Source organism: Pelobates fuscus, chromosome 4 (genome assembly GCF_036172605.1).
Source record: "Pelobates fuscus isolate aPelFus1 chromosome 4, aPelFus1.pri, whole genome shotgun sequence".
NCBI lineage: Eukaryota > Metazoa > Chordata > Amphibia > Anura > Pelobatidae > Pelobates > Pelobates fuscus.
This window is the reverse complement of record NC_086320.1, coordinates 228,491,350-228,635,528: the sequence shown is the minus strand read 5'-3', so window position 1 is coordinate 228,635,528 and position 144,179 is coordinate 228,491,350. Positions and strand designations below refer to the sequence as shown.

The window sequence follows — 144,179 nt, the reverse complement described above, 5'->3', positions numbered from 1 at the left end:
ATATGTGTAAGAGGCTAGGCCAGGTCCCTGGCTTTGCACACCTCGCTGTCTTAGGTGCCTCATTTCAGGGCCTTACTTAAAGGGACACTATAGTCACCAGAACAACTCCAGCTTATTGTAGTTCTGGTGAGTATAGTCAGTCGCTGGAGGCTTTTTTCAATGTAATATTTACATTACATCCAGTATTTAGCGCTTGGCTGACAAGACATTTGCATTGGGCGGCACTTTCAGGGGGGTGGCAAAAAGCCTCCTTAATCGCCCTGGGAGATGCCTTGACTTGTCCTGGGGGCCCCCGAAGCTGGCATGCGCTGATGTAGGAGGTGGGCGTCGAGGGAGCACTCTCCCCTGAGCCCCTCACGTGACCTGTAGTAATGCCAGAGCTGAAAATATGGCGTCACTCCGGCCCCGGCATCACTAAGAGGTGAACAAGGTGGCTGAGCAGGAGGATCCACTGTTCACCTGCCTGCCTGACCGCCCGCCTGTGCCTGCTAAACCAGCCCCACTGGACCCACGGGAAAAATCAACTCCAGCGCTTTAAAAAGTAATGTGAGTTTTGTCATGCCTAGGGCAGCACAAAACCAGAATACACCACTTATTACATCCTAGGAATACCTCTAATTGCCACTCCTCAGACGGCCACTAGATGTGCTGCACATTGGGCAGCACGAACATTCAGTGTCTCCACACTCTGCATGGAGTTGCTGTATTTTCCCCATAGAGAATCATTGATTCAATGCAACTCTTTGACAAGATGCTGAGCTTTGGCCAGGCTGGCTTTTGGGCCCTTACCACTCCGCATCCTTGACGATCTCAGCCAAACCAATGCTCTTCCTATAGGAAATCATTGGATTGGCTGAGAGCATCAATTCTTATATCAGCCAAGGAGGCGGATCGGGACAGCACTGGCATACATGCGCTGAGTTAGGAATAGGGTGAGCTTTCACTCTATTTAAGGGCGGCAAGGGGGGGCCAGGCAATTAAATTGTGATTTTAACAGTATAGGCATTGTGGCTGGCTAAATGATAATATACTGTAAAAAAACAAAAACATTTTTATCTGGGTTAGGTGTTTCTAAAGAAGACTATTGCATTCTGTGAGCTTTGAAATTGCCATTTAGTAAATGAGTGAGAGGCTGGATCTTGTGTGTTGTATGAACTGGTCCCAGTAGCATCAGTATAATGCATGTTCAAGTGAGTAAAGCCTCTTTTGTTTTATATATACAAAATTTGATTAGAAACATCCACCTTGAGTTCAGCATGCAAACATGGTTAAAAGTTGCCAACCCTCCCCTGGATATGAGGAACATGTGTACAATAAATGTCATACCGGCAATTAAGCAACATTTCTCTGCTTTTTTTCTAATGTGTACTTGGCTTGGTCTGAGATTATTCTTGATCAATGTAGTGTACATCTAATGGAGCTCATAAAAAAATGAAACAGCTTATTTTGGTAATATTTTTCATCTTGCATAGTGTAATATACAAATTGTAAATACTTATTGACTATCAGGATAGAGATAATTTGTGGTTTGGCATGAACTACAGGAGAGCACAGTGCTTGCGGTGGGTATGGTGCCAAGATTGCACCCCTGTTGTAAGCACTCCAACCATTTAAAAATTAAAAAAACTTGGGGCGTGGCCTGACCGTTCATGAGGATAGACGTGTGAACGATCGGCTCCGTGAGCGATCCCCGCAAAACAGCGATTAGAAGAGCATTTAGAGAGAGATCGACCCCTTCTATATAAGCAAGAAGCCTAAATACACCTTGGGCATCATGGCACAACGCTCCACGAAAAGACCGAAGGTGAAAGAAGCTCCTAAATTGCAGATTTCTGCCATGGCCTCGCCGCCACGACGCACACAAGATGGCGCCGAAAGGCCTACATCACCGGCCTCGAGTTCCGGACAGAGCGATATTACTTCGGTCTCGCGCAAAGACCTCCCTGCTACGGAATCAGCGATCCAAAAGATGCTCAATGGCTTACAAGCATCCCTAAGGGCAGATTTCGCCCAACTATCCAAAGAAATCAGGGCAGAAGTTAAAGCACTGGGTGAGCGCACGGACTACATCGAAAACAAAACCGAAGAAATCATCTCGGCTCATAATAATGTAGTGACAGCCCTTGATACCGTGGAGACCAAACTCAATTTAATTTTCACTAAACTTGCGGACCACGAGGATCGGGACAGGAGGAACAATGTCCGGATAAGGGGCATACCGGAAAGTGTGGGCCCATCTGAACTGGGAGAATACACCCGTCGGATTTTTCGCCTGCTAGCCCCAGATCTACCAGAATCCGCATTCATACTGGACAGGATCCACAGGTTACCTAGGCCTAAACATCTACCGCCCTCAGCTCCGAGAGACACTATAACTCGGATGCATTACTACACCACTAAGGACATCATAATGTCAGCCGCTAGGAAACGACCTAACCTTCCTGAAGAATTTACCAACATCCAGCTGTTTACAGACCTCTCTGCCCACACGTTAACGGCCAGAAGGAACTTCGCGCCGTTAACTAGCGCCTTGCGAGCAGCAGGGATACTCTATAAGTGGGGCTTCCCAACACGCCTCATAGTAAAAAGGAATGGCATTGAAAGACACATTGGATCAATGGAAGACGGGAAAAGAGTGCTAGCGGAATGGTACTTACCTTTCAACGCAGAACCTACTGAAGGCACCACTGCACCCTCAACGACCAAGTCACCTCTAAAAATCGGCCAAGATTGGGGAAATTACCATTCAGATAAGTGACTTAAAATATTCAAACCCGAACAGGCACTCACCCAACGGACTAATTTCTATGATAAGAGTCCAACTGATACCCTGGACTGGTAACATTTATTTGCCTTGTTATATATGTGCAGCTTTTCCCTTTTATGTATTTACCATTTAAAGACATACGGCACATGCCGTGGAGCTAGCGCGGATCACAGATCTATAGATTTGAACCCCTACTCCACTCCCAAGCACATGCCCCTCCATTAGCCACACAATACCGTGGTAACTAAAGGGGGTAGAAGGAATTAGAGCCTCAGATATGACTGCCTCCGGTGCAAATCACCGGCGTTAATGTTTCCCTTAATGACCCATTAGGCCTCTGAGACGGGTGTAAGTCCAGAATAACTCCGTAGCGCTATGTGATCTTTAGGCGCCAGGTTGGGCCTACAAGATCCGCGCGACGCATACTCCCTCTGCTTCACGCAGCCCCCTCCCGAGCTATCGGCAATAAAATGGAGCATGCTAAAATATCACCAGTAAGCCCACAAGATATTATAGGTTACTGTCTACGCATTGGGATTTAAACCATGATTGATGGATAATGATACTGTTTGTATACTGAGCTTCATATTGAATTTTTTTTTTTTTTTTTTTTTTTTTAATGTTATGAAATGCATGATTTGGTCCCTAACTTGTTTTACCTGGGGATATGTGCTATTTTATACCCAATATCAGACGCAGGTGACAACCTTGGGTATGTGTGACATGTGACCGCAGATGATAATATCTTGACATTGATAGTTATACCAGCTAAACGACCAGAGACAACTGCATACCTACTGCCTAAGTCATAGGACGCTTCACAGCATTAGCTTTCCTACGCTATCAAATGTGGCCAGGATCCATGGAAGCCTAAGTAGTATCCCGAACAACCTCAAGGGGATGATCTCTCCCATCACGTATGGGGATTCTCTGACCCCCATAAGGGCTTGAATGCCCAGCAATACCAGGAGTCTCAGGTCTCACTTTCGAGACCCCTTTTCTGTACATAGTTGGTTTTATTTTCCCAGTTACTTCCCCCACCCTACAATCCTATCTCCCAACAAGGTACTTATGTGCTGTCATAGTAGAACAGTCAAGGATTTCAACACAGGGCACACGTTATCTCATGCATGCCCTCTAAAAGCCCAAAGAGTTACACAGCGAGTATATAGTATATCGGAACTTAAACTTATCGTTCAGTCACTTGCCATTTTCTTTTTTCTATTGCTCCTAGAGAATCAGCAGCGTAAGCTAGAATTCCCCAATGATACACCATGACTCTTAATATTATTTCAGTGAACACCAAAGGGTTAAACACACCGCATAAAAGACGGATGGCCTTACTGGAAGCAAAAAAACAGAAAGCCCATATAGCATTTTACCAGGAGACACATTTCCAAACATCCAACCACCCAAAATTTTCCTCCAGACATTTCCCGATCGGTTATCATAGCACCTATAAGACGAAAAAACGAGGCGTCTCTATCCTGATTAGTAAAGACGTGGCATTCCAACTAGTGAAAAAAATATCCGACAAAAAAGGTCGCTATCTTTTAATTCAATGCACTATTAACAATGCACAATACACACTGGTCAATCTATATGGCCCACACACTGACTGCCATACCTTTATTGAACAAATCTTAGTTTTAGCGTCAGCTTACAAATTTGGAGACGTTATAATAGGGGGAGACACAAATTTCATTCTAGATCAATCTTTAGATACTACTTCTTCTCCAACAATTTCGAGACAAACCACGAACCAAAGAACCCGCTCCATATCCTATATAGATAAAGTACTGCTGGCACACGACTATACTGACGCATGGAGAACCTTGCACCCTTTAGACAAGGACTATACGCATTACTCCCAAGTTCATGACACATATTCAAGAATCGACCGTTTTCTTATTCCTTCAACTCTAATTCCGAAATTAGTCAAGGCGGACATAGGTATCATTACGTGGTCAGACCACGCCCCAATTACAATATCCCTTACCACACAATATCCAATTTCTGGGACCCGTACATGGCGCCTTAATGATTACCTCTTGAATGACCACGAGCTGATCACACAAATCGAAAAAGAACTCCATACATACTTTGTATTGAACGATGTAGAAGAGGTGAACATAGACATCTTGTGGCAAGCCCACAAAGCCGTCCTTAGAGGACAGTTCATTAAACAAGCTAGTTATAACCATAAAAGGAGAACTAAACACTACATAGATACACACAAAGAACTAGCCACACTCACACGCACGAACAAAACACAGCCTTCCCACAATATCACTAAACGGATTCTTGAACTACAATCCATTTTGAAAAATATGGAAATGGAAAAAACAAGCTACCTCCTCACAAAATTGAAACATAAATTCTTCCATGAGGGAAATAGAGCAGGGAAAACCCTGGCTGCGCAACTTAAAGCGAGAATTCCAACATCTAAGATCGCCTTCCTTACCTCAAGCCAAGGCAGCAAAATCACAGACCCACAAGCGATAGTCGACGAGTTTAGTCAATATTATAGCAGCCTCTATAATTTAGCACAGACGCAAGCTTGCCCCCCTCCTAAACAAACCGATATAGACCAGTTTTTGCGAGATACCGACTTGCCTATTCTTAGCCCAGAAGAATGTCAAGCCCTAATTCAACCGTTCTCAGATCAAGAAATAATTGACACCCTCGACCAATTACCAAAGCGTAAATCCCCAGGCCCTGATGGCTTTACAAATCTGTACTATCACACATTCCGAAAGATCTTATTACCATATATGAAGAAATTTTTTAATCACTGTTTTCAAATAGGTTCCATGCCCACAGCAATGCTACAAGCCCACATTTCGACCTTGCCAAAACCCGGGAAACCGCCGACTCAATGTTCAAACTTCCGACCTATATCACTGCTGAATTGTGACACTAAAATTTATGCCAAATTACTAGCTAATAGGATGAGCCCGATATTATCCCGCATCATACATAATGACCAAGCAGGCTTCGTCAGAGGCAGGCAAGGATCCGATAATACCAGAAAGATCCTAAACATTCTCTCTCACATTGCAGACCAGAAGATCGAAAGCATACTATTGGCTTTAGATGCGGAAAAAGCCTTTGATAGGCTGAACTGGGCTTACATGATCTCAGTATTAAACAAATATGGTTTCCCACAAGAGATGATCCAGGGCATCTTGGCGTTATATAAATCCCCTACCGCACAAGTGTATAACTCAGGCTTTACCTCTCGTCCTTTTACACTCTCTAATGGTACTAGACAGGGTTGTCCACTTTCCCCTCTTCTCTTCATTCTCGCCCTAGAACCTTTAGCGTACAAAATTAGGAATGACCCTTCAATATCAGGAATCGATATAGGCCCCTCGACCTTCAAATTGTCAATGTTTGCAGATGACATTTTATTAACGGTTAGCAACCCAATGACAACGATACCTCGCCTCATATCCCTCCTGCGCGAATATAGTAACATATCCTATTATAAACTTAACAACACCAAGACACAAGCACTGCCCCTCCACTTACCATCAACACAAGCCACCTTGCTTAGACAGTTATATCAATTCGACTGGAGACGAACCTTTATTACATACTTAGGGGTGAAGCTCGCACTTCATACTCATAAAACAATATCGTTGAATTATGGGACGCTCTCACAGACTTGTAAGTCACTTTGCAACCACTGGAAACATGTATCTTTATCATGGCTGGGACGAATAAACACAGTCAAAATGGTGCTGTTACCCAAAATTCTCTATGTATTTCGAATGCTACCAATACAGGTACCACCACAAACCATCAAGTCCATTCAAGCTATGATATCCAGATTTATCTGGAACAAAACTAAACCACGCTTACATATATCTATTGTACAACAGATTCAATCTAGAGGTGGTTTAGGGGCGCCCAAGCTAGCCTCGTATTATGAAGCTTCCATTCTAGACTTTGCTATCCGCTTCCATGCCTCTAAACACACGTTTCAGTGGGCGGATATGGAATCCGACAGGTCCAAACCACATTCCTTACTCCACGCTATGTGGTCCCCTAAGATACACCGACCACCAAAACTGTCGCTATACCCCACTTCCGTATTGATGCTTAAATACTGGGACAGGCTGATGGCTACAATAACCGAAAAGGGGAAATTCTGCGTAAACGCCCCGATAGAAGCTTTAACTGGATTGACACCATGGCTGTCCCTAAAAATCTGGACCAAGTATGGTGTAAAGATTATTAAAGATATATGTACACATCAAGGCCTTAAGCCGTTCCCAATCTTGCAATCCCAATATCACATTCCTAACTCTTGCATCTTTCAGTATCTACAATTAAAAAGTGCCGTCTCTGCCCATGTATCCTTACACCCCCAGATCCAACCATACCGACTAAAGGACACGATAGAGATCCTAAATAGATGTCACCATTCACCACAAAAACCCAAATCTTTATCATTGTGCTATAGGAACACACTCGATTTTAATACTCCCCACTCATTCACCTACGTACAAAATTGGGAAAAAGAGGGAATGCCAATATTTACAAACGAACAATGGCTCTCAGCTCTGACAGCGCTTTCGGGCCTCACCTCCTGCTATTCACACATAGAAGCGCATAAAAAGGTGGTATACAGATGGTACCTTACACCGCAAAGGCTTCATCAGATATACCCCAAAACAAGCCCAAAGTGTTGGAGGTGCAAAACAGACATAGGCAATATGATGCACGTTTGGTGGGAGTGTAAAGAGTTATCTCAACTCTGGACATCGGTCCATTCACTCCTGCAACAATTGATTCACCTTAAAGAACCCTTAACTCCGTCCTTAACACTCCTGCTGATCTTCCCAACCCATTGGAAGAAAGCAGATAAGAAAACAGCGTCCTTCATAATTTTAGCGGCTCGACATCTTATTGCCCAAAGTTGGAAATCCACTAGGTGTCCCTCCCATAGGGAATTACTAGATAGAATAACACATTATTATAAATACGAGCTCCTAACTTCTACCTCCCACACGGCCAGAGCACGGATGGTCGAAGTCTGGAAACCGTTTATAGAATTGACCCGCCAAACCACTTCAACCACTATTATTCCCTAACTAGAGAGTCAGAGAGGACGCTCTAGCCTAGTTCGATCTCTAATTTAATCTCTTAGCTGATCCCTAACACCCCAAGGGTAGATATAGACAGAGAAGGCTAACGTCTTTACGAACTGGACATATGTAAGGACTCAAATGCTTCATTATTATGTTATAGAATCTTGCGAAAACTGTGTGATTATGTAATGTATGATGCATTGTACGATTTACGGCAAACTGTGTACAAATGGAATGCCTTGACTGTATTGATCCCCCCCCCTCCCCTTCTTTATTCTGTACCCCTCTCCCCTCCCTCCTTGTTTTAAAAAACATTTTAAATACTCGAATTCTTGGATTCGAGAAATAAAATTTTCAATTGAAAAAAAAAAATTAAAAAAACTTTAACTTCTTGCCTAAGGACTGTTATGTGGCAGCTCCCTGCCTCTACTACTACCGATGGATAACCAGAAGCTACTAAGCACAAGTTTAACTTAACTCTCCTAAATAGAGTTGAGCAGACACCTGGATATATACCAAGATCGACTAGACTTAGGTTATTAGAGATAAATATTGAAGATCTTTCATTAAGCCATTGGGCAGACACGGATAAGATGAGAATCTCCGATCTTATGATAGCTGATAATATATTACCATTCCAACAGATTGTGGATATTCTACATATGTCTCGACGGGAAATTTTTACCTACCTTCGAATAAAAAATTATATTGATAAAAATGTCTTAAAGAGTTCTTCTCCATTCTCAATTCATATAGAACATATTTTTAATAATAAGGTTACTTCAATTGCCAACCATGTGATGGATCTATTAAATGTTATTCCTTATAAAATTATTAAAACATGGGAACAGGAGTTAAAAATAGTTATTTCTGAGACGGACTAGTGTATCTCACTAACTCATATTGCCAAACATATCCACTGTTTAAACCTGGTGGAATGCCATTTCAAACTTCTTTTTAAATGGTATTTCACCCCAGCAAGAATTGCTAAGATGTACGAGAACTATGACCCTAGATGTTGGAGATGCGGAACCCATATAGGGTCTTATATACACATGTGGTGGTCCTGTCCGATGGTTCGTCCTTTATGGTCCTGGGCTTTTTCCACTTTTAGTACTTTGTCTTATACATCTATAGACCAAAATCCGGCAGCTGCCCTTTTGCATTTAAATTGGAACCTCAAATCAAAGGACGTCTTAATTGCTACCCATTGTTTTGTGGCCGTTAAAATTTTAATTGCCAGAAACTGGAGATCATCTGTCCCCTTCCTAAAATCTCTTCTAATTAAGCAAATTAGGTTCCAGGTGTCAATGGAAAAAGGCCTAATTAATAATACAGGTCTTACTTCTAAGAAGAAAGAAGAATTGTTCTCCGAATTATTATCTAAGCTCTCTTAAAGTTAAGATAAATAGTTCTTAGGAACGGTGTGTCTATGAGAATTGATTGATTGACTATTAATTATTAATGGAACATAAATAAATCATCTCTTAGCCACACACACATTTATTTATCTGTATAATATGTATTAGTGTTAAAGGTTTCTTTGAGATATTTGGTTTAATGTAACAGCTATGGGTGTTATTTGCTAGTTTCTGGACATTATTTTTGTACAATATGGCCACTTATTCTCTCCTGCTCTGATGGGATGTGGGTGTAGTTGTTTGTTTAACAACTTTTGATTACTTTCTTGTATTTTTGTCTAATTTCTTAAAATGTAAATATTATCATTGTCATTTGATATATTACAATTTTGATTTATTGTTATTGGAATTTGTATAATATATGTATTGTTGAGATACTTGCAACGATTTTTTTTTGTAAATGTTTTAAGTACAAAAAGAATAACATTCTTAATAAATATCTATTAAAAAAAATGTAACTTCTTGCCTAAGGGCTGTTATGTGGCAGCTCCCTGCCTTTACTACTACCGTTGGATAACCAGAAGCTACTAAGTACAAGTTTAACTTAGCTCTCCTAAATAGAGTTGAGCAGACACCTGGATGTTCGGGTCCAGCGGGTTCGGCTGAACTTCGAAAAAAAGTCCAGGTTTGTGATCGAGCTTGACCCCAAACTTGATCCCAAACCCGAACTCCATTGAAGTCAATGGGGACCCGAACTTTTGGCCACAAAAATGCCTCTAAACAAGTCCTGAAAGGGGCTAGAGGGCTGCAAAGGGAAGTAAAATGGGGGTAAGAGTAGGACAAGTGCCCTGCAAACAAATGTGGATAGGGAAATCACTTAAAATAACATAAAAATACAGCTGAACCATAAACTAGCACTAGATGGAATCTTTAATTTTAGCTTTGGAAGAACATCTAAAGCAAAATCTAAAGCATGGCTGTCAGGAGGATCAACAGAATTATCCATTTGAGAGAGGGTTGGAGTGCAGGGTATTCTCTTTCATTGTTCAAACTGAGCTCAACTCCTGATTCTTGCACTCCTGATGCATGGAGAAATGCTCAACTCCTGATGCATGGAGGAAAGGCCTTCACACGCCTCTGCTATTGTGTACATAGTTTATACTAAGTAACCCATAGGTTGAGGAGGCCATGACCGTGGTGGTGTAGGTGGAAGCGGCGGTGGAGGAGGAGGAGGTAGCTAACACTGTTTATATATATATATATATATATATATATATATATATTTTAATTTAATTGACGTAGCCCCAAAAATATTGGGACATACAAAAAAAGAAAACTGTTCCGCAGAGCGACTGAACTGTGCGTGCTGCATCTGAAACTCCACTATCGCCTGCTGCTGCTCGCACAGTCTCATGAGGCGGTGAGCGGGAAGGCCGAAGTTACGTTGCAGCGCAGACAGGCGAGCAGCAGCAGGGTAAGAACGCCAAAAGCGCGCACAGATGGCCCGCACTGCAGCAGCTCTGATATATCTGGGTATACACCGTGGCATCACAAGGGCCACCCAGAACTGGCCCAACTCCCATCAAGCCAAGTTCCCGGAGGAGATCACCCAGCTCGTCATGCTAGAGCACTTTTTCAATGTGCTCCCCAAGGAGAAGGCGACAACGCATTCGTATGTCAATCCATATCAACTTTCAATGCCATTGACTGCGCCTACCATGGTAACCACGGGTAACGGGGAATCAGGGTTCCATTCCATACAGTGACCCTTCGATTTGACTCTCAGATATGAAGAGAAAGCCCAACATGTACTTTTTAGCAGATTAGCAGCAAAACAATTAGAATGTTTACAAGTGCGCTGTAAGCGCACTATTAGACGCTTCTATTTGACTCTCAGATATGAAGTGCACCCCACTAATGTACTTTTTAGCATCCAAAAAATTTAAGTTTTAAAACTGCAATGTGACAGCAGTATTTGACGCTTCTATTTGACTCTCAGGTATGAAATGCACCCCACTAATGTACTATATTTAGCACCAAAAACAATTGACTTTTTAAAACTCCGATGTAACCGCGGTATTTGACGCTTCTATTTTCCTCTCAGATATGATGTGCACCCCACTAATGTACTAGTTTGCAGAATTCTTTCCTAAGCTGTCCCTCACAGCGGCAGCATCCTTTCCCTACACTAATAAGAGCTCATGTGCGTGTGGCGCTACGCGACTCCAGCTTATATATAGAGGCTGGGTCACATGCTGCACTGGCCAATCACAGCCATGTCATTAGTAGGCATGGCTGTGATGGCTTCTAAGGGCACACGAGTCAAACGCTTGTTGATTGGCTGCCCTGCAGCCTTTGAAAACGCGCCAGTGCGAACCCGAACTGCTCAACTCTACTCCTAAACTAAGCCCTGCACATCTGGCTCTTTGTCATAAATAGTGAATGCAGGGAATAATGTAAGGCACACCCCGGGTAGGTCAAACTATTCTAAAATGTTGTGACCACTTATAATAGAGAGAGTGTGCCAGAGCATTCCTGGCACTATAACAACTACAGCATGTAGTCTCTGTGAGAATGCTTCATATCTGAGAGTTCTCTCAACATGGACGTTTGTTCCACTGCCAGAAGATTTTTGTTTTGTTCAATAACAGGAGGGTTATATATGGAGAATTGAACAATGTATAGTTTAGTGGAAATGCACTTGTCTTATTGTATAACAGGTTTTGAGCCCGTAATGAAAGCCAAGCATAAGTCAGCCAGAACCTCTGGGAGAAAAGAAAACAATGGCCAAAATGTCCAAAAAGAAAGATTCAATACCAATACCTTTATTTCTTTATATTTAAAAGTCATGGCTGGGACCATTACCGGGGGGCAAGACACCACCATGATAATACTTTTGCGTTTTGTGCCTCATGGGCATATCATTACAATTATCAGTCTGCTTTTTATCAAACATTGCATGCCGACTGATGTTCAGTAATATAATATGGTATATATTTTACAATATTTTATAGTGTGTGCTTCCTTAAGATATGCCTTTTTTTTTCCAGATAAATTAGTATAGCTTGTAAGTCAATATAAACATTATGTGGGCTATACAGGTGCTTACAAATTTACACATTTAGTACCAGTTTAATAAGAGATCTATTAATTTTATAAAGGAAAAACAAAAAAGATAATAGATAAAAGTGCATTATGTGATTGAAAATGACTCTTGCTGCATAGTCCATACCTATGACAAGGTGGTCAAGTATTTATACCTCAACATAAGAAAAATCAATATATTTTCCCTAGCATCTTGTGTACAAAAAATATCTGTCCCTTGTGCTTCAAATGGTAAATCAGTTACAGAAGAAATGAAATAAAACACATCAATGAGGTTATTTTCAGAGTGAGGTAAGTGAGGAAGAGTGAGGTAAGTTGAAAAATCTGACTCCTCAGCCAGAAGCAGGGGATTCAGATTTTTCTTTTTTTTGCTGGGTGTGGGCGGCCCTGGGTTTAGGGCGGCCTGGGGGGCAATTGCCTCCCTGCCCCCCTTCCCAGCCCGCCCCTGGCCAGGGGGGAGAACAATAGGCCCCTCCCTTATTGGTATTTAGGGCCCCCACCCACCGCTCAGGGGTGGGGGCCAGGGGGGAGGACATTAGGTCCCCCCTTATTAGTATTTAGGGCCCCCACCCACCACTCAGGGGTGGGGGCCTGGGGGATGACATTAGGTCCCCCCTATTCTAAATTAGATTTGGGGACCCCTAGTCACCTGGGGGAGGGGGGGTTAATTTTTTATTTAGGGCCCCCACCCGCTGCTCAGGGGTGGGGGCCAAGGGGGAGAACAATAGGTCCCCCCTTATTGGTATTTAGGGCCCCCACCCACCGCTCAGGGGTGGGGGCCAAGGGGGAGGACATTAGGTCACAGGCTGCTCACTGTTTAATAGACATACCCCTACTCGCGGTATAGTGAGTAGGGGCAAAAGTTACTAATACTAAGTATTTTTTACTTAGTATTAGTAAATTTGGCTGAAAGACCAATTTAGGTCTTTCAGCTTTTTGGTAGATAACTCCCTAATACCATGGGAATTAGGGAGTTATCTACTAAGCGGCTGCTAGAGAAGTCCCGAAGCGGCGAAGTGCCGAAATTCCGAAGTGCTGAAGTGCCTAACCGAAGTGCCGAAGACCCGCATTGCCAAAGTCCCGAATTTCGGAATGCCGAACCGAAAATTTTCCCCATGCACATGCCTAGCACACACCAACTCTACAAAATACACATGAGAAGTACTTTGTTATAACTTTGTGTGTCAAAACCCCAAAAAACAAAATTTTACTCCAATATTTAGCAGAGATTGGCGGTGAAATGGCTACGTAGAAAGTGTCAAAATAACCTCAGGTAAATAGCCTGTGATGTCTACTTTATATAAATATATATTTTTGGTGTGGCCATTTTGTTTTCTTTTATGGCTATTAAGCACTAATTATGCAGACATTATTATTGCAAAAACTCATATTTTGCATTTTTCTGTATTTTTTTAATAATAAATAAGTGTGTATAATATATGTTACATCAAATTAAAGCCCTTTCTGTTTTTTTTTTGTTTTTTTTAAATAAAAATGGATATAATATGTGTCAGTGCAATAAATTAGTAAAATGCTAATTTTATAAAGGAAAAACAAAAAAGATAATAGATAAAAGTGCATTATGTGATTGAAAATGACTCTTGCTGCATAGTCCATACCTATGACAAGGTGGTCAAGTATTTATACCTCAACATAAGAAAAATCAATATATTTTCCCTAGCATCTTGTGTACAAAAAATATCTGTCCCTTGTGCTTCAAATGGCAAATCAGTTACAGAAGAAATGAAATAAAACACATCAATGAGGTTATTTTCAAGGTCAGACTTAGAATGAAGAACAGTATACAATTCATGTGAAAGGTTTTATCCTAGTCAACCAATGTGATTTTGAATGATTTCATGATGATTTGCCACTCATGTACCATCTTTATCTAGTTTCAAGAGTGGAATATTCAGCCTCACTCAAGTCATTATTAATCATTAATAGAACCACATTGTCTCCTTCCCCCGCCCTGCAGAGCTCAGTGCGCAGAGCCCTCCATGGGTAAAGAAGGATTATTTTTTTGCGCTCGTTTTTTTTTTTTTTTTTAAAGTGCGTCAGTTATTATGGATTTTTTTATTTAGCCTTTTTTGGGGCTGAAAAAAGAAGATTTTAGAAGAAAGAAAACATCAAATGGTAAGTTTTTTTGTTTTTTACAGGTACTTAGTTAATGGTCCCCCTTCGTTATTTTTAGGGTGAGGGGCGTAGGTAGGGGTTAGGTTTTTTTGAGAGGGGATGTGACTAGGGGTTTGGGGACCCCTAGTCACCTGGGGGAGGGGGGTTAATTTTTTATATAGGGCCCCCACCCGCCGCTCAGGGGTGATGGCCAGGGGGGAGAACAATAGGTCCCCCCCTTATTGGTATTTAGGGCCCCCACCCACCGCTCAGGGGTGGTGGCCAGGGGGGAGGACATTAGGTCCCCCCTTATTAGTATTTAGGGCCCCCACCCACCACTAAGGGGTGGGGGCCTGGGGGAGGACATTAGGTTCCCCCCTATTCTAAATTAGGTTTGGGGACCCCTAGTCACCTGGGGGAGGGGGGGTTAATTTATTATTTAGGGCCCCCACCCGCTGCTCAGGGGTGGGGGCCAGGGGGGAGAACAATAGGTCCCCCCCTTATTGGTATTTAGGGCCCCCACCCACCGCTCAGGGGTGGGGGCCAAGGGGGAGGACATTAGGTCACAGGCTGCTCACTGTTTAATAGACATACCCCTACTCGCGGTATAGTGAGTAGGGGCAAAAGTTACTAATACTAAGTATTTTTTACTTAGTATTAGTAAATTTGGCTGAAAGACCAATTTAGGTCTTTCAGCTTTTTGGTAGATAACTCCCTAATACCATGGGAATTAGGGAGTTATCTACTAAGCGGCTGCTAGAGAAGTCCCGAAGCGGCGAAGTGCCGAAATTCCGAAGTTCCGAAATTCCGAAGTGCTGAAGTGCCTAACCGAAGTGCCGAAGACCCGCATTGCCAAAGTCCCGAATTTCGGAATGCCGAACCGAAAATGTTCCCCATGCACATGCCTAGCACACACCAACTCTACAAAATACACATGAGAAGTACTTTGTTATAAGTTTGTGTGTCAAATCCCAAAAAAACACAATTTTACTCCAATATTTAGCAGAGATTGGCGGTGAAATGGCTACGTAGAAAGTGTCAAAATAACCTCAGGTAAATAGCCTGTGATGTCTACTTTATATAAATATATATTTTTGGTGTGGCCATTTTGTTTTCTTTTATGGCTATTAAGCACTAATTATGCAGACATTATTATTGCAAAAACTCATATTTTACATTTTTCTGTATTTTTTTTATAATAAATAAGTGTGTATAAAATATGTTACATCAAATTAAAGCCCTTTCTGTTTTTTTTTGTTTTTTTTTAAATAAAAATGGATATAATATGTGTCAGTGCAATAAATTAGTAAAATGCAAATTTTATAAAGGAAAAACAAAAAAGATAATAGATAAAAGTGCATTATGTGATTGAAAATGACTCTTGCTGCATAGTCCATACCTATGACAAGGTGGTCAAGTATTTATACCTCAACATAGAAAAATCAATATATTTTCCTTAGCATCTTGTGTACAAAAAATACCTGTCCCTTGTGCTTCAAATGGTAAATCAGTTACAGAAGAAATGAAATAAAACACATCAATGGGATTATTTTCAAGGTCAGACTTAGAATGAAACACAGTATACAATTCATGTGAAAGGTTTTATCCTAGTCAACCAATGTGATTTTGAATGCTTTTATGATGATTTGCCACTCATGTACCATCTTTATCTAGTTTCAAGAGTAGAATATTCAGCCCCACTCAAGTCATTATTAATCATTAATAGAACCACATTGTCTCCTTCCCCCGCCCTGCAGAGCTCAGTGTGCGCAGAGCCCTCCATGGGTAAAGAAGGATTATTTTTTTGCGCTCGTTTTTTTTTTTTTTTTTAAGTGCGTCAGTTATTATGGATTTTTTATTTAGCCTTTTTTGGGGCTGAAAAAAGATTTTAGAAGAAAGAAAACATCAAATGGTAAGTTTTTTTGTTTTTTACAGGTACTTAGTTAATGGTCCCCCTTCATTATTTTTAGGGTGAGGGGCGTAGGTAGGGGTTAGGTTTTTTTGAGAGGGGGGTGACTAGGGGTTTGGGGACCCCTAGTCACCTGGGGGAGGGGGGTTAATTTTTTATATAGGGCCCCCACCCGCCGCTCAGGGGTGAGGGCCAGGGGCAGGGGAGGGCTGGCAGCCTTAGGCCTGGGGGGCAAATCCAGTCAAGTGGCCCATTGCACCAAGAGGAGAGTAAAAACACCTTTCCCATGTGATTGAAAGTGTGTGTGTGTGTGTGTGGGAGGGGGGAAGCAGTCACCTAAACAGACAATCAATGACAGGCACACACACTTGCTGATTTGGCACACACTAAAAAACACACACACACTGACAGGCACACGCACACACTCACTGACAGGCACACAGACACACACAGAAATACACATTGTTAGAGGCATACTGACTCAGACAGACAGACATACTGACACACACAGGCATACTGGCTGACACAGACAAATTGGCACACACACAGATACATACTTGCACAAAGACATACTGACACACACACAGAGATACATACTGGTACTCACACAGACACACACAGAAAGACACACTGTTACAGGCATACTGACTCAGACAGACATACTGACACACACACGACACACACACACACACACAGGCATACTGGCTGACACACACAGACAAACTGGCACACACACACAGACATACTTGCACACACATAGACAGACATACTTGCACACACATAGACAGACATACTGACACACACACAGACAGACATACTGACACACACACAGACAGACATACTGGCACACACATAGACAGACATACTGATGCACACACAGACATACTGATGCGCAAACACACAGACATACTGACATACTAACGCACAGGGGCGGACTGAGAACCCTCAGGGCCCACGGGCAAAATAAATCAAGGGCCCCCTTACAGGCCCCACCCATGCTCCGTAGCAAGCCCCACCCTTGTCCCGCCTCCAGCCACACCCTACACAATCTTTAGACACAAGGAACAAAAGTGCAATAATCCCCTCAAGGCCCCAGTAGAGACTACAATTGAGGGCTAATGGGCCATGGAGGGGGGGGGGGTCTTTCTAGCAGAGGCTATCTCAGTGTTATTTAGAGAGTGTTAGAAAGAATCTACTCGAGCCCCATTAGAGACTACAATGGAGTCTAATGGGGGCCTGGAGGGGGGTCTCTCCAACACTCTGGTTCCTATTTACAATATAGCAACACAACATAGCTTGCTGATACCTAGGCCAAGTTGGCTCATCCTACCTTAATTACTGTTGCTGGAAGGCTGTGGGCTTGCTGGCTGCGGCTGGCAGGCTGTGGCTTCCCGGCAGGCTGTGGACTTGCTGGCTACTGCCGGCAGGCTGTGGGCTTGCTGGCTGTAAGCCTGTGGCTTGTTGTAAGTCTGTGGGCTGGCTACTGGCCTGTGGCTGGCTGCTGGCCTGGCTGGCCTGTGGGCTGGCTAACTGGTGGCTTGGTTGGCTTGTGGGCTGGCTGGCTGGCTACGGGGGCACTTGTAGATTATTTAAAGAAATAATCCATGCACAATAACCACTGCTGCTCTGTGTAGTGGTTATGGTGCCAGGAGGGCCAGGACCCCCTCCCAGAGTAAGTAGTCAAACCGTTTAAGAACAGTTTGAAAACTTACCTGGGGTCTGCTGGGATATGGGGCTGTAGTAGGGTATAGGAGCAGTGGTGCAATGTGTGAGGGGTGCAGTGTGTGTGAAAGGTTCAGTGTGTGTGTGTGTGTGTGTGTGTGTGAACATATAGGGTGTGTGTGGCAATGTTAGTATGGGGGGCTGTGTATGGGGGTCTGTGTATGTGTGTGTGTGAGGCAATGTGTGTAAATGTGTAGGGTGTGTGTGGGGACAGTGTGTGTGTATGGGGGGCAGTGAGTGAATGTGTATGGTGTGTGTGTGGGGGGGCAGTGTTTGTATGGGGCTAGAGTTCACTCTCACTACTACGACCACCAGGAATCCCTGGTGGTCGCAGTGTTGAGAGTGAACTCTAGCCCGTAGCTCCAGGGCTAGAGTTCACTCTTGCGAGAGCCGGAGCGTTGCCGTGGTAACTGCGGCAACGCTCTGTGCTTGCGTGAGAAGGACCCAGAGAAGCTGCAGGCTAAGCTCCCGGGTCCTCTCTTCTTCCCTCCCTGCCAGCTGCCCGCACGGTGCCTGCAGACCGGGGAGAGAGATCGGCTGGGGCGATCCACCAATTATATATACAGCCCTACTGTGTGCCTTTTTGTCTCCCCCAGTCCCTCTGTATGTTTCTTTCTCCCCCTCACTGCTCCTCTGTGTCCATGTCTCCCCTCTCCTTCCCAGTCTCTCTTCCCCCTCTGCCTCTTTCTCCCCCTCCCCTTGTGGGTCTCTCTCCTTTCTCCCTGTGTCTCTCGTCCCCTCTGTCTCTTTCTCCCCCCTTTCCCTGTGTCTCTCTCTACCCCACATCTCTAGTCCCCTCTGTCTCTTTCTCCTCCCTTTCCCTGTGTCTCTCTCTACCCCACATCTCTCGTCCCTTCTGTCTCTTTCTCCCCCCCTTTCCCTGTGTCTCTCTCTACCCCACATCTCTCATCCCCTCTCTCTTTCTCCCCCTTTCCCTGTGTCTCTCTCTACCCCACATCTCTCGTCCCCTCTGTCTCTTTCTCCCCCTTTCCCTGTGTCTCTCTCTACCCCACATCTCCTATCCCCTCTCTCTTTCTCCCCCTTTCCCTGTGTCTCTCTCTACCCCACATCTCTCGTCCCCTCTGTCTCTTTCTCCCCCCCTTTCCCTGTGTCTCTCTCTACCCCACATCTCTCATCCCCTCTCTCTTTCTCCCCCTTTCCCTGTGTCTCTCTCTACCCCACATCTCTCGTCCCCTGTCTCTTTCTCCCCCCTTTCCCTGTGTCTCTCTCTACCCCACATCTCTCGTCCCCTGTCTCTTTCTCCCCCTTTCCCTGTGTCTCTCTCTACCCCACATATCTCTTCCCCTCTGTCTCTTTCTCCCCCCTTTCCCTGTGGCTCTCTCTACCCCACATCTCTCATCCCCTGTCTTTTTCTCCCCCCTTTCCCTGTGTCTCTCTCTACCCCACATCTCTCTTCCCCTCTGTCTCTTTCTCCCCCCTCCACCATCTCTCTATTCCCCTTCTTTCTCCCCCTGTGTCTCACTCTCCCCCCTGTCTATTTCTCCCTCCTTTCCCTGTGTCACTCTCTCCCCCCCCCTCTGTCTCTTTCCTTCCCCTCCCCCTGTCTCTCTATTTTCCCACTGTCTGTTTCTTCCCCTGCCTCTATCTTTTCCCCCTCTCTGTTTTATTTTTCCCCCTCCCATTTACCAAGAGAAGACTGAAGGGGCCGGGTACATGCTGGAGCCGCCGGGCCGGGTGGCAGCCTCGCCGGTCCGGCGGCACTCCTGTCAGGCTGTCAGTAACGCTGAGGACGGAAGGAGGGGAGGAGCATCTCTCTCTCACATGCTCCTTTGCGGTTCCCACATCCTGTGCTGGGAATTGTGGGAACCGCAAAGGAGCATGTGAGAGAGACATGCTCCTCCCCTCCTCCCCTCCTTCCGTCCTCAGCGTTACTGACAGCCTGACAGGAGTGCCGCCGGACCGGCGAGGCTGCCACCCGGCCCGGCGGCTCCAGCATGTACCCGGCCCCTTCAGTGTGCCACCGGACCGGCCACCCGGTGGCACTTACATGCACAGATGCCGAGGCCGCGGTGGGGCAATCCGGCCCTGCCGCCGGGCCCCCTGATGGCGGCTCTGGCGGCGGGCCCCCCTCCCAGCCGGGCCCTCGGACCATGTCCGAAGTGCCCGACTGGTCAGTCCGCCCCTGCTAACGCACACACAGACATACTGATGCGCACACACACACACACAGACATACTGACATACTGACTGACACAGACATACTGACTGACAGACATACTGACACTCACACCCAAACTTTACACTTTTAAAACCAGTGGACAGGGGCTGAGTAAGGGGACAGGGCTGTAGTGGGGGACAGGGGGTGGTAGTGGAGGGTATAAGCTGTAATTGGGGGTTTAGGAAATGTACGGGGGGATAGGGGCTGAAGCAAGTTGATGGCTACAATTTGGGTAAGGGGCTGTGGTGTGGGTAATATGGGTTGCAATTGGGGGAGAGGAGCTGTAGTGGGGATGTTATGGGGCTGTGGTGGGGGGCATGGGGCTGAGGAAGGGGGCAGGAGCTGAGAGGGGGGAAAGGAGCAGGGAAAGGGTGGGACAGGGGCTGATCAAGGGGACAGGGGCTGACTAAGGGGACAGGGGCTGACTAGGGGGACAGGGGCTGACTAGGGGGACAGGGGCTGAGGAGGGGGGACAGGGGCTGAGGTAGGGGACAGGGGCTGAGGTGGGGACAGGGGCTGACTAAGGCTGAGGTGGGGACAGGGGCTGAGGTGGGGACAGGGGCTGACTAAGGCTGAGGTGGGGACAGGGGCTGACTAAGGCTGAGGTGGGGACAGGGGCTGAGATGGGGACAGGGCTGAGGAGGGGACAGGGGCTGACTAAGGGGACAGGGGCTGAGGAGGGGGTACAGGGGCTGAGGAGGGGGGACAGGGGCTGACTAAGGGGACAGGGGCTGAGGAAGAGTGACAGGGGCTGAGGAAGGGTGACAGGGGTTGAGGAGGGGGCAGGGGCTGACTAAGGGGACAGGGCTGAGGAGGGGAATAAAAAAAAACACTAAAGTGTATTTCCCCCCTCCCTGAGTCTTACCTTAGGCCAGGGAGGGGTGGACAGCAGCCAACAGGAGCAGCAACTAGCAGCAGCCAGTGAAGTCTTCCTCTCCTGATGATGTCAGGAGGAGGGGCCGTGACTTCCTCTGCTCTTCTCCCAGACTCCCCAGCAATCCTGTGAGAAGAGCAGTGGAAGTCACGCCCCCTCCTCCTGACATCATCAGGAGAGGCCGGCCGACTCCACTGACTGCAGACTGCAGGAAGAGTGAGGTAAGTTGAAAAATCTGACTCCTCAGCCAGAAGCAGGGGATTCAGATTTTTCTTTTTTTTGCTGGGTGTGGGCGGCCCTGGGTTTAGGGCGGCCTGGGGGGCAATTGCCTCCCTGCCCCCCTTCCCAGCCCGCCCCTGGCCAGGGGGGAGAACAATAGGCCCCTCCCTTATTGGTATTTAGGGCCCCCACATACCGCTCAGGGGTGGGGGCCAGGGGGGAGGACATTAGGTCCCCCCTTATTAGTATTTAGGGCCCCCACCCACCACTCAGGGGTGGGGGCCTGGGGGATGACATTAGGTCCCCCCTATTCTAAATTAGATTTGGGGACCCCTAGTCACCTGGGGGAGGGGGGGTTATTTTTTTATTTAGGGCCCCCACCCGCTGCTCAGGGGTGGGGGCCAAGGGGGAGAACAATAGGTCCCCCCTTATTGGTATTTAGGGCCCCCACCCACCGCTCAGGGGTGGGGGCCAAGGGGGAGGACATTAGGTCACAGGCTGCTCACTGTTTAATAGACATACCCCTACTCGCGGTATAGTGAGTAGGGGCAAAAGTTACTAATACTAAGTATTTTTTACTTAGTATTAGTAAATTTGGCTGAAAGACCAATTTAGGTCTTTCAGCTTTTTGGTAGATAACTCCCTAATACCATGGGAATTAGGGAGTTATCTACTAAGCGGCTGCTAGAGAAGTCCCGAAGCGGCGAAGTGCCGAAATTCCGAAGTTCCGAAATTCCGAAGTGCTGAAGTGCCTAACCGAAGTGCCGAAGACCCGCATTGCCAAAGTCCCGAATTTCGGAATGCCGAACCGAAAATTTTCCCCATGCACATGCCTAGCACACACCAACTCTACAAAATACACACGAGAAGTACTTTGTTATAACTTTGTGTGTCAAAACCCCAAAAAACAAAATTTTACTCCAATATTTAGCAGAGATTGGCGGTGAAATGGCTACGTAGAAAGTGTCAAAATAACCTCAGGTAAATAGCCTGTGATGTCTACTTTATATAAATATATATTTTTTGTGTGGCAATTTTGTTTTCTTTTATGGCTATTAAGCACTAATTATGCAGACATTATTATTGCAAAAACTCATATTTTGCATTTTTCTGTATTTTTTTTATAATAAATAAGTGTGTATAAAAAATGTTACATCAAATTAAAGCCCTTTCTGTTTTTTTTTTTAAAAATAAAAATGGATATAATATGTGTCAGTGCAATAAATTAGTAAAATGCAAATTGCAGTTGAACGCAAACAACAAAAAATAAAAAAATTGCTTGTGTCATTAAGTGCAAGCCAAGCTTTTGAAGCTGGGTCCTTAAGGGGTTAAAACGAGCTTCAAACTTTTTTCTTTTTTTCTTTTGTATAACACAGCAACGTATAACACGCATCCTCCTTTAAGCCTATGTAACTATGTAGATCACTGTTAAATTAAAAAAATACATTGCCAAGAGGGACCCTGTAATAAGGCAGCTAATATCTACTGCCACACTTTGCTGTAAAAAATGTAATATGCATTGCTAGTCCCCTAATCTCAGGATAGTAGCCACAAGTAGTTGCTATGTAGGAGTGTATCTTTCACTCATCTCATGCATACCCAGGCATGCATATACTGCTGCTGCCATCTGATTTTTATTTTTTATTATGATCCTCTCAATGGCAATATAAGGCCAAGCCAGTCCTCAAGTGGACCTACACTATATGGACAACTGACCATCACACCAAAATGGACTTTTATGGCATCATATTCTCAATACATAAACATTAGTATGTAGTTGGTCCCCTCTTTGCAGTCTTCTGGGAAGGCTTTCCACAAGATTTTGTAATGTTTCTGTGGGAATATTTGCCCATTCATACAGTAGATCATTTGAGATTAGGCACTGATGTTGTACGAAAGGGCCTGGTTTACAATCTCAGATCCAGTTCATACCAAATGTGTTTGATGGGGTAGAGGTCAGGGCTTTGTGCAGGAAAGTCAAGTTCTTTCATCCAACCATGTCTTTATGGACCTTGCTTTGTGCTCAGTTATGCTGGAATTCCCCAGACTGTTATGAGTTGCTACTGTTCCTAAACGCTTCCATTTTCCAATAATACCACTTACAGTTGACTGTGAAATGTCATCCCTGCTAGATATTCCACGAACTGACTTATTGCAAAAGTGGCATCCTATCACAGTACCACGCTTGAATTCATTGAGCTTTGGAATTTCTAGAAGGCGCACACGGTTTCTGTAGTATGTCAAAGTAACAAGTAATAGCAGCCACACATAGTACTAGTATTATTACTAAACTCTGCTAACTTGTGAGTCCCCTTGTAGATTAATGGTTTGTGCTGCCAATCCAGGTTCAAATCTGGTGGATTTTTTTTATTATAATCTTAGGTAAATCAGATAAAAACATTGCTTAAGATATTACATGCAATTAACATATATTTTTTTTTTACTTGGATCAACACATAAGATAAAACTATTCACTCTGTTTCACCAAGTTTCAAAAAGGGCATTCACTAAATACATTATATATTCGCTAACTATGTGACACTTGTGAAAATATAATAGGCATTAAATAAGAATAGTGTTGTCGCGAACCCGAAATTTTCGGTTCGCAAACGGCGAACGCGAACTTCCGCAAATGTTCGCGAACCGGCGAACCGCGCGAACCGCCATTGAATTCAATGGGCAGGCGAATTTTAAAACCAACAGGGACTCTTTCTGGCCACAATAGTGATGGAAAAGTTGTTTCAAGGGGACTAACACCTGGACTGTGGCATGCCAGAGGGGGATCCATGGCAAAACTCCCATGGAAAATTGCACAGTTGATGCAGAGTCTGCTTTTAATCCATAAAGGGCAGAAATCACCTAACATTGACACCTGTCCTCAAAGCCCAGCCCTGATACACACTGACACAGAGCAGAATAGAGACTGTTCCCCCTACATAGGGTCACTTGGCAGATATGGATTGACACCTGTCCTCAAAACCCCTGATACACACTGACACAGAGCAGAATAGGGACTGTTCCTCCTACATAGGGTCACTTGGCAGATATGGATTGACACCTGTCCTCAAAACCCCTGATACACACTGACACAGAGCAGAATAGGGACTGTTCCCCCTACATAGGGTCACTTGGCAGATATGGATTGACACCTGTCCTCAAAACCCCTGATACACACTGACACAGAGCAGAATAGGGACTGTTCCCCCCACATAGGGTCACTTGGCAGATATGGATTGACAAATCCCTGACAAACAGCTACCACATGCAAGGAAGGCAGCAGGGGCGCAAATGACCCACTCCCGACGCGGGAAGGTAGTGACGACAAATAACAATACAGAACTCTTTAGAGGCCCTGTAATTGTAATCAGTCCACTTGAAATCCTTTAACTTTGATCAATTGGAGGGAAGTCTGGTGCAGAGCCACTGACCCATGCGCAGGGCCAGCCTTAGGCCTTTGGGCGCCCTGTGCAAGAAATCTTCACCCTGTCACACCCATGTGCAAGAAATCTTCACCCTGTCACACACACACACAGGCAGACAGCCATACACACGCACACACACAACTGCGACTGACTAGGTTTGTCACCTCCTCAAAAGGACGCATGAGCCTACAGGCATTGCGCATGAGCGTCCAGTAACGTGGCAAAAAAATTCCCAGCTCCCCAGAGGCTGTCCTAGCACCCCAGTCATACAAATATTCATTAACAGCTTTTTCTTGTTGGAGCAGGCGGTCGAACATTAGGAGTGTTGAATTCCAACGTGTAGGGCTGTCGCAAATCAAGCGCCTCACTGGCATGTTGTTTCGCCGCTGGATATCGGCAAAGTGAGCCATGGCCGTGTAGGAACGCCTGAAATGGCCACACACCTTCCTGGCCTGCTTCAGGACGTCCTGTAAGCCTGTGTACTTATGCACAAAGCGTTGTACGATCAGATTACACACATGTGCCATGCACGGCACATGTGTCAACTTGCCCAACTTCAATGCCGCTATCAAATTTTTTCCGTTGTCACACACCACTTTGCCGATATCCAGTTGCTGCGGAGTCAGCCACTTTTCCACCTGTGCGTTCAGGGCGGACAGGAGTGCTTGTCCGGTGTGACTCTCTGCTTTCAAGCAAGTCAAACCCAAGACGGCGTGACACTGCCGTATCCGGGATGTGGAATAGTACCTGGGGAGCTGGGGGGGTGCCGTTGATGTGGAGCAAGAAGCAGCGGCACAAGAGGACTCAGCCGAGGAGGTTATGGAAGAGGATGGAGTAGGAGGAGTAGAGGAGGTGGCAGCAGGACTGCCTGCAATTCGTGGCGGTGTCACCAACTCCTCTGCAATGCCACGCATTCCTTGCTTGTCAGCCGTCAGCAGGTTTACCCAATGCGCAGTGTAGGTGATATACCTGCCCTGACCATGCTTTGCAGACCAGGTATCAGTGGTCAGATGGACCCTTGCCCCAACACTGTGTGCCAGACATGCCATGACTTCCTTTTGCACAATCGAGTACAAGTTGGGGATTGCCTTTTGTGAAAAGAAATTCCGTCCGGGTACCTTCCACTGCAGTGTCCCAACAGCTACAAATTTTTTGAACGCCTCAGACTCAACCAGATTGTATGGTAAAAGCTGGCGGGCTAATAGTTCGGACAAGCCAGCTGTCAGACACTGGGCAAGGGGGCTTCTTACGCTCAAACATGTCCTTGACAGAAATACATGACTGTGGGCAGATGAGCGGGAACTGCTCAAGGCGGGAGACGGAGTGGCGGATGGTTGAGAGGGGGCAAGAAGGACAGCAGTGGTTGACGTGGCTGAAGATGCTGGACCAGGAGGAGGATGGCGGCTTAGAGTAGGCGTGCTGCTTGTACTCATGTGTTGATCCCATAGGCGTTTGTGATGTGAGATCATGTGCCTACGCAAAGCAGTTGTACCTAGGTGGGTGTTGGACCTCCCACGACTCAGTTTCCTTTGGCACAGCTTGCAAATGGCATCGCTGTTGTCAGAGGCAGACACACAAAAAAAATGCCACACTGCTGAGCTCTGCAATGACGGCATTCTGGTGGTGGACACAGCATGCGTTGATTGGCGTGCTGTCGGGCTGACCCCGGGTGCCGATGCATGCTGTCTGACTGTGCCACTAGCTCCTTGCGACGACCCCCCCCTGCTTCCAACTCGTCTCCTCCTCCTCCTCTCTGTCTCCCCATCTGAACTTTTGCCCTGTTCTTCTTCTTGCCGAGCGGGCACCCACGTGACATCCATGGACGCATCGTCATCATCAACCGCTTCGCTTGTATCTGACAACTCAGCAAAGGAAGCAGCAGCGAGTACAACATCATCATCATCACACCGTACCTCCATGTGTTTAATGCTGCCTGCCTGAGACATATCCCTTTTATCTACATCCTCTAGCAATAATGGTTGCGCATCACTCATTTCTTCAAACGGGTGTGTGAATAACTCCTCTGACATACCAAGTAAAGCGGCTGTGGTGCTAGTTTTGGTGGTGGCGGCAGGCAGGTGAGTGCTATCTTGAGAGGTGCCTGAAGCTAAGCTGGAGGAGGATGGTGCGTCAAGGTTCCGAGCGGAGGCTGTACAAGATTGGGTGTCCTGTGTTAGCCAGTCAACTAAGTCCTCAGAACTTTTCAAGTTCAGGGTACGTGGCTTCTGAAAACTGGCATTATTCTAGGGCAAAAGGGAATCACAGCACCACGACCACGACGGCCTCTGCGGGGTGGCCTGCCTCTGCCTGTCATTTTTTTGGGGATTAGTGGTACTATGCGTGCAAGCTACTGTGAGACCAGATATGATTGGCAATGTGCACTGGAACAGTTCTGCAGAGCACACGCTGAAGGAAGGACTGACAGAGCCGCTTGAAGACAAGTAACTGCTATTCAATCTATAACAGTGAAAAACAAATTTTGGTTTTAAAAGCACGCTATAGAGACACCAAATATGATTGGCAACTGTCAAAGCACGCTGGAACAGGTCTACAGAGCACACGCTGAAGTAGGCCTGAAACACAGACGCTTGCAGACAACTAACTGATCTTCTATTACAGTGAAAAAAAAATATTTATTTTAAATCTAAAGCTTAACCAATTGTTAAAACAGATATGAGTGGTGGCACTGGGCAAGTAGGCACAGTATCCAATGTGAACCTCACACAGAAGCTGGCAGGCAGGCAACTGCTCTTCTATTACAGTGGAAACAAAATTTTGGTTGTAAAAGCACGCTATAGAGACACAAGATATGAGTGGCAACTGTCAAAGCACGCTGGCACAGGTCTGCAGAGCACACGCTGAAGTAGGCCTGAAACACAGACGCTTGCAGACAACTAACTGCTCTTCTATTACAGTGAAAAAAAAAATATTTATTTTAAATCTAAAGCTTAACCAATTGTTAAAACAGATATGAGTGGTGGCACTGGGCTAGTGGGCACAGTATCCAATGTGAACCTCACACAGAAGCTGGCAGGCAGGCAACTGCTCTTCTATTACAGTGGAAACAAAATTTTGGTTGTAAAAGCACACTATAGAGACACAAGATATGAGTGGCAACTGTCAAAGCACGCTGGCACAGGTCTGCAGAGCACACGCTGAAGTAGGCCTGAAACACAGACGCTTGCAGACAACTAACTGCTCTTCTATTACAGTAAAAAAAAATATTTATTTTAAATCTAAAGCTTAACCAATTGTTAAAACAGATATGTGTGGTGGCACTGGGCTAGTGGGCACAGTATCCAATGTGAACCTCACACAGAAGCTGGCAGGCAGGCAACTGCTCTTCTATTACAGTGGAAACTAAATTTTGGTTGTAAAGGCACGCTATAGAGACACAAGATATGAGTGGCAACTGTCAAAGCACGCTGGCACAGGTCTGCAGAGCACACGCTGAAGTAGGCCTGAAACACAGACGCTTGCAGACAACTAACTGCTCTTCTATTACAGTGAAAAAAAATATTTATTTAAAATCTAAAGCTTAACCAATTGTTAAAACAGATATGAGTGGTGGCACTGGGCTAGTGGGCACAGTATCCAATGTGAACCTCACACAGAAGCTGGCAGGCAGGCAACTGCTCTTCTATTACAGTGAAAAAAATGATTTATTTAAAATCTAAAGCTTAACCAATTGTTAAAACAGATATGAGTGGTGGCACTGACTGTGCAAATGGGCAAGGCATCCAACCTGACACAGAAGCTGGCAGGCAGGCAACTGCTCTTCTATTACAGTGAAAAAAAAATATTTATTTTAAATCTAAAGCTTAACCAATTGTTAAAACAGATATGAGTGGTGGCACTGACTGTGCAAATGGGCAAGGCATCCAACCTCACACAGAAGCTGGCAGGCAGGCAACTGCTTTTCTATTACAGTGAAAAAAATATATTTATTTTAAATGTAAAGCTTAACCAATTGTTAAAACAGATATGAGTGGTGGCACTGGGCAAATAGGCACAGTATCCAATGTGAACCTCACACAGAAGCTGGCAGGCAGGCACCTGCAATTACATTACACAGGAAAAAAAAAAAAAAAAGCAGCCTGATGTTATAGCCCTAAAAAGGGCTTTTTTGGGGTGCTGTCCTTACAGCAGAGATCAGATGAGTCCTTCAGGATTGTAGTGGACACTGAATACCCTAGCCTAGCTATCAATTTCCCTATCTAATCAGCAGCAGCTAAACTTTCCCTCCTCTCACTAAGCATGCATCTTCCGAATGAATCGAAAATGGATGCTGGGAGGGAGGTTGGAGGGTGTGGAAGGGAGGGAGTGCTGCTGATTGGCTGGAATGTGTCTGCTGACCGAGAGGCACAGGGTCAAAGTTTGCCCAATGATGACGAATAGGGGGCGGATCGAACTGCGCATGTGTCCGCCCGCCGCGGCGAACGCGAACACGCTAAGTTCGCCAGGAACTGTTCGCCGGCGGACAGTTCGGTACATCACTAAATAAGAATAACAATGCAGCGATTGACATCACAATCCCTGAATCTGTTGTACACAGATAAAACCCTCGCCATTCCGGAACTGAACTCACAACCTGTACATTACAAGTTCAATGCATTACCTCTACCTATAATAATGTTTTTTATTGACATTTTCCAACTTTGGAACTGTCATGCACTGGGCATCCATTTCAAACACCCCATTGGAGATTTAATAGGGCACTTCACCTTTAGGGACATACTGTCCTAATGTAGGGATGTACTGAGCATGTCTGAGCTGCTCTCTGATTGGACAGATTTAATAAGTGACCTAACTTCTACACATACCCAGTGGCCATCAACAACTTATCATTATGTATCATCAGAAAATTAGTCTGTGCTGTAGTGGAAGCAGTAGAGGGAAATTATAACACTGGAAAGGTTAACAATGTCGTAATTCACTATTTTACCACTGGCAATAGATAGTTATTTATTTATTATTTTGACAACAATTATCTGGTGGGGCTCTGCCCTAAGTGCCCTTATGGACATGAGCCTCCACTGCCACCAGCAATCATAAATGTTAAAATATTTCATCAAATAAGCCATTTGTTAATGTGTTAAATTTTGTTCCAGACGAATTGCTAGAATATTGTGTCTAGAGGGAATGTCTAAAGTTTTGGGAATTTAACTAGCAACTAATAGCCTTTTTTTCTATTTAATTGTATGTACACGCTAAAGCTAAACAACCCAGCCATAACCATAAAGACCCTCTAATCATAAAGAATGTCTAATACTAATGACTCTCTTTCCCTTACTGCAATAGTATTGGAGGAAATATAACCTCAGCTCTAATTAATTAAATGGCACATTTCTGTTGAACTTCAGTAGGATTTCGCTAGCACTGTACTTTCCCACAAGTCCAGGCTCAGAATAAAATATAAGGCAGTGCAATAATAGACAATTTTTTCCTTTTTTGTTTTGTTATCATGGGCTTATTATATAAAATGCCCCAGTTCTTCAGAAACCAATATATCACCATCTGATTCAATATGCCAACTAAATTGATGCAATATATATTTCTATGTGAACTATTCTAATAAAAGGTTATATTTAAATAAGCACTATTTTAAAGTACATATTTTAATAAGCTCTCCTGTAAAGTGCATATTTTAATCATGACTTCACTTTAGTAGTAGCTGAAATGAAACCTGTAGAGAATGTAACTAAAGAGAGCTAATATGTATTCAAGAATCCCAAGTGTTACTCTTGTATAATTGAAAACAGATTATAAAAACAAAGGTTTGAAAATAAGTGGGCTACACTTAAATATTCTCATAGTTGTGTTGTAAACAATACAAAGTTTGATTGTTGTGAATGACACTCCTGAGTGACACTTCGTGAGGTCACAATGTGTTTGTTAAATCTGGAATCCTAGCAACCAGAAATGCTTCAATAGCTGTGGTAGCACAGGGAAGAGGAGTCACCAAATAGAAATTGCAGGCCCTGCACACAGTTTGTGACAGACACACACATCATGGAAGTACAATTTGCTGAAGAACACGATGAAGCAAAAGCGGAATATTTAAGAAGAAAATGCCATCAGCCACCCCTTTCATCAATGTCTGCATTTTCTCATGTACCTGTACAGAAAAGAACTAAACAGCTGAGTTATTTTTGCCGGCAGAATGAGGTACTTACTGTTCTTTTAAATGAATACCTGGGTAACATAGTTAGTAGTATAGAACTGAATCATTCTCAAAGTATATACATTTTAATGTATAGACAGAGAGGAAGGGTGAGAGAGAGAGGGGAGGAGAGATATATGCATGTAATGTGAGCGATAGCCATCTAGAGGTTTATAGACGTCTTAGAACCCCAACGTGGCATTATATTCCCTTCATTTGTACTTCAGCATTCTGTATTTTTAGATATTATTTTTTTAATGGTTAGGGTTAAGGCTATGTTTAGGTGCACACACAAATACAGACACACACCCAATCAAACACACACACACACGATTGTTTGTACAGGCATTACCAGGAGACACCTCATAATCTATCTAACATTTCAGTTGTTCTCTGAAATGCCAGCAGAGTTTGTTTGTGAGAAAAGGTTTATTCACAAAACAGTGACCTGGAGCAAACTGAAAGTGGGTTTCACAATTTAGGTCAATATAGCTGAGCTGTAGAATTGTTGCAAACAGTTTTCAATTCACCACAATAAACTGTTTAGTCAATAAATCACTAAGTCTTCACTTTTTTTTTTTTTTTTTTTACACTTAAGTCTACTCTCCTCCTATTATTCAAATAATATTGTCCCATCAATTTTGGGCATGTTAGGGACATGTATGACATACAGCTGCTGTAAAGGGACACTATAGTCACCAGAACAACTACAGCTTAATGTAGTTGTTGTGGTGTCTACTGCCTGTCCCTGTAACCTAAACATTGTAAACACTGCCTTTTCAGAGAAAAGGCAGTGTTTACATTACTAGAAGGGAATAAATAGGTGAGAGCACACAAAAGAATGTAAAATAACACAAATCCAGGTTACTATATGTCAGGGTACAAGCTAAAAGAATAAAAAACAACAGATCATAGAATAACCTGTATAAATAATTAAAACAAATAAAGAGACCAAATTAGTCCCACTCATGTGGTGCTCAGCCGTTTGAAGTAGGCTTAGACTATAAGCGCCTTGGGATATATACAAATGGGTGCTGGGATCAGATGTTGGGAATTGATAGTAAAGTGCTCCACTGGATACTGCAATTCTCCCTCTGGTTTTCAATAAACACGAGTCTTGGAAGGGTATTAGTAAAGGTAGCCAGGACAAACTTTAATTAAATTGATTGAAATATAAAATACATTTTATAACAAGTGATCTCTAATGCACAACCACACTGAAGCGTTTCAACAAAATAGTCTTTTTTTTTTTTACTGTATGTCAAAGACATTAGCAAGCACTTTGATAAAGACTATTGTCGAAATGCGTCAGTGTGGTCGTGCATTAGAGATCCCTTGTTATAATATGTATTTTATATTTTAATCAATTTAATTAAAGCTTGTCCTGGCTACCTTTACAAATTTTCATTTTTATCCTTTTACTCTATTTGTTAAATATAGTGTTAGGAACACCTTTAGTGGCAGTCACTCAGACAGCCACTAGAGTTGCTTCCTGGATGTTCAATATTGATGTTCAGCATCCCCACGCTGTACATGGAGGCGCTGAGCCTTTCTCATAGAGATGCATTGATTCAATAAATCAGTCTGTGTGTGTATTCAGCCAGGGGCGGACTGACCGGTCGGGCACTTCGGACATGGTCCGAGGGCCCGGCCGGGAGGGGGGCCCGCCATCAGGGGGCCCGGCCGCCCCTTTAAATGCTGCAGCCGCCTGAGCGCTCTCTTAAGAGCGCTCAGGCGGCTGCAGCTTCTCACCTCCCCTCCCCTCCCCGTAGCGTGGCCGAGCTGCTCTGCGTCCGCGGTGCCGGCCGGAGTGATAGGAAGGTGCACACACACGGAGTGTGCACCTTCCTGTCAGTCCGGCCGGGTACAGGAAACAGAAACTCCTGTTCCGCGCGGAACAGGAGTTTCTGTTTCCTGTACCCGGCCGGACTGACAGGAAGGTGCACACTGAGTGTGCACCTTCCTAGTGCACCTTCCTATCACTCCGGCCGGCAACGCGGACCGGAGTGCAGCTCGGCCACGCTACAGGTGGGGGTGGGGGGCAAAAACAGAAGGGGAGGGGGCAAAAACAGAAGGGGAGGGGAGGGGGGCAAAAACAGAAGGGGAGGGGAGGGGGGCAAAAAGAGGAGGGGAGGGGGGCAAAAAGAGGAGGGGAGGGGGGCAAAAAGAGTAGGGGAGGGGGGGCAAAAAGAGTAGGGGAGGGGGGGCAAAAAGAGGAGGGGAGGGGGGGGCAAAAAGAGGAGGGGAGGGGGGGCAAAAAGAGGAGGGGGGGGAAAAGAGGAGGGGAGGGGGGGCAAAAAGAGGAGGGGAGGGGGGGCAAAAAGAGAAGGAGGGGGGAAAAAAGAGAAGGGGAGGGGAGGGTGGGCAAAAAGAGAAGGGGAGGGGAGGGTGAGCAAAAAGAGAAGGGGAGGGGAGGGTGGGCAAAAAGAGAAGGGGAGGGGAGGGTGAGCAAAAAGAGAAGGGGAGGGGAGGGGGGGCAAAAAGAGAAAAGGAGGGGAGAGGGGGCAAAAAGAGAAAGGGAGGGGAGGGGGGCAAAAAGAGAAAGGGATGGGAGGGGAGGGAGGGGGGGCAAAACGAGAAGGTGAGGGGAGGGGGGCAAAAAGAGAAAGGGAGGGGGGCAAAAAGAGAAAGGGAGGGGGGCAAAAAGAAAAAGGGAGGGGAGGGAGTAAAAAGAAAGGGAGGGGGTAAAATGAGAGGGAGGGGGAGTAAGAAGAGAGAGAGGGGGTAAGAAGAGAGGAGGGGGGAGTAAGAAGGGGGTAGGGGGAGGGGGGAGTAAGAAGGGGGTAAGAAGAGGGGGAGGGAAGAGTAAGAAGAGGGGAGGGGGGTAAAAAGAGGAGGGAGGGGGTAAGAAGAGAGGGGGCGGGAGTAAGAAGGGGTAAGAAGAGGGGGAGGGGGGAGTAAGAAGAGGGGGAGGGAGTAAGAAGAGGGGGAGGAAGTAAGAAGAGGTGGGAGTAAGCAGAGGGGGAGGGGGGTAAGAAGAGGGGGAGGGGGGAGTAAGAGGAGGGCAATTGCCCCCTCCCATGTCCGCAGGCACCGTGCGGGCAGCCGGCAGGGGAGGGAGGAAGATAGGACCCGGGAGCTCAGCCTGCAGCTCCTCTGGGTCCTTCTTGCACGAGCACAGATCGTTACCGCGGTTACCACGGCAACGTTACAGCTCTGGCGAAAGTAAACTCTAGCTCTGAAGCTACGGGCTAGAGTTCACTCTCAACACTGTGACCACCAGGGATTCCTGGTGGTTGCAGTGGTGAGAGTGAACTCTAGCCCCGTAAACACACTACCCCCACACACCATACACATTCACACACTGCCCCCCATACACACACACTGCCCCCACACACACCATACACATTTACACACATTGCCTCACACACACACATACACTGCCTACCCATACACACACAGCCCCCCATACTAACATTGCCACACACATACACAGCCCCCTCATACACACATTGACCCACACACCCTACACATTCACACACTACACCCCCTCACACACACTGAACCTTTCACACACACTGCACCCCTTACACATTGCACCACTGCTCCTATACCCTACAACAGCCTCATATCCCAGCAGACCCCAGGTAAGTTGTCAAACTGTTCTTAAACGGTTTGACTACTTACTCTGGGAGGGGGGCCCGGCCCTCCTGGCACCATAACGACTACACAGAGCAGTAGTGGTTATTGTGCATGGATTATTTATTTAAATAATCTCCAAGTGCCCCAGTAGCCAGCAAGCCAGCCAGCCCGGGCCGACCAGCCAGCCAGCCCACAGGCCACCAGTTAGGCTTACAGCCAGCAAGCCCACAGCCTGCCAAACGCAGCCAGCAAACCACAGCCTGCCAGCCAGCAAGCCACAGCCAGCAAGCCAACAGCCTGCTAGCCGCAGCCAGCAAGCCCACAGCCTGCCGGCAGTAGCCAGCAAGCCCACAGCCTGCCAGCAAGCCCACAGCCTGCCAGCCGCAGCCAGTAAGCCCACAGCCTTCCAGCAAGCCCACAGACTGCCAGCCAACAACAGTAATTAAGGTAAGAGGAGCCAACTTGGCCTAGGTATCAGCAAGCTATGTTGTGTTGCTATATTGTGAATAGAAACCAGAGTGTTGGAGAGACCCCCCTCCAGGCCCCATTAGACTCCATTGTAGTCTCTAAAGGGACCTGGAGGAAATTCTTTCTAACACACTCTCTAAAGGACACTGAGATAGCCTCTGCTAGAATACTCCCCCCCTCCATGGCCCATTAGCCCTCAATTGTAGTCTCTACTGGGGCCTGGAGATGACTGTTTCCAGCAGGGACACTGAGATGGCCTCTGTTAGAAAGAACCCCTTCCAAGCCTATTAGACTCCATTGTAGTCTCTAATAGGGCCTGGAGGGGATTCTTTCTAACACACTCTCTAAAGGACACTGAGATAGCCTCTGCTAGAAAGACCCCCCTCCATGGCCCATTAGCCCTCAATTGTAGTCTCTACTGGGGCCTTGAAGGGATTATTGCACTTTTGTTCCTTGTGTCTAAAGATTGTGTAGGGTGTGACTGGAGGCGGTGCATGGAGGCGGGACATGGGTGGCGCTTGCTGCGGAGTATGGGTGGGGCCTGTAAGGGGGCCCTTGATTTATTTTGCCCGGGGGCCCTGAGGGTTCTCAGTCCGCCCCTGTATTCAGCAGTCTCTCTGTGTGTGTAGTAAGCAGTCTGTGTGTATGTGTGTGTGTTTGTATTTAGCAGTATGTATGTATTAAGTAGTCAAGTGGGAGAATGGTGAGAGAAATAGAACCAGAATATCCATCTCTGTTGATAAATGGCATGTACACTCATTGTTATACACCATATACACAAACACGTTTAGACAATGACATACTGCTAAATACACACTAATATGCACACACTCATTCAGACAGTATATAAACACACTGCCTCACATACACAAGGCTATATGCACAGTCAAATTGCACACATTGTAAGCAGCTTATTAGAGATGTATGGAATTTATTTTCTCCTTCCAAATATTCTCATATGTTTATGTATGTCATGTCCTGTGATGTGAAATATAATTAATTATGCAAATTAGCATGGCTGGTACTTTTTCCCAAAAAAGGTGACAACCCTAACACACACACACACACAAAATCATGCACATAGTTACTGGCAAACAGTCACACACACCCACACACACACACAGTTACTGGTAGACACACAGTTACAAGCAGACAGTCACACACTTACACTTTCACAGGCAGACAGTCACATGAACAGTTGCCAGCAGAGAACCCTTTCCATTATGGGCAGTGGGGGAGAGAATGTTTATACATTTATCACAGAGCTCCACAGCATAAAAATAGCCTTCACAGTACTCCCAGTATTATGTGGTGTGTACTAGTTTATCACAGAACTCCACAACTATAAAACAGCAATGTGCAGTGTATGAGTATGTCACAGAGTTCTACAACAATACAACTCCAATTAATGTGCCAATTAGCATATCAAAGAGCTCCCTGACTTAAAACACAGATTAATGTATATTTTGTATGACGGAGTACAACTGTAATACATCTTATAATAATATGATGTAATGTGTTTATGTATGTGTTGTCTGTGTGTGATAGGAGTGATGACTGTGTGTGACGTGTGCTATGTGTTGGCTGTGTGTGATATTTGTAATGGGTCTTTAACCCCTTAGTGACCAGACCATTTTTTAATTTTCTTACCATTAAGGACCAGGGCTGTTTTTACTATTATTGTCCGTCCAAAATTTGCGCATTTTCAAAATACGAGGGGGGGTCTTGAAACATATCCCCTGCAATTTTGGGGTATTACTGTAGTTAATAGTTAAATATATATGTAGAATGTGTATGTGTGTGTATATATATATATATATATATATATATATATATATATATATATATATATATATATATATATATATCTATGAGGAGGCTGAGCCGATAGGCAAAGCCTGTAATTGTGTGAGGAGTTACCCGGCCTATAAATACACAGACCTCCCCTTCCTCTGGGCTGAGACTGCCTGGTTCCGTACAGAACCATCTAATTCTGGTTCAAAGGTCATCAACACAAACTGCCTAAACTCCAAACAAGCTGGCCTTGGCCTTGTGCGGCCCATGCAAGTATTCCTTTTTCCTCCATCTAGTAAAAAACAGCCACCTCCTTCGAAGCTCATGGGGCACTGCCGTGTCTGGCCCAGCCACGGCTTTTCCTGTTGCTGTTGTGCGTTTATTACAACAAAATCGTAAATTTGTTCATTCAGCCCGTGTTGGGCCACGTTGTGCCTGACATTCAACATGTATTTGCCACATGTTCAGCATTTCACTAACTATGGAGGCATTCGCAGTTCAGTCCGAATTCTGCCCTCATTCGGATATGGTGATTTGCACTACTGACACAAATTTGGCCCATTTTAATCATACATAGCATCATAGTGATACCTCAATTAGGTTCATGAATTCTGATTACTGTATTCGGCCCTCATTTGGCCATATCAATTTCATGATATGCAATTAATTTAGTCACCCTGCATTTTAATGTTTAATTAATGCTATGCCATATATTTAGTTTTTCATATTTGCAGATTATTATTGTCGGCTCATATGTCCTTGGTTATACTTGTCAGCTTTGAGCAGATCAGCATTTGTTACTTGTAACGGATCACCTGGCACCCCAACTGGGTACCTCTGTTGAAGGATGCTCCTAGCGCTTCCTGAGGGCTCCAAGCACTCCAGCAGACACCATAACCACCGTAGACTCCTTCAGAGAGTAAGGCAGGAACAAGCTCTTACAAGAGCTTAGTAGTGATTTAGCAAGGGAGTATGACAAGCATAGCAATCCCTTGTAGCAGATTCCCCCAATAAGAGACAGGACTCAGATTGAGGGTGAAGTAGAACTGAAGCTTTTAATCAAACACTCTGCTTTTATGCACATTTTACACACATAGTACTGCCCACAGGGTTTTGCAGAACAACCAATCAATACGGACAATACACTCAGACACTCCCACACACAATCCTCCCCGTGATATAATTACTGAACACAATGGTCTAACTTAATTATCACAGGCAGGAAAATACACAGTTTTACACAATATTCATAACTCTAAAAGTATACATCACATTCACATAAAACTTACATTTTCAGAATCAGAATACTCCAAATACAAACATAGGTCAAAATCATACAAATTGGTCCAGTGGGTCAAAAGTTAGTTGAAAGTCCCTTTGTGACCATCTGCAAGCATGGCTTGAGTGTGCTAAGCCAATTACCTCCAGCATACAGAAATAGCTCTATTCACAAAAACAGTAAAAACACATATAAATACACAATTCCTATTATACTTAACAGAACCCCCACATTCAACCTATCCCCAGATAGCGTGGATCTGAGCGCTCACTATATCCGAACAGCGCTCAGATACCACAAACACAGTCAAATCGCCATGGGGTTAAAACATAGCAAGAGCTGATGAGAGACCGAGGAGGGGCAAAACAGCAAGTTCCAACTGGTCTGGCAGTGTGCCCCGGACAACGCCCTGCTGAAACAATAGAGTGGAAACGGGGGAGGGGAAGAGACACATCTTCCCATGGATTCAAATGGGCAGAAACAGTCTTTTAGAATCCAATAAGCCCCAAATAGTCTTTTTAAATGGCATAACACCCCAGGGCCATAGTCATGAGGAAGGAGGCTGGCAATCAGGCTCCTCCAACAGCCAGGGGAAAAGGGCAGTTGGTCATATAAAAATCCAGTGACAAAAGGCATTTTGTCACATTACCGATGTTCACCAGGCCTCTTCCAGCTTCAGTACCTGTATGTGTTCCATATGTATGCCCTCTGGGTATTCAGGCACTCATTGGGCCTACATTGTTTAATACTTTTATAGCTAGGTGTTGCTACAGACTGTCTAAATTTATGTCAGACCAAAACTTGGGCCTATACATATGGTTAGCATTTATGGTACTGCCTGTTAATAATCTTATTTCACTGTCCATCACTAATTACATTGTTTAAGCCCTTTCTGGGCTCTGTACAGGTCTCGTCAAGTATACTTTAAGATAATGTTGGTCATAATTATGTCTGTTCTATGGTTATACAGACATATTTACTGCACTCATCTAAGTATGTTATTTTTACACTTTCAATCAAGACATGTGTCATGATCTTAGGCAGGTCAGGTAAGAGACTTTGGCCAGTGTTAACATCAGAGGCTTTATTGGTGAGTTTGGACATAATAGAAAACAGCAGGATATCTTATAAATAAAACAATAGGGAGATCTATATAGATAATAAACGGAGATAATAAGAGAACCTATAGATGAGAGTATAGAGGGACAAGGTTGAATATAGAGGTTGAATATAGAGGGACAAGTATAAAAGAATAGAACAGAACGGAACAACAAGGTTTCAGGAAAATAGGAAACAAAGACTTTAGTGAATTCAGGATGAGCATCATCTTCATTGTAAAGGCCGTGTGGTAAGTTGGGTGTAGCCTTTTGTAGCTTCTTGATTAGTCCATGCAGGTGAGGATGATGAAGGTGAAATCCAAGGTTAATGGTTAGGGAGGCCACTAGTGGTGCAGAGTTGGAACTAGTTATTACAGAAACAGGAATAAACGAGCATAAACTCAGTTTCAGGATAGAATCCTAGCACATGCCCCGAACTAGGTCAGCCACTTGGGTGTTACCAATAACATACTACATTGCAACCGGTCTACTCAAATATTTTCAACATTCATTAAACCCTATTTAATTGTATCATTATGCACCTGTAACTTCTCATTAGGCCCTCATCTGGTCACACTGCATCTAGGTATATTTATATTGGGCCCTCATTTGGCTTTCACTATCAGGAAAGTGAAGGGTGTGCTAAACAGTGTGAAAATATGTATACTTATTAATATAGTGGTAACTGCATACAGGTAGGGAATTTAAAATAAGAAAAAAAAGGCACAACCTTTCATGCAAAAAAATAAAAATAATTAAGTCCCCATGAGATATGCAACTCATGAATCGCAAAGAGCTCTCTCGGCCATCTACCCCACTACCATGACACACAGATCTCACTAGGCCTTCACTTACATATGCTTCATACGGTCCCTGGTGGGCTTACAGCTACAACCTAATTTCAGCCTTCCTGATGCTCTGGGATTATATATTACCCTATTATACTGTGTTTAAGTACACCACTCTGTGTAAAAATAAAAATAAATAAATAAAACCAGATTGAATACCAGAGCATCACTACTGACAATAGTCAATTCACAGTCAATTTCTACAACTTTGGTACAATTAACCTAAATTTATTCAAACCATAATCATTACTTTAAATACACCCTATTATACAACTGGCAGCTCGAGACTTACATTCAGCCTTACACACGGCCCTCACTAGGCCTTTACTCCATACATTACATACGACCCTCTGTGGGCAATCCACTATGACAAATTTCTGACACACATTTGGGAAATTACATACAACATTTCCAGATTTACAAGGGTCAACTACAACCCTGTCATACTACGGTTGACTATTCCTCTCAGCCTTGTTATGCCCGCGCAATTCCTTCTTTTTTTTTTACGAATCTCTCTGCACTCCTGAGAACCAAGAACCTTTTATTACACATTTAACCATATTCAGGCCTCCTCGGTCTGTCACGGTTTACCTAAGCCTTGCATAATCCACAACTCCTGTCACAGGCACTTACTAGGTCTTACATATTTTTCTTCCTGCTAGTAAACTAGAGATGTTCCGATTTTTCTCATACATACTTCAGGTCCTTCTTGTGGAAGGACGCACAGTGGGAACTCATAATTAGACACAGCACTACTAGGTATCTCTTTCATATCCATATTGAGAATCATAAGTTCTATTATTATCTTGGTTTCTACTATCCTTACTTATGATCCTGTTTTTCATGTTTTAATCCTTAACCACAGCACAGGTACTTTATACCCTTAAATCAATAAGCAGTTACACCATACTAGACATATTTTCATATTTTCAAAACGTTCCCATTGTGTCTTTAGATTCCTCTCTATGATATTTCATTCTCAAGCTCAATCACACACTAGCTGGGCAAGATTCATACGTTCCAACATTCTTTCTATCAATTCATTACATTTCTATTTCCCTACGTTCCTTAGGGATAGATCAACTGGCTGTTAAGACCATTGGTGTGTGCCATATTATTGTATATTTGTAATTCAGTTATGCAAGGCCTACATCCATTCTCATGCGGAGGTATTCGTCCATCAGCCCAACTCATAGCTAGAGCCTTGCTTGTTTTAGATAGGGCCTCTCACATGTCACGGACACTCCTTTGAATCTCTTACTTGTCACAGAATGGCCAACATTTCCGCCACATTGCCAGTTCATAGCTAGAGCCTCTCAGCACCACTTGGTACTTAGTAGGGCCTCACCTTTCCCTCATTTAGCTAATTTTTTGCCATTCGGCACTATGCAAGCCACCAGTTGTTATACTATCACCTACATGACTTTTACATTTACTCTACATGTAGATGTTGCACAACTCAGAACTAGTAAGATATTTCAATTCAGGCTCCCCATCCAAACCCCACCTAGTCCATGCACCCCAGCTGTAACCCAGGATACCCCATCCCCAGTTACTGGCGATCTTGTACCATTCCACTTTTACCGCTGAGCTCCAACATAAAGTCATGCCATTCCCTTCTTTAGCTCGGAAAGCTGTTTTGTATAGACTCCAGTTTCTAGCTCTGGGCTCCCCTACCTTGTGTCAGCACCCAAGCTGGAAACATAGACAGCATAACAGGGATGTAGGCCATGATGGCTCCCATCCTTTCATCCTTATAAACAACTGTTGACACAAATGACGTTTAGAATCTGACTTTGGACGTTTTACCCTCCCATGTAGTACCCTATGTCGTGCTTCTTACTTCCATTCCCTCAGCAGTACACAGCCAGTTGCTATCCAGCACATGTTTCCTCGTCTATTGTTATTATCTGTCCAGTAAGTTCCCCTGTCCTTTGGAAGGACAAAGCTACGAGACTTCTCAGTAGTTCAAAGCTAGGGAACACAGACGGTACAATCTGACTGTTCCTTATTCGTATTCGCCTTTTGTCACTAAGAGGTGTCTTCCTCAAAACTCACCCTTACCCTCCCCTAGTTGAGTTTCTAATGACAGGTTTCACAGTAGGTTTCCGCATAGGCACCATTATACTTTAATCAGGTATTAGGGTTTGTCCTAACCTCCAATCTAGTAGTTAACACTCATTCAACTTAATTACTATTAGTGGCAGAATCAAGTATTGGTTTATTGCTGGGGCCCTTCTCACAACCCCTTTTTTGTGGGTGCATCTACCATATTATGTAAAGAAAATAATCAGTGTGGATCGACTGTGACAGACCATAAATAGGCTATGTCTCAGTGGTCCAAACTAACAGAGCATCGATGAGAGATTCCAGGGATCTCTCTAAGGGCTTAACCCACTAGTGCCAACATTACAAAACTAATAAAAGAGTTACCCCCGACGAAGGTGCATGTAGAACTGCACCGAAACACGCGTCGGGCGTTTGAAGCTCTGGGTGTTCATTTTTTCACTGTGCATCTTATTTTTTGACTCACTTTTGATTTAACATATTGTTCTAATTACTTACTTCCACTTTTTTCCTCCCTTTTGTTTCTATGTCTATCTAGCAAGATTACCAGGGAGCGAGGCTTTGCTACATTATTAATTCATGCCAGTATTTTACTGACAGAACTTTCTTGCTATCCCTTTCCCTCCATTACTTGCTTTCTGTGATTATCTGAGCACAATAATTGATTTTAGACAGCATAGTTCCATTGGACAACTTGTTAAACTAGTTGTTATAATTACCATCACCTTTTTATATACATCTATACAACCTGATAAGCCACTAGTATTCAGAAGGAGAACTTTGACAATTTGCTAAATAACTCCTGTCTGTTTTGACATTTGACTGGATCTGTACTTTAGGATTACTTAAACTCAACAAAATAATATACTCAGGTATTAACTCTAATACTCCTGTTTTATATATTTCATTGTAGCCATACCAATAAAGCTCTTTTTACCTAATCAGGAACAATATTGAGACCACTATCTGACTTTTCTTATATGGAAATAGGAACCCCTATAGGGTTATGCCTACACAAACCGGGTGTGTTTCATAGCTTGCAATTCTCTAGATCAGCGTTTCCCAATTGGTATTCACACTAATTGGGGTTTCGCCAAAAATGTTAAAAATAAAAATGCTGGAGCTAGAATATGACAGCTCTCCAGCATCACTAAGAGGCGCGCAAGGGAGCTGTGCAGGGAGATCACTACTCCCTCGCCGCCCGTACTCCAGCCCCCCAGCAGCCCCACTGGACCCCAGGGACTCCATGCCAGCCACTCAGTAGCCCCACTGGACCCCAGGGACTCTATGCCAGCCATCCAGCAGCCCCACTGGACCTCGGGGAATCCTTGCCAGCCGCCCAGCAGCCCCACTGGACCCTAGAGACTCCATGACAGCCGCCCAGCAGCCCCACTGGCCTCCAGGGACTCCATGCCAGCACTCCTAAAGGTATGGGGACTGGTTGGAGTAAAATGTAAAAAAATAAATAAAACATTTATGTGTGTCTGTTAGGGAGTTTCTATGTGTTTGTGTGTTTGTCAAAGAGTATATGTGTGTTTGTCAGTGAGAGAGGTGGAGTTCCATGATGTTGATACACTATGTCAAAGGGTTCCACGGGAAGTATGTTTTCTGAGATACTATACCCTTCACAAAAGGTATTCCCTTGTATGATATTCGCACAAGAACCTCACAAACAGAGACTGGCCAGGGTACTAATTCCCCTGGAACTGTTTTAGGCTAGCGCCTCGTGCCTGGCCAGTCTAAACTTTGACACAATGCCATTCCCATTCTGATCTGAGTGATTCTTGGATATGTTGGACACTCAGATCAGGGCTATCAGGGAATGTATTTGTCGTGGGGTTCTGTGGTATGGTTGAGGTACTTTTGGGGTACAGGCTATTTTGTTGGATTTTCTGTACCTGAGAGATAATTAAATTAGAGGAGGTTTCTCATGCAACTATCTCTCAGGCACAGAGGATCTTGGGATTGAAAACCCTGTATTCTTGTATGCGAAACCCCTTGCATGGAACTGGACATAAAATACGTGTATATGGGGGCGGGGCCTGACAGCCAAGATGGCCGGCCGCATATTCTAAGAGCTCCTACAGCTCCGGGCATAATTGAGCTAATAATGACCAATCTAAAAGAGATAGCCGCACAAGGCGACTGGGAAAAGATGCACTACACCCCGATGCACAAAACCGGAGCTCCACGGAAAAACCCACACCGGCCATGCGGCCTACACCGGAGCGTGACCTGGTGCTCGGGGGAGGCGGCTGATTCCCCGGCACGGGAAGCGCCCACAAGCCAAAATCCTCTACAGCCCTGCTCCCCCCCCCTATGGACCGGCGGGGGATATCCCGGTCCTCGCATGTCTCCCAAGTTTACTCATGTTACTTCTACTACTTTTTATGTCTCACCAAGGTTATTTATTTTTATATATCTTGCATCTGAGAAAAATGTTAGCTAGCGCCTGTTAAGCCTTCAGTATGAATGCTCAAATGTAACCCATAGCGAAGTATAGGCTAGACAGAATTTGTGCAGTGAGGCAAGTTTGCTCAGAGAATCCTCATATCAACGTAACTATGTGTATAACCAGTTCATATCACTCAGTGAAAGCTTATGTGTAATCTACTTTATCTTGTTTTTTTTCCAAAAAATATATAGTGCAAAGTATTTCCGTGCCACGCAAACAATATGTATGATGATGATTTGTCTGCTGACGCTGTCGTGGCGTAGCATACTTGGCTGTAACATAGCCTGTGCCTTACTAATCATATGATCATATAGTAACTACTTAGCTAAGCATATATAGCTCAGCTATAAAAGTTTTATACACATGTACCAAGCCTAGACCAAGCCTGTTATATCTATCTAAGCAAAAACAACTTAAATGTGAATTCTTGGCGCATCTACTACATTTAATCCATGTTAGCAAGCATGCCATTAGTTTAAATACTGCTACCATCTCGTGTATTGTTTCTCAAACTTGGTCTCTTGGTTGTTTATCAAACTTGTTCTGTTCTCTTTTTCTTGTTTCAACGCACTAGGCACAAAGCCATTTGTCCTCGACTCAATTCTATAAAGCGATGTTTTAGCATGACCTCTACCTTTCCCTAAACCACGCTATCACTCGGTGGGCAAAGAGACTGTTCCTTCTAGGTGGTTAGGAAGTATACGATATATACCTGTTTTTCGCTTATAAAGAAAAAGTGCCATGTAAACATATGTGAATGGCAATCGATCTGCACCAGCTGTTGTGGCAGTGCAAATTGCATGTTTTATCTCTGCACGAACAAAATAAAGAATTTAAAAAAAAAATCAGTGTATGTGAAAATAAAGTTCAGTTGTACCCCTAGAACTGTGTGTCATCTAGTTGCTGGGGAGGAGGTGGGAGATCCTTGGATTATTTTACTTGTTCCTGACTGTACTGCACTTTGGTGTAACCAGCGGAGGAGAGTCCCTGCTTGGACTATGCTCCACTACAGTGTACACAATGTTATGCTATGGCAAAGTTCCTACATTTCCTTTATTAACAAAAATGTCTGTTCCTCATATGATTTATTTGCTAGCAAAACTGGCTTCAATTGTGGCAGAATATTATTATTTATTGTAACAGGAAAAATGTTCACATAACAATGAGTTGTGATCTTTATAACTGGTAGACTGGGTTACACGTTTGTCAGAACTAAACTAGCGGCTTAGCCGCGATCCGACACTTCACGGGTTCACGGACTATCGACACGCCTCCTCTGACACGGCTTTCTCATGCTACTTAGAGGAACCGTGCCAGATTCAAAGTGCTTGATTATTTTGAAGCTTCCTGATCAATCAGACCGGCTACAAACAAGCTCTCTCTTTCTACAAATTACGTGTACCGAACCTGGATTGTTGTAACCGCTGATCTCCATTCTCCTTCCAATTGACTCAGATTACCTTTGGATACTCTCTGCTTCATAAAGCTCATCATCATAAACGCAAGTTATATTGTTGGATGATTACCTTTCCATTGGCACTTTAGTTTTCACTACGTGTCTTCCTACTGAGATTAATTGGAAGTTATAATTGTATTTACTACATGAACTTATTCACATGGATTCGTCTTATGAACTTTCCATATAAAAATAAGTCACTCAATTTATACTCGAGTTCCTTAGCTACAGGAACTCTCTCATCAAACTATCTCCATATTGTGTTCCTTAAAACTACAGGAACTTTCTCATCAAACTATCTCCATATTGTGAGACAGGATCACTCCATAATCAATTAGACTGATCCCCCTCATGAACCACCCCAGTATGGGCGTCTAGAGGTATGGCAAAAAACAATAAATAAACTTTAATTTGAAAAAAACAGTAAGTTTAAAAAGCTAAAGACTCATGAGGAAAAGGTATAAGATTACTGCAGGCGCCTAGTTACAGTGTCCATGTAATTATAACAGTGTAGCTCATGAAAGAGTTGTTAATGAAAAAGGACACTAGGTACACTATATATGCAAATAATCAATAAACCTATAGAGAGCAGTATATGTGCTAAAACAGGAGGTTTTTTGAGACAGGAGGGTTAGGAGGAACAGGAGGATCTCTTTTGGGTTAAAGGTGTAGGATACTGTGAAAGTTATTTTCTTCCCCTACACTTCCCTCTCCCGCCCTTTTTTTTTCTACTATATGTACTCCTCTCTATCCTTTCGATTTCTGGTCTCCTGTTTTAGCACATATACTGCTCTCTATAGGTTAATTGATTATTTGCATATATAGTGTACCTAGTGTCCTTTTTCATTAACAACTCTTTCATGAGCTACACTGTTATAATTACATGGACACTGTAACTAGGCGCCTGCAGTAATCTTATACCTTTTCCTCATGAGTCTTTAGCTTTTTAAACTTACTGTTTTTTCAAATTAAAGTTTATTTATTGTTTTTTGCTATACCTCTAGACGCCCATACTGGGGTGGTTCATGAGGGGGATCAATCTAATTGATTATGGAGTGATCCTGTCTCTTTTTTCTCTTTAATTGTCACATATATAGGGTTATGCCCTTTTTGCCACCCCTATAACCCTTTTCTCTGTGCTCCCTACTAGGTTCACCTTTTAGGAAGCATTTGTTTCATATCTCCATATTGTGTTCCTTAAAGCTACAGGAACTCTCTTATCAACCTATCTCCATATTGTGTTCCTTAAAGCTACAGGAACTTTCTCATCAAACTATCTTCATATTGTGTTCCTTAAAGCTACAGGAACTCTCTCATCAAACTATCTTCATATTGTGTTCCTTAAAGCTACAGGAACTTTCTCATCAAACCAGCTCCATAATGTGTTCCTTAAAGCAACAGGAACCCTCTCATCAGCCTATCTCCAGATTGTGTTCCTTAAAGCTACAGGAACTCTCTCATCAAACTATCTTCATATTGCATTCCTTAAAGCTACAGGAAATCATTGCATTCCTACATCTGCATATCTTGTTCCTTAAAGCTACAGGAACTCTTCTCATCAAACTACATCTATATTGTATTCCTTAAAGCTACATGAACTCTTCTCATCAAACTACATCTATATTGTATTCCTTAAAGCTACAGGAACTCTTCTCATCAAACTACATCTATATTGTATTCCTTAAAGCTACAGGAACTCTTCTCATCAAACTACATCTATATTGTATTCCTTAAAGCTACAGGAACTCTTCTCATCAAACTACATCTATATTGTATTCCTTAAAGCTACAGGAACTCTTCTCATCAAACTATCTTCATATTGTTCGCTTAAAGCTTCAGGAACTATTCTCTTCAAACTTTCTACATATCGTGTTCCTTAAGGCTACAGGAACCCTTCTCATCGAACTAAAATTATCTTTTGTGTTCTTTACATTACTGGGACTGTTCTCATCAATCCACTATTAAATAAACCTTGTTTAAGAATTACTCTATCTTTCCTAATTATTCTATTAAAACCTAAGGTTTCTCCTAATTATATTTCTGCAGTTGAGTTCCACTCCAAATCCATAGGAAGTATTACAATGTTGTTATTCATTTGGCTAGGAAAAGGTATTTGTTACTTACAGTTTTTGTGTTTGACAGGATAGTTTCATGGCTGATTTTTGTAGATCAGGCTAACTCACATGCACCCACCCACAGGCAGGGCAGGGCTTCCACATCCAACAGCATCATGTGATCTCTCTCACATTAGGTGAATTGTTAGTGTAGGACTCATCTAAGAGGTTTTGCCTTGACGTGACAGGTGAGCTTATACTTAACCACACTTAAATAGCCACGTTACAGTGCTGCTGCCCACCTAATGTGTTCCCTATTAAGGGTTAATAAGTGTGTAGGAGTTTAAAAAAAAAAATACACATTCTGTCTCAATAGAGATTTTTATACCTGAAGCTGAAAGAAGCAAGGTAAATTGTTCGTGTAGGACTCACGAGGCAGGTTAACTTCAGGGGCGCCTCTCTAATTAGGCGGTTTAGGCAGCCGCCTTAGGCCTTGCGCTGACTGGGGCCTCACGGCCACCTAAACTGCCTGAGGGCAGACTGTGTCGGGTCCTCGGTCAGTGACTGAGGACCCAACACTTGGAGGGGGCCCGACGGCTTGCTCAGTATGCCGCCGGATGTGAGGCCCTGCCTGGCCAGCCATCACAGACATCGGTCTGCAGCTCCACAGTGAGCAGAGCTGCAGACCATGTGTCTCGCAAGAACTGGCCAATCAGAGCATTGGCGCGGGTTACCATGTCAATGCTCTGACGGGTCTCGCGAGATTCATGGTCTGCATCTCTGCATATCTGCAGACCGGATGTAATGGCCACCGGACCACCAGTCAGCCCACACTGGACCACCAGGGAATAAATCAAGGTATGTTGTCCCCACTCACCCTCAGCATCATACCCCCTCCCTCAGCATCACCCCCCTCCCTCACCATCACCCCCCTCCTCACCATCACCCCCCTCCTTTACCATCACCTCCCCCTCAGCATCACCCCCCCTCCTTCAGCATCACCCCCGTCCCTCACTATCACCCCCCTCCCTCATGATCACCCCCCTCCTCAGCATCACCCCCCCACCATCACCCCCCTCAGCATCACCCCCCTCAGCATCACTCTCTCCTCTGCATCACCACCTCTCCCTTAGCATCACCACCTCCCTCAGCATTACCCCCCTCCCTCCTTCTCATCATCACCCCCTCCCTCTCTCTCATCATCACCCCTCTCCCTCTCATCATCACCCTCATTCACATAGTATCACCCCCTCACACACACACTGTTAACATCCCCTCACACTGTCACCTCCCCACACATTGTCACCCCTCCCTACACTGTCATCACCCCCCCTCACTGTCAGCCTCTTAATACATCCACACTCACATTAACCACTCCTAATCCTGTTAATCTCACCCCCTCAAAACTCACCTGCCCTCACTCTGCCACACTCACCCTGTTACATTAACCCCCCTTAATCCTGTCACAGTCGTCCCTCCTACCGTGCCACAATTGCCCTGACACACTTACCTCCACTCACCCTGTCACACTCCCTCATCAAACCATGTCATACTCCCTGTCCCTCATTCTCTCTCACTCTCTCACAACAACCCTGTCCGTTTACCTCCTTCACTCTGTCACGCTCAACCTGCCACTGGAACCCCTTTACTCACCTTGTCACAGTCACCAGCTGAAGACATTCATCATACACACACAGTCAAGAAACATAGCTTTGCCATAAACACAATGCACAAAGGCTACAGGCAGACCCCCAAACACACAACACACTTCAAGCAGCTATCCCATACACATAGAGTCCCAGACAAAAACGCAAACATGCTCATAGAGACATACATTCACACACACAAGGATACTCTCTGTCAGACACACTCTCAGGCACATACACAGGTAAACTGTGCATCAATGTGTATATGTGACAGTGTGCATGTATTGCAACTCTATTTTTTTCACTTTTTTGTTAGTGGGGCCTCATGTTTGAGTTTCGCCTAAAGTCTCAAAGTCTAGAGCTGCCTCTGGTTAACTTGCACGTAAATGGCCACTAGAGTGATACTAAAAAAAAAAAACTCCAGTTATTTAACCCCTTAAGGACACATGACATGTCTGACATGTCATGATTCCCTTTTATTCCAGAAGTTTGGTCCTTAAAGGGAAACTCCAGTGCCAGAAAAACGATCCGTTTTTCTGGCACTGGAGGGTCCCTCTCCCTCCCACCCACCAATCCCCGGTTACTGAAGGGGTGAAAACCCCTTCAGTCACTTACCAGGGGCAGCGACAGGTCCCACGTCGCTGCTTCCTCCTCCCCCGCCGCTCCTCCTTCTGGTTACGTCGGCCGGTGGGCGAGACTGATCTCGCCCGCCGGCCGAGGAGACCTAATGCGCATGCGCGGCAATGCCGCGCATGCGCATTAGCGCACCCCATAGGAAAGCATTGAAAATGAATTTCAATGCTTCCCTATGGGGAATAGAGCGACGCTGGAGGTCCTCACACAGCGTGAGGACGTCCAGCGACGCTCTAGCACAGAAAACCTGTGCTATGAAGCAGGAAGTGTCCTCTAGTGGCTGTCTAATAGACAGCCACTAGGGGAGGACTTAACCCTGCAAGGTAAATATTGCAGTTTTAAAAAAACTGCAATAATTACACTTGCAGGGTTAAGGGTAGTGGGAGTTGGCACCCAGACCACTCCAATGAGCTGAAGTGGTCTGGGTGCCTGGAGTGTCCCTTTAAGGGGTTAAATGTGCATAGGGATTTGGTATAGTGCAGATGTAACTTATTTTTTTTTTATAGTATGTATTGGGGCTGAAGTGTAATATAGTCATTACTGCTGCTTAGGAGTAGTGGGAGTTTGAGTGCAGGGCTTAATTTTGTATTTTTATAATTAAGTTTAGGATTATAGAATTTGGGTAAAAATGTCAATGTTTCATATTCAGGGATGTTATCTATTTACTACACTGTTTTATTATCTTTAACTTTATTATTTTGTTAATGATTTCCTTTTTAAAATTTCTGTCCAACTAAAGTTAAACAGATTACTAAAGTAATGTTTGTTTCCATTAAATAATATGTCATCTGAAATACTGCATACGTAAAGGAAAAGTGCATATGGACATTCATTTCCAAGACACCCAAACTACTTACTCAGCTTCTGGTGGTGTTTTTTATTTTGTGTACAAACTGCTCAGTAGTGAAGTAGTTAATAAGTAGAAGGGGATTAATTATGAGTGTTCCAACTGAGCAGCTATGTTTAAAGATGCATTCACATATTTGAAAATATTACAACTAGTTAGTATCTATTTCTTTTTTAAAAGGTTTTGTTGAGAAAACTAAGTTTAAGATAGAAAATAAAACTAGTTTAAATATCCTCATTTTGCACTATATCGCTGGAGTCTATAAGCACAGAAATCTAGGTCAACCATGTTGCTTTCCTGCAGTGACAGTAGCAAAAAACACGTATCTCACAGGAAATATTCTGAATTATTTATGTTATGGGAAGAAAACCTATGGCAGTTATAATTAATAGTTCTGAATGTCATAATTTGCCAAAATAGACATGTATATATTTTACAAGTTTTAGCAGTTTATTAGATGTTACAAACATATTTAAGAACTTATTGTTATGATCAATCTTTCTGTTGTGTTTTTATTTAATCCCTACTTGACATTTAGTACTGAAATTTTGAACTTTTATTTAATGCTATATAATATATGAGTAATCATTTTAAGTCGAAACACATTCTGTATCATTGTATCACAGGTATTTGTTTTTAGACGTTCTGAATGCATATATTTGGTTTTCATTAAAAGGATGCGCACATGCCCACATATGACACCATATTCAAACGGCCACAAGGTTACAATGAAAAACTTCACCGGGATGACAGAGAACATGTAAAGCACAATGGCTTGGATATTCATGCTGAGGTATAGTATATTATCAACTATGTGGGCAGAATGTTTTTATTGTTAACCTTTTTACTCTAAATTATGTAAATTACCACAGTTTAAATATTTTACATTTCCTTCATCCATTACAGAAATATTTGGGTTATGAATGTTTTGAGGTAGTATACCTTATACCTTATCTTAATCTATTTCACCCAGGGTTTAAAATATTAGCATAATATTAAAAGGCTGGACACAGCCCGTTAAATCCTTTTAATTCACTGCAGCTGAGGGGCTAGCAAGGAGATCTGATCGGAATCTTTCTAGACTCCTAGGGATCTCATGCATGGAGTATTCTAAGCGTGAAATCCTTGAAGTCTGAAAAGATTTCTACAATTTTGCACAAGGGCATTTTGTCTCCTTTTTGTTTCCATATATCTGAGAACCACTGGGTCAAGAATTCGGAGAGGATGATGATGGGCTCTAGCTGCAATCTGGCTCCACTGGTCTGGTGTAGAACAGGATCTATGGAGGCTGTTTGTAACTGTGGTCACAAAAATCAATGTTCTGGGAGAACGGGAAGTAGCTCCATTTTTTGGGGGCCCTTTACACAGCTCAAGGTCTGGGTCCCAGGGTCCACCAATGAGTTTGTTCACAGGGGGTGGAGTGTGTAGGGGATGTCCTGATTTGTATGTAAGGAATGCATTGTGTGAATTTGTGTTTGTATGTGTAAGCGCTGCAAGGTGTGTTTCTGTGTATGTAAGGGATGAAGTGTGTGAGTCTGTAAGGGGTGCTTTGAGTGTGTGTAAGGGGTGCATTGAGTGTGTGTAAGGAATGGATTGTGTGTTTCTGTGTGTGTAAGGGATGCATTGTGTGTAAGGGTTGCATTGCGTGTGTGTGTGTGTAATGCATTGTGTGTTTTTCTGTGTGCAAGGGGTGCATTGGTTGTGATTGTGTGTGTGTGATGAATGTCAATCTCTCCCCCCTCCCTTGTCACTCTCTTCTCCCCCCCTCCCTCCCTGTTTCTTTCTCCCCCCCTCCCTCCCTGTTTCTTTCTCTCCCCCTCCGTTTCTTTCTCTCCCCCTCCCTGTTTCTTTCTCTCCCCCTCCCTGTTTCTCTCCCTCTCCCCCTCCCTCCCTGTTTCTTTCTCTCCCCCCTTCCTGTTTGTTCCTCTCCCCCCTCCCTGTTTATTTCTCTCCCCCCTCCCTCCCTGTTTGTTCCTCTCCCCCCTCCCTGTTTCTTTCTCCCCCCCCTCCCTCCCTGTTTGTTCCTCTCCCCCTCCCTGTTTCTTTCTCTCCCCCCCCTCCCTGTTTCTTTCTCTCCCCCCCTCCCTGTTTCTTTCTCTCCCCCCCCCTGTTTCTTTCTCTCCCCCCCTCCCTGTTTCTTTCTCTCCCCCCCCTCCCTGTTTCTTTCTCTCCCCCCCTCCATGTTTCTTTCTCTCCCCCCCCCTCCATGTTTCTTTCTCTCCCCCCCCCTCCATGTTTCTTTCTCTCCCCCCCCCTCCCTGTTTCTTTCTCTCCCCCCCTCCCTGTTTCTTTCTCTCCCCCCCCCTCCCTGTTTCTTTCTCTCCCCCCCCCCTCCCTGTTTCTTTCTCTCCCCCCCCCCTCCCTGTTTCTTTCTCTCCCCCCCCCTCCCTGTTTCTTTCTCTCCCCCCCCTCCCTGTTTCTTTCTCTCCCCCCCCTCCCTGTTTCTTTCTCCCCCCCCCCTCCCCTACCTGTGTTGTAGCGTGGCCGAGCGCGGTATGGACTGCGGGTACAGGGAGCTTTTGTTTCCTGTACCCGGCTGGACTTACAGGAAGTGAACACTCAGTGTTCACTTCCTGTTAGTCCGGCCGGGTACAGGAGACAGATGCTCCCTGTACCGGCGGACCATACCGCGCTCGGCCACGCTACAGTGAGGGAGTGACAGGAGGGAGCGCTTAGCGCTTCCCTCCTGTCAGCCCCTCTCCTCTGGCTGCGCCCGGGTGGTGCGCCCTCATGGACGCACCAGCCCGGGCAGAGCTGCAGCCGCCTGAGGCTCTTTACAGAGCGGCATTAGGGAGGCCGGCGCTCCTGGCGGCGCCCCTTCCCAGGGGGTGCCCTAGGCGGCTGCCTAGTCCGCCTAACAGGTAGCGCCGGCCCTGAGTATATAGTGGGGTAAGCATATTTTATATACTAGTGCTCCATTGAGTGAGTCTTTTTTGGTGGTGTGTTCCACCGGGTTCACATTTCCTGGCATATTGGGAAATGTGGTCTGTGAACTTTCCCATAGCAGGATAACGCATATGAAAAATACAAAAATTTCAATATAACCAGAATGATAAAAGGGTTAAATGAAAAGTGACAAATCTGCTTTCTACAAATATATATTTTTGTGTAGCGGATTTGGATTCTGTGACTAGTTTTAAAATTGTAATCTCAGCATACCTTATTTTGCAAAACCGTCAAAACCATAATTTACACCTTTCACTTATTATTCTATAACTTCCAGAAATGTATAGAAATCTTGGACATATTGGACATTTTAACAATCAGGATTAATTGGTGAATCTATTTAGTGTTATTTTTCTTTAGTTGCACTTGTTTTTTTTCTCAAATTTTTTACGTTATTCAAGTTACATAGTTACATTGTAGAAAAAAGGAAGAAAAAAACCCAAAAAGGGATGTCTTATATAAAGACCGCCCAGAGGGTAAATACCCAGTCCAATCTCAACAGTAGTGTAGTTGGCAAAAAATAAAAAAGCCTTTATTGAAATCTATTAAAAACCTGGGTTATCAGTGATGGACAGAATAATATAGGGAGAAATATGTATGGTAGGAACAGGGCTAGTCAGGGCCGGACTGGGAGAAAAATTCGGCCCGGGCATTTTTTTAGCACAGCGGCCCACTAAGGGGGCGGGGCAGAGAGGAAGTGTTTCGTCATCACCAATGACAAACACGCCCTCTCTCAAAGTGAGCGTTGGGTCAATGCTCTTCCAGGGCAGAGTATGTATAAGGGATCCAGAGTGTGTATGTTAGGAATGTAGTGTGTGTGTGTGTATACAGGAGTCTAGTGTGTGTATATAACGGAATCAGAGTGTATATAGGGATCTAGTGTGTGTATATGATCCAGATTTGGGTAAGGGATCTAGTGTGTGTCTGGAATGTAATGTGTTTAGGGGTGCAGTATGTGTGTGAGGGGTGCTGTAGTGTGTGTGTGTGTATATATATACATATATATACATATATATATATATATATACACACACACAAACAATACACATGTTTCATATATATACACATAAAAAACAACAATTTCTGGCACTCATCCCAAACAAAAATAATTTCAATAGCAACTACCAGGTGCTTCTCTGAGCAGTAATATAAACAGGACAAATTGAGAGCACTCAATGGATTTGGTAAATAAAAAAAAAAAATATATTAAATAACACGCATATAAATCAATGTTTCGACCGTCTAGCGGTCTTTATCTTTGATAAAGACCGCTAGACGGTCGAAACGTTGATTTATATGCGTGTTATTTAATATACCGCTTATTTAATAGACCGCTAGACGGTCGAAACGTTGATTTATATGCGTGTTATTTAATATAGATTTTTTTTGATTTACCAAATCCATTGAGTGCTCTCAATTTGTTCTGTATGTATATATATATATATATATATATATATATATATAAAAATATGTTTGGAAGTATTGTGTTTGTTGGGGTTCTGTGTGTATGTGTGAGGGGTGCAGGGGGTGTAGTGTGTATGTGAAGAGTGCAGTGTGTGTGATGGATGCTGTGTTTGAGTGGTGCTGTGTGTGATGTGTGTGAGGGTGATGTGTGTGAGTGCTGTGTGTGAGAGATGTGTGTGAATGCTGTGTGTGAGAGTGCTGTGTGTGCTGTGTGTGAGAGTGCTGTGTGTGAGAGTGCTGTGAGTGCTGTGTGTGAGAGTGCTGTGTGTGATGTGTGTGCTGTGTGTGCATGTTAAAAGGGATTTTGTGTTGGAGTAGTAAAAAAAAAAAACTAATAATAAGGCATTATGTCCCCCCCTCCCTTCTTACCTTTACCCAGGGAGGGGGGGACCGGCATGGTGGAACCATGGAGAGGTGGGGGTAGGGGACCGGCACTCTGCCATCCATCCCTGGTGGTCCAGTGGGTGAGTGAACTCTAGCCTGCGGGCTAGAGTTCACTCTCGCAAAATCCGGTCGTTGCCATGGCAACGCGCCGGATCTCGCGAGAGGAACCCGGCGGAGCTGCAAGATAGAGCTCCGCCGGGTCCTCTCCCTCCCTCCCCAGCCGCAGCTCTATGAAAGTGGGCCGGTGAGGGAGATCTTTGATCTCCTCACCGGCCCTTCATGGCACACAGCGGGCCGGCGCTCGGATAGTGCCGGCCCTGCATAGACCGGCAGGGGAGATCCTGGGACCTTCCCCTGCCGGCCTCGGCCCATGGCCACCGCGGCCCACCGGGCATTTGCCCGGTGTGCCCGATGGCCAGTCCGGGCCTGGGGCTAGTCAAGAGCCTAATAACCAAAAGGAACCCTCACAAAAAACGGAGAGGGGATAGAAGGCAATATGTACCCCCATACATAACTCAGGTAACAAAGCAGTAGGAGAGAACAGGGAAAGGGAGAAACACACTCCCAACCAAACAGTAGTGCTATGCTAATACCCTATCTCCTATAAAACACCTTCGTGGGTGTTCTAATCTAAATGCTGTCATAACATCTGAAGCCCCAGGTTACACACACATGCTAGAAAAACATAAATGAAAAAGGTGCTCAGAGCAAAGTGCTCAAAGAGTATTAAAAACACAGAAGTACGTTTCGGCGTGACCACACGCCGTCCTCAGGGGTATCAGCAGTGAGCAGAAACTGTCCGGGTGGTAAATTTATACCTTAAGCTCATAAGCTTTATTGTAATCACCTGCGATTGTGTCTAAGCTGCTCTGGTCCTCCTGCGAATGGGGCTGTGGGGGTGTGGTGTAACACACCATAGTGTCAGCCCACATTTCTATGTCAGAGGTGGCCAGAACAGAAAGCTGAACATAATCAGGTGGAAGGGAATTAACCCTTTGAGTTAACCCTTTGAGCTTAAGGGTATAAATTAACCCTTTGAGCTTAAGGTATAAATTTACCACCCGGACAGTTTCTGCTCACTGCTGATACCCCTGAGGACGGCGTGTGGTCACGCCAAAACGTACGTCGGGTTCTTCTGTGTTTTTAATACTCTTTGAGCACTTTGCTCTGAGCACCTTTTTCATTTATGTTTTTCTAGCATGTGTGTGTAACCTGGGGCTTCAGATGTTATGACAGCATTTAGATTAGAACACCCACGAAGGTGTTTTATAGGAGATAGGGTATTAGCATAGCACTACTGTTTGGTTGGGAGTGTGTTTCTCCCTTTCCCTGTTCTCTCCTACTGCTTTGTTACCTGAGTTATGTATGGGAGTACAAAAAGCAAACCCCGGGACGCAACTGAGATTTTTACAGTTTCAGCTCCAGATCATTTCGGGTATTTTGTACCGTGAGGCACCTGCTCCCCGGGCGGTGATGGGAGAGAGCAGAGTTGGGGCTACACATTTTATTTTTAAAATTCCCCCTACTGCAGCAAAGCAGAATCCCCCAAAAAGATGCAGGGCCTGTTCTAAGAGGGGGCAGAGGAAAGATAGTGTATATCACTGTCCTGATTGCCCTGGACAGCCTGGACTCTGCATTGGAGACTGCTTCAAACGATACCACACGCTGGTCCATTTTTTATTTATTTTTTAACATTTGCCGTTTTGCAGTTTTTTTGGTCTTTTTTTTTGTGGCCTTGTTACATTTACCCTATGCATGGGGGGCATGGGTGTCCTTAGGAAGCCTTGCAGAAAACAACCTGGGGTGTTTTCTTGCAATAACCAACAACGGGCTCTCCTAAATCACCGTCAAAAAGCAGTGTGCGTGTGTAAAAATGAGGATTGAACAGTTACCTCCACACACGTTCTTCAACTTTTTTATTTTTTTGTCTGGCTAAAAAAAAGTTGCATCAAAGCACTCCACATGCAATACCTCTGGGTGTCTACGTTTCAAGTATGTACCCTTCCATGGCGATAAATAAAACTGGGGTATGTGATAAGCACCAAGCTAAAGATAGGCCTATCAGAAGAAATACTCTCAATTTCAAATCAAATTGCAAGTCATACAATTGGAACCGTACCTTCCCCAAATCCTGGCAAACCTATGCATGGGGGGGGGGTATGGGTGTCCTAATGAGGCCTTGCAGAAAACAACCTGGGGTGTTTTCTTGCAATAACCAACAACGGGCTCTCCTAAATCACAGTCAAAAAGCAATGCGTGTGTAAAAATAAAGATTGAACAGTTACCTCCACACACGTTCTTCAACTTTTTTTGACTAAAAAATCTAAGACATCAAAACACTACATATACAATACTGCGGGGTGTCAACTTTTGAAATATATGCACGCTCATGGCAAGAAAATACATTGGGATATCTGATAAGGCCCCCAAAAGGAAGATAGGCAAACAAGATATGTAAAATTTGAAAAACGCATAGCAGACATTTTGCTTTGCACCCCACAGTGAACCCAACACACCTATGCATGGGTGGTATCGCTGTACTCGGGAGATGTTGCCGAGCACATATTGGGGTGTCCTTTGGCAGTAACACCTAACAGGAGCTGAGAATCTATGCCCAAAGTAGAATGTATGAGTGAAAAATAACACCACAAAAACGTTTGACAGAGACTGGTGGTAGAATTAGTGCATCTAAAGTGTTGAAATACCACCATGTGAAATGCCCTAGGGTATGCACTTTTCAAAAACCTACGGTTTGACGGGGGTGAATTACATTGGCCGGCTTCAGAAATGTTCCAACTGGGACATGGGTGCATGATGGCCAGCTGTGTTTTATTTTTCTAGTAAATTATATGATGAAAACAATGGTATCTTTAGAATGAACATTTAATAGCGTGAAAAATGGTATATAATATGTATGGGTACAGTAAATGTGTAAGAGGCAAATTACATCTAAACACAACCACTGCAGAAATGTAAAAAGAGCCCTGGTCCTTAACGGTTATAAAATTGAAAAATGGCCTGTCACTAAGGGGTTATGTACATATATATGATACATCTTTTAGGACTTTCCATACTAAGAAAGGAGGAAAAGACAGTAATGACCTTCTTAAGAACGAAGGAAAAAACAAACAAACATTATATATATGCTTAAAGCCTGAAAGGAGGGGAGAGAAGAGAGCGTGGTTTCGAGTATTACATAGAACAGGTATAGGTAACCTTTGGCACCCCAGATGTTGTGGACTACATCCCTCATAATGCTCTTACTACCATAATGCTGGTAAAGCATCATGGGAGGTGTAGTCCAAAACATTGGAAGTGCCAAAGGTTGCCTATGCCTGACATAGAACGTGCAAAAGGTAATTTTCTTCCTTTTTTCTCTCTTTTCCTTTTTCTTTCTCTCCCGCTTTTCTCCTTCACACTCTTCCCTTCCTTTTTTTTCTCCCTTTCTCTTGTTTTTCTTTAATAACTCTTAGCTTCTAAATAATTATAGGTGTTTGATATTTTTTATCCAGTTATCCCAGAAACCCATAGCTCGAAGTCTGATATTAGTTGGTGTTGGAATAGCTTGTTCCATTTTTAGTTGATAAATAAGTTGAGCTTTGACCGTATGCCAATTTGGGATATTTTGACTCTTCGAGTTTCTTGCTATTTCGATTTTTACTGCAGTGAACACATGTAAAAGTATTTTTATATGTTTTGTTTTGAGGAAGGTTGAGATGTAAAGGTACCTGTTCCGAGTTAAAAAACATTCTATACCCCAACAATTTTTCTAACATCTTTTGAGTCTCCATCCAAAGTTTTATGGTGACGGGACAGGACCACCACATATGCAGGGAGTCTGCTTCTTGTGCTCCACATTTCCAAAACACAGATGGTATCTTTGAGTATATTTTTGGGGAGTTAAGTACCATCGATTTAGTAACTTGTATTGAAGTTCAATTAAATTCAAAGAATGCATTTTCTTTTTTGTGTTGATCATTATATTATACCATTCTTTCAAAGTGATAGAGATTCCTAAATCACGTGCTATTGGACTTATACGTTTGTCCTGTTTTTGGAATAATGAATTACAAATAGAGATTCATTTTTTGTGTCCTTTCTATTTATAGCACGATTAAATATTTGTTAATTATTCGTATTGGGTAAAAATGCTTGAATTTTAAGATAATTAAAAAATTCTTTGTTGCAAATCTTATCTTTTTCCACGAAAACAGGAAAAGATTTAATTTTGATCCCCTCTATTAGATCTGCAACCAGTATTATCCCTTTAGTGTTCCAATTTGTTAAATCAGCATCTTGTAAAAGATCAGTTAGGATGTCCACTCTTAAAGATCTAAATTTTCTTAGATTTTATACCAATTCTTTAAAACACAGTTTAGAGACAAAACATTTGCAGAGAAATTTAATTTTTAATTATCCCTAAAGGTGTCTAAAAGGCGGCAGCGAGATTTTTATACAGGGGGATGGTAGAGACTTTAACATTCTCTACCTGTTTTTTGTTTTTTTTTAATGGTAGGGTTTTGGACAAGTCCTATTTAAAGGAACACTTCACTGCCCAAATGCAAAAAAAAAAAATGCAACTAATATTACTGTTTAGCATTACATTATTCATTTTGTCATAGGGTGTATATCTAAAAACAGCTTGTATGCAGCCTTTCCAAGCCCTCCCCATCTTCCCCAGTCCAGATGTTCTGTTGCTATCCAATCACAGACTTTCAATGAAGTTCTATGTTAAGTCTTTGTGAGGCAGGTGCTCTTGCCTATTGCCTGCCTCTTGAGTTTAGCTCCACCGAGCTAATAAAACCAGGAAGTAACTTGACCTGTTTTCTGCTTAAAATCCATTGGGATTTTAGAAGGTTAATTTTTAAAAGTGACAATTTACTTTTTGTAAAATGAAAAAAAAGAGGCCACAATCTTCATACATAAAGCATTTGACCAAACTAAAGTGCTTTAGGGGTCTATAGTGTCCCTTTAATTTTGAAAACCATGACCCAGTGGGTTCACAGTGGGGACCTGTGTCAGGTGCACGCTGGTATTTTAGAGGACCCACTTCGTGGTCTGGGATCTTTCTTAATGGCTGCGACTGGACAGCAATAGCTGTCCATTAGCTAGCTTAGTTGGTTGCTGGCTGCTCACTGTTTAGTATACATGTCCGCACCTGCAGTTTTATACCTTTTGTATACTAATATGGGATCACATTGACCCCCCCCCCCCCCAAAATGATCTCATGGCTGAAATTTGGATGAACCGAAAAACCACAAATTCGGACAGACCATATTTTTTCACTGTGCAGTGTATTAGTCAGTTTGCTCAAGGCAGTATCTTTGGAAAATTTGAGCAGAAGCCTGAATATAGTTGGTCAAGTAAGAAGTTGGCATTCAGATAATTTGTAAGTTGGGTATAAACAAGCCTTTCAATAAGTTGGAGCCAAAAGAAAGAATAGATAGATGGATGGATGATAGATAGGTAAAGAATCTCTGTGTTTTTGAAGGAAAACTAAACGAGAAACTAAAGATTTTATTCAAAGATGGGACAGTCACAGATTAGAGAGATTAAGTAAGGTGTGAGGTAATGAGATCAAGGTGGCACATGGTAGGGCAAGGAGAAAGGAGAAATATAGCAGACTCCTCTTTAGAAACTGAAGTTTTAAGAATAGATGAGGAGGCCATGCAAAGGGTCAGTTAAGGGAAGAAGTGAGAAAGCCAATTCCTTTGCACATGTTGTTGATCTTACCGGTGAAAAATCAACAATGTTGAGACTAGCAAATGGATAAATGATGTGGTATGCAATAGTTAATTAAGAATTTCAAAGATGCATTTGGGGTCACGAGCAGAGGTGTAACTTGAAACCACAGGACTCCTGTGCAAAAAGTGCTCTGGGGTCCCCTCATGCATCTTCCCCCACCCCTCCATTTGTATAACACATACACATACAGATACATACAGGGACACACATGCTAATACAAAGACATACAGAATGACACTTCTACAGATACACAGACACACACTGATACACATGCGGATACACACACACATACAGACAGACACACATATAAACACACATGCAGATGCACATACACAGAATGACACACATACAGATACATAGGGGCTCACACTGACAAACAGATACACATACAGACACACATGCAGACAAACAGACACACATGCAGACACATATACACAGAGACATACAGACACATACAGACAGATACACATATAGACACACATGCGGATACACATACACACATAATGACAAACATTCAGATACACATACAGACCCACATGCAGACATACAGGCACACACACACACACACACATGCACACACACAAACATACAGATATACAGACAAAGATATACTGATACATACATTCACACACACACACACATACAACAATTTATTCACCCTCCTGTTTCCTACCTTTTAGGTGCAGGAGGGTTACTTCCCTGGCGTCCAGTGGTTAGCTCATGCTGATGGGAGTTAGAGCTCCCACTCTGACTCCCTCCTCTCCCACCCCCGGCAGTCTCCTCCTGCGCGGTGCTCTGTTAGCTGGGAGGAAGTAACGGCTTCCTCCCAGCTCTGACGTCATCCCTGGGGCCCCAGGAAATCCATTGCCATGCTCTTGGGGCCACCCGATAGGCACTCAACGGGCCCTTTCAATGCGGCTGCGGTGAGGCTGCACCGCAATGCCGGCAGGTACCCCAGTTGTAGTGGTCGCAGGGCGGCTGGGCCCCCTGGAGTGATGGCCCTGGTCACAGCTGCGACCACGGTAGTTCCGCCAGTGGTCACAAGAGAGGGAAGAATTGAGGGAGGTAACATGTTTGGCAAAAGAGAGAACACATCTGTACAAACGAAATATAAGTTTGTAGTGTAGGAAGTCAGCCATACTATGAAATTTCCTCAAGTAGGGCTCTACACTGCGTGCAGAATTATTAGGCAAATGAGTATTTTGACCACATCATCCTCTTTATGCATGTTGTCTTACTCCAAGCTGTATAGGCTTGAAAGGCTACTACCAATTAAGCATATTAGGTGATGTGCATCTCTGTAATGAGAAGGGGTGTGGTCTAATGACATCAACACCCTATATCAGGTGTGCATAATTATTAGGCAACCTCCTTTCCTTTGGCAAAATGGGTCAAAAGAAGGACTTGACAGGCTCAGAAAAGTAAAAAATAGTGAGATATCTTGCAGAGGGATGCAGCACTCTTAAAATTGCAAAGCTTCTGAAGCGTGATCATCGAACAATCAAGCGTTTCATTCAAAATAGTCAACAGGGTCGCAAGAAGCGTGTGGAGAAACCAAGGCGCAAAATAACTGCCCATGAACTGAGAAAAGTCAAGCGTGCAGCTGCCAAGATGCCACTTGCCACCAGTTTGGCCATATTTCAGAGCTGCAACATCACTGGAGTGCCCGAAAGCACAAGGTGTGCAATACTCAGAGACATGGCCAAGGTAAGAAAGGCTGAAAGACGACCACCACTGAACAAGACACACAAGCTGAAACGTCAAGACTGGGCCAAGAAATATCTCAAGACTGATTTTTCTAAGGTTTTATGGACTGATGAAATGAGAGTGAGTCTTGATGGGCCAGATGGATGGATTGGTAAAGGGCAGAGTGCTCCAGTCCGACTCAGACGCCAGCAAGGTGGAGGTGGAGTACTGGTTTGGGCTGGTATCATCAAAGATGAGCTTGTGGGGCCTTTTCGGATTGAGGATGGAGTCAAGCTCAACTCCCAGTTTCTGGAAGACACCTTCTTCAAGCAGTAGTACAGGAAGAAGTCTGCATCCTTCAAGAAAAACATGATTTTCATGCAGGACAGTGCTCCATCACATGCGTCCAAGTACTCCACAGCGTGGCTGGCAAGAAAGGGTATAAAAGAAGAAAATCTAATGACATGGCCTCCTTGTTCACCTGATCTGAACCCCATTGAGAACCTGTGGTCCATCATCAAATGTGAGATTTACAAGGAGGGAAAACAGTACACCTCTCTGAACAGTGTCTGGGAGGCTGTGGTTGCTGCTGCACGCAATGTTGATGGTGAACAGATCAAAACACTGACATAATCCATGGATGGCAGGCTTTTGAGTGTCCTTGCAAAGAAAGGTGGCTATATTGGTCACTGATTTGTTTTTGTTATGTTTTTGAATGTCAGAAATGTATATTTGTGAATGTTGAGATATTATATTGGTTTCACTGGTAAAAATAAATAATTGAAATGGGTATATATTTGTTTTTTGTTAAGTTGCCTAATAATTATGCACAGTAATAGTCACCTGCACACACAGATATCCCCCTAAAATAGCTATAACTAAAAACAAACTAAAAACTACTTCCAAAAATATTCAGCTTTGATATTAATGAGTTTTTTGGGTTCATTGAGAACATGGTTGTTGTTCAATAATAAAATTAATCCTCAAAAATACAACTTGCCTAATAATTCTGCACTCCCTGTATAACTCTCAAGCTACACATACATTACATTCCTTAAAAACACACCATATCCCCTATACATACCTACACACTACAGTCCCTAGAGAAAGTGGCGGAAATACCATGGTCGCAGGGGTCCCAGCTGCGACCGGGCCCGCCACTCCGGGGGGCTCGGCTGCCCTGTGGACCCTGCCGACAGCGTTGCCCCCCGCCATATGTTAAGGGGCCCATGCTCTTAGGGTCACCTGATGGAAATTCATTTTCAGGGGGCCCGGTCAGCGCTGTGGCACTTTAACAGTGCTGTGATGAGGTCAGAGCTGGGAAGAAGTAACTACAACGGGAGCCGCACAGGAGGAAGGAGAGGAGGGCTCTCCCATTAGGCTGTTTTTTTTGTTACGCCTCTGTCTACAGATACACCCATCCCTTATAAACACATGTGCTACAGTCCCTAAATACATAAGCAAAACTTTACTGCCATCAAAGGGGCACCTAAAGTTGATGAGTGGAATGCTCAACCCAAAAAGAAACCAAATATACACAAAAAAAGGAATTTAGGTGGCACACGCAGGCATTTCTCAGCAGTGGAGGGGTCCACAGGAAAGCATATTTTTGAGGAGAATCTATGGAAGCAAGGAGTAAGTATTGCAGTTTGCATGTTTACCTCCTATGTTAAAACTAGTGTAGGACCCACTTATATTGGGGTACTGTGGCATAGTGGTGGGATTAACACAATATGGCCTTACGGTGTAACAAATCTTTATATTTGTTTGCTAAAATAGGGACTTTAACCTTGTAAAATGTATAACTCTATAATTGTGTGTGCACTGGTCTTTAAAGGACCACTATAGTGTCAGGAAAACAAACTAGTTCTCCTGGCACTATAGGGTCTTTAGGTCCCGTCCCCCCACCCTCAGGGTCCCACTCGCGCTGGGCTGAAGGGGTTAAACTTTTACCTTTCTCCATCGCCAGGCTCCCTCGGCACTGGGGAACTCTCCGCCCTCTTCCGATGTCAGCGCCGAATGCGCATGCGCAGCAAGAGCCTCACGCGCTTTCAATCAGTCCATTTCTCAATGCATTCCTATGGACATCAGCATCTTCTCACTGTGATTTTCACAGTGAGAAGCGTGGAAGCGCCTCTAGCGGCTGTCAATGAGACAGCCACTAGAGGCTGGATTAACCCTAGTGTAAACATAGCAGTTTCTCTGGGTGCTATGTTTACAGCTGCAGGGTTAACCCTAGAAGGACCTGGCACCCAGACCACTTCTTTGAGCTGAAGTGGTCTGGGTACCTATAGTGGTCATTTATTGTGTATTTTGCATATATATTGTTATTTAGCAACACTGCCAACAACGACAATTTCTGGATGTGCACCTGTGGGAACCCTTTTCTTTCTAGCCATTTATATCAAAAAGGGGAAACACCTTTAATTAAAGCTAGTCTCATATGTGTTCCAGCAGATAACAAACCAGGTTTATATATATATATAGATACACACATTCTACGTATATATATATATATATATATATATATGTAGAGATTGTAGCCGTATTAGTCCAGTGATGTAGATGTAAAAAACAGATACAATTTGTATCTCGTAATACCTATTTTATTGGACTAACAGAATTTTTTAATAACAAGCTTTCGGGAGAATCTCCCTTTCTCAAATCTGAAGCATTTCAGAGCAAGACGACACATAGAATTCTAAGTTGAATTGTGATACAGGGGTTAAAGTGACATGAGTGCAGATAAGACACAGGTTTGTTAGAAAATAGACACCATTCTTGCAGAGGGTCATACATATCTTTTTGAATTTCAGAGTGAGGGGGGAGAGGGAGAAAAAAAAAGATGATACACTTTATACATGCACACACACATAAATATGTATATGCGAACGCATAAACAACATGAACACATATACATACACATAAACGTATATAAGCATACATGCATAAGACTATGGGAAAGCATAGGTCTACACATAGTACTTTGTATTTTGATAGAATAAACATATATATAGCTTGCAAATACAAAAAGAGAAGTCCTGCGCTTAAGCAGCAAGGACTACAACACACATCAGCCCCAATATATAGTAAAAACCAAAGAAAAGAAAAACGTTACCTGCGCTTTCTCCTTAATCCCTATGTATATTTAGACAAATTGAGGTCATTTAGTTGCTCCAATGGGCATTGGAGGGAATGCCCGCCTGCCAACGTCAAGGCAGACCCCCCTAAGCGGGTCCCTAACACTGACCCTTCAGCCTGCTTCCTTGAGCTTCTGGCAAAGATATCTCTAATGAGACAGAAAGGGGTATTTTTTATATACACCCCTATACTTATTAACCCTTAATAGGGAACACATGGGATGGGTAGCAGCATTGTAACCAGGCTGTGTGATACAAAGTAAATACAAATACAAAAAGAGAAGTCCTGCGCTCAGGGCCGCCATCAGGGCATGACAACCGCAACTGTTGTCATGGGCCCGGCGGTCCTGGGGGGCCCGGACTGCTCAGGTCGTCCGGGCCCCACATTCAGTGGGAACATACCGGGTCGCAGGGGGCCCTGCGACCCCGGTATGTTCCCACTAGGCCAGCCTCTTCTCCTGGGGGGCCCACCTCTTCAGCTCCCTCGCGCACCGTACTGATGCCGGAGCCGGAAGATGACGTCATCTTCCGGCTCCGGCATCAGTACGCGGCGCGCGAGGGAGCTGAAGAGGAAGCACTCAGAGGAGAGTGGTCCCTCGCGCGCCCGCCGGGTCACCGGGTGTCAGGAAATTTGAGTGGGTGGGGGTGGGGGGGGGGGAATTATAATGAGTGGGGGGGAGAGGGAAGGCAGGAAATTTGAGGGAGGGGGGGAGGGAGGAAATATGAATGAGTGGGGGGGGAGAGGGAGGGAAGGGAAGAAATTTGAGTGGGTGGGGGTGGGGGGGAATTTGAATGAGGGGGGGGAGGGAAGGCAGGAAATTTGAGGGAGTGGGGGGGAGAGGGAGGAAATTTGAATGAATGGGGGGAGAGGGAGGGAAGGGAGGAAATTTGAGGGGGGAGGGAGGAAAGAAATTGGAGGGGGGAGGGAGGAAGGAAATTAGAGGGGGGAGGGAGGAAGGAAATTGGAGGGGGGGGAGGAAGGAAATTTGAGGGGGGAGGGAGGAAGGAAATTGGAGGGGTGAGGGAGGAAGGAAATTGGAGGGGGGAGAGGAAGGAAATTGGAGGGGGGAGAAGGAAGGAAATTGGAGGGGGGAGAAGGAAGGAAATTGGAGGGGGGAGAAGGAAGGAAATTGGAGGGGGGGAGAAGGAAGGAAATTGGAGGGGGGAGAAGGAAGGAAATTGGAGGGGGGGAGAAGGAAGGAAATTTGAGGGGGAGAAGGAAGGAAATTGGAGGGGGAGAAGGAAGGAAATTGGAGGGGGAGAAGGAAATGAGAGGGAGGGGGGAGAAGGAAATGAGAGGGAGGGGGAGAAGAAGGAAATGAGAGGGAGGGGGAGAAGAAAGAAATGAGAGGGAGGTGGAGAAGAAGGAAATGAGAGGAGGGGGAGAAGAAGGAAATGAGAGGGAGGGGGAGAAGAAGGAAATGAGAGGGAGGGGAGAAGAAGGAAATGAGAGGGAGGGGGAGAAGAATGAAATGAGAGGGAGAAGAAGGAAATGAGAGGGAGGGGGAGAAGAAGGAAATGAGAGGGAGGGGGAGAAGAAGGAAATGAGAGGGAGGGGGAGAAGAAGGAAATGAGAGGGAGGGGGAGAAGAAGGAAATTGGAGGGGGGGGGGAGAAGAAGGAAATTGACGGGGGTAGGGGGAGAGATTGACATCCATCACACACACACACACAATGCACCCCTTGCACACAGAAAAACACACAATGTATTACACACAGACACACATACACAAGCAATGCATCCCTTACACACAGCAACACACAATGCACCCCTTCCACACACTCAGTGCATCCCTTACAGACACACACACTGCATCCCATACATACACAAACTCACCTTGCAGCCCTTACACATACAAACACAGATTCACACAATGCATTCCTTACACACATCAGGACATCCCCCCCCCCCCCACACACCCCTGTGAACAAACTCATTGGTGGAACATGAAGGTGGACCCTGGGACCCAGACCTTGAGCTGTGTAAAGGGCCCTCAAAAAATGGAGCTGCTTCTCGTTCTCCCAGAACATTGATTTTTGTGACCACAGTTACAAACCGCCTCCAGAGAGCCTGTTCTACACCAGACCAGTGGAGCCAGACGGCAGCTGAAGCCCATCATCATCCTCATCTGGTTGTAAGTAGGCAATCTAGTATATTATTCGTGGCACTAATCTTTAATTTACCTCACATTAAAGGGACACTATAGTCCCCAGAACCACTGCAGCTTAATGTAGTGGTTCTGGTGTCTATAGCCTGTCCCTGCAGGCCTTTTATTGTAAACACGGCGGCACTGCAGCACTGCGTTAGTTAACATGGCAGATCATATGGGTGGGGCACTGTGATGCCACATGGGGGGGCGGCAAACGTTACATTTGCCTAGGGCGGCAAAAATCCTTGCACCGGCCCTGCAGACACTGCATCCCTGTGTGCGTACTCGGGGGGGGGGGGGGGGGGACTCGGGTGCAGGCGCCGGGGGGCCCAGACCTTGAGCTGTGTCAGGGGCCCCAAAATTTCTGATGGCAGCCCTGCCTGCGCTTAAGCAGCAAGGACTACAACACACATCAGCCCCAATATATAGTAAAAACCAAAGAAAAGAAAAACTTTACCTGCGCTTTCTCCTTAATCCCTATGTATATTTAGACAAATGGAGGTCATTTAGTTGCTCCAATGGCCATTGGAGGGAATGCCCGCCTGCCAACGTCAAGGCAGACCCCCCTAAGCGGGTCCTAACACTGATTATCTGGTAAACAAACTCAGGCTGGAACTGCTGCAAAGCCACTGCCGCAGAGACATAATAGGAATGGCAGATGGATCACTGTAGGATCTGGTAGACTTAGAGTTGTGGATAAAAGGCATATTGCACAGTCTGTTGCTCTACATAATTCATTTTCTGCACTTTCAGAGTGTAATGGTGTTATGGAGACAGGCACTGAGGGTAGTGGTGTTCTGGAGAGAGGCACTGAGGCTAGTGGTGTTGTGGAGACAGGAACTGAGGCTAGTGTTGTTGTGGAGAGAGGAACTGAGGCTAGTGTTGTTGTGGAGAGAGGCACTGAGGCTAGTGGTGTTGTGGAGAGAGGAACTGAGGCCAGTGGCGTACACACAACCCATGGGGCCCCGGTGCGAAAACTGATCTGTGGGCCCCCCCCCCCCCCCCGCGCTTACTCTGCGCGGGCTGGGGCCGCAACACATTGCGGGTGGGCACCTGGTCGCAGGGCTGCGACCCGTGCGACCGCGGTATGTACGCCAGTGCATGCATAAACACATACACTTAAAGGACCACTACAGACACCCAGATCAAATCAGCTCAATGAAGTGGTCTGGGTGCCAGGTCTCTCTAGTTTTAACCCTGCAGCTGAAAACAGCAGTTTCAGAGAAACTGCTATGTTTCACTGAGGGTTAATCCATCTCTAGTGGCTGTCTCATTGACAGCCGCTAGAGGATTTTCTGCGATTCTCACTGTGAAAATCACAGTGAGAAGACGCTGAACGTCCATAGGAAAGCATTGAGTAATGCTTTCCTATATGGGCGGTTTGAATGCGCGCGTGGCTCTTGCCACGCATGTGCATTCGGAGCTGAGAGGCGGATCGGGACGGAGAGATCCCCAGCGCCAAGGGAGCCCGGCGCTGGAGAAAGGTAAGTGCTTTAGACACACACACACTCTCATGAACAGACGCACACATTTACTGACAGACACACACTCAGTGACAGACGCACACAAACATACTCAGTAACAGACACACACACTAACACTAACACACTCTAAAACTAACACACTCACTAACACAATCACTCACACTAACACTCACTAACACACACTCACTCACACTCACTCACTCACTAACACACACACAAACTAACACTAACACACTCACTAACACACACTAACACACTCACTAACACTAACACACTCACTCACACACTCACTAACACAATCACTCACACACTCACTAACACAATCACTCACACTAACACACTCACTAACACACTCACTAACACACTCACACTAACACACTCACACTAACACACTCACACTAACACACTCACACTAACACACTCACACTACCACTAACACACTACCACTAACACACTGACACTAACACACTCACACTAACACACTCACACTAACACACTCACACTAACACACTCACTAACACACACTAACACAAACTAACACTAACACACTCACTAACACACTCACTAACACACTCACTAACACTAACACACTCACTAACACTAACACACTCACATTAACACACTCACTAACACACACACTCACTAACACTCACACACTCACATTAACACACTCACTAACACACACACTCACTAACACACTCACATTAACACACTCACTAACACACTCACTAACACTAACACACTCACATTAACACACTCACTAACACACTCACTAACACTAACACACTCACATTAACACACTCACTAACACACTCTCTCACTAACACACACACACTAACACAAACTAACACTAACACACTCACTAACACTAACACACTCACATTAACACACTCACTAACACACACACTCACTCACTAACACTCACACACTCACTAACACACTCACATTAACACACTCACTAACACTAACACACTCACTAACACACTCACTCACACTCTCACTAACACACTCACTAACACTAACACACTCACATTAACACACTCACTAACACTCACTAACACACTCACTCACTACCACTCTCACTAACACACTCACTAACACTAACACACTCTCACACACACTCACTAACACACTCACTAAACACACACACACACGTTTTTTCTGTTTTTTTATTTTATTTAATCCCCCCAGCCTCCTTACCTGTGTGAGAGCTGGGGGGATTCCCTGGGGTCCAGTGGTGTTGCTGGTCACCCGGCTGGCGCGCGCGCGAGGTAGCACTGTCCCCTGGGTGCTCCCTCTTCAGCTCCCTCGCGCGCCGCGTACTGATACCGGAGCCGGAAGATGACGTCATCTTCCGGCTCCGGTTTCAGTGCGGCGCGCGAGGGAGCTGAAGAGGGAGCACCCAGGGGACAGTGCTCCCTCGCGCGCCCGCCAGCCGGGTGACAGCAGGGCCAGCCTCGGGGGCCCGGAGGTGGCCGGCTCCTGAGCCCCCCAGCAGAAGAGGCTGGCCCTGTGGGTACATACCGGGTCGCAGGGGCGGTCGGGCCCGCTGGCGGGCCGGGCCCGGTCGCAGCCGCGACCCCTGCGACCCTGGTATGTACGCCACTGACTGAGGCTAGTGTTGTTGTGGAGAGAGGCACTGAGGCTAGTGGTGTTGTGGAGAGAGGCACTGAGGCTAGTGTTGTTGTGGAGAGAGGCACTGAGGCTAGTGTTGTTGTGGAGAGAGGCACTGAGGCTAGTGGTGTTGTGGAGAGAGCAGGGCCGGTGCAAGGATTTTTGCCGCCCTAGGCAAAAGAAAAATTTGCCGTCCCCCCATGTGACATCACAATGCCCCACCCATATGATCTGCCATATGAACTAACGCCAGTGCTGCACACTGTGTTTACATTAAAAAGCCTGCAGGGACACGCTATAGACACCAGAACCACTTCATTAAGCTGCAGTGGTTCTGGGGACTATAGTGTCCCTTTAATGTGAGGTTAATTAGAGATTAGTGTCACTAATAATATACTAGATTGCCTACTTACAACCAGATGAAGATGGTTATGGGCACTGGCTGCAGTTTCGCTCCACTTGTCTGGTGTAAAACCGGATCTCTGGAGGCTGTTTCTAACTGCAAAATTCAATGTTCTGGGAGAACAGAAAGCAGCTCAAGGTGAGTATTCCCATAAGGCCCACCCATAAGTCCACCTATATGTTCCACCCATTAAATTCACTCACAGGGAGTGTAGTGTGTAGGGGATGTGTTATGTGTTATTGTAGAGGATCTAATGTGTGTGCTTATGGAATGTAGTGTATAGGCATACCAGTTTGTGTAGGCGAAGCAGTGTGTGTTTGTGATTGTGTGTAAGGGATCCATTGTGTGAATCTGTGTTTGTATGCATTAGGGATGCAAGGTGTGTGTCTGTAAGTGTGTGCATTGAGTGTGTGTAAGAAATGCATTGTTTCTGTGTGTATGTAAGAGAAGCAGTGTGTGTGTGTGTTTGCATGTGTGTGTAAGGGATGCATTGTGTGTTTCTGTGTATGTATAGGGATGCATTGTGTGTATGTGCGTGTAGTGTGAAAGAGCTCTCCCTTCTGTCCCTTAAACTTCTCCCCTGCCCCTTGGTGGTCTCTCCTCTCCCCCCACCCTCCCCTGGGGGTCTCTTCTCACACCCACCCACCCTCCCTGTGTTTTCCTCACCTCCCCTTCTCCTCATCTCCACTTCTCCTCACCCCCTCTCCTGTGTTCTTCTCACCTCCCCCGTGTCTTCTCACCTCCCCCGTGTTCTCCTCACCCCCTCTCCCTGTGTTCTTCTCACTCCCCTCTCCCTGTGTTCTTCTCACCTCACCCCCCCTCCCTGTGTTCTTCTCACCTCACCCCCCCTGTGTTCTTCTCACTCCCCCTCCCTGTGTTCTTCTCGCCTCCCTCTCTCCTCACCCCCTCCCTGTGTTCTTCTTACTCCCCCCTCCCTGTGTTCTTCTTACTCCCCCCTCCCACTTTCTTCTTACTCCCCCCTCCCCTCTTCTTCTTACTCCCCCATCCCCTCTTCTTCTTACTCCTCCCCTCCACTTGTCTTCTTCTTACTCCCCTTCCCCCCTTTCTTCTTACTCCCCCTCCCCCTTTCTTCTTACTCCCCCTCCCCTCTTCTTCTTACTCCCCCCCTCCCCTCTTCTTCTTACTCCACCCATTTCTTCTTACTCCCCCCACCCCTCTTCTTCTTACTCCCCCCTTTCTTCTTACTCCCCCCACCCCTCTTCTTCTTACTCCCCCCTTTCTTCTTACTCCCCCCACCCCTCTTCTTCTTACTCCCCCCACCCCTCTTCATACTCCCTTCTTAGCCCCCTTCTTAGCCCCCTCCACTTGTCTTCTTCTTACTCCCCCTCCCTTGTATTCTTCTTACTCCCCCTCCCTTGTTTTCTTCTTACTCCCCACTCCCTTGTTTTCTTCTTACTCCCCCCTCCCTTGTTTTCTTCTTACTCCCCCCTCCCTTGTTTTCTTCTTACTCCCCCACCTTCCCTCTTCTTCTTACCCCCCTCCCCTTGTTCTTCTTACCCCCCGGCCCCCCCAGTTCTTCTTATCTCCCTCCCCTCCCCTCCCCTCCCCTCCCCCAGTTCTTCTAACCCCCCCCTCCCAGTTCTCCTCCTAACCTCACCTCCCCTTCCTGTAGCATGGCCGAGCTCCTTTCTGGTCCGCGGTACAGGAGCTTCTGTTTCCTGTACCCGGCCGGACTGATAGGAAGTGCACACTAAGTGTTCACTTCCTGTCAGTCCGGCCGGGTCGCGGACCGGAGAGGAGCTCGGCCACGCTACAGGAAGGGGAGGTGAGGCAGTGCGGCAGCCGCCTGAGCCTTCTCTTTAGAGCGCTCAGGCGGCTGCAACATTTAAAGGGCCGGCGATGGGTGCGCAGGGCGCCCCCTCCTATATGGCGCCCTAGGCGGCTGCCTAGTTCGCCTTATAGGAAGCGCCGGCCCTGGGAGAGAGGCACTGAGGCTAGTGGTGTTGTGGAGAGAGGCACTGAGGCTAGTGGTGTTGTGGAGAGAGGAACTGAGGCTAGTGGTGTTGTGGAGAGAGGCACTGAGGCTAGTGGTGTTGTGGAGAGAGGCTTGGAGACTATGGTGAGGCCCAATAGAAAGCAGTTGTTGTTGGGGGATTCCATCATAAGAGGTGTGGAGATGGACAATGGTGGTCTTGTGAGGTGTCTTCCCGGAGCTACTGCTCTCAGAGACAGGAGACGTATCTGTAATATTGTTAAGTGAGCAAAGCCGGAAGGTGAATTGGATGTACTTGTCCATCTAGGGACAAATGACTTGGCTTGCAATGAGGTTTCAGAGGATAAGGAAGTTTTTTGTGTTTTTGCCAATGATATAGGCAGGTTGCTTCCACACTGTCATTCTCTGAAGTTCTGCCTGTGCATAACACTCAGAACAACAGGCGGATGCGTATTAGGGACTTTAACTTGTGGCTTGGTGAATGGTGTCGGGAGCAAGGATTTGGTTTTATTTCTCATGGTAGCTCTGTTTGGAATGGAAATAAACTGTACAAAAAAGATGGTTTGCATCTTTCTCAAAAGGGAACAAATGTTCTCAGTGAGCAGTTCAGAGGTTTTGCTAGGATGAATTTAAACTAGGAGGGGGGGGGGGAAAGGCTGATAAAACATCAATCTAATTGCCCCCCAAAAGAAGGACAGAAGGTGCATGTAGCAAGTGTGTTAAAAAAATGATAAGCTTAGAGTCATGTCTACAAATGCTCGCAGTTTAGGGAATAAGATCCTTGAACTTGTGGCAATAATGGCAACTGATAGTGTAGATTTAGTCGCTGTTACTGAGACATGGTATAATGAGAAAAATGACTGGGACCTAGCAATACCAGGGTACTCTTTATATTGAAAAGACAGGGAAGGCAGGAAAGGGGGAGGGGTGGTCCTGTATGTAAAGGATAGCATAAAATCTAGCCTAATAAAAGTTAGTGAGGTGAACATAGAGTCCGTTTGGGTTACGTTAGAATTTGGTAATCACACAGTAATTCGTGTAGGTGTGATTTATAGGCCCCCAGGACAAATTGAAGAGTTAGATAATCTACTAGTTGAGGAAATAGCTAAAATGACAATGAAGGGGGAAGTTATCATCATGGGTGACTTTAATCTTCCTGATGTGAATTGGAAAACAAAAATAGATGCTTGTGCCAGGAGCACACATATTCTAAACTCCCTACTGGGATTGTCTCTAAAACAAGTCGTTGAGGAGGAGCCAACTCGTAAAGAGGCCATACTAGATTTAGTGTTAACAAATGGAGATTTGGTATCCGATATTACTGAAAGTTTAGGATCCAGTGATCATCAATCAGTGTGGTTTAATATAAGAACAGTGACTGAGTCACACCACACAAAAACAAAAGTTTTAACTTTAGAAAAACAGACTTTTCTAAAATTAGAATATGTGTAAAGGAGTCATTATCAGACTGGAGCAATTTAAATGGCGTCCAAGAGAAATGGGATTATTTAAAAGTTGTACTACTGAAGGCAACAGAAAATTGCATTAGGCTTGTCAGTAAAAGCAAAAAATTCAAGGAACCACTGTGGTACTCCGCAGATGTGGCCAAAATAGTAAAAAAACTAAAAGTTAGCATTTAGTAATTATAAAAAAAAACCCAGAGTGAGGAAGACAGAATGATCTATACGATTAGGCAGAAAGAGGCTAAGCAAGTTATAAGAGCTTCCAAATCACACACAGAAGAGAAAATAGCACAGTCAGTAAAAAAGGGGGACAAAACTTTTTTTAGATACCGTATTTATCGGCGTATAACACGCACTTTTTTCCCCTGAAAATAGGGGAAAAATCGTGGGTGCGTGTTATACGCCGATATCCCATAATTACTTACCTGTCCTGAAGCGTGGGCCGGCTTCACAGCTTGCACCGCGGTACAGGAACTTTCATTTCATGTTCCGGTTTCCGGCGGGACTGAAAGGAAGTGTGCACAATAGTGTGCACACTTCCTTTCAGTCCCGCCGGAAACCGGAACATGAAATTAAAGTTCCTGTACCGCGGTGCAAGCTGTGAAGCCGGCCCACGCTTCAGGACAGGTAAGTAATTATGGGAGGGGAGGGGGGGGAGGGAAGGGGAGGGGGGGGGAGTACACTATGGGAGGGGAGGGGGGGGAGTACACTATGGGAGGGGAGGGGGGGGAGTACACTATGGGAGGGGAGGGGGGGAGAACACTATGGGAGGGGAGGGGGGGGAGTACACTATGGGAGGGGAGGGGGGGAGAACACTATGGGAGGGGAGGGGGGGAGAACACTATGGGAGGGGAGGGGGGGAGAACACTATGGGAGGGGAGGGGGGAGAATACTATGGGAGGGGAGGGGGAGAATACTATGGGAGGGGAGGGGGAGAATACTATGGGAGGGGAGGTGGAGAATACTATGGGAGGGGAGGGGAGGGGGAGAATACTATGGGAGGGGAGGGGAGGGGGAGAATACTATGGGAGGGGAGGGGGGAGAATACTATGGGAGGGGAGGGGGGGAGAATACTATGGGATGGGAGGGGAGGGAAGGAGAATACTATGGGAGGGGAGGGGGAGAATACTATGGGAGAGGAGGGGGGGAGAATACTATGGGAGAGGAGGGGGGGAGAATACTATGGGAGAGGAGGGGGGAGAATACTATGGGAGAGGAGGGGGGGAGAATACTATGGGAGGGGGGGAAATACTATGGAAAGGGGGGAACACTATGGGATGAGGGGGAACACTATGGGATGAGGGGGAACACTATGGGATGAGGGGGGAATACTATGGGATGAGGGGGGAAATTTCCTGGAATTTCTTTCTAAAAATGAGGTGCGTGTTATACGCCGGTGCGTGTTATACGCCGATAAATACGGTACATAAATGAGAAAAGAAAAGTAAAACAAGGATTAGTTAGATTAAAAACAAAAGAAGGAAGGTATGTAGAAGAGGATAAAGGTCTAGCTGACTGCCTCAATTAATATTTTTGTTCGGTATTTACAGATGAAAATGAAGGAGAGGGACCTCAGTTAAGAAAAAGGATAAATGAGTTATTTATTACACGCGAGTTTACAGAGGAAGAGGTTCTATTTCAACTGTCAAAAGTAAAGACAAATAAGTCAATGGAACCTGATGGAATACACCCAAAGCTATTAAAAGAGCTTAGTGGTGTACTAGCAAAACCATTAACAGATTTTTTTAACCAATCATTGATAACAGGAGTAGTCAGAAGATTGGAAGTTGGCGAATGTTGTGCCCATTCACAAGAAAGGTAATAGGGAGGAGTCGGGCAACTATAGGCCAGTAAGCCTTACTTCAGTAGTGGGGAAAGTGTTGGAAACCATGTTAAAGGATAGGATTGCTGAACACCTAAAAACACATGGATTTCAAGATCAGAGACAACATGGGTTTACTTCAGGGAGATCATGCCAAACTAATCTTATTGATTTTGTTGATTGGGTAACTAAAATTATAGATCAGGGTGGTGCAGTAGACATTGCTTACCTAGATTTCAGTAAGGCTTTTGACACTGTTGCACATAGAAGGCTTATCAATAAACTGCAATCTTTAAGTTTGGATTCCAATATTGTTGAATGGGTGAGGCAGTGGCTGAGTGACAGGCAACAGAGGGTTGTAGTCAATGGAGTATATTCGAAGCTTGGGCTTGTCACCAGTGGGGTACCTCAGGGATCTGTACTTGGACCCATTCTCTTTAATATTTTTATTAGTGATATTGCAGAAGGTCTTGATGGTAAGGTATGTCTTTTTGCTGATGATACTAAGATATGTAACAGGGTTGATGTTCCAGGAGGGATAAGCCAAATGGCTAATGATTTAGGTAAACATCTGAGGAAAGGGATTTAGGGGTGATTATTTCTGATGACCTAAAGGTAGGCAGACAATGTAATAGAGCAGCAGGAAATGCTAGCAGAATGCTTGGTTGTATAGGGAGAGGTATTAGCAGTAGAAAGAGGGAAGTGCTCATGCCATTGTACAGAACACTGGTGAGACCTCACTTGGAGTATTGTACGCAGTACTGGAGACCGTATCTTCAGAAGGATATTGATACCTTAGAAAGAGTTTAGAGAAGGGCTACTAAACTGGTTCATGGATTGCAGGATAAAACTTACCAGGAAAGGTTAAAGGATCTTAACATGTATAGCTTGGAGGAAATACGAGACAGGGGGGATATGATAGAAACATTTAAATACATAAAGGGAATCAACACAGTAAAGGAGGAGACTATATTTAAAAGAAGAAAAACTACCACAACAAGAGGACATAGTCTTAAATTAGAGGGACAAAGGTTTAAAAATAATACCAGGAAGTATTACTTTACTGAGAGGGTAGTGGATGCATGGAATAGCCTTCCAGCTGAAGTGGTAGAGGTTAACACAGTAAAGGAGTTTAAGCATGCATGGGATAGGCATAAGGCTATCCTAACTATAAGATAAGGCCAGGGACAAATGAAAGTATTTAGAAAATTGGGCAGACTAGATGGGCCGAATGGTTCGTATCTGCCGTCACATTCTATGTTTCTATGTTTCTATTGAAATGCGTTTTAAAGTGTTGACACATATGACAGAACAGTAAGATAATGTGGTGGTGTGTTCATGTAAAGTGTTGGTAGTGGGACAGGAAACCCAAATCAATATTTAGTCCTCTATTGTTGCTGTTAACCCCTTAAGGACTGAGCCAATGTACATGTTGTGATCAAAACAAAACGTAAACAAAAACTTGAATTTGCGCTATATGTCTGTTCAGGCGTAATTTGCCTCTTTCATATTATGTGCACCCACACTTATTATACATCATTTTATTCAGGGGAAACAGGGCTTTCATTTACCAAATATTTAGGTGTGAAACAATTTGATATGAATAAAATATAAAAAAAATGGGAAAAAATAAGAATTTTAATTTTTCTATAGTTCTACGTGACATTCTAACTGTGAGTGTCATAATACTGTTTGCTTTTACTGCAATAAAATACACATATTTGTATTAAGCGATGTCTCACGTGTAAAACAGTACCCCCTATGTACAGGTTTTATGGTGTTTTGGGAAGTTACAGGGTCAAATATTGCATGTTGCATTTTTCAGTTTTCTCACATTGAAATTCGCCAGATTGGTTACGTTGCCTTTGGTAGCCCAGGAATGAGAATTACCCCCATGATGGCATACCATTTGCAAAAGTAGACAACCCAAGGTATTGCAAATGGGGTATGTCCAGTCTTTTTTAGTAGCCACTTGGTCACAAACACTGGCCAAAATTAGTGTTAATATTTGTTTGTGTGAAAAATGCAAAAAAATAATTTGAACGCCAATTTTGGCCAGTGTTTGTGACTAAGTGGCTACTAAAAAAAGACTGGACGTACCCCATTTGTAATACCTTGGGTTGTGTCTACTTTTGTAAATGGTATGCCATCATGGGGGTAATTTTAATTCCCAGGCTACCGTAGAGTCTCAAAGGCAACATAACCAGCCTGGCGAATTTCAATGTGAAAAAACTGAAACGCAAGCCTTATATTTGACTCTGTAACTTTTGAAAACACCATAAAACCTGTACATGAGGGGTACTGTTATATACGGGAGACTTCGCTGAACACAAATATTAGTGTTTCAAAACAGTAAAATGTATCACAACAATTATATCGTCATATAAAATGCCATTTGTGTGTGAAAAATGCAGAAAATGTAACTTTTGCTGACAATATCGTCGATGTAATACATTTTACTGTTTTAAAACACTAATCTTTGTGTTCAGCAAAGTCTTCTGAGTAAAACAGTACCCCCCATGTACAGGTTTTATGGTGTCTTGTAAAGTTTCAGGGTTAAATATAGTGCTAGGAAATTAAATTCCCTGGACTTTTGGCTTGGGTTGTCAGGCAGGTCCCGCTAATTGTAATTAATAAAATGACCTAATTATGAAATGTTATTACATAAATATATACGTAGAATTATTATATATATTATATATTATATATTATATATATATATATATATATAATTTTTAAATTATTTTATTTATAAATAGGTATATATATATATATATATATATATATATATAGTGATGTATATATATATATATATATATATATATATTATTTTGTTCTACATGTATTTTGATATCTATATATATTAATTTTAAAATACAGTTAGAACAAATTTACACATGTATTTTTTATTTATTTATTTTTTATTATTTTTCAAATTTTATTTTGTAACATATTTACAATTTTTTTATATTATATATAAATATATATATAATGAAAATTATATATATATTTAATCAATATCATTGTACGTGTATTTTGATATTAATATATATATATATATATATAGTTATGTATATATTAATATTAAAATACACTTAGACAATGTATGTGTATGTATGTATATGTGTATATATATATTTAGATCATATATATATTAAGTAGGCTATGCCGTCCATGTGATTGTGAGGTACTCGCAAGGACCTCGCGATCACATGACGCAGGGGGGCCGAAGAGGATGGAGGGGGACTCCCTGGGCTCCCAGGTGAGTACCCATACCGCGATCACCAGTGTGGGATCGCCGGCGACCGGGTAAGTACACAGGACGGTTCCGGCGTTCTATGCCGCCCTCCGGCATTTAGAGCCGGTTCCCTAAGGACGGCATACAACGCCTGCCATCCTTAAGGGGTTAAACAATTTGATCATTCTGGTCCTATTACCTATGCTTTCCCATACTCTTATGCATGTATGCTTATATATATGACTGTGCATTTATATTTGTGTATATGAGTTCATGTGTATGTGTTTATGTGTATGTATATGTGTTCATGTGTTTATGCGTTCGCATATACATATTTATGTGTGTGTGTGTGTGTGTGTATGTATAAAGTGTACCATCTTTTGCACTGTCTGCTTGGTTTTTTTTCTCTCTCTCCCCCCTCACTCTGCTCTTCAGAAAGATATTTATGACCCTCTGCAAGAATGGTGTCTATTTTTTAACAAACCTGTGTCTTATCTGCACTCATGCCGCTTTAACCCCTGTATCACAACTCAACTTTGAATTCTAATTGTCGTCTTGTTCAGAAATGCTTCAGCCTTGAGAAAGGGAGGTTATTATTTTATTTTATCTATCTTATTTTATTGCTATTATAACCATCCTTCTTACCTGGGACCAGAAGTTTTTTATCTTTCCAGTGAGGATATTACTCCCAAGAATCCTAGGTGGTGATTATACCACTCAAGCTGTATTCATTGAGCAGTTAGCTCAATCAAATGTGAGTAACCACTTGTTATTTTATCATTTTGCCTATGGTTTTTATACTTTAAGCACTATTGCTGTCTCTTTTTACTTTATTTTTATATGGTTCCTATATCAAGCAAGACTACATAGACCTCACGTATCCCATAAGTGGGGATTGAACCACTATACTCTATCAACACTAGAGCTAAGTAGATAGCTCTATAAAATAAGAGTAGGGCCATAGAGATTCATTTCATACTGTATTCTACCCCTTTTTGGGACATACTGCACCATTAGTTGTCAACTTTATCTATTTCATATGAACTCCAAGAACTCATTTTACTCTGAGGAACACACCTATTATCAAGATTATACAATTCTCCACAGACAGGTTCCTCACTCTGGATTTATCCACCTTATAGACTTTTTAATTTTGGACTTTTAGCTCTTGTGCATATTTTGTATTTCTCCAGTTTGTCATATGTGATAGTAGTATACTATCTTTATATTTCAGTGGCGCTACCTTTCCTTTATCTGATTTTATCATTTACATTATAGGGCCTGTGAGGGAGCCCTATTTTTTAGGTGTGCTGCCACCCTTTTCTTTATTGTGTCTTGTTTAGAAAGAGAGCGCTGATCCACTTCTTTTGTATAGGTGGTATATACTTTTTTTGGGTGGGGAGCCGTGCAGCAGGTGAACAACACTTGGCAATAACAGCAGCCTAGGCTTTGTTTTTCCACAAGTTGGTTACGTTTGCATGGAATACGGTGGTTTTAAATTAATAATAATAATGATTATTATTCTGTCTTTAAAAATGAGAGGTAGGCTGGAATGGAGTATCATATATTATCATATATCAAAGCAATGGTGAGTTTTAAGTGTATCAAGAATTAGGTGACCTATTTGAGGAAAAATAATTCTGAAAATATTGTATCTATGAACGTCGTTGACCTAATTGTAGATAAAACAAAATCTTGTTAAATTTACTTCAAAGGAAAATTACATTTAAAACATATTTTTTGTATCATTATATTTCAATAAATTGCAATGCCTGCTGCCAACAGTCTTTTGATGTGATCCTCATTCCACTGTTATAAATGAAGATGCCCACCCTTTAGGGTCATAGGTAGCAGCTATCTTGCCCCCTTAGTAAATTATAGCTGAGACAGCTCCAATAACTGAATAAATAAAGGCATTGTTCTCTTTTTAGGTTGCTCATCTTTTATTTAAAGGGAATCTATTCACAGATTACAATGTTCATTTTGTGATTAGATTGCTGGTCTGACTTATTTCTGATAGCATATTGTGCTTGATTGTCTTGTGTGATTAACCCTACTTTTTGTGTTATTAAGGACTTTATGGTCCTGTAATTATACTTATCTAAAAACATATTTTTTCTCATATTATGTAATTTACATATATGTTTGTTTGGATAGAAATACTAATTTAAAGGGAAACTATAGTCACTAAAACAACGTTAGCCTGATGCATAGAGCATGCCTCTACAGTCTCACTGCTCAGTTCTGTGCCATTTAGGATTTCAGTTACTTTCTTCATGCAGCCTTAGTCACATTTCCTGCATGTGACTTACTCAGCCTTCCTAAACCCTTCCTGTAAAGCAATGTTTAAAATAATAATAATAATTATTATTATTATTGCAAATTGTGTTTAATTTAGAATTTCTTATATCCTGCTTTGTTAATAGCTTTCTAGACCATGCAGGAACCTCTGCTGTGTGATTAACCACTTAACGCCGTTACAGCATTCTATGCCGTCCCCATTATAATGGGCTTTAAAGCCGTTGTGACAGCATAGAACGCCATGACGGCTTAAGCCCCCAGGAGGCCCGCGGTACTTACCTTCACCACGATCCTCTTCGGGAAAGAGCGATCACATGGCTGGCTGTGGATCTGCCTGCAGGGGGACTGTCTGGGCTATCAGACAGTCCCCATGCTGATGGGAAGTATAACAAAAAAATATTAAACATGTTTAAAATAAATTTAATGTGTGTATATATACATATATATATATATATAAATATATATATATTTTTTAAATATATATACATCTTATATATATGTAACGTCATACGTAGTGTATTTTAATATTAATATAAGTACATATATTAGTATTAAAATACACTTAGAATGAAGTTACATATATAAGATATATATATTACATATACCGTATATACTCGAGTATAAGCCGAGTTTTTTAGCACATTTTTTGTGCTAAAAAACCCCAACTCGGCTTATACTCGAGTCAATAGTCTGTATTATGGCAATTTGCATTGCCATAATACAGACAGGGGCTGTGGGGGCTGGCAGAGCTGTAACTTACCTCTCCTGCAGCTCCTGTCAGCTCTCTCCTCCTCCGCGCCGTCCGTTCAGCACCTCGGTCAGCTCCCACTATAAGTCTCGCGAGACTTACACTGGGAGCTGACAGAGGGAGCTGCACGGACGGCGCGGAGGAGGAGGGAGCTGACAGGAGCTGCAGGAGAGGTAAGTTACAGCTCTGCCAGCTCCCCTCCCCCCCACTGAACTGCCAATGCCACTGGACCACCAGGGAAGGAGAGCCCCCCCCTCCCTGCCATATATCAAGCAGGGAGGGGGGACGAAAAAAAATAATTAGTAATAATAAAACAATAATAATAATTAAATAATAAATAATAATACAATAATAATAATTAAATTAAATAAATAAAAATAATAATAAATAATAATAAAAACAATTAAAAGAATAAAATAAAAAAAATTGCCCACCCCCCACCAAGGCTCTGCAACACACACACACACACACACACTGCACTCATACACACACACTGCACTCATACACTGCACTCATACACTCACACTGCATTCATATACACACGCTGCACTCATACACACACGCTGCACTCATACACACACGCTGCACTACTACACACACGCTGCATTCATACACTCACACTGCATTCATACACTCACACTGCATTCATACACACACACTGCACTCATACACACACTGCATTCATACACACACTGCATTCATACACACACGCTGCATTCATACACACACGCTGCACTCATACACACACTGCATTCATACACTCACACTGCATTCATACACACACACTGCATTCATTATACACACACTGTAAATAAATATTCAATTAATATATTTTTTTTAGGATCTAATTTTATTTAGAAATTTACCAGTAGCTGCTGCATTTCTCACCCTAGTCTTATACTTATACGGTATATACATATATATATGTATTTTAGATTTATATATATACACACGTATAATTACAATAATAAATAAAATAATAAAATAAATAAATAACATCTTTTTTAAATTTAAATAAATTATATATACATATGTAATTTCAATCTAACTGTATTTTGTTATTAATATATATATAGGTAACAAAATACACTTAGAATGACATTCTATATATATCTATCTATATATAAAATACAAATAACCGCAAATTATATATATATATATATATATATATATTAAAATTCTACATGTATATTTAAGTAATCTGTTAACATAATTATGTGATTTAATTAATTAAAATTTGATTGACGTGCCTGACAACCCAGGCAGAAAGTGCAGAGAATTTAGTTCGCAAGCACTGTATTTAACCCTGTAACTTTCCAAGACACCATGCAACCTGCTCATGGGGGGTACTGTTTTACTCAGGAGACTTCGCTGAACACACATATTAGTAATTCAAAATGATAAATTATATTACAACAAGGTTATTTTCAGTAAAAGTTAAGTATTTTTCATTTTTCACCCACAAACGTCACTTTTACTGACGATATTATTGTTGTGATATATTTTACTGTTTTGAAACACTTATGTTTGTGTTCAGCGAAGTCTCCCAAGTATAACAGTACCCCCCATGTACAGGTCGTATGGTGTTTTGGAAAGTTAGAGAGTCAAATATAAGGCTTGCCTTTCATATTTTTTTTTTAATTTTTCACATTGAAATTTGCCAGTTTGGTAATGTTGCCTTTGAGACCGTATGGTAGCCCAGGAATGAGAATTAACCCCAAGATGGCATACCATTTTCAAAAGTAGACAACCCAAGGTATTGTAAATGGGGTATGTCCAGTCATTTTTAGTAGCCACTTAGTCACAAACACTTGCAGTAAAAGCGAACAGTATAATGACATTTACAGCTAAAATGTCAGGCGGAACTACACATTTTAAAAAAAAAATCTTAATTTCTCATTTTTTAAAATTTTATTAACAATAAATTATGTTTCATATATGAATAGTTCATGAGTAATTAATGCCCTGTTTCTCCTGAACAAAATGATATGTAATAAGTCTGGGTGCACTTAATATGAAAGAGGTGAATTATGGTTGAACAGACATATAGCGCAAATTCCAGTTTTTGTTTACATTTTGTTTTGATCAGAACGTGTACTATTGACTCTGTCCTGAAGGGGTTAAAGTTCAATTTACAGATCAGGAGATAAAAACGTCTACAGTAAATTAGCATAGAATAAAAAATAAAACCTTTTTTTCCACACAGGCTGTGTTAGTCACAGACAGAGGAGGTGTGGCTAGGGCTGCATAAACAGAAACAAAAATTACACAGCGATCAAATGACTCAGATCAGCTGGTTAGATTTCTGGGCAACTTCCTGGTTTGTCCTGCAGCCCATTAATATGTAATCTATAAGCATATACCACATAACTTTTAGAATCAAAAATCATACATATATATATATATATATATATATATATATATATATAATGTATAGCTTAAAATGAAATACACTTGGAATGAAATCATTATATTACAATGTAAATATACATATAATACTATAATTCATAACAACCTAGTAGAAATAGCAGATAATTTAATTTGGAAGCCCTTATTTGACCCTGTAACTTTCTAAAATACCATAAAATACTAATGGGGCATCAAATCATTCAAATATGTGTGCATTCTTGGAGTTAAAGCAAACAGTATTATGACTGTTATTATGGTTAAAATACCATTCAGAAATTCTTAATTTCTCACTGTTTTTTAGATTGCATTTATATTAAATTATGTTCATATATAAATTGTTGGTGTGGAATGAAAGTCATATTTCTCCTGAACAAAATGATATATAATAAATGTAGGTGCCCTTAATATGAAAGAGGTAATTAATGGTTGAACAGACATATACTCAAATTTTACATTTCATTCTCGTTCAGAACTTGGAAAATTGCTTCTGTCTTTAAGGGGTTAACTTGGAATAACCAAAATGTAAACCCCCTCCCACTCCAGCCCTCCCCCCCCCCCCCCCACTCACACACACACATACAGGCCCGGACTGGCCATCGGGCACACCGGGCAAATGCCCGGTGGGCCGCGATGGCCGTGGGGCCGAGGCCGGCAAGGGGAAGTCCCATGACCTCCCCTGCCGGTCTATGCAGGGCCGGCACTATCCGAGCGCCGGCCCCGCTGTTTTCAATGATGGGCCGGTGGGGAGATCAAAGATCTCCCTCACCGGCCCACATACCGAATATTCCGGCCGCCAGCAGGGAGAGAGGGAGGGGGCCAGCCTGCCCGGAGAGAGGACCCGGCGGAGCTCTATCTTGCAGCTCCGCTGGGTTCCTCTCGCGAGATCCGGCGCGTTGCCATGGCAACGACCGGATCTCGCTAGAGTGAACTCTAGCCAGCAGGCTAGAGTTCACTCACCCACTGGACCACCAGGGATGGTGTCACCGTGCCGGTCCCCCCCTACCAGATACCACCATGCTGGTCCCCCCCTCCCAGGCTAAAAGGTAAGAAGGGAGGGGGGGACACAATGCCTACTTGTTTTTTGTTTTTATCTACCCCCCCAAACACACACACCACTCTCACACCCATCATCCACAGCACTCTAACATACACAGCACTCTCACACCCATCATCCACAGCACTCTCACACACAGCACTCTAACATACACATCACACACAGCACTCTCACACCCATCATCCACAGCACTCTCACACACAGCACTCTAACATACACATCACACACAGCACTCTCACACCCATCATCCACATCACTCTCACACACAGCACTCTAACATACACATCACACACAGCACTCTCACACCCATCATCCACAGCACTCTCACACACAGCACTCTAACATGCACTCTCACACCCATCATCCACAGCACTCTCACACACAGCACTCTAACATACACATCACACACAGCACTCTCACACCCATCATCCACAGCACTCACACACAGCACTCTAACATACACAGCACTCTAACATACACAGCACTCTCACACCCATCATCCACAGCACTCTCACACACAGCACTCTAACATGCACTCTCACACACAGCACTCTCACACACAGCACTCTCACACACAGCACTCTCACACACACAGCACTCTCACACACACAGCACTCTAACATACACATCACACACAGCACTCCCACACACAGCACTCCCACACACAGCACTCTCACACACAGCACTCTCACACACACAGCACTCTCTCACACACACAGCACTCTCTCACACACACAGCACTCACACACAGAACTCACACACAGCACTCACACACAGCACTCTCACACAAATCATACACAGCACCCACACACACAAATCACCCACAGCACCCTCACACACATCACACAGCATCCTCACACAAATCAATCACACACAGCACCCTCACACTCAGCACCCTCACACACATCACACCTCACATACACATACTGCACCCCTCACATACACACAGAACCCCCCGACACACTGCACCACACACATACACAATACTTCCAAACATATTTATATAATATATATATATATATATATATATATATATATAAATATTCACACACACACTATAGCCTGTATGCACACTCTTGCTACATCCCCTATACACACATTCTCTTCAGCCCCTAGCCACATATGCATTACATTACACCACAAACACAACACGACTAAAACCGACCTTATAACACAATACCACACCACAATCAGCTCACTCTGCACACACACAATGGCAGGCTCCAAAAACATGCACAATACTCTTTCCTGGCCCTTTTGTCTCCTGGTATCCATTTATAGAGACACCAGAGACAAGTTGCAAGGAAACACAGTGCAAGCATGTTATTAAATTTGCTTGCACTGTGCAGAACAAATACAGGGCTTTTTTCTCATGCTAGAGCTCTTCAGCAGAGCTCTGCGCATGGTCTGCCCTGGAAGAGCATTGAACCAACATGCTCACTTTGAGAGGGTGCGTGTTTGTCATTAATGATGACAAAACACACTCTCTCTGCCCCGCCCCCTTCTTAGTGGGCCGCTGTGATAAAAAAATGCCCGGGCCAAATTTTTTTCCCAGTCCGGCCCTGCACACATACAAAATAACAGTTTTAAAAAGTGGGTGGAAGATGGCGAGACCAAACCAAGCTGTGGCTGTTTGTGGGGTCTGCGGTTGTGTGGTGTGGTGTCTAGTGGAGTGTTGTATCCATCGGAAAGTACTATGGGCATCCATCCATGGAGGTACCCAGTCGGGGTGGCAGGCGATCCGTTACAATATGTAATTTTATTATAACTGTTTTTTGATATTAATTGATACGGATATAAAGTTCCCCGAAGATATGTTCAGGTGGAAACCAAATTATGGTTTTATTTCACGAGCAGCTCAGAGCAAATGAATCAGATCAGACCAGACAGTTTTTGATTCAAAGATTACTTCGCTTTTTTATTGTTTAAGCTCACAGATTATATACTACTTTGTAAAAACAGCTTTATGACTTGCGCGACAAAAACAGGAAGCTTAAAGTCACACTGTACCATAAAAAGGAATTCATGGAACTAAGCATATTTCAAAGGTTATATATAACAAAACATTAGGACATAAGAAGGGGGGCTGAGAGTGAAGATGCAGAAACCACAGAATGTCACAAGTCAAGATTTTATGCTTACTTATGCTTAGTTGTCAGACACTCGAAACTAGACTAAAAAGTAACAACAGACTGGACATCCAGTCATCTTAGTAGCTTGAGCCTAGGGTCAAGATACCTTCCATTACAATTTCCCTCTTTTTGACCCCAAGGCTCACCCAGGTGTCTGAGGTATGTCCAGGTATGCTAGTCAAATCCTTTGGGTGTTTTATGCTGTGACAGATCCATCTGTACAGACTAGTATTGCTGGTTCGTCTGTTTGCCTTTATTTAGTTGGATTTCCTGTCCGTATGCCCCTGTTCGTGTGGTTCCGGAATACCGATTGAAACTACCGAACAGACGGCCACCCAGGAGAGGAGTGTGCTGCTGGTTAACATCTTGGCCCCAATTAGAACGTTGTGGTTAACCGCAGACACCTCTCCATTCCATCCGTATGGGTGGCCGTCGTTCGTATGCCGACCATGAGGCGGCGGCCATTTTGGGACACGAGGAAGATCAGCGGTGTTCGGTGTCGATTCTATGGAACTAAAAGCGGACACTTTATCTACCAAACACTGCTGGAAGCTGCCGCCCACCTTCTATTTCGTCGAGGCAGATGAACACCGGTCCGTTAGGGAGTTTTGTAACGTACGTATGGACTTCACCCAGATAGCCGTCCCATGGAGTCAATCGTATACCGAAAGACTTGTGAGAGACTTTGACTCCATGGCGATTGAACTGTGTACATCGGATCTGCGCGCTATTCGGTAGAAATATGCACTCAGATCCAGGCAATCTGGGGATACGTTACACGAACCATATTTATTCGGTATTTCCTCATTTATGTATTTTAATGTATTTTTCATATTGTTTTTAAAATAGCGATTTGCCTCTATCCTTGGAGATAATTAGGTTTCTTCCCAATAAACTCCAGGATAGAGAGGAAGGATTTATGGGTAAAATGGGAAGGGCTTACACTTAAGCCACTGCGATTGGCTACTGTCCTATATGTGTTACAGTCTTCCACATGGTCCCCTAGGGGAGTGTCCACCTTGTGGGAGACCTGCATAAATACCGGGCAGGTAGCCCTCATTAAAGCAGAATCCTGTTTGACCCTCAAGACGGAGCTTGGTCTCGTTTGTGGGGGGAATTATTACTTGGAAAGTGCATTTAGTTTATTTTAGCCGTGAAAGGAGTTCGGCTGATTTTATGGTCGTGACTTACCGCATTCCCTTAAACTACATTCGGGAGTTTGGCGGTCGGCCGTGCAGAACCTGCATTATTGGAAAAGGGGATTATTGACTACACGGCGGCTTCATCTATTTGCCGGTGAGTGTCGTAACAATTGGTGGCAAGCGACAGGATGAATCCCACCGCCCAGAAGGCCAGCTACACATCCCAGTTGGGAAATGCAGCATGAAGAGTTAAGGCATGCTACCCTTAAAGATATATTGGAACGCAGAGGACGGTCAGCGAGTAATCTCAAGAAAAGAGAGATTATTGCTATATTATTGGAAATGGATGCAGCACAATGAATGGAGAGAGCAACTGTGCCTGGCATACTGGATTTAACACCCGAGGAGATACAATTTAACCGGGCGGTTCAGATAAGGCTGGCACACTTTGGCCCCAACCCTGCAACAGATATTGTGGAGCGAGTGCAAGCAGCAGTAGCAGCACACCAGGCGTTCCAGGGAAGAGGAGCTGCAGCAGCAGAGGTACCCAACAACAATGTTGGAAGGAGAAAGGTACCCTTTGCTGCATTTAAAAATTTTGTTGAATCAGAGGGAGAGATTGATGGGTTCCTGGCTGACTTTGAAAGATAGTGTGCCCTACACCAGGTACCCACAGAGGAATGGGTCACTATCCTCTCTGGGAAGTTATCCGGCCGGGCCAGTGAGGCATTTCAGGCCATCCCAGAGGAGGAAATCACAAGCTACCGGGCAGTAAAAGATGCCCTTTTGGCCAGGTACGCCGTGACCCCCGAGGCGTACCGGCGGCGATTCCGGGACACCAACAAACAAGCTGGCGATTCCTATGTGGAGTGGGCATGCAGAGTGCACCGCACAGCAGCCCACTGGATGGCAGGGTGCCAAGCGGTAACTGGGGAAGAGGTGCTGCAAGTGTTTTTGTTGGAGCACTGCTTTGATCATTTACCTGCAGGAGTTAGAGAGTGGGTTAGGGACCGCAAACCCTCTACCTTACCCAAAGCTGCTCGTCTGGCCGATGAGTATACCGATGCACGGAAGTTGGACCAGACAGCAACCAAGGTCCCTACCCGAGTGGAGTACAAACCGGCAGCACCTCCAACCACTACTGTGTATCACCCCCCTGCGCAACGCACCCCCACGATACCACCAGCTAATAACTATGTTCAGCCAGCCCGATTCAACGCCCGGGATTACTCAAAGCCTATTCGGTGCTTTGGGTGCAAACAGTTGGGGCACAAGAGTGCCCGTTGAACAATGCCAACCAAGCCCAGTCGTGGAGAATACCAGCTGGCGGAAATCAGCATCCACCCCAGCCTGCTGCTCACTGTCTTGAGCAGGAGGGATTTTGGGGTATACTACATGAGGCTGCACATTACATTACAGTACAAGCAACACATCAGGACAACTGTCAGGGGTTGGGGTCATGAAAGACTTGCCTGCCGATGTCTCGATGGAAATGATCTGGCCACTTTGGTTTCTGCCTATGCTCCAATGGGACCTGCTGATGTTAACCCAGTGACTACCCATGCTCAGACCCGTGCTACTGGAACCGGCTCACCTGCTGCTGAGACCCAGGTAAGACCCGCTTCCCGACTGGTACCCGAGATCAGACCCCTGTTAGCTGGGATTCCCCAGAGGAGTTTGGGAGGGAAATCCGGACAGACCCGACTCTCCAGAAGTACAGGGATAGGGCAGATACCGGAGAAGAAGGAGTAGATGGGGAATGGTATGAGTGAGTGGGGGACAGGTTGTATAGGATCCCTAAGCCTTCCCAGAAAAGCGTTGCCCCTCCGCCGAATCGACAGCTGGTGGTGCCCGCAAAATACCGGCAGGAGATTCTGCGGATAGGGCATGATGTTCCATTAGCTGGACATCTAGGGTCCCGCCGCACAGCCTATAGGATCACGCAGAACTTCTTTTGGACAAATTTTAATCAGGCTGTGCGGGTATATTGTAGTACGTGTGACACTTGTCAACGGGTAGGAAAGCGGGGGGACCACCCAAAAGCTAGGCTTATGTCTATGCCTATTATTGGGGAGCCCTCTGCCCACAGAGCCGTTGACATTGTTTGTCCACTGGCCAGGGCTAGTCCATCAGGTAAGAAGTATATTCTCACCGTGGTGGACTATGCCACTCGCTATCCAGAGGCAGTGGCGCTGTCTAATATAGAGGCAGAGACGATTGCTGATGCCCTGGTTAAGATTTTTACTAGAGTTGGGTTCCCTAAGGAGATCCTCTCTGACCAGGGAACCCAATTTACCGCTGTGCTCACCCAGCAGCTGTGGAAGGTGTGCGGCATTAAACCGCTGCTTAGCTCACCTTATCATCCACAGACTAACGGTCTCTGTGAGCGATTTAATGGTACCCTCAAGCAGATGCTGAGGACCTTTACTGTCACCTGCAGAGACTGGGAGAGATTCCTGCCTCATCTGTTATTTTCCTACAGAGAGGTGCCCCAGGAATCTACTGGGTTCTCCCCCTTTGAGTTGCTTTATGGGAGAAGGGTCCGCGGACCCCTGGGTCTCATTAGAGGCCACTGGGAGGGGGAGACAGAGCAGGAAGGGACCCCCATAGTACCATATGTCCTGGAACTCTGGGACCGCATGGAGAAACTGTCTCTGATGGTAAGAGATAACCTCCAGGCGGCCCAGGGGAGACAGAAGAGATGGTACGATCGGGGTGCCTGGCAGCGGGTCTTCCAGGTTGGGCAGAAAGTGTTAGTGCTCAAACCTGTGAAGGCGAACAAGATGCAAGCATCTTGGCAGGGCCTGTATAAAGTGGTAGCTCAGGTGTGTGATACTACCTACCTTTTAGCCAGCTGTGCAGATGAAAGGATCCAGCGATCCTTTCATGTGAACATGCTGAAGGAGTATCAGGAGAGACCGGAGGATGTCACTGCAGTGTGTGCCCCGGCTGCAGACGACCCAGAGAACTTACCCCTTCCTGATTTGCTAGAGAGGGACTCCCAGACTGACCTTACTAGCCTTGTACAGCTAGGGGACAGGTTGAGCCCCACAGAGAAGGGACAGGCAAGACAGCTTCTGTGGGAGAAGCTGTACAGCTACACTACCCTAGCTGTACATAAGGTAGAGACCCCTGGACAGAACCCTCTGTGACAGCCCCCTTACCGTATCCCTGAAGCAGTCCGAGAAGGAATGCGGAAGGAGATACAGGAGATGACCCAGCTTGGGGTCATCGAACACTCCGATAGCCCTTGGGCTTCGTCTGTAGTCCTGGTGCCTAAGAAAGATGGGACCACCCGGTTCTGTGTGGACTACAGGCGGCTCAACAAGCGGACCACCACTGACGCCTACCCGATGCCCCGGGTAGACGAATTATTAGATCGTATTGCCAGGGGACGCTATCTGACCACCATAGACCTGTGTAAGGGCTACTGGCAGATTCCCCTGGCCGAGGATGCTATCCCCAAGTTGGCCTTCGTCACCCCATTTGGCTTGTACCAATTTAAGGTCATGCCATTTGGGATGAAGAATGCCCCGGCTACCTTCCAGCGTATGGTGGAAAGACTTCTCGATGGCTTCCAGGAATTTGCTTGCGCATACCTGGATGACATTGCGATCTACAGTGGGTCCTGGGAGGAACACCTGGTAAATGTAGGGGTGGTACTGGACAAAATTCGGGCCGCTGGCCTGACATTGAAGCCAGAGAAGTGCCATCTAGGCATGGCTGAAGTACAATACCTGGGTCACAGAGTGGGGTGTGGGAGCCAGAGACCGGAGCCAGCCAAGATAGAGGCAGTGGCTAACTGGCCCACACCTATCACTAAGACCCAGGTGTTAGCCTTCCTGGGGACGGCAGGGTACTATCGACGCTTTGTCCCCGACTACTATTATTATTATTAGATCGTATTGCCAGGGGACGCTATCTGACCCCGACTACTATTAGACTATTATTAGATCGTATTGCCAGGGGACGCTATCTGACCACCATAGACCTGTTTAAGGGCTACTGGCAGATTTTCCTGGCCGAGGATGCTATCCCCAAGTCGGCCTTCGTCACCCCATTTGGCTTGTACCAATTTAAGGTCATGCCATTTGGGATGAAGAATGCCCCAGCTACCTTCCAGCGTATGGTGGATAGACTTCTCGATGGCTTCCAGGAATTTGCTTGCGCATACCTGGATGACATTGCGATCTACAGTGGGTCCTGGGAGGAACGCCTGGTACATGTAGGGGTGGTACTGGACAAAATTTGGGCCACTGGCCTGACATTGAAGCCAGAGAAGTGCCATCTAGGCATGGCTGAAGTACAATACCTGGGTCACAGAGAGGGGTGTGGGAGCCAGAGACCGGAGCCAACCAAGATAGAGGCAGTGGCTAACTGGCCCACACCTATCACTAAGACCCAGATGTTAGCCTTCCTGGGGACGGCAGGGTACTATCGACGCTTTGTCCCCTACTACAGCACTATTGCTAAACCCCTGACTGACCTGACGAAGAAGAATCTCCCTAAGCAGGTCCTGTGGTCTCCAGCTTGTGAAGCTGCGTTTCAAGCACTTAAACAGGCTCTTGTGAAATCCCCTGTCCTGGCTGCCCCAGTTCCTAACAAAGTTTTCTCGTCCATACAGATGCTTCCATGTATGGACTGGGGGCTGTGCTGAGCCAGGTCGGGGAGGATGGAGGAGAGCACCCTGTCGCATATCTCAGTAGAAAGCTGTTACCCCGAGAAGTGAGTTATGCGGCAGTGGAGAAGGAGTGCCTGGCCCTGGTCTGGGCATTGAAAAAGTTGGGCCCCTATTTGTACGGACAGGAATTTTCCCTTGTGATGGACCACAATCCCCTTGTCTGGCTTAACCGGGTCTCAGGAGACAATGATAGACTGCTGCGGTGGAGTTTAGCGCTACAACCGTATAACTTCACCATCAGCTACCGACCCGGGAAGCAGAACGGGAATGCAGATGGATTGTCCCGGCAAACCGACGTCCCTACCACCTCCTAGTCCGGTCATCCCCAAGTTGTCCCGCCAAAGGGTCAAGCCGGGTCTGCCGGAGTGTTCTACCAGGAGGGAGCCGTGTGACAGATCCATCTGTACAGACTAGTATTGCTGGCTCGTCTGTTTGCCTTTATTTCATTGGATTTCCTGTCCGTATGCCCCTTTCCGTGTGGTTCCGGAATACCGATTGAAACTACCGAACGGACGGCCACCCAGGAGAGGAGTGTGCTGCTGGTTAACCTCTTGGCCCCAATTAGAACGTTGTGGTTAACCGCAGACACCTCTCCATTCCATCCGTATGGGTGGTTGTCGTTCGTATGCCGACCACGAGGCGGCGGCCATTTTGGGACACGAGGAAGATCAGCGGTGTTCGGTGTCGATTCTATGGAACTAAAAGCGGACACTTTATCTACCGAACACCACTGGAAGCTGCCGCCCGCCTTCTATTTCGTCGAGGCATACGAACACCGGTCCGTTCGGGAGTTTTGTAACGCACGTATGGACTTCACCCAGATAGCCGTCCCATGGAGTCAATCATATACCGAAAGACTTGTGAGAGACTTTGACTCCATGGCAATTGAACTGTGTACATCGGATCTGAGCGCTATTCGGTAGAAATATGCACTCAGATCCAGGCTATCTGGGGATACGTTACACGAACCATATTTATTCGGTATTTCCTCATTTATGTATTTTAATGTATTTTTCATATTGTATTTAAAATGACGATTTGCCTCTATCCTTGGAGATAATTAGGTTTCTTCCCAATTATCTCCAGGATAGAGAGGAAGGATTTATGGGTAAAATGGGGAGGGTTTACACTTAAGCCACTGCGATTGGCTACTGTCCTATATGTGTTACAGTCTTCCACAAGGTCCCCTAGGGGAGTGTCCACCTTGTGGGAGACCTGCATAAATACCGGGCAGGTAGCCCTCATTAAAGCAGAATCCTGTTTGACCCTCAAGACGGAGCTTGGTCTCGTTTGTGGGGGGAATTATTACTTGGAAAGCGCATTTCGTTCATTTTAGCCGTGAAAGGAGTTCATCTGATTTTATGGTCGGGAGTTACCGCATTCCCTTAAACTCCATTCGGGAGTTTGGCGGTCGGCCGTGCAGAACCTGCATTATTGGAAAAGGGGATTATTGACTACCCAGCGGCTTCATCTATTTGGCGGTGAGTGTCATAACATATGCCTTCACCACGGTTTCCTCAGACAGGCCAAGCCTGGGGTCACAGGAGGAATGTTCCTTCATCAGTTATACAGCTCTGTAGGTGTCAGAGGTTGAGGAAGCTGGCATATAAGTTAAGGTATGACCAACATGAGGTTTTGATTTACACAAGGATGATAGAAGACAGAAGAAGAACTTAAATGTCAGAAAAAAATCATTATTATAAATACTGCAATAAGTAAGAAATACAATATTTTCTTAATTAACATACTGAGCCATGTACCAAGACCAAAGGTCCAATCCCAATCCCAAAGAACCCTGTATCGTGTTTTATTTCCTTCACTAGATCGTGCAGAATCTGTATATGCTCATGGATCATGGTCCCATGATCCGAAAGATTAAAGCAACACATGCCCTTTACTGCCTCACACCCTAAATCATGTTTCATTAACAAATAGTCAATAGCTGCCCTATTTTCAAGGATCGCTTTCTTTCTTTTTTTAATTCTTTCTTTTTCATGTGCATACGAAAACATAACAGATAGGCGTGTAGAGCCACGACAACTAATACAGGCATTTCAACAGCAAACATTGTCATGGCAGAGTGATACAGCACATCTTTTTTTTAATGTTTGTGAGAGAAATCAGGCTAGGAATTCTTGAATAAGAATATAGTAGTGTAGTTAATCTTCCTTTGCATGCTTGTATAGTGGTGAGGTGATTAGTGGGTGTACAGGTTTTTGTATATGCGCAGGACAATATGTAATCATGACCTGTATGAGGGGGTCCAGGCATTTACTCTTATGCATGGAGGGTCTAGTACAATATATCAGCAAGACATCTAGCTATGCATATTGGTATATCCAAGTGTGATTATCAGTAGGCATGTTATCGAGTTAATGTACCCCTGGTCACAGTGTTAATAGCAAATTGCATTGCAGCATCATGAGACTGCATAAGAAGAGACAGCAGAAATTAAAGACAAATTATAAAAGTACATAAAACTCAAGATACGGTGCATGGCGTTTAAAGGCAAGAGCAGCCGCTCAGATCGTTAGGTGGAAAGTCCAGCCCAGTGTCAGTCCCGTAAGCTAGCTTAGCCGATTCCGTCAGGTGGCAAGGTAGCTGGGTCGCTGGGATTGGTAGCACTGTGATGCGCATTGTCTCCTCTGCCCCAGGTTTGTAGGGAGGCCAGCATCTTTGAACCACAGACTTGGATTCTGTGAGGGACCAAGTCTTTCCCCATCTCAGGGGTGGCGGAGGCAGTAGTGAGTTGTGTCAGTCGGTGCACGGTTCTCCGCCCGCGTGGGCGATGCTTGGAGGACTTGCCTCGTGTGGCTCTCCGTCTGGGTGAGCGGTTGTGAGGAGGCTTTACCATGCTGGAGTGTCTTGTTTTCCCGCTTCCCTTCCGTGGCACTGAGCTGTGAGTACCTGTGGCTTGCAGACGGGCTTGTAGTTTAAGCCAAAAGGCCTGGAAAATGTGATCCAGCCACCTCATGGAGCAGGTATAGGCATTGCTGGGTGTTCCCTCTGTTGTAGCTGTGCCATGTGTTATCGTGCGGGCTTCGTCCGCCATTGTAGGGATATGAGTGTTTGTGCGATCTGCTTAGCTACTTGCACTCCAGGGGGAGACCGGGATACCCCCGCCGGTCCAGAGGGGGGGGGGGGTGTGGAGTCGTGCTTGACTTAGCTTTGTTCAGCTGGAGGAGAGTGGCCGTCTCTCCCCCGGTCTGAGTCCAGTAGGCCTCAACCTGCCGTTGCGGTTCCCGTTGCCTCAGGGCATCGATTCAGGTATCCACCGGTAGGGTTTGGTGCCCCCAGCTTGGAAAGCACCTTCGGTCGAGATCACCAGGTTGCCAGCCCAGGATATCACCGAGTATTTGGCATTGCCAGCAGGAGCTCGTGTGATGCACGTCTTGCCTGCCTGCAGTCCAGGCTCCGCCCCCCCAAGGATCGCTTTCTTATTAACCTGGGTATCCATTAGAAGTTTCTCCAGGGCCTGGGATGTCGCATTTAAACCTTTTTGGCAAGGGAATAGGCTCAAGAACATCAATTACTCAGGTATTATACAGGGCTAAGCCTGGGACTCCTAACATTTAATAGGCTGTGTAAAAGGTTATATTCAAGAGGAAACAGGGGTGGTCTTATAAACATTATCCAATAATAAAAGCATTCATCAATCTTATCTCAACATACATTATCCTATTGCTAGCTTGCAGTACTCATTATAGTTTCAGTTTAACTACACAGCTGAAATAAAGAGTTACTACGCACTCATAAAATAGATAAGTTACTACGTAGTTACTACTACAGAAATAGCAAACAGGAAATAAGCCCAACGCTCTGAGACAGGAAAGTTTATTGCTCTGTCTAGGGGTATTTTCACTAAGCAATGTATATAGACAAAGTATATTATTTAAAATAGCTGACATGCTCCAAGTTAGCCAATTCTAAACAAACTGAACATCCAGTTATCTGTAGCTTGAGCCTTGGGTCAATATAGGCAAAGTGTATTATTCCCAACAGTTTCCCTCCTTCGTTCACAATGTGAACGCATATAGTCAAAGTGGGAATAATACCCATCCCTTGTCCGTGGACCAGGATCTAGGATTACCAGTCCACCTGGTGATCTGTGGCCAGGTCAAAAAACCCAGTGACAAAAAACTTGTATTTGAGGAAAAAGCACATCTGGGGAAACCCTGAATGGGGGCCACGACCGCAAGGGCATGTCATCCCTCACATTGACACCACTTGTGACTTCTAAAACCCGAACCTGTGAGTACATAGTTTGGGTATTGGGAGGAGATGGGAAACACTTTTTGTTAATGGTGGAAAAAGCTAATTTGCATATTATCATCGTTAAGTATATTAGAATCAAACTCACAATTAGTACAGTAATTGCAACCAGGACCTTACGTACTATATCTCCTAACCATTTCCCTATTCCAAAGGTCCAGTCAAACCCAGTCATATCCACATCCAGTTCCTCAAAACATGGGAATCCATCCTTGGCACATTCAACATACATCAACGACACATACTACATCCTTCCCTGGGTCAGCTAACACTTCCTCCCTCTCCCTGGCTAACTCTACAAAAAATTAAAATATCAAAATTGTTCAATTGTTCAGCATAGTTCAGAAAAATAGAATACGTCTTTCAAGGAGTATAAAGAAATAATTTCGGACACCATACATTTTGTTCCATAAAATAGCTAAGGCTAGCCATATGGCTGACAACAAGACAATGTAAGAATCCACATAGTTCTTAGTTCTTCTTTTGTTTGCTGGATGTTCACCACAATGCTCTGTGCAATACCCCAATTGTTGAAAGGGTTAATACAGAACCAGCGGCATTAGACCGCACTGCACCTTCAGGACTTTCCAAGTTCTTGCATACAAAGGTTACGTCCTCATAAGTAAGCATCTCAGTTTCTTAGGCCGCCATGGATTTTGACCAAACAGATGTAATTGCAAAATAGCCAGTGCAGGGTCAGCTAGAGAGATTGGTGTGCAGTCCCAAGAATCAGGTAGCACAAACACTCCAGGACGGTCTCTACAATCATACAAAACATAATGATCTATACAACATGAACAATTCCTAAAAGGATATATCTATTATTATGAATTTATAAATTACCTAGGCTAAAAGTCAAATTAGAGACTAAAATTAAATCCTAAACTGGTGTAACATGTACTTCTCTCAGCTTTGCTTATATTTCATGAAATTTGTTTTCTATGACATTTTACATAATTTCCCTTTGAATGCCTTTGTACAGACGAGAGAAATACTCACTCTATATAAATACTTGATTGGACAGGATGGGTACTAAAACACTTTCTCGAGCAAGTGACTAACTGACAAAATCTATATACATAATCTTAACATGCACATATGGGGATAATTCCCAACAAAGCTCTGTTCCTAAACGTAAACCTTGATTTGATAATCTCAATTAATTACTTTAATAATCCCAAATAATTCAATACTCTTGGATCAACACCCAAAACTATATATAACATATTAAAAACATCAACCATCTAATTCAGACTTACTCAAAAAGTATTAATATCTTACATAATTTGGCTCCTTGTGAAATTATTATATTATATTATTTATCCTCTTCTGGGTCTGCAAAATGCTTTCAATTTACCAATACAAATATAATACAGTAGTTTAGTAAAATAAGAATTGCCTCACTTATAAATGTCAGAAATTGTCTGATCTCTATTAAAAAATGCAATTTCATCATTACCTTATGATCAATGAGGCATATTAGGTGAATCTTACTTTGGGAATAACCTATCCTATACATAGCCCCACAGATTGGTGTTTCTGCCCAGTTAAAAAGGCAGAACAATCAATATGGATAACATAATTTTTCTTTGACACAGATAATGCAATACACTTTAAAAGTAGAGATAACTCTGAGCTGGACAATACTCCCCTAATAGTACTCCTTTATAAGGGAGAGCCATCTTCTTGTCGATTTAATCTTTTTTTCAGTGAAAGAATCACTTTCAGGATTACCGTAGTCAGTTTGCAAAGGGAAATGTGGATCCACGATTTGAATAGCAGAAGTTTGCAGGGCCCCTTTTACATGAGATGTAACAAACGTTTTTCCTCAAAATCTCATATTAATAAATAATCTCCAGGAGTGATAGCATGCAGTGGTTTCATTCTTGCCGGCTGTGCAGCATTTGACCTGTCATAAAAACACTGAATGCTTACATTAATGACATGCAAATATTCATCACTTTAATATTTAAACTCATAAACAATAGACATTAACACATAACACACCAATTCATTACAAACCATAGAACTCAAACTCAACAATCATTGTAATATCAAAACATGTCATCTCACAAAACAGAACAGAACAGACGTAGTAGATACACATATTAGATACCCAGCAAATATGCTAGTACAAAAAGCACATTCATGTACACGCAACTAAACCATAACCAATTCAAAATAAGTTAACAAAAAAAGTTAATAAACTTCACACTCTGTGTCCCTCAGAAGAAACACAGTTAGATATAATGTAGGTTCCTATGCTCGTGACAAATGCAGTCTTAAACTAACCCTTCCATTAAATATGCAACACCATTCTCATACCTATGTATATTAAGCCTTTAAAAAAAAAAATAACGAAAATCTCTGAAAACTGTTTGACTTCTATGGAAGCAGTAAACCAGCACTGAAGATAGATCACAAAACTTTGCAAATGAACAGAAAAGTTGAATAAAACAGGAAGTCCACTATTGCGACCGCAATACATTAGCTACATTGTAGAATAGACCACAAAACAGAGCCTCTCAGAGCTGTTAGAACTACTCGCAAAAAAAGAAGAACTGGACATAGTGTGAAATCTTAATAATATAAAAACACGCTTTTATTGAAATCTTTTTTTTGCATGTACCTTTGAGGAATTTCATTGCAAGATCTAAAGAAACCTTGATGGGCTTGAACTACCCCTTTATTCTGTGAGTGCAATATTTACAGCAGGGACATTTCTACTAAACGGTGTTTCCCTATGAATGTTCTCTGCTTTTGTTTTTTCTAGGTGTATCTTGTTTTGTGTATTTGTTTGTGAGGATCTGAGGAATCCTTTGTTACAGCCTAGATCTAAGGGGAAGTAATTCATCTTTACCCCTAATATACCGCTACACTTGGGTGGTCTTTTGGTTTATACACACAACTTAATATACCTTGGAGGAAAGACGAGACGGGGGGATATGACTGCCACAGCCTCCAAAGTGTTAAGCAAGATTTGTAATGTATTCAGTAATGTAGGAGTGTAACATCGCATCGGACTCACAGGCCAAGCCCCCCGCCTGTGAAGGCCCTGGGGCTGCTCCAGGAAATCCATGGGATCCAGGATGGGAAACATCACTTAAATTAATAAAGCAGAAAAAAACTATGTGTAAATATGGAAATAAAACTTATCTTACCACTATTCTCTAAACTGATTAATAAAAAGAACTTCTCTCATTTTTGTTGTTGTTGTTTTATCTCTTGTTGTGCTTTTTGGACTATTATACAAGGACTAGGTCCCTTTAAAACCAAAAGGGAACGCAAGCACTAAGAGTCAGAACAGATGAAATGCAAGCGCTGGAATTCAAACCCGACACAAAGAAGGAGAAACTGAAATTGACATAAAAAAGATGGTGGCCGTGATTGAAAGTGAGGCTTGGAATGCGGCGAGCTCCCGAATTACGTGTGAGAGTGTGCCAGCATTCCACCTGACCTCAATGAAGTTGTTAAGAAGATTTAGATGCAGGAAGGAACATGGAAGTACTACACATAACATACTTTTACTGGACTGAGGAAGCCAGAAGGATTGGTGAAACGCGTATCTGGATGAAATATTGGACTTAGTCAAGTATTATTTTAACTAGTGTTTTTTTTTTTAATATATATTTTTGAGTTAAAAAAAAAGTATATACTTTTTAAATAGTAGTGGCTATCCATTGTTCATGCATGCTATCAAGGAGGTGTTCAATTTACCAGACAATGCTGTTATAGTGAGCCAAAAAGAAGGCTTCACACTTTTATGAGTATAATACATCTATAAAACTAACATATACTGTTGTCAAACAATATTATAATTTATACACTTTATTTTCTGAGTGACCTCCTGGATAAAGAACCATCTGCACTATTCTCAGAAAAAAATGAGGGTTGCCTAAACTGACCGACAGGCCTGTTTAAGCAGAGCGAGGCACGTTAGCTCTGAAATTGTGTGTTCCATTTTTAGGATTTTTTTCTGATTACAATCTACATTTTTACACTATTGCATGTTTGTTTTTATTTTTTAAGGTTGATAAAATAAATCACCTTTATTGCTATTCAAGATAAGTGTTTAAAACTTGCTTTGCACTAATATAAATTATTTCATATGGTATCGCTACACATGGTATGACACTATGTTTTTTCATAAGGGCTACACTACTTATATATTGTATATAAAACGTATCTGCCGAAGGGATGAAGAAGCTCTTTGGTAAGTGTGAGAAAAGCTTTCTGAACACCAAGAGAGAAATCCCTGTCAGCTAAATCGGTTGTCAGAAATGGTTATCTTAGTGGTTCAGTGAAATAGCTGAAGAGGTTCTCTTGTATAACTGCATGCACAGTACAACTCACAGGTTCTGACAAGGCTCCAACAAAATGGCTACTGCAACTTTGCCTGACCGCAGGGACATACTGACAGCCATTTGGGCTCCTGGGCAAAACTAGGCCTTTTGAAGGCCAATATATGTATTAGATAAATATTGAATAAAACTTTCATATAATGTGTTACTTTTGTTGCATATAGTGTTTATGAGTGCATTGAGCATTTAAAATCATTGTAAATTGATGTTTTTTTCATATTGGATGCATATGTATATTTGTAGAATGCCAATATGTATAAATTCAAGGATATATTTGAGTGTAGTGAAATTGTGTGTCAATAAAGAGTTGCTTTTTACTGCAAGAATATTAAATGGACACTATAGTCACCTGAACAACTTTAGCTTAATGAAGCAGTTTTGGTGTATAGAACATGCCCCTGCAGCCTCACTGCTCAATCCTCTGCCATTTAGGAGTTAAATCCCTTTGTTTATGAACCCTAGTCACACCTCCCTGCATGTGACTTGCACAGCCTTCCATAAACACTTCCTGTAAAGAGAGCCCTATTTAGGCTTTCTTTATTGCAAGTTCTGTTTAATTAGGATTTTCTTATCCCCTGCTATGTTAACAGCTTCAAGAGCCTCCTGTATGTGATTAAAGTTCAATTTAGAGATTGAGATACAATTATTTAAGGTAAATTACATCTGTTTGAAAGTGAAACCAGTTTTTTTTTTTCATGCAGGCTGTGTCAATCATAGCCAGGGGAGGTGTGGCTAGGGCTGCATAAACAGAAACAAAGTGATTTAACTCCTAAATGACAGTGAATTGAGCAGTGAAATTGCAAGGGAATGATCTATACACTAAAACTGCTTTATTTAAAGTAATTTAGGTGACTATAGTGTTCCTTTAATGCAGTATTGTATTTATATGTAATTTCAAAGTATTGCATGCGTTAAAATAGTGATGCATTTGTATAATGCTAATAAGTTGAAGAATATTTTGTGTAGATAAAATGCAGGAGGTTATTTACAGTGTTCTATTGGAATGTAGAATAGATATGTGTGTTTATTTATAGGGAATTGTGGCATGTAAATGAAGAAATTATTAAGAAATGTACACTTATATTCCATAATCTGTAGCTGTAATATGTTAGTGTGCTAATCTGTTACTGATACCGGAGAAACTGACGGAAGCCAAGCACAGAGAAGTGGACACAGGTTTCTTCAGGAAGGAAGAGATTCTTTATTCCATTCACCGACCGGGACTCAGATGGACTAGCGTCACCACAACAAACAGTCTGAGCCCATAACTGACTGTGTAAATGCATAATATAGACATATAGCTCCTCCTATAGTTAACTCTACCCACATATACTCTTTACCCAATCAGCTGAACAAAGCCTAACTTCCATACCTGTTAAACCACATGGCTCACCCAGAACAATGGAGGAGGGGAAGTGTTTTCAGTTTCTGCATTCCTGCACTTGCTCAGTACACTGTTGATTGTATCTTAGCTACGTGTAACTGACTAACTGATACACCAACATATGCACAAACACATGCCACGTGGCAATACTGGCCTACTAAATTTTATTTCTACCGAGCTTCCACCACATTACACTAAGTTTAAAAAAATAAAACCACATAAATATTGTATAAGTAGTAATAGTTTTCAAATAAGTTATAATGGATTGATAGAGAACAGGTTTACTAGTAAGACAGATTTCAATAGCTTGAAATGCATTCATGATTTTTTGTTGTGGTTGTTTTTATATTAAAGCTGTTAATGTGTTTTTATTGTAGGAAATCTCCAGACCTGTGGCATTATTAAGCAGCTCAGAATATGGAAGACACTTACAACTCCATGTAGATAAAGTGACTAGAGATCATGCAAAGGTTGGGTTGGTACGCTTGGAATTCTACCGCAAGAATGGAATTAGCCGATCTGTAGAAGAAGGTTATGGATCTGTTATACCATCATAAATATTTGTAGGATTATGCTGTATATCCTTCTGCAGACAAGCATTGCCAAGACAAGGATAATAGTTATTATTCTTGAAGACAGCTGCGCATTTGGTATTGTCACAATAAAGGATTGAAATTTAAAATGTGACAGTTTTATGTATCATAAAAGTGATCTGAAGTGCCTGTGTCACCTAACAACTAATAATCGAGAGATTAAATAAAATAAATATAACATTTACTTTCTCATCCCTCAAATTGTGTTTGTAAAAAACAAAACAAAATGATATTTTGTGAGCTTTGAGCTGGTGCTTAGTGATTGAGTGCATTGGATTATGTATGCTAAGTTAATTGGTCCCAACAGCACCCTTATAATATATGCATGTTGAAATGAGTGCAACCTTCTTGGTTTCACATATATGTTTTGGGAGACCATGCCATCTCCCTGGATTTTGCACTTCCCCTTGTCACAGGTGCCTCATTCCAGGGCCCTATTTAGCCTTGCAATCCAGACAGCCCCGCTAAGATTGATTCCCAAGTAAGTGGGAACACTTTACACATTACTATTCATACATATTTTTCTTATATAGGGCTATCATGACAGCTCTGTATATGTAATTCATTTATATGTAGCAATTTGTCCTTATCTTCATCCCAATAGTGAATACACTATATCATAATAGTTTTACCTACAAGAGATACATTGCTGGTCACTAAGTTGCTAACATTTGCATCTGGCTACTACAGGGAGTGCAGAATTATTAGGCAAATTAGTATTTTGACCACATCATCCTCTTTATGCATGTTGTCTTACTCCAAGCTGTATCGGCTTGAAAGCCTACTACCAATTAAGCATATTAGGTGATGTGCATCTCTGTAATGAGAAGGGGTGTGGTCTAATGACATCAACACCCTATATCAGGTGTGCATAATTATTAGGCAACTTCCTTTCCTTTGGCAAAATGGGTCAAAAGAAGGACTTGACAGGCTCAGAAAAGTCCAAAATAGTGAGATCTCTTGCAGAGGGATGCAGCACTCTTAAAATTGCAAAGCTTCTGAAGCGTGATCATCGAACAATCAAGCGTTTCATTCAAAATAGTCAACAGGGTCGCAAGAAGCGTGTGGAAAAACCAAGGCGCAAAATAACTGCCCATGAACTGAGAAAAGTCAAGCGTGCAGCTGCCAAGATGCCACTTGCCACCAGTTTGGCCATATTTCAGAGCTGCAACATCACTGGAGTGCCCAAAAGCACAAGGTGTGCAATACTCAGAGACATGGCCAAGGTAAGAAAGGCTGAAAGACGACCACCACTGAACAAGACACACAAGCTGAAACGTCAAGACTGGGCCAAGAAATATCTCAAGACTGATTTTTCTAAGGTTTTATGGACTGATGAAATGAGAGTGAGTCTTGATGGGCCAGATGGATGGGCCGGTGGCTGGATTGGTAAAGAGCAGAGAGCTCCAGTCCGACTCAGATGCCAGCAAGGTGGAGGTGGAGTACTGGTTTGGGCTGGTATCATCAAAGATGAGCTTGTGGGGCCTTTTCGGGTTGAGGATGGAGTCAAGCTCAACTCCCAGTCCTACTGCCAGTTTCTGGAAGACACCTTCTTCAAGCAGTGGTACAGGAAGAAGTCTGCATCCTTCAAGAAAAACATGATTTTCATGCAGGACAATGCTCCATCACACGCGTCCAAGTACTCCACAGCGTGGCTGGCAAGAAAGGGTATAAAAGAAGAAAATCTAATGACATGGCCTCCTTGTTCACCTGATCTGAACCCCATTGAGAACCTGTGGTCCATCATCAAATGTGAGATTTACAAGGAGGGAAAACAGTACACCTCTCTGAACAGTGTCTGGGAGGCTGTGGTTGCTTCTGCACGCAATGTTGATGGTGAACAGATCAAAACACTGACAGAATCCATGGATGGCAGGCTTTTGAGTGTCCTTGCAAAGAAAGGTGGCTATATTGGTCACTGATTTGTTTTTGTTTTTTTTTGTTTTTTTGAATGTCAGAAATGTATATTTGTGAATGTTGAGATTTTATATTGGTTTCACTGGTAAAAATAAATAATTGAAATGGGTATATATTTGTTTTTTGTTAAGTTGCCTAATAATTATGCACAGTAATAGTCACCTGCACACACAGATATCCCCCTAAAATAGCTCAAACTAAAAACAAACTAAAAACTACTTCCAAAAATATTCAGCTTTGATATTAATGAGTTTTTTTGGGTTCATTGAGAACATGGTTGTTGTTCAATAATAAAATTAATCCTCAAAAATACAACTTGCCTAATAATTCTGCACTCCCTATATGTGCTGGACTGTCTCTTTGCACAGTCTTTACCTTGGGTCCACCCCACTTTTATTGATCTAGTGCTGAGTGCCTGTTCCTGTGCCCCTAGGTTTAGTGCCTCAGTGCAATTTTTCAGTCTTGAATTATCCAACTATTGGCAGGATTGAGCCACAATGCCACACATATGGATACAGGAATGCTTAGTATATAGTGGTATCTGCCGGTGGCACAACCCATGGAGAGGCTGGTACCATGGACATTTTATGTATCCTCTATCTGTTGTTGTCTCAGGTATTCCCTTACCAGTTGATCTTTTGGAGCCATCTTTGTGATGTACTTGTAGATTTTCTGTGTTTCATCATCAGAACCTGACCTCCTTCCTTTCGGCTGGTGTAAAGTCTCTGGGTGTTGGATTTAAGGTCAACGCATCCATTCATAGTGAGTATTTTCTTGGTTTTGACCGGCTATTATTCCAGCTGGGTACCTGGTGACTGATATAGCGTATACGTTGATGATTTGGCTCTTGTTCTTGCCATAAAGCTGGGACTTTAGGACCCTTCTTACTCTCTGTAGGTAGTCGTCATGCCCACTCACCTCTTGGACGACATTCCTGCTCCAAGACTCCACTCCAGCAGTTCCCACGCCGGCCGCTAGGACTCTGCCCCCTTTTATGAGGGGCGCGTGCCCATGTCAAGACGCTAATTACATCATGATGCAGCGTACATGCTGACATCATGGCCCGCCAAAATGTCTGAATTCGAACATTTTCGGGGCATGACTTTAAATTTAAAGAAACAACCTATAAAAGGCTGGTTGACACATAGGACTTTGCCTTGTTGTGGTTCTTGTTTGGCTCCCAATAGCACTTCTTGCCTGATTTTTCCCTTTTGGTAACTTGACCTCGGCTATCTGACTCCTCTCCATTCTCCTGTTCTTGAATCAGCTCTCGTACCTTAACTACTCTATTTTCTGGTTCCCTGACTCGGCTAGTATACTCGTTTTTGTGATTTCTATATTCCTTGAACCCGGCTTGGTCTTGACCACTCTCTTTCTGTCAAACATAAAGCCCGGCCACTCTAAAGTCCGGTATACGTTTTTCTTTTACACCCTGCGTGTTGGGTCTCCTAGGAGTACTGACATTACAACAAGGCCATATGGACCCTGCAGGTGTAATTATGTCAGTATCTTACCTCTGGTGGGAGTCCGGTAGGCAGAGATATATGCTTGCAAATAAACACAGACCAAGGTGGTCAGGTTAGAATTCACCTGGCCTGTGAGTCTGTGCATGGGGGCTGTGCAGGGATATACTCCAAGTTGAAGTACAGGCAAGGACAAGCAGAAGAGTAGTCGTGGAGAGCCGAAGTCAGGGGAAGCCAGAGGTCAGAGAAATAAAAGAAACAAGCCAAGATCAGGACCCGGGAACAAACTGTAGAAAACACCATCTGGATAAGTAGAAACAGGAACCACAAACGTGACCCAGAGTCAATGAACTGAAACTGCCCTCAGGCAGAGGCAGTGTCTTATACCTGGCTAATCAGTGATAATTTACAGGTGGACCATGATTGACAGGAGCAGTCACAGGTTCAGCCCCCAGTGCTGGAGACATGGCAAGGATAAGCTCCAAGCCAAAACAAGAACTGAAGTGGCTGAGAGGCAGAAACACAGGCTTAAAACCATAAAGCACCCAGGTTCAAATCCCCTGTTGGGCACTTCTGGGGTGACCTTGTCTGGCCGTCTGGATGTCATGGTGAGAACTGTGACAGTAGTTGGATCTTGCTATTCTCTTTGCCTCTTCCTCATTGTTGCTTTGTGGTTGTGGTACACCCAGGTGATTGTAGCTGTTCTCTACAATCTCCTATTTGACATTCTAGTACTTGAAATCCTACTGTTCTTTATCACCTTCTTTGTTTTTGCTATCATCCGCCCACACGTTTCTAGTAAGAACAACCTTCCGATGTCCTTGCTGCATATATCCTGGTTAGGTGGATCAGTGAGTCAGTGTTCTGTGCACTCTTTGCATACAGCTTGATGTCATCGATGCAGAATAGGTGACTGATCCAGTAGTTCCACTCTTGAATCTGTATTGTATCCACTCTTTCTAATGATCTGGCTAAAGGGGTTGTGGCCTATGCAGAACAGAATTGGAGATTTTTACAACTCCGCATTTGATGTTCACTTGTGTTATTGGCATCTAGAGTTGGTTCCCACTTGCCCATCGAGTTCTTGATGAAGGCTCTTATAGTGTCTTGCTGACCTTGTATAGAGCCAAGCATTCCAGTATCCATGTTTTTTTTTGTTTTTTTTTTGCATTTGTTTTTTAATTGATTTTTTCAGCATAGGCAAATACATACATCTAGAATAACATAGGTCTGAACAATTGCATGGTGAAGCATAGTGATATGTCACAAAGTTACGTAAGCTAGTATCATGGAGCGTGGACTAAATATATGTAATCTGGAGTAGCTAGTTAAGGTGTGGTTCAGATTCTTGTGCTAGACAGTAGTAGCCTAAAATTATCAAAAACAAGTTAGACACGACTAACGCATATACTAATTTCAGTGATCCATAACAGTCGTCTGCAATTGGTTATGTCAAAACAAGCCGTACATATTATAGTTAATCTTCTAAAGGGTAGTCACATAAATTAAGCAGGTATATATCAAAAGTAATGGCTAAAATGATAAAACAAAAGTTACAGGCTAACAGTCAGCACATTTTTATATAGGTTGAGACAGTAATATGGCATTTGCAGACACAGAGATAATTAACGATTAAACAGGTGACTGGTGAAACGTTCAAAACATACAGCAGTTCCAGTATCCAAAGACAAGTGACCTGCACAATATTTATATTAATGGCAAGCTCAGGCTGGGTAAGTGACTGGATGCCAAGACCTAGTGTAGGCATTGCAGAAGATGTGGACACACAATAATGCTGTGCAATTTGTGAAGGTTAATAGAACATAAGCGAGTCGGTTGGCGTATCATTCTGGTGCAGACTTTCGCTAGTAATGCAATACTGGTGAAAAAATATAGGAACAAACAAAAAGGGGGAGCAAATAAAGTCAAAATGTTCTCGGTAGAGGACTCTGCATTACTAGGTTCTGACTACATAAAAAAGTGAGTCTCTTCTCTGGAGGTGGCATTGTAGCGTCCGCTGCGAGGGGACCGACCAGCGTGGGGCCGTTGGCTTCCTGGCTAGTTGTTGTTGAAGCCTCCACCTGCTGTTACCTCTGTTCAAACTTGTGGCAGGGATGCTTATATATGTTAAGCTGGTTGCCCACTCCCAGGGCCTCCCAGCACCCACCGTGTGTCAGATCCTCTCCGCCCCCCCCCAAGGCATGCCCCTGTCGTGCAGCATAGGGTTCCACAGTGTTGTGGGCACTCAGGGACCTGAACAGTCCGGCGGACTCCCACCCCTGAAAAGTCTGCGGGCCCCCCGTCCCCTGCACCTCCCCAACCCCTGCGGGTCCCCGTTGGAGCTCCAGCCTCTTTTTGCCTCACCCTTCTCTGGTCACATGCATGGCGCTGGTCATCGCCTTCCCGGCCACCGGTCCACCGGTCCACCGGGGTCCCAGCACGCCTCGGCTCCACAGGGCTCTCAGAGTTGGGGGCATCTGCCCCTGGACCACCACCAAATCCAGGGGCCAAGGCCGGCTCCGTGCCGAGCAGTCCGCCGCCCGGGGGGGTCCTTCCATGGGATCCATCACCTTGAAGGGTCCAGGTGGCCCAGTGTGGCTCCCAGCTACGTGTGTGGCCATCCGCCATCTTGGTCGCGCATTACGCGGGCTTCCACCCCAGTCTCTGACTTGTGGGCCAGGTTTACCCCCGTCGGCCAGAGGGGGGGAGCGGGGCCGGGCCGGCGCTCCTTTCTCTTCCTCTGTCATCGTGCCTTACATGCCTGCAGTCCGTGTGTGTGCAGGCCTTGTGGGTTCGTTTCATTTATGCAGGCTTCGCGGCTGCAGCTTGGTGAGCGTTGGCACATTCTGCTCCTGGGTCTCTCCCCACACAATGCTTGGTGCCTCCCCGGCTTCTGGCTTGCTTTAGAGTCCGTAATTTTCGGCGTTTAGATTGCTTAGAGCCGGAGCTAGCATGCATAGCTGCCGCTCTGCTCGGCGGCCCGGCCCCGCCCCCCAGTATCCATGTTTTTGGCATTGTGTCATAGGCTTTCTTGTAGACAATCTAGACTGTGCACAGATTGGCCTGTTTGGTATTAGAATCCCATGTGACTGCTTGTTCTAGCAGTAGTTGGTATGTTGTGATCCTCTGGTATTGTTTATAATCTCCTTTTAAGTATTGCCCATAAACTGACTCATATGCTCATTGATCTTGGATGCTATGATGCTTGATAGGACCTTCCATGTTTTGGGGGGCAGGTGATTGATCAGTAGTTATATGGTGTTGTTCCCTTGTGAGGTTTCTTCATGAACAGTATAGTTTGCCTTGTGTTAGCCAGTCAGAGTAGCTGGCTCATTTGTGCAGCCAGCTAGCATAGCTGGCATTCATGCAGTGTAGTTAAATATCATATCCATAGGTATCTTAAGTAGTTTTTTTGGAGGGTTATATAGATCAGAGGTTATTTCTGTTGCTTTGTATGGTGCACCATAACATATTGGTAATATTTCTCTCCCATTAACACTGAACCTACATTCACTTGTTCAAAACTGAAGAATGGCATTACACTTTTGTATGGCAGGACTAAAGAAAGAGAATTTGAAAGGACCAGACCAGGATTTAAGGCTAGAATATGCTATTGGTTTTTGAAAGCTGCACCACAAGCTATGGAAGCCTCCTTATCATCCTTGATTGGTGAATTTGGAAATGCTAAGAAAGATACACCAAATTACTGCCTTGTAGCTGAGATTGGAGAATTAGAGTTAGAACCTTAACCCAAAATTAATGACTAGATGAGGGAGGAGGCGGAACCAGAGGAGTAGGAGAAACAGAAACAGTTCCAGGATTTTACTAAATCATAATGGATTCATGATTTTCTTTAACACACTCTCAAATAGCAGCAACCATTTTTAACATAACATGAATTTCAATACAAAAATATTTACGAAAATACTAGTGATATCACACTAATCCACCCGTCACATGTCACTGGTAAAAAAAAAAGGCTGAACAAACCTCCCGTAGTCCTTTTTATTTGATGCTGGAACCAATTGAAATCCAAACATATCTGAAAGAAAAATCAACATTGTCAAATCCAAATGCAGTAACAAATGCTTTTTGTCCGCTTGGAATGCCCAGGGGACAACACACAGTTCATTGATTGGCCCGGGGGGCTGCAGGTGGGGGGGATCAGTGGGGCCAGCACACCACACAACCAGGACACAATGGACCACAGAGACCACTGTGGACACACAACACAATGATGAGATGCAGATACCGGCATGGGTCCACAAGGACCAAACCCACACAATAAGGGTGGGCAGATAACCTACCAACCAGATGGAACAACCACCAGAACTTAGATGCTTAGACGGGCAGGGAGGCGGAGAAAGAGCAGGGGAGGCAACAGAGCTACAAGCTACAGAGCTGCGCAGTTATACCAGGGCCCCGACGTATAGGGCCCCCCGACATGCAACTTAAGGGAACACAGCTCCTCCAGGATCACACCAGACTCACCAGGGACGACAATATGCACATACATGAGGAACGAACGGGACCGAGAGGCAGGGAGACCTGGCAATACACCCCCGAGGTCCCAAAGGCACCCACACACTCAGAGACACACAAGCCCCGAGATTACGCTTGGCATACACACTACGGACCTACAACCAATGCCTGACAGTCAGGGGAACACACACCGCGACCCAAGGGAGACCTACAACTCGCACACCTAAGCCGAACAGACCTTAAAACTACACACATGGACCACACACACAAAATGAATCTCCCTGACACAAATAAGGACACAGACGGGCCCTGGGTAATTGAAAGTTCTATTCTGGGCCCGCGACAAAGAGCAGTCCTTCCCCCGCTGCATACACAGGGGGAAAAATGGGTTGATCTCTGAGTATGCATCCAAATAGTCACCACATACAAAGAGACACTGAAGGCATGACTCTAGATACCTTGATATGCATGCAGGAATGTCATGCAATAACTGTCTGCACCCCCTGCTCCATCGATATTAAATGATACCTAGGACCTGTAAGGCCAATTGGCACATGTATCCCTTACAGACACTCTCAAATGGACCTATCAGGGTAATACTAGCATGAGTACCAAGAGGGGGCCAGACCAGCACGCCCATACTCTATAGATTGCAATGCATGAAAAACAACATGCGAGAGAGTAGGCGTAGATAGGAAGCTACATCAACCGCAGACATTGCGGAAGCTCATTTGTTAATGTGAATCGATGCTGCACAAATTTGTTACATATGTTGGGCGCTTAGTTTGCCTCGAGACCTGCGTGTCTCATTCTCTATTGTTATATCGGAGATCTGCGTATCTCGACTGATCAATCGTTATGTTTTAAATCTGAAACCTTCGCGTTTCTTTGCACTCCACTTTTTTGAAACCCTGAAAAATGTAAATAAAAGATATTTACAAAAAAAAATATGCTTTTTGTCATCAGGAACAAAGTGAAGAAAACCAAAGATATACACTCATAAAAAAAATATTCAGAAAAGATGATACAATCAATGAAATACAAAGTTCAATGTTGAGCTGCAACATAAACTAAACAATGCATTAGATCTTTAAAATACATATTCAGAAATATAATGTATAATACATAGGAAATATGAAGAAGTCAATATAATAAATTATTCATATAAAAATAAATTTGTCAAAGAAATAAAGACCATATATAAATAAATAATAGTGGGAATACATTATTTATAATAAAAGAGAAGGGTTAATATTTGCCTTTGTGTTAATTAATTCATGACTTTCCATCATGACCTTGTAAAATCCTGGAATTTTATTACATGTAAGTAAAAAGCTTAGATATCACAGTGGTAGGTAGATGTTAAATTAATTAAAATTGTTAACCCTTGTGTATCCAGAATCTCACCTGATTTTTCTAAAACGTATCCTATTGCCTTACAGCCTTTATGTTGAATATTAGTATGTAGGCTGCTAACATGGTATATTGCCATTGAAAAAAAAACCTCCCAACAAAAACTTGTAAAGTTTGTAATAAACTGATAGTTTTTGTTTGTACCAATGTATTGCGATAGGGGTGAAAGAAGAGAACCAACCCCTGATACAGTAGGTTGTACCAGTGGGCTCTCTTTGTCCTTATTAATCTTGGGTAAAATATAAACTTTTGGGTACTCTACATTTACAAAAAGTATATTGTTTGTTATTTAAAATGCCTTTGTCCAGACATTCTTTAGATTTTACCTTGATATCCTCTAAATAATTCTTACCCAGTTTTTAATATGTATTACAGATACACAAGTAGATTTATTTTGATGGGAATAAATATAATTTAAAATAATATTTTCTTCTGGTTCAATAATAATTATTACCTACAAATTATGGTACAGTGATAAGGACCAAGTTTGCATCAACCTATGCCCAACTATTTCTGTCATATTGGGAGAAGTTGTTTATTATCCTAAGCATGGCAGTGGGGCAAACCTGGTCCTGTATAAAAGGTATATTTATGACCTTTTTATAAATTAAAGGGGGTTAAAAACATATTTTTGGAATTATTAAACGATATATATGACAATGATTGGAGTACAGCACTTACTCACAAAATTAGTAATATTAGTCTACAATTTTTTGCTTTGGAACTTTATATAAACATTAATAAAATTATCAAAATCCAAAATATAAAGTTCACTATACCTTTGAAAGTGTGCCAAACAAATAGTTGTGCACCATATTCTATTAAAAAATGAAATACAATGCTTATTCAAAATAGTGCATAAAACCATGTGTTTTTACAAAATCACAAAAAGGTTCAATAATTGCGCAAAACATGCAAAAGTGCAAAAGTGCAAGCTTCCAAAACATTCTGTTGCAAATCAAGTGCATAACACAAAAAAAATGCTTAACCTTCTTTGTACAATGCTGTTCAAATAAGCTAGTTAGCTACTCATGTTTTAGATTAATACAAGTCAATGTTTAAGCACATCACCATATAGGAGTGAACTATAGACAAGTAAAACATCATGTCAAATAAAGTACAAATGGTGTGAAGGTACTGAAACAGTAAAAAAGCACTGTCAGCAAAATGAAACAGATGATTAATTTGCCAAGATAGTGCCCACAGAAAGTTCCCCAAGACAAACGGATTAGGGAGATGTGGGAAATGAGGAATGTAGGACAAAATAATAGAAATAATGCAAACTACACTAAAGGATGAGACAGTAGGACAGATGTGTCCCACAGCTATCACTAATTAAATGGTGACAAGTATGTAGCCAAGAGTAGAAGAGTTTCCTTTCCCCAAGCATCTTTCATCCAATGCCTACTGTGGGCAGAGCATAGTCCTGCATCAGGGTTGTATACTGATGATCTCCGTAGCCAGGATGGATGTTGTTTTTTGTTCTCTTGAGATGTCTCAGACTTTGGCTGTAGACCACCACGTTGCCTTTCTCTGTGACACTTTAGACAGCAGTAAGGTGCGCTATGCTCTCTGCCGCTTTCTCAAGGTTCTCAAGGCATTGAGAACTGCTGGGACCAAGGTCTTCCTGAGGGTGATTTGTCAAGGTAAGTATCCGCTCTTCTGCAGTGGGGCATGTTTTTGCTCAAGCTTCTGCCAGAAATGTGAAAATATTTAGTCCAGAGAAGCCAAAACATTAACATTAGTGGCACAGGGGCCATCAATGCATGCATTTTCTGCCTTTTTGGGGAAGTCACTGCATGGTTTCACCATCCATGCTGCCTCACTCTGTGCTCTAGTAACAGCAGGGTAGTCTCCCATTGGGGGACTGTCTAAAGCATATGTGTGCTGTTGTCCGCTGCCGAACAACCCGGGACAGGAGACCGGCTGCTTTTCCTACCCTATGTGCTCCAGGCCACAGGATCTGATACGGGGTAAGTAAGCTCTCCTCAGGCCACAGATTAATACACCTTAAGCCCACTATGATGAGGGCATTGTTGCTGGCCAGTTAGTTCGTTTTCCAGTTTCTGACTATTAGAATTTTAAAAGCTACAAAACAATGTATAATGAAATTTCTAAGTCTATATTCTATCATTTTATATATAAGAACAAACATCTTTTTTCTATTGCATCTTTATTTCAGTACAGCTTCACCAGATATGTATGTATGAACCTCTACTCTTGTTACACCTCCAACTGAACTCATTTGACAGAGTAAAGATTCTAGCTACTCTTGAAGGTACCAGATACCACGTAAATACGTTTATATTGAGTCTCCTGCAAGCTTATACAATGATTAGCTTTCCTTGTCTCTATTAATGATTTATACCATTCTATATTTGTAATTAGAATATTTAATTAATTTTCCCATTTTACTAAAGCATTGATTTGATCCTTATTTTTTATTTATTTTGATCATACTCAATGCTTTGGAGAGAACTTTACAAACTTTATTTTGGTTAAACATACTATGTAAATCCTCATTTATTCCTGTTTTACTAAAACTTAAATGTTGCTTTAATGCATACTTTACTCTTAGTTAGTTAAAAAGCTCAGATTAAGGGAGTTTAAACTCTATTGTTAAATCCCAAAATGATTTTATATTATTATATTCTATTAGGGGGTTTGTAGTTGTCAAATTACATCTTTTCAAGTTTGTTAAGGCAAAATTAAGGCAAAAAAGTTGGCCTCCAGTACCTCCAATGGCATAAAGCTAAAAATCTTTCCCTTAATATCTAGGATTTTGAGTGTTATGTTATTCTATCTGTAGCTTAACCCCTTAACGCCGTTACTGCGTTCTATGCCGTCCCGCTTTAAGTGGGCTTTAAAGCCGTTGCGGCGGCATAGAACACCGTAACGGCTTTGAGCCCTGGAGCGCCCGGGTTACTTACCTTCCCGCCGCCCAGCTTCGGGAGGACTGCCTCACAGCCCAGGCAGCCCTCCCATGGCAAAATAAGCCCCCGGGGGCCATGTGATCGCTCTCAAAGAGCGATCACATGGCACCCTATAGCTGGCTGTGGATCTGCCAGCAGGGGGACTGTCTAAAATATCAGACAGTCCTCCTGCTGGTGGGAACGTAAAAAAAAAAAATTAAACATGTTATAAAATAAAATAAATGTATATATATATATATATATATATATATATATAATATATGTATATATATGTAACGTCATACAAAATGTATTTTAATATTGATATACCGTGTTTCCCCGAAAATAGGACCTACCCCGAAAATAAGCCCTAGCCGAATTTTCGGGGTGGGCTGCAATATAAGCCCTACCCCGAAAATAAGACCTAGGCATTTTACCTTTGGCGGGACTTCCTTCTTCTATGAGGAGGGGGAGGAGCGTTGCGGGCCGCGGCATCGCGCAGCGTGATGACGACGTGCGCAGCGTGATGACGACGTGCGCAGCGCCGTCAGTCTGCCTTCACGGATCTTCAGCGGAAGGATCCATTCCGGGCGGTGAGGCACCCAGTGGTCGGACTCTTTGAACTGTGAGTACATAACGGTATTTTATGTCTGGGACTTAATTAATTAAAGGGGGGGGGTGAATTAATTAAAGGGGGGGGTGAATTAATTAAAGGGGGGGGTGAATTAATTAAAGGGAGGGTGGATTAATTAAAGGGGTGGTGGATTAATTAAAGGGGGGTGGATTAATTAGAGGGGGGTGTGGATTAATTAGAGGGGTGTGTGGATTAATTAGAGGGGGTGTGTGGATTAATTAGAGGGGGGGTGGATTAATAAGAGGGGTGTGTGGATTAATTAGAGGGGGTGTGGATTAGAGGGGGTGTGTGGATTAATTAGATGGGGTGGATTAATTAGAGGGGTGGATTTATTAAAGAGGGGGGGTGGATTAATTAAAGGGGTGGTGGATTAATTAAAGGGGTGGTGGATTAATTAGAGGGGGTGGATTAATTAGAGGGAGGGTGAATTAATTAGAGGGAGGGTGAATTAATTAAAGGGGGGGTGGATTAATTAAAGGGGTGGTGGACTAATTAAAGGGGTGGTGGATTAATTAGAGGGGGGTGTGGATTAATTAAAGGGGCTGGATTAATTAGAGGGGGTGGATTTATTAAAGAGGGGGGTGGATTAATTAAAGGGGGGGTGGATTAATTAGAGAGGGTGGATTTATTAAAGGGGGGTGGATTTATTAAAGGGGGGTGGATTAATTAGAGGGGGTGGATTAATTAAAGGGGGGTGGATTAATTAAAGGGGGGGTTCAATGTACATACCGGTACTGTAAATAAATAAGCCCTACCCTGAAAATAAGCCCTAGTGTGTTTTGTGTGACTAAAATTAATATAAGACCCGGTCTTATTTTCGGAGAAACACGGTAAGTACATATATCAGTATTAAAATACACGTAGAATGAAGTTACATATATATAATATATATATATATATATATATAATAGATATATACAAATATATATATATATAAATACGTATAATTACAATAATAAATAAATTAAATAATAAAATTAATAAATAAAATATTGAAACAAAATATAAATTATATATTCATATGCAATTTCATTCTAACTGTATTTTGTTATTAATATATATATATATATATATATTGGTAACAAAATACACTTAGAATGTCATTCTATATATATATATATATCTATCTATATATAAAATGCAAATAACCGCAAATATTTATATATAGATAAATACATATAATTACATAAAAGATTACATTAGTATACACGTAGAATTTAAATACCTATAAATGCATATATATTAAAATTCTACATGTATATTTAAGTAATCTTTTAACATAATAGGTGATTTGATTAATTAAAATTTGATTGACATGCCTGACAACACAGGGAGAAAGTGCAGAGAATTTAATTCGCAAGCACTATATTTGACCCTGTAACTCTCCAAGACACCATAAAACCTGTACATGGGGGGTACTGTTTTACTCGGGAGACTTCGCTGAACACAAATATTAGTGTTTCAAACTGGTAAATTGTTTTACAACGATAATATTTTAAGTAAAACGAACATTTTTTACAAACGAACTGCATTTTTATGGACTATATTATTGTTGTAATATGTTTTACTGTTTTAAAACACTAATATCTGTGTTTAGTGAATTCTCCCGAGAATAACAGTACCCCCCATGTACAGGTTTCATGGTGTTTTGGAAAGTTAGAGAGTCACATATATTGCATTTAATTTTTTTGACATTGAAATTTGCCAGATTGGTTATGTTGCCTTTGAGAGCGTATGGTAGCCCAGGAATGAGAATTACCCCCATGATGGCATACCATTTGCAAAAGTAGACAACCCAAGGTATTGCAAGTGGGTTATGTCCAGTCTTTCTTAGTAGCCACTTAGTCACAAACACTGGGCAAATATTAGTTTTTTGCTTTTTTCACACAAAAACAATATGATAGCTAACTTTGGCCAGTGTTTGTGACTAAGTGACTACTAAAAAAAGACTAAACCCCACTTTCAATACCTTTGGTTGTCCACTTTTTTAAATGGTATGCCATTATGTGGGTAATTCTATATTTGACCCTGTAACTTTCCAAAACACCATAAAACCTGTTAATGGGGGGTACTCTTGTACTCGTGAGACATTTAATTTTTTTGACATTGAAATTTGCCAGATTGGTTATGTTGCCTTTGAGAGCGTATGGTAGCCCAGGAATGAGAATTACCCCCATGATGGCATACCATTTGCAAAAGTAGACAACCCAAGGTATTGCAAGTGGGTTATGTCCAGTCTTTCTTAGTAGCCACTTAGTCACAAACACTGGGCAAATATTAGTTTTTTGCTTTTTTCACACAAAAACAATATGAACGCTAACTTTGGCCAGTGTTTGTGACTAAGTGACTACTAAAAAAGACTAAACCCCACTTTCAATACCTTTGGTTGTCCACTTTTTCAAATGGTATGCCATTATGTGGGTAATTCTATATTTGACCCTGTAACTTTCCAAAACACCATAAAACCTGTTAATGGGGGGTACTGTTGTACTCGTGAGACATAGCTGATTACAAATATGTGCAATTTTTTTGCAGTAAAACCTAACATTATTATGACATTCACAGCTAAAATGTCAGACGGAAATTCAAATTTAAAACAAAATCATATTTTCTCACATTTTAAATTTTATTCATAATAAATTATGTTCCATATATGAATAGTTAATTTTAAATCAAAGCCCTGTTTCTCCTGAACAAAATGATATATAATAAGTGTGGGTGCATATAATATGAAATATGAGGGGAACTACGGGTGAACAGACATATAGCGCAAATTCCAGTTTTTGTTTACGTTTTGTTTTGATCAGAACGTGCACTATTGACTCCGTCATGAAGCGGTTAACAGGTTAGACATAGTATTAGTACATAGATATAAAAATAATAAGAAGGATCTAGTTAACAAGGCGGGTATGCCAGAATTTAACTGTCATGCGTTTTAGCTATGTACTTTGGCAACATAGTCCCGGAGTCTACCACATCAGGGGGGTTAGACTTTATTGCAATGCTGGCAGGTAAATCAGTGGTGTAGCAAAAATAAGAACCAAAAAAGAGTTCACCAGGTTGCCTTTGTGTTAGCAGATTGCAGCTTAAGAGGCTGTATGAGGGGCTGGGTAGCGTCTGTTGTAGGAAAGCCGGGCTCCGGGCGGACTCTGTGGTGTGTGCCCTGTATGTGAGTTCCCGGTAAGCCTATGCCCAGCAGAGGAAAAGGCTTTGGTGGTGCTTGGAAGTCTCACTGGGGCAATGCAGGGCATGTACTAATTTTCCTTAGTACAGAATTGTCCCCTAGGAACATATCTATCCTAGAGTAGGAAAGGTGGTGTTACGGTACACCCAGGTATAAGAGAGGTTAATACCGCTGAAGATGTTCCCTTTACAAATAGAGAAGCAGCTAACGAAAGCTCCAATTAGCTGAACAGGAACCATAACAGCCGAACTAAACAGCCGAACGAGTAAACCATAAGAATCCAATACCCCCAAGTACGAGACCAAGCTCCGTATTGAGGGTTAAGCAGAGATCTGATTAATGCAGGTCTCCCACCTGGTGGACACTCCCCTAGGGGACCAGATGGAAGACTGGGACAATATGGATACAGTAGCCAATCACAGTGGCACAAGCATAAACACTCCCCTTTAGCTGAGAACAACCCTCCTCTCTATCCTGGAGATAATTGGGAAATAATCCAATTATCTCCACGGATAGAGGCTAAACCCCATTTTGTACATAATAATAAAAATCCATAACTCCACATTACACAAATAGAATAACCTCATTTAACATATCCCCAGATAGCTTAGATCTGAGCGCACATTATTACTGAATGGCGCTCAGATCCTATACACACATTTCAATCGCCATGGACCAAAGTATTTCACATTGTCTTTTGGTATACGAATGGACTCCATGGGATGACTATCTGGGTTAAGTCATTTCGTGGAGAAAAGTACCGAACGGACCGGTGTTCGTATGCTGAAAGGAAGGGAAGGGAGGTCGGCGGTCTCAGCGATGTTCGGGAGAAATAGTGTCCGTTTTCACTTTCAGGAAGTCATCGACAAACACCTATGACCATTCGTGTGTCCAAGATGGCCGCCGTCTCGTGGTCAGCATAGGAACGACGACCACCCAGCATACCGTTGATAATTAGAAGGTGTCTGCGGTTAACCACAACATGCTAATGAAACCAAGAGGTTAACCAGCAGCACACGTCCATGCTGGGTGGCCGGCCGTTCGGCAGTTCATTCGGTAGTTAGGAAAATAAACAAACAGGGTTTACGGACAGGCAATTAACCGAACAAACAGACGAACCAAGGAGAATAAAAGTATTTTAAAGACAGGTGGATCTGTCACAGGTGGGTATATTCAGTATCTGTTGGATGAGTTATTCTCCACAGGTCAAAAAGACCATATTTACAAATTGTTCTGTTTCAATTTTTTGCTTGTTTAATTGCTCTTTGATCTAGTTTATTATTTGATAGAGTTTTTTATATTCATAAGCGGCAAATTTAAAATCTCCACCTGTGATACAAAGACCCATCTTAATCTCTTCTGTTTTTTTCCAAAATTTTCTTTAAGAGGCATACTGGTGCAAAGTTTGGGAGATATATATTAGTTAACGTATGTATCATCTCATTAATCCTACATATTAGTATTAGATATCATCCCAGGAGATCTGAATATTGATAAATAATCTCAACTTTTTTTTTATTTATTTTTTTGACAATCTTTATTTTGAGATTTTTCAAATAATGTATAAACATTTTGTCAGGTCAAGGAACAGAGTAGAGTGTTTTTGATTGCAACCTCCCAGCTTTAGCGACTGAACCGCGTTTGTTTAGTGTGGGTAGCTTTAGGGGTCAACGTTGCACCTCCTGGGCCTGTTATCCAAGTGGGTACCCTTTATAGTGCAGCTTATCTCGTGCCCGAGGTACGTATTCCCCCTTCCTAACTGCATTACCCCCTCGTGATCCCATGAGCTGCCTGCGAGTGTCCCTGAGTCGCGGCTCCTCTGCGTCTTAAATTTATTGCTAGCAAGAGCGCAGTATGGGTATCCAGTATTTGACACCATGGCCTACGTGCCCCGAGAGCTGGGATTGAGGTCTATTCTTTGGTTGTCGGCGTGATAGGACTCAAATGTCTATGTCCTGTATGGTATCTGCTTGGTGTGTAGCCGTTTATGCGCCCCCTTATTGCACTCTGGGTTTGTAGGCGCTATAATTCTTCCTACACAGGCAAGTGCGTCCTCTATTCCTGTTATGGGGGAACTAGGTGAACTTTTAAAACTTGTGTAACTGGAATAGGCACGAAGTGCCATAACTCTCATTGGTTAACGTGTCGGCGGTTAAGTATGGGCCAATTTGTCAAGGCTATGTCTCCCTGGGGCCTAACACCTCACTTTACTCCCTGCCGTCCAATCTGACAGGATCCCATCCTGGAGTGTCAGTCCTGTAAATCAGTGTCCGGGGTAGGTAAGGAAAAAAAAGGGGGGGGGGTTGGAAAGGGGGAGGGCAAAGCCAATAGCCCCCGGGCAGGGGGGTCCGCAACCATCTCCCGAGCCCACGTCCCACAATACACGTCTATGAGCAGGCCCCGTCTCCCTTCCGCAAGGTCTACGGCCCATATAGTCTATCCAGGTGGCCCATAGTCTAGTGCATTTAACTGCTGTGTCATGCAGGTCTGCCATCAGGCTCCTCCATGTTATATATTTCCTCTACTTTCTCTATCCATTCTGAGATCGTGGGGGTTGCTTGCGACTTCCACTTAGCTGGTATCAGGCTCTTTGACGTGTTCAAAAAATGTTTCGTGAGGGATCTCTTGTATGTATCTCCAATGGGCCTCGTGGTGTGGTGGAATAGCATTGGGAGTGGTTGCAGTGGAATATCTGAGTCCAGGATCTCTTTCAGTTTGTCATGTATTTGTTGCCAAAAGCCGGCAATGGTGGGGCACGACCACCATATGTGTAGATCCGTACCCTCCGCGGTGCCGCACCTCCAGCAGCTAGCCGTCTGGGCGAGGCCCATGCGGATAAGTCGCGCCGGCGTCCTGTACCAGCAAGTCATAAGTTTGTAATTAAGCTCCTGGAGCTTGGCGCTGATCGTCCCTTGATGCGTCAGTATGTGGATCTTCTCCCATTCAGCCTCAGACAGTACGTGCCCCGTGGCCTGCTCCCATTTCGCCTGGTAAGGTGTCGGCTGGATCTTCGTGGCTGCGAGTATCATAGCGTAAAGCATTGAGATTCCCCTTGGTAGGTGTGTCTCGGCGGTGCAGAGTGTTTCGAATTCCTGTGTATGAGGTGTTTTCCCGTTATTGTAAGGTACGATTGTATCGGAAACGTATCATCTTGGTCGCCCGCTCCTGTGTCAGTAGGCCCTCAAGGGTTTTCAGTTGTCCAGCAGAGCACCAATCCCCCAGACGTAGTCTGTTGGTATGTCCCATACCTGTTACATCTCGCGGCACCAGGCCTCCTGCTATCTCAGGGTTGTAGATCACCGGCGTCATTGGATTCGGGTTAGTCCAGAGCTCGAGTTTATACCGTTGGGAAGACCATATTCGCAGTGTGTTAAGACCTGCAGTGGTTATGGTACTGCGGTCTCCTATTCCTTTTCCAATAGCTGAGCATAAGTGATTATAGCTGCAGTAGGAAGTAGAGGAATAGTGTAGATGAATAAAGCTTCCAAGACGATTCTCCCCAGCAAATAGAATATCCCCCAAACATGAGCCTAGACTTCATGAAGGGTGTAACAGGAATTAAGTTTATTGAAAACACACTGGCTTTTATGAGAAAATCCTCCTGCAAGAGGACCTCCCACAGCAAACAAAGACAATAACCAATCACCATACACATTTACAGTAACTCCCGCCCTTCCTCTGCCTGGGAGATATTGAGATAAGTTGAGGAATAAATCAATTATCTCGAGGCAGAAGGCACACAATTTTCCCAAAAGTTGGAACACCCCTTTCCACACAAGGTATCCCCACAATTACATATCCCCTGATAGCCCCAATCTGGGTGACAAACATATCCAAATTTCACCCAGACCGGTTCAGGGGTTCTTAAAAAGTATGGAAGTCACATTTTACAGACCACACACGAGGCTCCTGCCCAAAACAGTTCCATGAATTCAACATGTGCGGTCGGTCAATTCAGAAAAAGGCAAAAAAAACAAATAAAGTACCGAATGGATCCTCCTGGCTCATAGGAGCGATTACTCCCCTTGTCCGTATGAACAAAACTACCGAATGGCGCTCTCCTGGCTGTTCGGCAACTAAAGGAAGCAGGCGTTCGGTAGTTTCAGCAGTGTTTCGTGAGGTAGAGTGTCCAATTTTAGTTCCAGACACTCGACGACCAAGTCCCACTGACTCCCCTCGTGCGAACAAGATGGGCGCCGTCTTCTGTTCCACGTGGTGTTCGGCTATACGAACAGCGGCCGCCCAGAGAGCACTTAATAGACGCTTCTTTTGAAGATAATGAGCCAGGAGGGTGGTCGGTGTTCGTTAGTTTAAAACTACCGAACCAATAGATTCAATACGCATATAATACTGTAGGAAAAAGCCTGGCCATAGAAGAAAATACAGAACAAAAGTCTATTTTCTTCACACAGTGTTGCCCCGATTAGTGGGTGTTCTCGAATGGCTCCGGTTTGTAGGGGGTTTAGTAGCCAGACGACCGATGGGACCCGTCCCCGGGCCTCTGCTCGTTCAAGATGGATCCAGTGTTTGTCAGTTGTCGTCACGTGCCAGTCCACAATCCGGAGGAGGTGAGTTGCGTGGTAGTAGTATTGTAGGGCGGGCTGCGCATGTTTAAGTCTGGCTGTACCCGAGGTCCAGACGAACTGCCGTATGGTCGTGTTTAAGGTTGTAAAGTAAGCCAGGGGTACGTATGTGGGTATCGTCTGGAAAAGGTACAGAAGCCGTGGGAGGAGGTTCATTTTAATGGCATTGATTCTGCCAAACCATGAGACACACGAAGCTCCCCACCTCTGCATATCTGCGCGGAGTGTACCCAGTAGGGGTAAATAGTTATCCTGGTATAGTCTGCTCAGGTCACTTGGTAGCCAGATCACAAGGTATTTAATGGGGTGCGTGCAGCATTTTAAGGGGAAGTTTGCTTTAAGACGTTCGAGTGTATCTGAGTGTAGGTGAAGTGGCAGCGCTTCAGACTTGGCTGTGTTCAGTTTAAGATTTCATAGTGATCCGTATTCCTCGAATGCCCGCAGCAAGTTCGGAATTGTGATTGCTGGGTTTTCAATAAAAAACAACATGTCGTGCCCTCCACCTTACCTCCCGTTATACCCCCATCCTGTCTGACCATCTGTAACGTCGTTATCTGAGCCAGTCTACGCTTTTTCTGCAGCATTCTCACAAGCATTCTGCCGCATTTGTTAGAATGTTCATAGAGATGCCTGCGCGATTTGCGGAGTGTGTGTGTCCATTGTTGGGCCAATATTCGCTTCAAGTCTCGACGTGCCTCTAGAAGCGTCCAGTAGGTGTCCTCCAACTGGGTGGTTCTATGATCGAGCTCGAGTTGGGCCATCCGCGTGTACAGGTCCACGAGGCACCCGTGGAGTTCCTTTTTGCGTTTGGTACAGGTCTTAATAAAATGACCACGGATACCGCATTTATGCGCTTCCCATCTCGTCAGCGGTGTCACTTCCGGGGTGTTGTTGGTTTCAAAGTAGTGTTTCAGTACCTCTGCTGCTTCCGTGAGAGTCCCCCAGTATCTGCTCGTTGAGCCTCCATTGCCTACTGATTGGTTTGAATAGGGCGGAGCTCATCGTTGCGAGTACCGGGGAGTGATCAGACCACACCGCTGTTCGAATATCGCAGGTCTGGAGCAAATGCAGGAATTCTTGGGCCACCAGAATGTAGTATAAGCGACTGTGTCCACGGTGAACTGGTGAATAGTAGGTGAAGTCTTTATCCTCCGGATGGAGGACTCTCCACACGTCGGGGTAACCCGGCGGCACAAGTCCGAGTGCGTGCTGCGGCCTTTAGATGTATCCATGCGGGGATCAAGGGGGACATTCAGATCCCCAGTTACAATGAGAAGTCCTTCACGGAAGTGGTCGAGCAGCTTGAGGGTTTTGGAGAGAAAGCGTTGTTGGCTCGCATTCGGGGCGTAGATTGAGGCGAACATATATCGCCTGTCTGCAATCGTGCCTTTGATGAACAGGTAACGTCCATTTGGGTCCACCTTCGTTTCCAAGCAGCAGAACGGTATGTGTCTGGCGAATAAGATCGCCACACGTGCCTTTTTTATGCTTGGGTGGTTGGCAAGATAGCCAGTTGGAAATCTTGAGTCGCTCAGTGTGGGGTGGTCCGAGTCTCTAAAATGAGTCTCCTGGAGAAACGCAGTTGAGGCCCTATTGACCCACAGGGACCATAGCAGGTGCGACTGCCTCTCAGGGGCATTGAGCCCTCTGACGTTCTTGGTCCACAGGCGCGGAGGTGGAGAGGGTAGGGGGGCAAGGACTGGAGGGGGAGGAGGGGTCGAGTTGAGTCGTTCAGGTAGAAAGGTCGTCTGTGGTCTGGGTTGGGGTTGGTACTATGTCCGTGTCCGGTGTAGATTTGTGTAGGGACTTGACTGTCTGGGGAGGGTACCTGCCAGGGGTGAGTCCCCCGTCCAATATGTGACTCTACCTCCTGTGTCCCTCCTCACTGCCTCCCACAGTCTGTCTTAGGGGTTGTGCGCAGTATCCGTGCAGGAAACTGGTCAGTCTCGTTGTGTGTTCGAAGTACGAGGTGTCGTGTCTCTGTGTCACCTGGCACCCGCCCCTGGCCACCAGGTGTCAATGCATGTTGTGTCTGTGTACCAACTAGGTTCAATGTGAACTATTTACATGTCAAGTACCCACAGCCCCATGGCCTCTGAGCTAGGTCACCGGGGGTCTCCCCGCCCGAGCACCCACCCCAGTACCTTGTGCCGTGACTAATCACTTCTACATTAGGACGTTCAATTCTTCCGCATCTGCAGGTCCTCCCCACATCTGCGCGGGGGTCTCCCTTGCCTGAGGGGGTGCCGGTTGGGCCTCCCGATCAGTGGGTCTTCCTCTTGGTGCCAGTGGGGTCTCCAAGAGCCAGTTGCGGATGTGCACAGGGGGGGATACGGAGGGTCCTCAGCATTGGTGGCACATCATCTGGCCACCGGATCTGCAGCCACGAGCCGCCATGTCTCACCTGGAGGCTAAAGGGGAATTCCCACCTGTACGCAATGTTCCTGTCTCTGAGCCCCGCTGTTACAGGTCTGAGTGCTCGTCTTTCATCCAAGGTGAGGCTGGACAGGTCTTGAAATAGGGCTACCTCCACACCCTGGAACGTGATCGTGTCCGCGCCCCTGGTGGCGGTCATCTGCTGGTCTTTGAGGCTATAGGCATGGAGGCAGCAAAGAACATCCCTCGGCTTCCCATCCTGCCTCTGAGGTCCCAGGGCTTGGTGTACCCTGTCAAATTGGAGATCCGTGGGGCAGCTCTCACCTAGAATCTGCCTGAAGAGAGCTCTCACGGTCTCCTGCAGCGGTGTGGAGTCCGGTTCCGGTAGGCTGCGGATCCTTATATTTTGGCGGTGGCTGCGATTTTCTAAATCTTCAACCTGGCAGCGTAGGGTCAGGAGGAGGTTACCTTGGCGGGTGGTCGTGAGTTTGACGGCACGATGTTGGTTACGGCACGCCTGTGCTTCAGTCACCAGCGCATCCACCCTCACCTCCACTGCCGCCAGGTCTGTGCTCAAGGGGGAGATTTCTTCCCTCACTGCCATCTGGAACTCTTGCAGCAGGTTGCCGGTGTCTGCCTTTGTAAGCATTTGGGCAGAGATCCGTGCCAGCTCCTGCCTAATTAGGGTGAGCGCGTCTTCTCCCTCGCTTCCCTCCATTGACTCTCCCGCGCTTCCCGCGCTGTGAGAGGTCGGCGCCATTTTGTCCACAAGTCCGTCGCCTCGCAGCTCCGCCGGAGTGGACACAAAATCGTCCATGGTGCCCGTGGGTCTGCGCGGCGAGCGCTGCTGTGGTGTGCCCAGAAGCTGGGGTCTCATATTCCAGACCATGGTCATTGGAGGAGACGGCAGATTCTCGCTGTTAGTGGCCCAGGGCGAGGAGCTCGAGTTTTACCCGTCCGTCTCCATGCACGGTCCTCAACTTTTAAATATCGTGAGAATAGTATTACAACCCCATTTTGTTTTTTTATCTGGATTTGAAGCACTAAATAATAAAGGGGAACGTGTACCTCCTAAAGATATTTTTTGTGTCGGTTTCCAGTGGGTTTTTTGCAAGAAAACAATGTCAATATGTTCTTTTGTCAAAACGTTTTGAACGATGGATCTCTTTTGTGGGGAGTTTAATCCCTGTACATTGATCAATGCTAATCTAACCATTCTTTAATAAGGAAGCTCGCTGATCCTCCATGTGACAATGCAAAGACATAATACAACAACACGAACATGTATTTCCACCTCTCCATAGAGATGAGAGTGGGAAAAAAACAGTCCATAAGGAAAAAGGAACTCAGCACCCTTTGCTGGATCCATCCAAACAAAATTTAAATAACCCAATTTCATTATACCGTCATTTATAGTGACATTCACAGGGAGGTAGGGGAAGCATTTTTACTACAAAAAATTTGAGACCTATTTGACATGTTTTTCTCTACCAATTTCGTCTAAGTCTAGTCTTATTCTAAATTCTTAAAGGGACACTGTAGGCACCCAAACCACTTCTGCCCATTGGAGTGGTCTGGGTGCCAACTCCCACTACTCTTAACCCTGCAAGTGTAATTATTGCAGTTTTTTATAAATTCTTTTTGAATTCCAGTGACCAGAAATTGAAAGGACGAAAGGGAGAAAAACTAATTCTTATTTCCAAGTCAAGTCATTTCTCAGCTTTCATCCATCTGTCCGGGAAATATGTTAAAAAAGACTTTAAACATGGGCGTGGCTTGGAAGCCGAGAAAGATGGCGGCGTAGACCCGGAGCTCCTCTGCAGGCTAAGCGCAAATCCTCCTCACAGCACTGATACTGCGGGCAGAAATGGGTAAAACCCACCGGGCATCGAGCACCACCAAGCCGGCGGACACGCCGAAGGGCGCAACAACGGCCTCACTGCGGCAATTCCTCGTGGCTCCTGCGGACGCGGACGCTCGGGCCTACGCCAACATGGAGCCTGCCGACGCCTCCCGCCCAGCGTCGCCACGAGGTGACGGCCCAACAACTGCGGCCCAGACCCTCCCGGACCATCAACCAGACTGGGTACAACTAATCAAAGCCCTGCCGACCAGACAAGATCTGAAAGAGGCCAACTCCGAGCTGAGAGCCTCCATCACCGCTGAACTGCACTCCCTCCGGGAGGACATCCAGGGCCTACACACCAAAGTGTCCCAACTGGAAGCAGACACTGACCACCTAACCTCCGCTCAATCTGCAAACACAGATGCAATACGCCACCACACGGCGCAAATGAGACAAATGGCCCTGCACATGGAAGATCTTGACAACCGTGGCAGGCGCCAGAACATAAGGGTGCGTGGCATCCCAGAGGACCTTGACCAAACGACACCGATAGCAGACACCCTTACGGACCTGTTCAACAAGATCCTAGGCCACCCAGCGCACACCGCAATAGAGCTTGTCAGAGCCCACAGACCTCCAAGAGACACTATCTGCTGCTAAATGGCGTGGAACTGCAACTGTATCCAGACCTTTCTCCGGCCACCCTGGCATACCGGCGAGCCATGAAGCACCTCACGAGAATCCTCCAAAGACACAGAATTAGATACAGGTGGTCTTTCCCGACCGGGCTCCAGGTCATTACCCCGCAGGGGCCTTTTGCAGTCCGTCAACCGGAAGACCTGAGCGACCTAGCCATGGAACTATGACTCCCACCCATCAGCCTGAACTGGCCGGACCCCCTCGCTTTCTATGCAACGCTGCCGACGACTCAAGGACCTCCGCCGCAGCAACCTAGGAGTAGAGGGACTAGACAACAGGCCACCCGGCCCTCGGGGATGGCGGCTTAATTGAACCCTCCTGACTGCTGCAGCATATAACCGCAAGTACCTACTGACGGGACACACTCCCAGAACGGGGTATAGCCCCCTCATGGACATTGGGGGTGTTCAGACTGCTCTCTTAAATCACACTGAACTATGCAAGGGGGGAACAGGGGTACAGGGGGGGCCTACCCGGCTCGTACACCATGAGGGAAGTGGGCATTGGGATATTCCACAGGAGGCGAAAAGAGCAGTATCCACCTCATAGAGGTAGCCAACCTCCCCTGTATGTCTATTTAGTTACTTATTGCTATTTACAAAAGCCCTCAGAACCAGAGTGAGACGGAAGGGTCACAGCTTGATACATCAAAGGGACGCGGGGGAGGGGGGGGAGGGACGCTCACTAGGCTCAATGAAGAAACAATGTCGGAGCCCTTCTGGGACTGGGACCCGCCGCTGGAGCCCTGTCCGCCCTGTGATGACATAAACGAGCAGGGGGCGGGCCCCACCGGGGGGTCTCACTCACATATAGATAACGGGCTTGGAGGGGAGTCACACTGCTCAGCGGCCTGAGATCCCGATTCCTTAACACAACTAGGCTGTGAGAGACGAGCATGGGGAGGGCTAACATGGGGGGGACGGAATCCTCTGTGGGGGGGCAGGGACACTTGCATCATGGCTGAAATACGGGAGGCAGGAGGGGGGAGGGCGGGAACGGAAGTTAGGTACGCAACTATGACAATAATCGAATTAAGCGGCAGGCGGCAACACACCGCAACCAAGTTTATTGTTTGATGTTTAATGTTTGGAAAGTTATATGGCATGTGACTGTGCAAATGTTATTTTATTTACTTCTTCTTCGCATGCACAAGACAGGCACCCCAGACGGAGATCAGACTTAAGACCCGGAGCCAAACACCCATGACTTCAACCGAGGAGGACGCTAATACAAACCCGAAAATAGCAGACAGAGCCAACAGGGGGACTACACGGACCCTACGGACCGATTCACACAAACCAGGTACTTAATTACCACAGACAGACGCACAGATGCGGGGAGGACTGGTTCCACCCGGAGTCGCTCGACTTCCTTCTTCTGCCCCACAGGGCCCAGCGACCAAGACAAGGTGAACGGGAGCAGCGGACCACAGGTGGCCGCTGACTAAACCGTTCCCCGTCGCTAATACCTCACTGTCACCTTACAGGGACGAGGACACACCTTCACGTACACTACACACCACACTTTCCCCCTTCCCTCCTTCCCTGTACACCCCACCTGACCCGGAACTCATAGACACAGACGGCCACAGACTCTTGGACAGGACCAAGACCCAAGGACGGAATGACGCAGCCATCCCCACATTCCGACGGGAGGGCACTCGTGCCAGACTGCCTCACTGTCCTCTCCATCAACGCTAGAGGCCTTAATAAACCGGAGAAGCGCTCAGGGGCGCCACGAGACTTCCACACTCACAGAGCCTCGATAGTACTAATTCAGGAGACGCACTTCAGGGAAGGGTCTAGGCCCAAACTGACGAACCACCACTATCCCACTGGATATTATAGCGACTACCACGCGGGGAGGTCCAGAGGTACAGCCATCCTAGTTAGGAAAAATATACCACTCGTAGTGACGGGACAGCTGACAGACAGGGAGGGCAGATTCCTCTTCCTCAAGGGCACGATAGCTGGTCAGGCCTATACATTCGCGAACATCTATGCCCCGAACACTCGACAATACCGATTCCTGGCACGCACACTCAGGAAACTGAGGCCCTTCACGGAAGGGATCCTCATAGTGGGGGGCGACTTCAATGTCGCGCTTAACCCGCGATGGGATTCCTCGACCGGGAGGTCGGGGGTCCCGACGCAGCATCTGAACGCAAGTAAAACCCTCCTGACCCGGTCCCAACTGATAGATTGCTGGAGAGCCTACCACCCTGATGAGAGGGATTACACATATTTCTCTCACGTTCACAACACTTACACCAGACTGGACTACATTTTCACCTCTCACTATCATTTACCGATCACGGATGCGGCGGAGCACGGGGTGGCGACATGGTCAGACCACGCGCCGGTGACCCTGACACTCTCGTCCCCTATGTTCAAACCCCGACATAACAAATGGCGACTTAACGACTATCTACTAACCAGACCCGACTTTACGTCCGAAATCAGAGGCACACTTAAGGAATACTTTGAGACGAACACAGCTGACCACACCTCACCTACAATCAGATGGGAGGCACATAAAAGCGTGATACGCGGACACTTCATCCGCCAGGGATCCACCCTCAAAAAACAGACTAATAGCCATATGGCAGACCTGGTGGCCGAAATACACAAGGTGGAAACACTCAATAAACTCGCGCAACTACAGACGCACCAGGCGACACTGTTGCAACTCAGACGCGACCTGACGGGCCTCTTACACAGACAACACCACAGAGACGTAATCAGACACAAAGCCTTCTTCTTGCTTCACGGCAATAAAAGTGGAAAGCTGCTGGCCAGAATGCTAGCCAAACGACGACAGGGGACGTATATTGACAAAATGAGAGACACGACGGGCACCTTACACCACCTACCCTCCAAGATCCTAGACATAACGCGGGACTACTACGCGAACCTATACGCCCTCCCCAGACCCCACCAACATAAAACCGGTGAAGCACTGCGAGCGAAAATACAGGACTACCTGTCAGAACATTCCCTCCCTTCCCTGACACAGGAAACCACGGACAGGTTATATGAACCGATCTCCATAGAGGAGCTGGCCCGCACCGTTAAAATGATGAAACACAGCAAAAGCCCCGGCCCGGATGGGCTACCACTCAAGTACTACACCACGTTCGCGGAATTCCTATACCCGCCCCTCCTAGAGGCCTTGAACGCACTTAGAGAGGGTCACCACCTGCCAAAACAGTCGCTCACAGCGCACATTGCACTCATCCCTAAGGAAGGCAAGGACAGGGAACACTGTGGGAACTACAGGCCCATCTCACTGATTAATTGCGATGTCAAACTACTGGCAAAAATACTGGCCACAAGACTCCAGGCACAAATCCCCGCTCTAATACACCCAGATCAGGTCGGCTTTGTCAGAGGCCGCGAAGCAAGAGACAACACGATCAGGGCACTAACACTCATGCACAGAAGACATGGCGGGGACGGGGGCGTTCTTCTGCTGTCAACAGACGCAGAGAAGGCCTTTGACAGAGTCGACTGGCAATACATGTTCCACACACTACCACACATGGGACTGGGATCGCAGTTCCGGAGGTGGGTTGGGGCGCGGTACGACGGGCCCACCGCTCACGTCATAGTGAACGGTGCCCTGACGAGCGCCTTCCACATCACTAACGGAACGCGGCAGGGATGCCCACTATCCCCCCTGCTCTTTGTGCTGACGCTCGAACCCTTCCTGACGGACATACGACGAAATGAGGCAATAAGGGGAATAGGATCTGGAGACACGCAACACAAAATCGCGGCGTACGCCGACGACCTCCTTTTTTTTGTCACCAACCCAGAGGTCTCACTCCCGAATATCCTGAAGGCCTTCGAGACCTTCAGGGAGATAGCTAACCTTAAGATCAATTACACCAAATCCTACATCTTAAATGTGAACATACCAGAACACAGAGCCTCCCCTTTAAGACAGAGCCACACCTTCCAATGGGCGCAGCAACACATACAGTACCTGGGCACTTGGCTGACAAGGAAAGATACTGACCTATTCAGGCACAACTTTATACCCCTACTGGACAGACTCCGGAAAGACTTGTCGGATTGGGCATATCCGCACATATCTTGGCTGGGCAGGGTTCAAGTTATAAAAATGAACCTACTCCCACGCTTATTATACCTTATGCAAGCCATACCTGTCACCATCCCCAGCTCATTCTTCCTGACCCTAAGACAGGACATCGGGAAATATATATGGGACCGCAAAAGACCAAGGGTTAAACTAGCCGCACTAACGCTGCCCAAAGACAGAGGGGGCTTAGCTATACCGGACTTCGCCCGGTATTCGCCCAGCGAATTATGGAGTGGACAAAAGAGAATGTCCATAAGCGCTGGAAGGAGGCAGAGGAAACGGACGCCCTACACAACCGCAACACTATGGGTGTGGGAGAGAGTAGCGAAGAGATGCAGACTGGCACCATTCCCGTCCCCCCTACTCCCTCTCATACACAACAGTAGCTTCTCCCCCCGGGGCTTGACCCCAATGCATTCAGGGACATAATTAGACACAAAATCCCCAGACTACATCACCTTCTGGCGGGGACGGAATGCAAAGCACTTCCGATCTTACTGGAGGGGGCCGCCCCCACCCTCTTACACCACCTAAAACACAGACAGCTGCGGAGCTACGTACACACCCTCCCGGGGGGCATGGCACGAAAGCGCGACCCTACCACATTCGAGAGGCTGTGTATGGAGCCAGACCCGCAACCTCACGGGATCTCACACATTTACTCTATGCTACAGAGGGAAACACCAGCGGAGACACCCAAATTCATGGGGAAATGGGAACAAACATTAGGGAAGACTTTCACAGAATGGGATCAGATGTGTTACTTGACGCACCACTGCTCAGTCTTCAGCAAATCACAAGAAACAGCGTTTAAGTTGCTAACAAACTGGTACCGCACTCCAACGGTACTACATGCCATAGACTCGGAACACACAGACCTCTGCTGGAGGTGTAACAGGGAGACCGGCACAGCACTCCACTTATGGTGGGATTGCAAACTAGTACAGCCCTTCTGGCAGGGCATACACGGCATCCTGAAAACCTTTACCGATGTACCACCCCCCTTCCTTCCAGAGCATATGCTCCTTCATCACACACAGACCCCGAGAACGCGCTACAAACACTCACTAACCATCAGAATCTTAAATACCGCCAAACAGGTGATACCCCAATTTTGGAAGCAGCAAACGACACCCCCGCTGACATCCTGGTTCTCCCAAATGGAGGAACTTAGGGCCATAGAGGAACTCATAATGACTACATCCAACTCATTGACCAGATACATGGAAATATGGACCCAGTGGATACTGGCCACCACCAGGGCAGACTTCACTACCAGACTTAGATATGACCCGTAACGACGCACAGCTGAGAATAAGCGAACTGACAATCACAGGAATGACCTGGACAGACGGGACTCGGACGCAAACGTACCCCTCCCTTGCCTTCCCAGACAACACCCTCCCGACACCCCCCTACCCAACATCGCACCCACACTGACCAGAGCATGGTCCACAGCAGAGACGACAACAGAACGGACATACATAGTCCTAGCGACGACACTCACTTCCCCAAGGGGGAACAACAGAACTTACACTTCCACAAACCGACCCCCGGGACCGGGAGGTGGGCTTGCCAGCTGGCCCCGCTGAGACCAACAGAGCACCATGTCACGACACTCGAGCACCCCACAGGAGGGATAACAGAACGACACACTACAGCCACGCGAACAAACACGACACACAAGAGAACTACTCAACACACAGGGACAGGCGTGCCATCGAGACCGACGCTCAGGCGGTCGACTATTGGCACTACACGCTCCTGTTTCCCCTGACTGGACTCACAGGTCCACAAGATAGCTCACCCACGACCCAGGCATGACTAACTCACCTTTATAGGCACGACGACCTACGTGAGAACGATAGGTAAAGGGGGTACAGACCTGGCGAGCCCAAAGTAATAGGGGGCCTGTGCGCCTGACAGTATAATATGCTCACGATAGATATGCACAGTATTTTAGCCAAAGCGCCCGGCACATATACGGAGCAATACAGACCCAGAGTGCTCCTACTATAGCTGCTGCACACTGAACTGAACTCATAACCCCGAGCTAAAATTGAAATGTGTAGGTGAAGCAACTGCACGCTTACCATGCAGCGACCTGTGAATCACCATTGACTGCTTGTCTGTCGAATGTTCTCACATGTACCGTGCTGTGACCTGCGAGTCACCATTATCTGCTTGTTCTTACAACACTTCCACATGTGCCATACTGTGACCTGCGAGTCACCATTATCTGCTTGTCTACATAAGACTTCCACTTGGGCCATGATGTGACCTGCGAGTCACCATTGAATGCTTGCTCAAATAATGTTTCCAAGTGTACCATGCGGCGACCTGCGAGTCACCATTAATTGCTTGTTTATACAATATTATGTTTATCGGAACAAAGTGAAAACTAGAAATACTAAATAAAAACATATTTACAAAAAAAAGAAAAAAAGACTTTAAACAGAATCCAAAAATGTTTATGAGAAGTCCCATCTGAATTTGACATTGTTCTGTTTCAATATGGGGATTTTTACAGTAAAAGTGTTATGCCATCTTCTTGATTGATAGGAGAGATCTTATAATGTTCTTAAATTCTGGACTTTTTGTTGGGTGCTCGCTATACACTTATTTTTTTAAAATTCTTTATTTTGAAAGTGCAATAAGGTTAACATAAATGCCCGCAGTGCCGCGACAGCAGCTGCTGGCTGTTTAAGGCATACAATGTCATGTCATAGGTTTAAATTGCACATTTAAGAATGTTATCTAGTCGATACAACACATACTGTATTACAGATATTGGTTAGTAATAAGAAACGGCTACTCATGGTTTTTTGAACAGTTGTCTTTGTTGTACAGGCTGCTGCGTTCGTAAATAATAGGTCAGAATATTATAGTAATATTTTAAACATGTGAGAATAATAACAATGATTTCTTAAGTGGGAGCGTCTTAAGGTCGGTTTGGGAGTCTATACCTGGTTGTGAGCGGGTAAAGCTGTCAAGTTTTTCTTGAGTCATAGTGTGGCTGCATTAGGCTGTCAGTTTGCTATACCTTATATCTCGTCGCTGCTAGGGGCTATTCTGGTATTTGCACGTAGGTAAACACTACTGTTGTAATCCTAGTTGTAGCCTAACCGTCTGTATGCATGTCACGGCTGTTTGTCTTATATGTCTCGCTTTGCCCTCCTTGTTCCCGCTCCACCTCATTTATATTCTCATCTGGGATATATACTAAGCTGCTTAGGGGGTGTCTTGTAACCTGGCTTGTTGTGTAGTGTATCTTATAGTATGGTAGCTACGAGTCGCGTCTCCCATCCCTCGCTGGGCCACTCGTATCTTCCCATTACCCCTCATATTTCTGGCCGGGGCTACGTGGTAAGGGTTTTGGACTCGAGGAGTCCAGGTCCGAGGGGCTGTCCATATGGTGTCAGAGGATGCGTTTCTGAGTAGAGGGAGTCGAGGGGGAAGCAACAGACTAAAGGGGATGTATACCAGAAACAAACTAAAAACAACAACAATTAACAAGATAGGTATTTGGGAGGCTGTAAATTGCCTATTTCACCCCAGTGTCTCCAGCCAGCCGGGGAGGCAGGTGAGTGGTCAGTTCTTTTGCGTTCTATCAGTCCTATGGGGGGTTCTGTAGATGTGGCCTTCTTTGCGCCCCTGATCTCTCAGTGCCCCTTTCCATTGTCGACGGTGGTGTGTGGGGTCTCGCTTCTCCCATGTTCTGAGGGTACATGTTTGTCATTTTGGTCTGGGTCTCTGCTATGAGAGCGTCTCTGTCCCCTTCTCTAATCTCTACTGCTCCCAGTCGCGTTGTAACTCCAGTGATCTCAGACCGTACCTCGTCCAGATCCGACTTGCATAACTTCCGTAAGTCAAGCAGTAGCTTTTTAATATCGCCTTTTGTGGATGGCGAGTCGTCTGAGTCAGAATCTTCTCTCCGGTAGACTACTTTAGCGGTCTGTGTGGACGAGGCGTCCCCATTCGTGGGTCGATACCTCTGATTAGCTGGAGCTTTGGTTGCTGTCCTGCGTCATCTTGGCTTGTATTGGCTTTTGCGGCCTACTGAAGGACCGCCTGATGTCCGGCGGTTAGTTTTTTGTGTTTTCGTCCCATCATGTAGCTGAGGGTGTCCGGGCAATATTAAGCCTGTTTTCTGTTCTATTTGCTGTAGCTTTGTGGCACTTTGTCTATTTAAAACGGTGTGTTCAGCCGGATCTCCTCACCCGCACGTCTTGTCAGCTTCCCAGCTAGCCACCTAGCCTCGCTATACACTTTTAATAATTTCTCTTTAAAGGAATGGACCAAAAACGTCACCATTACATCTCTTGACTTTGATTCATCTATATCTTTTGGTTTTTGTAAATGGTGTATTCTCTCAATTTTGTTTCAAATGTATCTGTATCAAGTGAGAGATCTTTTAAGAGATTTATAACCAAGGTCTCTAAATTTTTGGGATCAATTTCCTCTGGTATATTTTTCATCCTTATATTCGATAGTCTTGATCTGTTTTCTAAATAATTTATTTTCAGATGCATATTTTTTAACTTTCAACTCTAGCTGTAATATCTTTTCTGCAGTTTTTTTTATGATCTTGCTCAAAGGAATTGATTTTCTCTTCCAGTGTGGTTAATCAGTCTGCTACTTTGTTAATTTCCTGTTTGATTTCTTTGGAGTGTTTGTTAATCTCAAGCATTAATGTTTGCAATTGATTTTCTATATTTTGCTTTATAAATTCTTATACATTTTCTAGAGTTTCATCCTCTTGATCTTCTCTGGTCAACATTATAGATATGTCAGATGTATTGTTTTCTGATACATTTTTGGTATTAATTGGAGAAAAAAAAGCCTGATAATCTTAACATTTTCCATTTCCTTTTTCCTTTCAGTTGATGTTTTTTGTGTGGCCATTATTCGGTTTCTCCTCCGTTTCCTTTCTCTTTTCCCTTCATTTTTTGAGCTTTGCTATCTCCAAGTCAAGTGTAAAATGTGGGTTTTTTTCAGTGTACTATGATTCTTTTAAATTTAATCCTTTCAATTGAGCTGTCCATTTAGAGAGAGGAGAGGAGTGAAGAAAAATAAAACACAACAAAAAAAAGGGAAAAACAATACCAAAAGGTAGCAAAAGAGTAACAGTAATGGAATATATCCCCACTTTATATAACCTTGCTTTTTTTTCCTCCTCTATAATTTTTCTATTACTCACAGACCTTAGTTCCCTTGCTTTCTGGTCTCAAACCCGATTGAAAGGTAAAAAGGATCCCCCTCAATTCTCAGCACGCGTAATAAGCAGGTCCCCCTTCATCAAGGGAAAGCATGGGATTCACTCCTCACTCCAGTTTGGTACAATACCACATCACCAGATAGCCAGCCGTCGCCTGTCTGCAATCCTACATGCACCCACTGTTCAAGCCTGAGCTCCAATTCTCTGGTCTCTGCTTACAGCCAAACCTCTGCCCAGTGTCTCCCAGTCAGTCTCTCCCAACTCAGGGGGAACATGAGAGTCACTCCTTCCTCTGGTCTGGCACAAAATTGCGGCAGCCGTCGCCAACCTCCAGTCTTACACACTCCCGCTGCCCGAGCCTGGGCTCCTGTCCTTCTCTCACTGCCCACAACTGAGGTTCTGTTTCGTGTCTCTCAAATGGTCTCACTCAGCTCGCCTTCTTGCCGCACGGCATTCTCAGCTCGGTGTCTTCCTTATCCTGCTCCACCTTCTACCGCCTGTCAGCGTGATAACCTTACGTCATGACGCTGTGACAAGATGATGATATTGCTGAATTTGTAGGTTAAAAAAAACAACCTTTATTTTTGAGGGGCAAACAAACCGGTCTTATCAAAAAGTTTTATAGATAACTAAAAAGTTTAAAGATTTTTTTTTAAATAGAAGTGTTTTTATTCTTGTTGGAATTGTATGGGGTGTATATTAACCCTTTAAGACTGGAGGGCGTACTATTTTAAGCGGCTCTAAACGCCGTCGGGCGTAATAGTACGCCCTCCAGTTTTTTCTTACTTACCCGGTCGCCGGCGATCCCACGCCACCCCGCGGCACATCCGTCTTCTTGCAGCCCCCCCGGCCATGTGAGATTTAGGTCCTTGCGAGGACCTCACAATCACATGGCTGGGTTAGCTGGCTCAGGCATTGATGTCAAATTACACATAGACTGATACTGATTAAATATATATATATATATATAAAATTATTTTATATATATTTATATATAATATATAAAAAAAATATGTAAATACGTTAAAAAATAAAATTACAAAAATAATTAAAAATAAATAATTAAAAAATATATAGATGTGTGTTATTTCGTTCTAACTGTATTGTTGATATAGATTATCTTAAACAAACAAATATGTTTGAATGACTATCTGTTCCTGTCCAAATCTGAGATGATTAAATTGCGTATACGCAGAAGTAAATTCACACTGACACATGGAGTTCAGGTTAAAAGAACTTCGAGAAAATTTAATGGCATCTGGTTAAAAAGCGGGTATGCAGACCCTTTTAAAGGCAATATTACATCATCATTGAATATCAAGATAACAACAAATAAACATCATTAATTGGTCTATGTGTTAAGTGGTAAGTTAAATGCCCTCCCATCTATATTAGTAATTGACTTAAGGGTTAAGTGGCTAGTGGGGCATCCTCCCATCATGGGATGTCGTCATCTTTGACAGGGATTGGACATAAGATTCAAGCGCCATTGTTGTTTAGCACGAGGCTCGCTCGATGGGAGGGGGAATCTGGCAGCCAGCCATTTTGAGTACTTGGCACCGTTTAGCTTCGAGGTTAGTTTCAAGGCTTTTTAGTAAATGAACATTTCATTAGTGCAGTTTCTCGTGATCTAACTATGGCATACATTGTTACATATTACAGGAACTTGATAATTCCGGTGTTAGTCATATTCTTCTAGAAAATACATTCTCTGTCTAACATTCTAAATGCTGTTAGGAAAATCTGTCATATGATGAAGTTAGATGGAGTTAATGGAGAAATTTAATACAGGTTTTAATAATTCTACAACAGTCCCCCCTATGAAATGTTAGGCACTAAAAAGATAAACTTTATTTGTTAGTTCCAGAAGACATGTTAGCCCAAAGGCACAAAACCCTATGAAGTAACGGTTCTGAAAGTCTTCTTAGTTCTTCAGAGGGACATCATAAAATAGACAAGCTTACATTACCATATGGACCTGTGTTATCTGGAGTATAGTCACAACAAGTCATGGTGACAGGTAGTATTTTACATACACCCCCCTTCTCAGCTAGAATCATGTCTAAGGCCATTCTGTTCTGGAAGGTCATCTGGGATGTGGCCTGCAACTGTTCGGCCAAGCCCTGAAGGGCATCTCTGGTGTAGTTGACAAAACGTTATTGGTTGCAATAGATATAATAAATGCAAATTAAAATATTATTATTTGGGAAAATGGACTCAAACTTTTCTTTAACTGCAAAATCATCTGGTAACCCCCTTGGCACACCTATGGCATCAATATATATGTATATATGTGTCAAACTTCCCTTTAGAGGGGTGCTCCTCTTTGTGTTCTGAAGCATGAATGTGGTGTGTCAAGAGTACCTTGTCATGTATTATGTGTATGGACATAATAACCTTGGCTAGGGCACATTTACTTATTCATCATAGTATTAAACCTGTCCCACGCTACATCAGTGTAGGTGGACTCGGATCATTTAGTCAATATTAATATCACCACAAACTCAGGATGGGCAGATAATCCTGAAGAAGCTTGGCGTTTGAATCTCTTTAGCTTCACGAGGTCTCCTTTTGGGGTCCTCGGCTTTCCATCGATGGCAGGTGGTCAGGCATTATTATGGCCATAAAACACCTACTTGTTGATATCTTTTTTTTTTTTTTCCTAACAAGTCATTTTTCCTTTAGAGTCAAAGGTTTGTCAAAAACAACAAATGTTACTTCCCATGTTGCAGAGAGAGTCTTGAATCTGGAACAGTGAATCCACTGAATGATCTCTGCAACTTTCACAATGCACTACTGGGTATATGGTCTTGGTTGTCACATTGATGACCGGCTAAGCTTCTGGTCATCCTGACAAAATGTCTATTATAACTAGTGCATATTTGACCCGGCAGCTCTTTGGCACCTGGATATAGTCACTTGGATTCTTGAAAGGGATAGTGAGAGTTAGCTAGGTGCTTAGGATTCTCCTCCTCTTCTGCCTGAGCTGTCCTTGGCACAAATGACACAGGATCGGCAGTAACTGTTGATTAGAGGAGTAATTGTAGGTGCTTCAGAGTATTTAGAGATCAAAGAGTTCATGAGGGTCTTGGATAGGTATTAAGTTCCATGGGCCCACTGCCCAGTACATGTTTTTGGGTAAACAGAACTTGAGAGTGTTGGAGTACAGCCCGTCTTCAAGGGTTGCCCCTTTCTGTTTTCCAGCTTTGTATTTCTTCAGGGTCAGCAGCTGCTTGTCATTCTTTCAGGAATTTGAGATCTGTCGATAGGATCTACATGGTGGGTATAGAAGATTCTTCAGCGAACACCCTTCTGTCCACTTCCCTTGGTGCACTTGTGGCTTGGTTGGCAGCTTGGTCAGCTGAGTGGTGCTTCTTCTAAATTCAGTTTTCCGTGGACCTTTACCTTCAGTATGGCCACTTCTTCAGCAGGAGTAGGGCATCCACCAACTTTTTAATAGCCGTGCTATGCTTAACTGGCGTGCCAGTCGCTGTGTGAAATCTTCTTGTCTTCCAGATTGATCCAAAATCATGTGCCGCACCCAGGGCATATCTTGAGTCAGTGTAGGTATTGGCATGTCTTCCTTCAGGCATTTTGCATGCCACTGAGAAGGCTGTC

The 144,179-nt window shown here is 44.3% G+C and overlaps 1 protein-coding gene across 1 annotated transcript; it reads left to right on the top strand.

Annotated features, from left to right (window-relative positions):
- The first annotated feature begins 30,716 nt into the window (after positions 1–30,716).
- On the top strand, positions 30,717–105,880 carry CFAP90 (cilia and flagella associated protein 90). The gene is made up of 3 exons (XM_063450600.1): positions 30,717–30,940; positions 51,838–51,954; positions 105,515–105,880. The coding sequence occupies exons 1-3, from the start codon at positions 30,785–30,787 to the stop codon at positions 105,692–105,694; spliced, it is 453 nt and encodes a 150-aa protein (XP_063306670.1). The 5' UTR covers positions 30,717–30,784; the 3' UTR covers positions 105,695–105,880.
- The last annotated feature ends 38,299 nt before the right edge of the window (positions 105,881–144,179 follow it).

What these genes read in the sequence shown, in the direction of transcription:
- CFAP90 (XM_063450600.1), top strand. Translation starts at nt 30,785, where the DNA reads ATGGAAGTACAATTTGCTGAAGAACACGATGAAGCAAAAGCGGAATAT. An exon ending in ATTTTTGCCGGCAGAATGAG is followed by an intron (nt 30,941 to 51,837) that starts GTACTTACTGTT and finishes TTTCATTAAAAG; the next exon opens with GATGCGCACATGCCCACATA. An exon ending in GCTTGGATATTCATGCTGAG is followed by an intron (nt 51,955 to 105,514) that starts GTATAGTATATT and finishes TTTTTATTGTAG; the next exon opens with GAAATCTCCAGACCTGTGGC.